Here is a 144,179-nt window from a genome sequence, read left to right as displayed (position 1 = left end):
CTCTGGGTTTATTCTGCTGTATCACAACTTGGTAGAGCATCATCTTACGCTGCGGGACCATGGATCCTTTATTCCTGGTGCACAGGCACAGCTGGGTCAGAGTTTCCCAGTGGTCCAGGCCATGTTGAGTTTCGGTGCCCTGCGGATAAGGGGACAAGGTTGCTCCAAGCCTGAGGACAGGGCTATGGGGACAGATAGAGGAGAGCTCTGGCACTGCAGGAGCACAAGGTGACAACTGAGGGGACAGCAGCTAAAGCCCACAGTTTGGGGGTTTTATTTAACCCTTAGGAGTCTGTTGCCATTGATAAGTGCCTACTGAACTTGTTGGCAGAGCAGGTCTCTGTGACTTCTTCCATCTGTGGGACTGTTCACAGGCCAAGCACCCTGACTCTCCCAGGCGTCTAAGCTGGTCCAAGGCCATCCAATGTGCATAAACCCATCTCTTCATTCTCCTACAGCCAATTGTACCTGAGTATCTGCTGCAAAAATAGTAAACCTTCTTGTGAGGCTCTCTGTTTTGCCCTAGCAGTCACACCAGAGATTACAGGCATCCACAGTATCTCCTACCTACTTCCTTCACAACGTGGAGTCTTCCATATCTACATTTTTCACACAATTCCCCACCACCCCACCGAAGCAAACAGAAAGGGAATTACAGGTAATAAACAGGCTCGTGGGCTTTCTTCTGCAGAAAAAGAGTATTAGAAAGGAAAATAGAACTATAGCAACTCCACTGCTGAGAAATACGCCGCAGGTCCGAGGGTTGCAATTTCTCTTTGCTGCCAGGGTTTGACAGAAGAGGGAGTGAATTGCTACATCCTAGGAAGACGAGATTTGTATAATCACTCTCTGAGTGTGTGGGAGGAAGTATGTATCTGTCTGACTGACTGTCTGCTTTTCCTCTAGCAATTTTTGAGCCACTTCACCAATTTCCAGTTAATTTGACAGAAAAGCAGCAGTCTCTGAAGTACTTAAGTTCCAACATGTTTTGTGAAAAGAAGGTAGGAAAGGAGAGAGAGAGAGAGAGAGAGAGACAGAGAGAGACAATATAAATGCCTCCACTGAGGAAAAGCAGGTAGAGTGGTTTCTGTCCTTATTAGACAGCAGATCCACATGGGAGACAGCTGTGAACATCTTAACCACTGAAAAAGCTTCAGTAAGGTTCATGGTTAGTAGACACCAGGGAATCCAAATAGGAAACACAGATCCTTTGATATTAGGGTGCACTGCTACCATTGCTCACAGGACGGCAATCCTCACAGAGGCCAGGAGCCCCCAGTGCTAGTTGCAAAGGATTGAGCAAGTCCTAAGTGTCTCCTTGGCTTCACAACAGGGGACAGGTATTATCATATCTTTATCATCGTTTATCATATCTTCTCTTACTCTTCTGCTTCCCCTTTACGTGTCGCAGACATTTTGACCTCGCCTTGTCTGCGCTTCCCTCCCCAGGACTGCTCTGCCTCCTCCGATATCCACCATCCTCGTGCTGATCTCGACTTTATCGCTGGAGTCTGGCGGGACAATGCTGGAGTGAATTTGCACTTGTATCTCCTGCTGTTTGTTATGATGGCCTGGCGTATTTTGCCTGCTGGAGAGTTCATTTAAATTCTTACATTTCCAGCCAAGCCTTTGTAGATGAGCGAATCCATGTGTCCTGCTCTTTTTCCCCCCTTGGAGTGCTGTAAGCTTTTCTGGTCCCATCCCAGCCATGGTGTCCAAGTCATGCTTGCCTCGTGGAGGGACAGGGAAGATTTGTGTCATGTGTGTCTACAAGGTCAGATTCTCAATCCCCCTGGTTTCCACATATCTTTACCCCGAGGTTTTTGGCTTCTTCTCTCCCAGTTTTTAATATTTTTAACTCTTTCCTCTGCTCCGTAAGCATACTAACCACTGATCCACCAGAAAAACATCCCCATACCATGCCATTGAGAGGCTGCTAGTGTTTGGGACATCAAAGGATCATGTCAGCTAGGTGAAGAAACAGGGGACACAAATCAATTTTTTTTTTTTTTTGGTAGAATGTCTGTTTGTAGCAAACATTCACAAAAATCCTGCTTCCCGAGATGATGTGAACAATCAAACAGAAGCAAAAGTTGCTTCATTCTTTTGTGTTTTGTGCCCAAAACATCCTGTTTCTCAGCCTTCTTTTAGTCTGTATCCCCAACACATCTCCATCAGCTGGGGAAAACAAGGGAGGAGTTGAAATAGGACTGGTAGGAAAAAAAAAAAAAAGCAGAAATTCTGAAACAAAAATATATAGACACAACTGAATTGTCATGCTGGCACATTTTTACCTGTGGGAAGGGATAATACCACATGGTAAAAGTCACAGGCTTTCTGATAGCCACATGAAGACCGTATTATCCGTATAGCTGGCTTCCAAGTATAACTCCACTGGGAAAAAAACAGCAGAAACTTTGTTCACTTGCTAGGAGTGTTTCGTTCAGGTAACCACATTGTGCTTCACTGTCCTAGGACATGAGAGATGTTAATTACTCCTTTCATTGAGCTGAGAAATGGGTGCCTGTGCAACCAAAACCTTTACCTACATCTGCCATCTCCTTAAAGCTGCTGTCAATGCTCTTAAACTAATGCTTTTTAACTGACTGCAAAACATGAATCTCCATCCTTCCACGGAAGGCCTTTCTCCTTTCGCAAAAGCTCAGCATGAAACCCAGTCCTGTTTAATGCACAGTGCACAAACAAGGACCGCACTGTGGAGGCCGTGTTCAGCCCTGGACCTGGATTGCACAGAAAAGCCACCACTGCTGGGGGAGGGAGGCAGCAGCTCTCTGATAGCACGGTAACACCACCCAAGGCTTCAGCAAGGGGGTGAGGACCAGAAACCTTTTGTCGGACTCCATCGGATGCAAAACACAACGCCAGCGGCAGCAGTTTCTGTCCTCGTCACTGTGATACCCAATTAATTCGCGTCAGGCCAAAGCAGCCGGGATAGTGCAGGGATGCAGGAGGAAAACACACAGGATGCTGCTTGCCAGGGCAAGCGAAAGGAGCACATCCTTCCTATAGAGCACGGGGACGCGCAGCCAGGCACGGGCCGCGACAGCAGAGCATCCTCGGCCGTGCCTTCCCGCACCCTCACCCAGCAGGGCAAGACACATATATTTCAGTAAACCATGCAGCCCCCCCCGGCACACAGCCAAGACACCCAAACTAACTACTCTCGTGGGATGAGCCGGCTCTGTGCCTCGCGCCGGCTATGGAAAGCATCCCTCGTAACGATACCAGGCTGTCACTAAGCCGAAACGTGTAACAGGAGTCTCTGTGGGGAAGCGCCAATTTATCAATCTAACTAGACTGGAAATTCCTTTGCGGTGGGATCTGTTCGCTCTGGAACATGTGCGTCGCAGTCCAAGGAATGAGCAATGAACATGATATCTCTTTTATGTCTACCATGGCAGCCGGCCTTTTAATAATAATAATAATAATTTAAAAAACCTGCCCGGTGACTTCACGCCAGTCTTCTCAGATATAAAACATAGACGGGAAACACTACGAGACAGTTGTGTTATTTACCCTTGAAACAACCGTATCCTGCCTCAGCTTACTTTAAGGTTAATTGGTCGCATCTCTGGATGCTGTAATGTTTGAACAGCAAATCCTATAAATGCTGCAAGTTGTTTCCATGAGCAGTGGGCCTGAATGAGTCTGGTGCCCCACAACTACGCTTGGATCTTCTGATGTCTAACAAGGGTTGTGCTTCTTAGCAGGGGCTGAATCTGGTAGCCCAACAGAGGGGATGCTGCTGCAGCTCCGTATCCAACCAGCAGCGAGGCTGAGCATGTTTTCCAGTAGGCACCCGCACAAAATCACATATACAGTACACATATACACAGCCGCCCACACAGGTCAACACGGACATGTCACCGAAATCGACAGACAGTCCAAAAGGTGCTCCAGAGAGCTGCTCCCCTTGACTCATCTTGCTGGATTTCACAGCTGGACATGGGGCTGATGGTTTCCTGGGACAGCCCCAGAGGAGTCCGGACAGGGTGTCTGCTCCTCTGAGCAAGTGATTTGGGTTCCCCCACCTGCCCTTGTTCCTTGGTGCTCTTTTGTGTGCGTGCAGATGAGCTTCTTATCACGTAACCTAACACTGCTCCACCCTCAGCCTTTCCTTCCACGGAGAACTAGGATTTCTTTTACTCGCTTGCTTGTGTTCACAAAACATATAAGCAGTTCCCTCTTGCTGGCTTAAAGTGGCCAACAGGCTTAAAGGTTTCTGAAGAGAGCCAAGTTAAAAGCAAGCCAGATGACTTAAACCCAAAATGTACTCAGGAAAGAAACTCTTGTGAAGATGACCACAGCGATGAGGATTAAGGGGGTGCAAGGAAACACAGGCTATGAGGATAGTTGTGACTCTTGGGTAAATTAAAATAAACAGAGATGTAGATCCAGCTGATATCAGCCATAAGGATTGCAGAGTTCCTGCCAAGGCATTTGCATGCTGAGGATAGTGTGACCTTATATGAATAAAATTGGTACTGGTAGTTCAGGGTAGATCAGCCTGGGTACATCTGTTCTGCAGGAAAGGGACCCCAAATTGCAACACACTTGTGCTGATAATAGACCAGGGAGGGGGAACATGACTATAAAGAGGAGGAGAAACCAAACAAGTGCCTTAGCAAGTCTCATCTGAGGTTTTCTTAGCGCTCCTCTTCACATGTTCAGCATGGACACAAGAGGTTGTGTCTATCCAGGGCCACGGTGGGATGCATCTCACCCAAGGGAGGGACAGAGAAGGCACAGGGAGAGGGCTGGAAACCCTGCAGAGACCCATTTGGAAACTGCTGAAGTGTGGCCGACAGGGTCAGGGAGCGATAACCATACAGTTCGGGTTGAAGAGGGGTCAGCTACAGGCGCTTGCCATATTGAAAAAGGATTTGCAGCCAAAGGCAGGGCTGACTAGAAGACTCCCCTCTGGGATCACTTGCAGAATGAACATAATTGCCTGAGCATTTAAGAAAATAGAGATCCATCTTTCCATGCAAGAGGGCCTGCCGCTGGGAGGGGAAAGCTCAGGGAAGCAGCGGAATAAATAATGGTGCTTTGCAAAGCAGAGATAAATCCACCACCATGAAGGAAGCAAAGTAAATTAGAAAGCTTTGGGAAGCTTTTCCACACAAATGAGCAGAGCATCCCTCAATGAGAGAGGGTGGCGGGGAAGTAGATCGATGGGCAAATGCTCCAAACAGTAGCATCCATCTCTCATAATAAGGCAGCAAGACTGTTCTTGTTTCCTGAAATCTGATCACCCACCAGAGGTAGGAGAAAAATGCCTTTAAATGATGATCATAATTCCCGTCATGGTGTTTCCTGATAAACTGGCCCCCCAACATAGTGTTATTATCAATCATGAATACTTCAGTAGCACCTAGGCTCCCACAGAGATCAGTACCCTCAAAGGGAGAGGCAGGAGCTCATTGCACAGGGAGAGGCATTTGCTGTCCTGAAGGACTCACAGGACCCTTGCGGAAGGGAAAGGTCCACAGAGGTGAAATGAGTTGTTCAAGGCCTCCCAGCCGGGAGTAGGACCAAACCGAGCTGTTCTTTGAATTGTGAACATCCTGCAATTATAGCAGGGCCTGCTGGTAGGGATCTCTAGAGGTCTCCAGCCCAACCTCCTGCTCAGAGCCGGACCACCACGAGCTTCCATCCAAAAAGAGCAAGTCACTAGTTTGCACGGTTATAACAGCAACAAATTGAAAGTGAGGATCTGAAAATGGGACCATCACAGCTGTATGCTGTTTCTATAATCTCATAGATATCAAGCCAAGAACTGGGGCAGGAGCCGACTCATGATTTTGACTGGTCCAGCCTCTGCTGTACTGGCTTTTCCTCCCATGCTTCCTGGCCTGGGTATTTCATGTCATTTTTGGTTCCTCCCTTTTACCACTAGTGCATGGAAGCAATCACAATGCTCAGGATTTCTTTTTTATTTTTATTTTTAACCTCTGTAGAGCTGACAGGCATTTACAATGCTGCTTCTTGTCAGCCAGCAAAATGCATGCCTGTTGACATTATTGGCATTGCTGTCATTTGTATTCCAGAAGTATTTAAGAGCCCAGAGCTAGGTCAAGTGTGCCTTGTGCTAGATGCTCTGTAGCCGTGTCCTAAAAAAGACAGTCCTTCCTCAAACAGGCACTATATGACACCAAGAGGAGTCCAGGACCTCATTCCTGTCCTAAAGCACTAACCTCAGATGTGCCACATACCTCCACAGTGCCTCTGATCTGTAACACCCCCCCAACAGTACCTTGGTTTGACCCCACCTCATCTATCCTCCCCCACCAGAGACGTGTCTTCAGGTGGGAACTTTTAGTCACCTTTGGTCACATTTTGATTTAAGATTTTTAGATACCAGAGCACAAAAGAAGCTGAGATCCCAGCGGTACCCACCAGTGTGGCATGAAAGTGAAGATAAAGCATGGAGAATGTGATGCTGCATGGTAACACCAGCAAATCAAGCTAGCTTGTAGCAACCCTGCCACCTGGGACACATTGACTTCCTCTTGACTGAAGAGCGACAGGTATCCCAAAGTGCCTGTAGCATTCATCTACCTGCCTAACTTGTATGGCTGATCTGGACAGAAAGACCTAAATCCCATTCCTGTTCTGCTTTTTGTCTTCTCTTAGTCAATTCCTTAGAAGCAGGACCATCTAGCCCAGTCATAAATCTGTCTTCTTTGGAGCAAGGAAAGTGATAGAGAAAGCTGGAGGAGGGAACATGTCGTGGGTGCTACAGAATAATCATTAGTGCAAAGAAAACCCCACATCCTTTTTCAAAATAAAGAAGGAACAAAAGAAAAGGGTCTATAAAACTCCCCTTTTACGGCTATCATCATAGGGACACAGGTCCGCCCAGGCTTCTGATTAATTAGGTACTTAATGGGTGACTGCTTCAGACAATGTGCAGGAACGGCTAATAGGGCGAGCAGCACTGAATCACAGCCCTGAGAACAGGCAGAACAAAACCCCCAGATTGCTTTATTACGTTATTGTTATTAAATCATCTCTTCTGGAGAGGGTGTTGTTTTAAGCAGGCTCATGGTTTCAGGCACGTGGGTTGCCCCAGTCTGGTTTCTGCTCTGCAGCTGCAAACACTTCATTCCCAGCAGATCTACCTGAAGCAAAGGAAACCCCAAACCGTGACAGCTGGCTGTTGGCTGCGTGCTCCCTGAGACGGCCGAGAGCCAGGCACGCTCCCCACCGCACTGCCGCCAGCCCCAAACCTTTCCTGGTTAACTCTAGAGCCCAGAAGATATTTGTTCCTCCCTGAGCCCTCCATTGCCAGCTCCCAGATATGTATGGCTGAGGGAAGCCGACCTTGAAATCCTCTGGATGCCTTGAGGAGTAATCTGGAGAGCTGGGCAGAGCGGGTCTCTCCTAGGGCATTAGTTTTAAGGACATCTCCTGAAGGAACAGAACACCATGGTGTTTGCAGGTTACTCTGAAATCACCACTAACCAGGTGAAGGTGTTATTAAACAAAGGAAATTATTGCAAGATCCCACTACCGACAAAGTAGCAAGAAACAGCAGTGAACAGAAAATCAGCTTTCCCTCCTTATGGGCTCTAGGGATGCATTACCTGGACGCATCACTCCCTCGTGGATGGGAGGTCAGTGGCAGCCACAGCTGTCCCCTTCCCTCCCCGCTCACAGAGACGAGTCTGGGTTTCGGGGGGCTTCTCTGGGGCCAGGAGAAGTGGGACTGGTCCCATGCTCTGGTTTTTTAGAGAATGTTCCTTATGGCACATGCAGAGGACATAATTCCTGGTGATGAAGGACTACCTTTGGGTCAGAGCTCAATGGGATCCCGACTGGCGACCAGGGCTCCAAGCAGCAACAGAGATACAATGAGAACCATTGAATAGATTGACTGTTAGGACAGCTCAAAGACCTCACAGTCACGCTGTCCCTCTCACTAAGGTGTATCAAGACCAGAAACTATACAGAAATCACAAACCCAGTGATGTTATCAGTTTCCCCAAAATAATGATTAATGATTCCTCATCCATCTGCCACAAGAGGGCACTTTTACATTAATTCTCACGTGTCTGACGCTAGCATGGAGTCTGTCTGAATAGGATTTGGTCACGGTGGGATCCAATGACCAACATATTTCTTCTATGAGGACAGGGAATTATATTGAGGGCATTAATCATTACATTACAGGGGAGATTGCAGTATGGGATACGGGTGCAACTGGCTGCCTTTGTATATTAGCTCTAGAACAGGAGAAATAACAGCAAAGAAACTCCCCATGGTAAGGATGCCACATGCAAAGACAGTTTCCTTAAAGGAAACAGTTCTGTAAGGAAGATAAAGCAAAAACAGAACTTCTTTCAATCCAGCTGAAAGAGTCACCTGCTTTCCAACATCTCTAGCATAGACTGTATAAATTACAATTCTGGACAGTCAAATGAATAAATGAATGAGCATTCTGGAAACTGGATAGTGGCTTATGTTTGTTGCAGACATGAGTCGTTCCTTCGCAAACACCTCACCAGCTGGTAGCTGCAGGAGATAGTCTAGGCTGCTGACTTGGAGCTGATTACAAACTTCTTTTTTTCCTTCTCCTTCATGTGGAAGATGTGGAAAACTGTAAATCCTGAGACTACGCCTGGCTCTGAAATTACTGCTATTCATCAAGTCCAATTGGCTCTTGGAGAAATCCCAACTGGTCAAGGAGTTCTGCAGCATAACAATGGGTGATTATCTTTTGCTCCAATTCATTTTGTCACGACAGCCTCCCAGCCTCTGCTGGACTGTGATTTTCATTTTGTTTTAAGGAAAGGTATAGAAGATCCGAGCAATGAGGCTTCTCTGGGGAAGACATTTCATGCTTGGGCAAGAAATCAGCTGTACCTTGTAAGCCAGTTAACAGACACAGTCACTATCCTGTGTCTCAGGTTAAAAAAAAGAAAGAAAAAAAAGCTAAGCATCTTTTTAACTGAATTCTGTGACTTTAGTTCATACCTATCAGGTGAAAGAAAGGAACAGAAGGGCAGACCTGAATTATTTTAGCCTTGGAAAAGAGTCATCTTTAGCCTCTCTCATTTCATCTTAGCTTTATCTTAATGATCCAACCATACCTTTGAGCCATAACACTTTTAAAAGCCAACGGCACTGTGAAAAAAGACAGTAAAAATGGTTAGCAAACACAGAAAAAGCTTACAGAAGAACAAGAATGCTAAAATACCAACAAAACATGACTTATTAAGGAAGATTGGTGGAGTGGCAACTGTTCTGCCTAAAGAAAAGACGACCACAGAGGGAACATGCTAATTGTCTTTGCATAATTTGCAGCAAAGCAAATTTAGGTTGGCTCCAAGGAAAACTTACTAACTTGATGGGAGAGGAGCACTGTGAAAGCCTGGGCTCATTTCTGCTCTGGGGTTTTATAAACTGGCAGCACAGTCCTTATACACCTGCTTATGCCTTTCTGTAGAGGGTTGGACTCGGTGGTCTCCTGAGCTTTCTTCTAACCTGAAGCTCTCTCCATGCCCAAGATCATGGCTTTTCTAGGCCTTGCATACACGTCCCGAAAAAGGAACACTATAGCTCCAACACTGAGACTTATATCACAAGGGAAGGCAGAGTAGCAGGGGAATATCTATCTTGTCTGCAAAACAGGTTTTAGTAGCCAGAGACACCCATTCAGCCACACAGCTCTAGCTCTTGATACTGATGTTTTACAAGGACTGTCTATGGTTAAAAAGGAAAAAGCTGGACAACAGATATGACCGCAGGACAACAGGTATGATTGAGTATGGAGGTGGTGAATCAAACCCTGGTTTTAGTTACTTAAGTATAAAGCCTTTCTGTGAGTGGCTTACATGAGATTTTATCCTTGTTGAGGGAATTCCAGCAAGAACAGTAGAAAAGAAGACAGAAAAGAGCAAACAATGTGGGTTCCCCCCCCCCCCTTGTGATAAATGATCAGCATTTCACAATATTGAAATACACTGAAGTCTTCCCAGCTGGATGCAGGAGACTGATAAGCATTGCCTCAGGTAGGGTTGGATGAATCAGGGTCCCTGCTTGCAGCAAACACCCTGGCAAGAAAGAAACATGAGTCACAGTTGCAAGTCATGTTTATAAAAAGCATCTCTAGCAACCAGCGCAACGTCCATCACCGCAGCCTCTCTTGGTTGCAGCAATGCTCGCATGCACCGTATTGGCTCGGACCAAAGGAGAATGAGCCACACATTTCTTGGCCTCCACTGGAAAGACTCTGCACATCGGGAGGAAACATACGAATCCAGATGCGTTGTGACCCAGGGAGAAGGTTTCTCTAACCTGCTGTTAATGCAGGGAACAAAGCCCACTTTCAGGTTGCAGCAGGCTGGGCTAACAGTAAAGGCAGACCAAGGGCAGGGAGGATTCCCGGGAGACGCTGCAGGCAGAGCACTTATATCAGCTCCAAATGTCAGAGAGCCCCTCTCTGTCCTCCTGCATTAACCTTTTACCTTCAAGCATCCTCTTTCCAAACACGGCCCTTCACAAGAGCACTAGCACTCTCCAGCAGGTCGTTGCTTTGAGTGGCAGCGCTATTTGTAGCAATCAGCTCTTGCTCAAGAGTCAGGAAACTCACTGTTGAAGAGGCTAATTAAGAAGAAAACATTTCAATAGCATTTCCGTTTAGTGGTACTCACGTTTTGCATTTGTTGCCCCTTCCCCTGTGTGAAGAAAATGTGTTGCAATGACTCTCACAGACCCGGAGTGACATTTGGATCTCTAGCACCTTCCTGACAAATTCTTTTAATAAAGGAATCCGAACCTTCCCGAGGAGGGGGTTCATGCTTGGACTGGGTGTGCATGTGGGTGGACAGGAAGGGAACAGCTGCATGAAGACTGCCTCCTTGTATGCAGGAACCATCCACCAAGTCTCTTCTCCCATCATCTTTCCCTGACCACAGACTCCCAAAGTCCATTTTGACCCCTGGCTCCTGAGGGCTTATATTTGTTGCACAAGATTTATCCCTATCACTCATTTTACAGACACAAACTACTCCCTCTGGCCATCAAAATCAGGTCTCAGCACATTTGCAATATGATGATCTGAGAACAGAAGTGTTACAAATGCTCAGGAAAGACTAGTTTTAAAACCCAGGTAAAATTCGGAAGGGGTAGAGATAAAGATGATTTGCATGTGGTGGGTGAAAGGTAATCAGTGCTGTGAGTGCAATTTTGTCAGCCCTTCGGATGTACCAAGTCATCTGTGGCTGCACGTCAGGGGGCAGAAGTGGGGAAAAAGGTCAGCTTTACAGCTTGAACACCGATGGCTGCAGGAAGCGGCCGAGAGACCTATGATTCCCAAATGCACCAGGCATTTTCTTGGACCTCAAATGAATGAAGAAACTCAGTAACCTCCAACTTCGAGAAAAACTTCCCGTTGGCAAAACTGATGCCGGAGAGGGTTTCCCCCGACATCTAGTGGCCAGCATAGACACTGAGCAAGATAGCACGACAGGAAAAAGCAAGCCGTGCTATTACCAGGAAGATTAATTACAAGCACAATAATATCCAGGCCTTGTGATGAAATATTTTACAGTATATTGTCCTCAGGAGAGTAACTTTTTTACTGATTTATTTTAACCTCCACATTACACAGATACGTTATAGACGTCTTTAGAGATGCCCTGGTGTTATTTGCCCCCTGACAGCAAATAATAAACTCTTTCTCAGCTATATAACATTTCCAAGGAAGCCCTTGACGTGACTAGAAAAATATCGAGGACAATTAAGTCAAATGGCACTTCTAGCCTTGTGGGAACAGACTTGAGCTCTGCTCTAGCCCTCAGATAGCATGAGAAACCCTGGTTCAAGTGGAGTAGCAAGAGTCTTGGAGGCAGTAGTCATTAAAGATCTCTTGGTTAAAGATCCTCTTGGGTCTCCCTATTATTTTAATAACGGTTCAAGCCAGCTTTACTGCTTCCAGAGGAAAAAAGCAATGAGAGGAGCCCACTAGCAAAAAGGAGGAAGTTCTCATCACAAGGGAAACTGGCAGAAGATCTGGCTGTCTGCAGCGTTGCTTTGTGGAGAGCAAGGTGATGTTGCTTAAACAACCACATGGGTCCAGGTAAATTTGGTTTCTCGCTGGCTTCTCAGCTTTTCATCTCACTGGATGGAGCAATGTCACAGCAGAGGTTGTTGTGAGCAGGACATCAGCCCGGGGGGGGGGGGGGTGGTGCTCATGGGTAAGACAGCAATGAGGATTCAGGTGATCTAGGTAGATTTTCTGGCTTTCTTATAAGCATCCAGTCTCCTCCCTGCCCGGCTGTTTGTTTCGTCTCTGCCTTGGTTCCCCAGCTGCAAATAATGTCAGCCTTTTTCCCATGTTGTGGTTGTCTTGGCATTGCCAGCAGAAGAGGCCAGGTCTGTGTCTTACTGCGTGTTTGTGCAGCACCCGGCACTATGGTCACGGAGCCTGGCTGAGGCCCCACAGAGTCATCACATGGAAGAGAAATGCTTGACACTGGATTGGGTGGGTGGGAGAGGAGGCCAGCTCCTGCTAACTGGCACAGGGAGGGATCCACAGCACGCCATAGTCATCTGGAGGGAGATCCAGACCTCTCTCGAGGTCTGAGACAGCTTGTAGTGGACACCAGAGTGCATATGCACAGCACCCAGCACATGCAAGCACAGGTCTCTGACTGGCTTTTTTAATCACCACTTCATTATAGATGAAAAACACATGTCTATCATCTGCCCACCAGTACTCCTGTGGTGCCAGCGCTCTCCGCACTGGCTCACCACATACCTGCTCTTCCTCTCCCCTACAGTCTCCTCTTCCCACCCACATAGCAAAACCCCTCTTAAATCCTTCAATAACCGTCAAAGTGCCTTAGTGTAACATTAGGGTTCCACTCCGGCTCGCTGAAACAGCATATCCAATTTCTCCCGTCGCTGTCAGTATTGGCGTGACTTACACATTAGATCTGTCTGTCTGCTAGAGGCTTTTGCAATAAATCTTCACAATTAACTTTCAACAGATTTAAAGCCTGATTGTGAACTGAGTCTCCACACTCAGGACATTCGGCTTCTTCACGTGAACGTTCACCCGCTACCCTCTCTGTTCAATTCCTCAAAGGACTTGAATCCCATAAAGTCCTAGAACTCCAAAGGAGGAAGAAATGAATTTATGAAGACCTCGGATAACAAAGATAACACAGTGGCTTCTTGGTGTCTTAGGTCAGCCCATGCAACATCATTAAGACCTTGGTTCCCACAGCAGCAACTTGGATCAGGATACCCCTAGATACATGAAGGTGCCGAAGAGGAAAAAAGATGTGAGCAAACATCTTGCTGAGCAGAAGGCCCTCCGAGAGTGTGTCCTCTGCTAGGGCCACCTCTGCTAGAGAGTCGTGTGAGGCAGGCACATGAGGGAACCAAGCTTGCCTCTCTGACACACTTTCTCTGATGATGAAAATGGAGCAGCTTTAATGCTACTAAGATTAAATAACACTCAATGCCAAGGCATTGCAGAGAGTCATCAAAGGCAGCTTCAAGCGGCTGCTTCTCCCTGGACACTGACACTTGGAGCTCACTTTGCACCCTTGCAGGCATTGCTCTGACAGAGAAGTGTCTGGGCTTGGCCTCCTTCCGGGCTGTATTTTGCAGTGAGCAGCTTTGAAGAAAACAGACTGGGGGTAAGGCCTGGAGGCAGGACTGGCTGGTAGCCTAGGGGAACACTGTGCCCACTAAGGAGGCATCAATATGTACATTTGTGTGACCATCTTCTGCTCTGTAGGGTCCCTGCAGGATCTGAGCACACATCTGCCCTCTCCAATTTCACACCCCTGCTCTGTACTCGTATAGTAGATGGCCATGGATAAACAGAAACTCTCAAAGCTAATCGTAAAGGTGAGCCTGTAACACCGAGCTTCGGCACTTGCAGGAGCACCGAGCACATTTAACTTTTCTTGCCCCAAAGGGAAGGACTTTCCTATGTGTGGGGCTGCAGGATCAGACCTCAAGCCCCTTTTACCGACGCTAAAACTTGAAGCTTAGGGAAGCTTGCACAGGTCTCTGATGCCTTTTCGCCTTCCTCGTTCCAAGTCCTGTAATGCTGGAACAGATCCCTGCAAAACCACTTTGGCTGGAGAGCTGTTGTCAGGTCATTTTGAAAAGTTTGCAACACTTTGCAAATTGTTCTTGCTGGAGGTTGTACAATAACAGTGCCATTACTCAAAAAAACCCATCCAAGAATATTATGTTAGACACAGGTCAGTTCTCTCCACCCACAGTAATCCCCCTCCCCCCCAAAAAAATGAGGAAAAGAAATTGTTAAACACAAGCTAGAGATGACAATGAAAAATTTACCCTTAACTGTGTATATTTTTATGGAAAAAGGTTATCTATCCATCCATCACCACATACTAGTACAGGAAAAAGCCTGTGAGTATTTAGACATTTATATCTTGCATGTGTAGTTAAAGAGAGAAAAAATACTTGCATAGATGCATGGCTGTGTCTACACCCTCTCTTTCCCTTTAGGTGACTATCACAAACATTGCATAAATACATTGAAGCTGGTCATCTTACCTATTTTAAGCATCTATATTAGGATGAAATGAATAAAAGTGTCTGCTTTTCTTCAACGATAATAAAGGGAGTCTCAAGCAATTAGCGCAGGCGTTAACATCTTTGCTAAGCCAGACCAATACCATCTATGTGTCTCGTTTTTCCCATCTCTGAAGCAGAGAGAATAAACCTGCCTTTCTCTCAAAAGTACTCAGAGATCCTGAGGGGAAAGGCATTCAAGACACAGGTATGCTGTCCAAGAAATAGCAACATTAACATTAACAGCAGAGTAAATAATGAAGAGAGATTGATTTGTGGCTGAGATTTGTCCATGGACTTCACCACCATGCAGGAATGCATTTCGGTTCAGGTGTAAAACTTGCTGTAGGACTGCAAAAAGCCCAGGCTGCCATCCATTTGGAAAATCATGCCTGTATTTTCCCAGTAGCTCAAACTGGATCCTTCAAAAAGTATTACGTTTCTATCAGAACGCAGTAATTTTCAAGTGAAACATTATTAAAGAAAAAAGTTGCTTATTTCTAAAAGTCGCAGAATCACAGAATGGTTGAGGTTGGAAGGGACCTCGGGAGATCATCTAGTTCAATCCTCTTCACTCGCAGGGTCACCTAGAACACGTTGCCCAGGACCCTGTCCAGATGGCTTTTGAATATCTCCAAGGATGGAGACTCCACAACCTCCCTGAGCAATCTGTTCCAGTGCTCAAGTCACTCTTTTGATGGTTCTCAAAAATTGCCTGGATGGAGTCAATAGGGTTATCATATTTTCCAGCATTCTGCAAAATTGAACGTAACAAATACCAAAAACCACACATAAAATAAAATCTTTTTTTTCATTTTGCATTTTTTTTCACATTTGCATTCTTACTTGCCCTTCTGCCTAGGACTCCCCAGCAGCAATGCAATCCCTCGCAGTGCATGGCGCAAGTGCAAAACGAGGCAGCAATAGCCCCAGCACAGGTATCACTCCGGTGACTCTTGCACCACCACTCAGGGTCTGAGGATGCTGCTTCTGCTCATTCTGTCCAGCCAATTTGAAGTGACTGGTGCCTCGAGGTTGCACTAAGCTATAGCCTACTGCTTTGGGGTCTGCAGCACAGAAACAGGACTCTGGAATGGAAGCCAGGCCTGGAAAAGCTGGGTCCTGACACCTCGTACAGCTGGAAACAGACTCAGCCCCTGGAAAGCCATCAGCTTTGGCTGCTGAGGATGGAAGCTGCAAGTAGGAGCCAGCGCTCTGAGGTGTCCCCACACACTCCTCAGCCTCTGGGTTGGAGCCAGAACACCTGAAATTAGATGCTTACACATACACTTGGGCTCAGCGAGTTGTCCCTCTCTGCTCTGTGCCCTCTAGCACTCACTGAAGGGCAGCGTGTAAGGAGCTAAGGTGGCTGGGTTGTTCCTGAAGATATCATGGGACACTACAAAACTTGTACGAGTTGCAACAGATCATTTCTAGGAAAAGGGCATGGAAACCTCAACCTCCAGGTGCTCCTTGCACTTCGTGTCCATACCTTGTAGCAGTTCCTGCACACTTTTACCACATGAGGTTCCTATGGAAGGCTCTGCAAACCCGTTGGCTTCAGTGAGGTTTTGTCTCCTCACTGGGCCAGGTCAGAATCAGGCCCAGGTCTTCAGAAGACTTAACTTTTCCATAAGGTTTCAACAGCATTAATTTGCTTTCCATCAGTTTTTCCCTCTCCAATGATCAGTTCTTTCTGCCTTTCATACATTTCCAGGGCCTGCAACCTCGTAAAACTTCATGGGAGAATGTTTCTGTTTGTTTGGCATGGGCAGGAAATTACTGTCATTTTTCACTTCTTCAACCCAAGGAGGCGTTCACCAGGACTGTCATTGGTGGGCAGTGCAAGCCGGCTCTTTCAGCGCTGTTCCCAGAGGGGTCGCAGAGCCGGCAGCCGCCACAGAAAAGAAGCCAAGGCCGTTATTTTGGCTGGCACCGAGAAGGCAACTCGTGCATTTCAGCAGCACGACCACTCCAGCCGACCCCTCTGCAAACAGCTCAGCATCTCTGCAGAGCACTGAAAGCTGGCAAACACCTCGGCCTGCTCTGAAGGTTAGCAGCAACCCAGATACATGTGTTTATCCCAGTTTTAGACATAACACACCCTGCCCCACTGCCATTAAGCACCCACATCCCCAGAAAGCTCCATGCTTTGCCATCTCTGATGTATCTGGGACCGTGATGTTCCTGTGAAGGACTCCCATAGACAATCCCCATAAGGGGAGGTTTAATAGAGAGCAATTTTGTGGCAAAACAGGGATTTGAACCCAGGGCTTGCAAGTGACTAGCAAGCTTGGTCTTCTTGCTTCAGCACGTAAGAGGAATAATCACAGGCAAAGACAAACATGTTAAGTGGAGAGCTTCATCTCCTTCCCAAGTGTCTTATTTATTCTGTTACTTTGGAGGGAGAAAAGGCAGGGTCTGGAAGAAACGATTCTTAGAGAAAGCTCCAGGACTCAAACACATGGAAAAGATGGGAAGAGTCCTTCTCTCCTTTGCAATCCAGCCTCTCCAGTTGCTCCCTATGGCACATTTCTTGGTGTTTTATCCAAGTCGGTTTTAAAACTTCTGCATCATGAGAACTGCACCACTTCTTTGTGGCAAGAAGAGTCTGTGATGCTCAGATATCCATGGCAACATGACCACAAGGAGAGCCTTCTCCTTCTGCTTTCACCTCTACATGTTCTCGCCATTTCATCCCATTACAACTAAGGTGGAAATGAGGACACCCCTAAGCAAAAATGTTCTAGATTAGGCTTCTCAAAGGGCCTGGGGACATAAAACAGCACTTGTTTCAAGGATGGAGCACAATAATCATATGGAGAGGATTATCCACTATAGAGTGAAATCTATCCAACAACATTAACCATGGTGTAGATCACAGAATAATAATTTAGGTTGGAAGGGACCTCCAGAGATCATATAGCCAAATTCCCTGCTCAAAACAGGTGTAGTAAGATCAGGTTGCTCTGGGCCGTGTTCAGGCGAGTCTTGACCGCCATCCTAGATGCAAGATCTTGCACCTGCCCTTGTTAAACTTCATGAAGTTCCTGCCATTTCTGCAGCCTGTCCAGGATCTTCTGAATAGCAGTCATGCCCTCCAGCATATCAGCTGCTCCACCACCTGATTTGGTGTCATCCACAAACTTGCTGAGAATGTACTCCAGCCCATCATCCAGGTCATTAATAAAGACAAACAGCATTGATCCCAGTATTGATTCCTGAGGGATGCCGCTAGTTATTGGCCGCCAGCTGGACTCTGCACCAGTGATCACAACTCCCTGAGGCACTCATGGCTCCCTTCACTTTCACAGTGAGAAATGAATCATAGAATAATTGATGTTGGAAGGACCTCTGGAGGTTACTGGTCTAACCTCTCCTCAGTGCATGGCCTGCTCCATTGACGTGTCAGGTTGCTCAGCCTTGCCTTTATTCTGCCACTCCAGCTCAGTCTTGCTCTACCACAAAATGCTGCTCTTCTCCCTGTTTTCATTTGGAGGGAACAAACTGTGCCCTCCACAGCAAAGTGCACCAAAAAAATGGCAGATCAGCCCATACCACCCAGCCCTAAGCTGTGAAAACAGGGAAAGACATACCAGTTCACCACGTACTCTGTGGTTAAATCTACTGTTTAATCTACTTGTTCCACATTGTGGCTGCAACAACTTCCACATTGTTCAGCAACGTTACCTTCTTCAATTCCTAAATCCTTTCCACATGCAGATGCACACCTGTAATAATAACAGGCCAAGGTTATAGCTTTCCACTGCATGATTTTAATGTAGTAATAATCTCTTCAACCTGACAGATTGATATCCCAGGAGATACAGAGCTTTCTAGAGAATACAGGCTTGTATAGAAGTACCAGAGAGCTGATCTGGCTGGAGAGGAAATTTGGGTGGGTACAGCCCTCCTGGGGAAGCCACGCACTGGCAAAATCGGTCCGCACCTCACTCACGCTTTCCTCTCGACTTCCACATCCTGTGTTGCTAGACTGCCATTAGTCATACTGCCAGCCTGGAGATAGACTGTCCCTGTCACTCTCCAAGCCATGAAATTAGCTTGAAGTCACTTTATTATTTTTTTTGTCTCTTTAGAGGGACGCAGCCTGTCCCAAATACCAGAGTATTGGTGAAGACAAGACCCACTCCCGCGTGTTGGGAACCTAACAAGAGATGATAGACAACCCAAGCAAGTATTGAGAGAGGACAGTCATTCTGAAAAGAGAGAAATGTATTCGTTGGTGATATTTCATCTCATTATCGTAAGGCAGATTGAAAACTACTACCTAAAAATTCACTGGAGAAAGACGCTTCCTTCAGTGAAAGAGGGTTTTAAACCTAGAAATGAAGAGAACAATCCCAGGTCTATTCTAGTGCTTGAACTGTCCTTGCAACAACGTTGAAGACAGGACTCTGCCTACACAGCTGCCATAAGAAAGGGACTGGATGTCACTGTCCCAGAACTTCCCACCATCCAGAGGAAAGAACTTGCTTTGACTGAAGGACAGCCGAGAGAATGAGCTGCACAGATTTTAGAGACACAGTCCATTAACAAGTATGAAACACCTAATCATGCAACATTGTGCTGAGCAGAGATGCTCACGCTCTACCTTGAAATAGCCAATGCAGGATTAGCCTGGAACAAGCCAACAACATAAGTCTGTCAGCACTGCTCCAGGTAACTGTAGCATAACCTAGTGAAGAACGGCTTCCTGCCCTGGAGAATCTGCAGTCTGAATATCCAAGATGAGAGGAGGAATGGGGTTGTGCAGAGGGGAGGAAATTGGCCCGAAGTCTCAGCAAGTGCTAAAACAAGCTGTGGAGCACAGATCTTCAGACCCTCCTGGAATATAAGGAGGTGATCTTAATAAACACTACAAAAAGGCAGGACAAGTCTGGATGCTTAACATGGGCAAGTCTATCCAGCATTATGGAACAGTGCTGGTCACTGAGCTAGCTCCAATCCCCGTGGAGGTCCACCTGGTTTGACGCAGGAGAAATGGAGAGGTGTTCACGCAGCTTTGCTCCTCAGCCATCAAACCCTGTCTTCCAGGTTCTGCCTGTGCATTACCTGCATTGGGATTTGGAGGCTGGTTTGGGGGAGCTATCTGACACGTGAAGTCACAGTATAATGCTGGAAAAAGAAGGAAAATGAGTCCCCTAGGTAAAGCGCAGTCCAAAGGTCTGGCTAGGGACACGGCTCTACATGAACAGCTCCATATGTGCTGCTCCTCCCAAGCTCCTTTTTATTGTTAGTAGGGAAAAAATATACCTTTCACAGCAAGACTTACCTCACCCCGAAGCAGGCATTCCAAGTGCACAAACCAGCACTCATTTTTCTCCATTAGCTCTAAATGGTGTCTAGGATGACTAGGTAAGCTTCAGGAGTCTGCACTGCAGACATCTCTGTAAGTGAGCTCCTTCTCAGTCTGTGCTAGCATTAAGATCCTCACCCACCCTCAGGAGATGGCCTGTGTGATCCTTGTTTCATCCAGATGATGGCAAAATGTGAGCTGGTTCCTCAGCATCCCAAGTACTCCTGCTAAAGGAGCAAATGGCCAAGGAGTCTGGCCAAGCAGCCACCATTCAGCCAGCCAGACACTGCATGCCCATTGGTTCAGCAGAGAAACGCACAAGAACAGCATGCAAAAAAACCATTTGTTTTCAGCACAGGAAGATGGCTCTGCAAGCCAACACGCTTTTCCTTCATGGGGTCTCATTTCATCTTCCTGCTCTGGCACCACAATCCTCAGTCCTTCCCCTCCTGATAGGAGGAGAAAGGCCTCATGGGTCAATTATCTGCTTTGGTGGCTTTGCAGGTAATCTTTTCCATATGCTTAACTGTCCTTTGCAAGCATCACCCCAGTCTGAGTTTCCAGCTTGCTTCCCCTTTGCTGAGGAAGATCATGTTGGCTGGGGGGGGACCCCGTTCTCATCCTGCCCATCATTCAGGGACCAACCCTTGGAGCTGCTCAGCACCCAGCACTCACGTCAGGTTACCAGCACCTCAGTATCTTCCGGGCCGCGCCTGGGCAAAGCTCAGTGCTGGCAGCAGCAGACTCATAGTTAATCCAGACAGGCAACTTTTTGACTCTCTTGCTGGACTTTCCTGGCAGGCAGGAAGACAAGGGAAGCCAGAAAAGGAAAATTTCTAAATATAAAATTCAAAGTGTCTTCAGCTTTACAGAAGTGTCAAAGTAAGAGGCACATGGGTGACCTGAGCTATTTATAAACTGAGACCCAATGGAAACACGATGAAGCTGAACCAGATTCCTGTTTCCAACCTATCTCTCTCCCCACAGCCTGTCACACGAGCAATGTGGCACCAGCCAGGATCCTTGGCTTCCACCTCCCGAGCGTTATGGTTTACAATATAGCTGAGTGCACAAACCTCACCCTTTGGAGGAAAAGAAGGACCGAGATTCCCCAAGGTATATGCATGGTGGTCTTCAGCAAGGCGAGGATGTTAGTATGCTGCCCACACAAGGAGGAAGCCTGGCTAAGTCTGATAGGGAATAGCTCTGCTCTCCAAAGGGCTCCAAGGCTTTTGTTGAGGAATACAACAGGAAGGACGTTTAGCCTTAGTTTTCCATCTCTGCAGAGAGGTACGTGCTGGTTATGTGGGAGGGAGGATCAATGTGCCCAGAATTGAAAACCCTGCAACACCACAACTAACCTACGTGTCTTTCTTCCCACTTGGGCTGAGAGGCCCAAGGCAGGGAGGTAGCTGACGCCGAACATCATCATCCTCTGGCACACCAGAAATCCCACCAGTCACTGCACAGTCCCTGACTGAGCTCACCCATCCCCTCAGAGATGGGGAGCAGCAACTCAGGCAGCAAGTGATCCCTCCGTCAGGGCATTTGCAAAGAGCAAACGCTGCAGGACTCTCTCCCCTGTGGATTTACTGCCAAACCCCACAGCAGCTCCTGCTCCCCAAATCCTCTAGGCAGGCCAGATGTGGCCACCAGGAAGAGCCCCATCACCTGCTAGGGGACTGGGCAGTGCCTGAAGGAACTCTCCATCTCAGATACATCTGCAACATAAATAAAAGTCTATAGGAAAAACAATTGTTTGTCGTTTGTCATAGTAAAAAAGTTATCAACAGAAACAGGCAAAAGCGAAGAATTGTTTTCAAGTCCAGCACTGAACAACTTTCTTTTCAGAGTTCACGGCTGAACCTTTATAGAAGGCCCCACACTTCAGAAGGAAAAAAATTACCATATCTGGTCTTTTGCCATTGCACTGCTCTTACACATGATAATCCTGCTTTTGTCATGTGTTCTTCTCACAAGAGTCATATAGGATGCTACACTTACAGTGACTAGCAAATTAATTGTGTTTAAGATGTGTAAAATTTAAAAACTACCAGGGGAGGAAAGAATAGCAACATTTTCCCAAGATTTTTATTGAATTCTTAGGAAGTTACAGATATGTACAGTTTGGATGAACAAAAACACTGAGCTGGAAAAGACTTCAGGGGACCATGTAGACCACCGTCTGCTGCTGAGACAGGATCACAGCTGCATGGGATGTCCCTCAGGGATGGAAAGCACATGCTGGGGCCTCACTGGCTAGAAAACAGCTGTGTGGAAAGGACCTGGGGTCCCAGAGCCCTCGTGACAACAAAGGTCACCATGCCCTGGGTGGTGTTAGGAGGCCAGGCATGATTCCATCCCTTTGTTTGGCACTGGTGAGGCCACAACAGGGCTCTGGGTCCATTTGGGGCTCCCCAGTAAGAGGCAGACAGTGACAGACTGGAGTGAGCCCAGCACAGCCCCAAGCTGCTCAGAGCTGGAGCACAGGACATACGAGACAGCCTGAGAGCTGGGGTTGTGCAGCAGGAGAGGAAGAGACCAAGGGGGATCTCATTACCATCTGCAACTCCTTGTTGGGACAGTGCAGAGGAGCCAGAGCTGGACTCTCCTTGGAGGTGCATAATGACAGGACAAGAGGCAAAAGCACAAGTTAGAACATAAGAAATCCCCTTGAGATATTAGGAAAAATTTTTCCCTATGATGGTGGTCACACACTGGAGCAGGGGTCCAGGTTGTGGGATCTCCATTGTTGAAGATATTTAAAACTCATCACAAGACCCTGACCAACCTCAGATCTAGTCATTCAACTTCAAACCTGGTCCTTCCAACCTCACTTACTCTGTAAAAATTTGCCTGTCCTCAAACCCTCCAGTAGCAGGACTTACAGTATCCTTGAATCATATTCTCTAACGTTTTCTAATTCTAGAGTTCTGAAGATTTTCCTAAAATATACCCAAGGGAGTATTTGCTGTGAATGTGCCCATTCCTTCTTGCCCCACGGCAGTGGATATTGCAAAATAAGACATTTGTTGTTCCTCTTTGGGAACAGCCTTTTGCAGACTGCCAAGCAGTATCATGTCCTCACTATCTCGTCTATTCTCTAAGCTAAGCCTTCCTTACCCCTTGTTGGAGCTCATGGTTTCCAAACCTCTTGCCCTGTTTTCCTCCCTCTTCACAGGACACTCAGGTACATCTACAGCTTTCTCAGCACATGGTGCCTGAAACCGGGCACTGCTGGCAGGTAAAGCTTCACCAAGGCCAGGTGGAAAAGAAGAATTATTCCTACATCTTATGTAGCCCATCTGGTTAATGCTTTGTGGGAGACGCGTCTTTCGTGACGGCCTCACCTCTGAGTCTTGCTCCACTTGTGATCGGTAACCTTCCAGGTCCTTTCCTGCCATGCCGCTTTCCGGGCAGTCAGCTCCTGCTCAGAGCTGTTTCACGTTTCCCCTTGCTGGAAACGCTCAAGTTTTCCACTCGTCTCATTGGAAAACCAGCTTCAAATTCCACTGGTTCTCCCTGTTCCAAGTTCCCTCAAGTATCAAGCAGCCCCATGGGCTTTCCTCAAGACAAGCTGGCGGTCTGACAGTGAAAAGCAAATAGCTGCCTTTCCCAAGTCGTGCAGTCACCACACACTGGTTTCCTCCAGGCCATTTCTGTCACATTCCTTCCCAAAAGACAAGGCCAGGAGTCTGAAAATAATTAGCGCTGTACCAGAGCATCTGCTTTCCCTTGATCACTCTGTCCTCATGCAACGGTAGGAAAGTCAAACCCAAACCTTATTTCTTACCCCAAAACAAGGCTTCAGAAGAGATCAGCTAGAGATGATACAAAAAATTTATTCATATTCATGTAATTGTTTTCCATATGATTTTTATACTGTATGGCAGCAGTAGAAGAGATGCTGTTCACATCCCAGATGGGCACGGACAGCTCCCAGGCCAAGTTCACAGCTCATCACAACAGCTTATTAACCTGCAGGTCAAGGGCTAGTGCAGCAACCCAGCTGTGTCGCAACACCCTCATGCAGCCGTGGGAAGTTAGGGAGATGTGTCCCACGTATGGAAGCAATGAGGATATCTAAAGTCTTATCTGTTTAAGTTTATCATGACTGGTCACAGGCTGTTTTAGCTATACGCCCTGCAAATTTTTTTCTCTTGTTCTTCAGAAATTCAGATGGGTGGCAATAGTTTAGATTCAAAAATACATACATACATATATATATATATACACACATAAGCACTCAGACATGCTTAGCCGTGAGACTGTGGATTCTTCCACTGTTTTTAATGAACATCTCTTGAGATCTGCCCTGAGACCCTGTTTGGGAGCTACGCGGACTAGGGGCCTCAGCCTCCAGTCCTGCAACAGTGAAGGATAAGGCATTGCTGCACTCAACAGAAAATACAGCTCCACTTAGGCTCCAAAAACATTTTGGCGTAACTTGTTAACTTGAATTTTATCTGCAAACGTTTTCAGCCCGATACCACTGGGGATCCTGATTTTCCAAGACTTACCAACAGGAAATCCCTGAGCCGGAGGGTTTAGCTGTAATGAACTTATTGTATATTCAAGCTCTGAACGTCAATTTGGATTACGATGTCAAAAATAAGCACCGAGAGCATGCAACCATACCCTGGGGTCACCTGTCAGGAACTCCAGACTGAAATTGGCCAGATATAGACCAGCACAGCCTTGATTTATTTTGTCCATGTGCAAATATAACAGCTAGGAACTAAAGGAACCTACTGCGTCCTGGAGATGAGACCCCTCTTCTTCTCCCCTGTGCTTTCTTCCACCTTCTGCAGGGTTTCCTTGGCTGGAGATGCTTCATTAGAAACTGTCCAAACAGCTCAGGACTAGTCAGATGCATTGGGAGGCTAAACCCTCCATTAGCACACATCTAAATCACTGCTGCTTGTGTCATTCTGGGATCCCAGAGTCCCAGGCAAAATCAGGATTCCCATTCTCCCAGAGACCTAATATATATGTGAAGACAGTCCTTGCGACCCAGCCTTCGGTCCTCACAGGAATCCACCAGGAGCACAGGACACTGGGAACCTCTGTTCATTCCTCAAGCTCCACCTCAGGCACTCGGTAATGAGGAGAACCCAGGCTGATCTTTTTTTCTGTTGTTCACTGCGATGACCGAGCAGCACTCATGGGACGTGCAGAAGGGGCAGCACAGGCTTGTCTCTGTGGAATTAGGTAATGCCGTCATGTAGGGACGATAACAGCTACCAGACCATGGCGATGGTTGATGGAAGGCAGATCAGAAAGTTTAAATACCAGGTACAGTCCATGGGCTGGATTTTAAAGTCATTCCAAAACAGAACTCAAGAATCAGCATCATATCAAATCAGAATGCGACCATCTTCTCCAAATAAATGTTTTGCTAAAGTCTCCATTAAACAGTGGCAAGAGTTGCCTTCTGCAGCTTCCTTACATGTGTTCTCCCCAGTTAACGGCACCTTCCCTGAGATTTCCTCCTAAATCCTTCCCATGGAGACCCTACAACCAGTTATGGCTAGCTGGATGGAAAAGCATCTTGGAGACAAGGAAAGTCAAATTTGGTTCCTCCAACCAAAGGTCATCGGGATGAAGTCTTCAAGAGGACTTCATTCACAAGCCCAGATCTTCCCTTTCTGTCCCATAACTCTCTAACCAGTTTTTTGTGATGCTGGCACTGATTCTTGACCTTTATTTCCTTGGAGAAAGCAGGCAGTTTGTGGCAGGAGTTTCCTTCCCCTTGCATGTGCACACACACGTAGCTGCAAGACCGCAGCCCTGAGCCTCAACACAGGAACCGAGGAGCACAGGCACCTTTGCTTGAGACCAGGTTTGCAAGGCACTTGCAATCTCCTCTCCTCGCAGGAAATGCTCAGCCACATAACGAGCTTGTCCCCTTGATCCCTTTGGTCTCCAGTCATTGAGAACAATCCAGAGCAGAGGACTTGGCTGCAGCCAGATAATTGGGAACCTGCTTTGGAGACTGCTCACTGTTCTCCTTCCCCTCAGGTGAAACTGGTGATTACCTCTCCTCTTTCAAAGATTGCTTGCGTGGTTTGCCTACAGAGTCTCTAATTCACTCACAAATTCTCACAAACTGCACCAGCACCAACAGGAAAGGCAGGCTTTTTGGATCAGAATAAAAAATGCCATCTGTTTACACTGGTTTCCTAGGGGAGGGAGACGAATTAAAAGCCTTGGTCTCCTCTGCTTTAGCAAGTAGGGATGGCTTGACCACTTGAGGAGAGGAATCCGTTTCACTCATTTTCTTCGTGCTGAGAGTCACAGAGGCAGCTGAGATTACAGGCTCCAGGGACACTCAGCCAAAGAGCATGAAAAAGGCTGGTCTGCTCCGCTTGCCCACAGCTTTACAAGCACGAGCGCGAGGCAGTAACATTTTTCAAACTTCTCAGTAAAGCTGGAAGTTTTGCTGCACAGAGCTAGCCCGCGCTAATAAGCGTGGGTTAGCGTATTCCTTTGCCTGATATCTGGATAACATCAGGGCAGTGAGGATTAAAGCTTCCCTCTTCGATCGTCTGCAGGTCCCAGCAAAGCTGACAGCATCTTGGACTTCTCACCCAGGAGAAATCCTATCCCAATTTAGCAAGTCTCCTCCATGGACTAAGGGGCAGCCAATCGACCGCTTCACATTGTCAACAGTGCGCAGCGTGACAAAATTATCATTTTAAAAGCAACCCAGAGCCAAGCCAACCGGGGCTCTCTGCCTACTCCAGCACGAGAGCATTTCCTGCTAGTACAGGAGCCAGTACAGTAGAGCAGCGTGGGCCCCCACCAGCAGCGTCGCCCTTCCCTCCCGCTGCTGATGCCGAAGCCGACGTCGGCTGCAGAGTGGTGGTTGAGCGATGCTGGGCTCTTTCCCCCTGGGGAAAGGGCCTGACTCCCCATGCCAGCCCAGGGCCCTGGCAGCTCCTCAGCTGCACACGGATGCAGAGCAGAGCCTCGCCGCGACCCAGGCGTGCCACGAGAGCCCGCTCGCGGGCGAGCCTGGGGCAGCACGCGGTGCGCTGGCACTGGGCGCCGTGTTCGGGGAGACGTCGCTGCTGGCATTGCCTGCATGGCCAGGACACAGGGGTCTGGCACCGCCAGGAAAAGGCCACCGCCTTCCTATGGGCTTGGCAAAGGTGACGGCTCTCGGGTGGTGTTGGGGTTTCTGCTGGCCGCAGCCGCGCGGGGCTTGTTCTGGCAGTGCCGGGAACTGCTGGCGTTTGGGGGACAGCGGTGTCAGCCGAGGCCTGGCGGTGCCATCGCGCCCCAGGGGTGTCGCCGTGGTGTCGCCATCGCATCACAACGCGGGTTCTTTCTGGCGCTGGGGCTGGGGCACCTCCGGGGTCACTTTGCCTGCGAGCGAGCGAGCGAGCGAGTGCGTGAGCGAGCGAGCGAGCGAGCGAGCGGGTGAAGAGCGCGGCTTTGCGCTGCGACCCAGGAGCGAGGCAGCGGGGTAAGAGCTGCCTCCTCGGCTCTCTGCCCAGGCTCTGCTGCCCTCGCGGCGCTCTGCTTGCCTTTGGCAAGGCCCGTGCAGCGAGCGCACTGCGCCCTTCTTCCTCCAGGGTTGCTCCCGGCGGCCTCGGCCTCTTCTCCCGGTGCAGGTTGACGCCGTCAATCTCGGGGCGCGGAGCATCGGGCGCAGGGTGAGCCCAGGAGCAGAGCAGAGGCTCGGGGCCGGGGAGGCTGGTGAACGGGCACGGGAAGGGAGCTGCTGCGGAGCAGTTTGGGTGCCGCTGCCCTGCCTTGTGCCGGGAGGCTGAGGGTCGCTGTCGGGGCAGCCCCGCTAAGAGCCGCGTGCCGCGTTTCGGCTCACCCTCTGCAAACAGGACGTGGGCGCAGAGCGCTGTGCCGGCTGCACGCTCGAGGCGCCCTCGCTTTGGCGGCATGGAGCCTCGCGCGAGAGCCGCGTGCGAGCTCGTGGCCCTGAGCCTGCTGCTGCTGCTGTGCCTGCTCAACGTGCCCTCGGCCTGGAACGTCGTCGTGGCGCTGTGCGCGGCGGTGCTCTTCGTGCCGGGCGTGAGGAGCCGCTGGCCCAAGGTAGGAGGCAGGCAGAGAGCCCTGCTTTTGCCCGCTCTGCCCTCCGGCAGCGCCTGCAGCAAGGGCACCCGCGCTGGCCTGCCCCAGAGCTGCCTCCACCCTCAGCTCTGCCTTCCCAGCGCAGCCCTTCCGCGAGCAGGGGGCACCTGGGCGCAGCTTGCATGCTCACCACTGACCACCGCTTGCTTGGCCTCTGTAGGGGCCCCGGGGCGACGCTGGCAGCCTGGGCAATGGCAGCGTGCAGGAGCCCGGAGGTGAGCAGTCCCGTGCCAGAGCGCAGCCGCGCTCCGCAGCACCTCCTGCCCACAAACCCCTGCTGCCTGCACCCACCACCCTCTGCCCCGGCTGGGGCTGTGCGCAGGGGCTGCCCTCGCTCACTGCCTCTCTGCCTCCTCTTCCAGCAGCCTCCTTCCTCCCCACGGCAGACGTGCAGGAGCCGGCAGGCAGCTGGCAGGCAGGGTAAGCGGAGCCCTTGCCTGCAGGGGGGCTGCCCCACGGCCACGGGGAGACCCACGGCGGGCACCAGGGCTTCCTGCTGGGCGACAACACGCAGCCCTGCGCTCCCTCCTCACCTCCTTTCTCCCTCCCAGCCTCGCGAGCAAGGACGCCTCGCCCACTGCACAGCCTCACGAGCCCTGCCTGCAGCACACGGACACCGCTGACCTGCTCTTCCCTGTCGCCCAGCACACGCTGCTGCTGCTGCCCACTGCCCCCACGGCTGCAGGAGACCTGGCACAGCTGGTCAACCCCACAGCCCCACAGCCTCACGAGCCCTGCCTGCAGGACACGCACACCGCTGACCTGCTCATCCCTGTCCCACTGGAGCCACACGTGGTGCTGCTGCCCACTGCCCCCACGGCTGCAGGAGACCTGGCACAGCTGGTCAACCCCACAGCCCCACCGGCAATCCCAACAGGCCGGCGTGTGCGCTTCGGGCCCAACCAGACCGTGTTCCTCAGCGAGGAGGGCCACGAGCTGCTCGACTGCGTGCCCAAAACCCCACACGTGGACTGGCCAGCGCACGTGGAGCGCAGGTCCATCCTGCTGGGGGCCTGGGCGCCCGTCCCGCTCGCAGGCCAAGGCGCAGCTCGGCGTCTCGCGCCCCCCGCGCAGCCCCGCGGCCCAAGCCGAGCGCGGCCCTCGGCTCCCCCGGCCCTGACGCGCTGGCCCACCGCGCAGCTCTGGCCCCCGCCAGCGCGGCCGCCCTCCCCTCCCGCCGCCCGCGCTGCCGCCGCTGCCGGCTGCAGAGCGCCGCTGGGCTCCCTGCTGTGCCCGGGCTGCACTTGCGGCGCCTTCCGAGCGCTGCGCAAGGCCGTGCGCAGATGCGCCGCCCTCCTCGGGAGGAGGCCGCGAGCGCCCGCGAGGCGCCAGGCGAGGAGCCGCTGCCGCGCGCAAGCAGGGAGCTCGGCGCTGGGCCGCAGGCGCCGTTAGCGAGCGCCCCGCTGAGCTCGACGCCCTGCTCCCCTCCCGGCCGCTGCAAATAAACCTCTGGGCACCAGTCGGCGGGCGTCGAGAGCCATCCTTCTTCCCCAAAGCCACCCAGCCAGGCAGGCGGCGAGCACAGGCACGGAGCAACGTGCACCGCTGCTCTTGCCCGGAGCCCTTGGAGCTGCAGCAGGTGGGCAAAGGCCCGGGCCGGAGTCAAGGAGCCACCGGCAGCCCTGGCCGTGGCTGAGGCAAGGAGGGCACCGCTGTGCTGGCCACGGCCCAGCAAGGAGCCCAGGGCACGCAGCGCGCACCGAGGCGGCGAGAGGGAGGGAGGCAGGGAGGCAGGCAGGCAGGGCAGGCGTGGCAGACGGGCAGAGCAGGGCCGCAGGGCTCCTCGCGCAAAGCAGCCCGGCGCACGGGCTCTCTCCACCCGGGCACAGCTCAGCGCAGGGCTGCGCACAGGCGCTTTCTCCCACCCACCCACCGCCGCCCCCACGCTGCCCCGCCGCTGCCAGCACAGACACCCTGCGCGCCCAGTGCAGCCCGGGGCCGCGGAGCTCTCTTGCAGCCTCTCCTTGCCTCCGCGGGCAGTGCTGTGCTGTGCTGTGCTGGGCTGTTCTGGGCTGTGCTGGGCTGTTCTGGGCTGCTGAGAGGCCTTTGGCAGTGCCTTAGCAGGTGGTGCTGCAGGCTGAGAAGGAAGAGCTGCCCCAGGTGCCAGGAGGCAGCTTGGGATTGCAGAGGGTTGGGCAGCCACTGACACCTCTGCAGCAGAGCAGCAGCAGCTGCTGCTCCCTCCCCAGCCTCAGGGACAAGTGTCCTTCAGCTCCGTAGTGCTGGGCGTGCAGGAAAGCAGCGTAATAAGCCTTAGTTGCGGAGCTTCTGGAAGAGGAGGCTCAGAGTCATTCACAAAACTCAACCTGAAGCACGTGGATGTGACCCGCTCCCCCTCATTCCCACCACAATGTCACTCTCCCTCAATCTCCTGCCCGCAGACCCACAAGCACCCCAACGGGGGTGTCCCAGGGGCCTGGCCAGGGTCACTGGTGTGCACAACAGAGCACCAGCAGCGTCAGGGACATCTCCCAGCAGCCCGTGTCTTGGTCTGGCCTGGCGGTGCCATCTCCTTTGTGCAGACATGTGCTCTGTGCCGCAGAGCCATCGGCTGGCACCGCCTGCTGCTTGGCTTCCCACTCTCGCTTCCTTCAGCTTGCCTCCAGCTCAGCCCAGCTGGCTGCCTGCTTCTCCTTCGCTGCCGTCCCATGCTGGAGGTGCCTGTGTCTGCTCTGGCTGCTGGGCGTGGGGCTCGCAGGAGGAGGCACGGCCGAGGGCACGTGCTGCCGCCTTGCTGCCACGCTGCCCCGAGCGGATGCAGGCTTCTCTGTGCTGGGGCCCTGCACCTGCAGCCTTGATGGCAGGGAGGGCTGGGAAGCTCCCGCTGGAAGCATCTGCCCTGCCTGCCCTCTCACTCCCAGCACAGGAGCCTCTGAAGCCAGCACTGATCTTATGCCAGCTGCTGCTTCCCATCCTTGCAATTGAATCTGGCAAGGGATGTCAAGGACAACAAGAAGGGCTTCCTCCAATACAGCAGGAGCAAAGGGAAGACCCAGGAAAATGTGGGCCCGCTGCTGAATGGGGTGCCCCGGGAGGCACCAGGCAAGGAGAAGCTGCTGCAGGCACATGAGAGTCTTAACTGAAAACAGAAGTCCTCAGTGTTGGCAACGTTCACAGCACCGCACTGGCCAGCTGGAGGGATCTTGCCTTCCCAGAGAAGCCAATGGAGACTGGTGAGCAGAACAGTTTGCTTGGGGCGCCTAAGGGGTAGAGCTAGGAGCAGAACCCAGGTACATACAGGAAACCTAACCATTGCACCACACCGCCTCGATCTACCACTTGCAATAATAACGGAGGAAGATTAAGAGAAAAACATCTCGATGGCTGCTGTTTCCTCTCCACCGCACCACCCTGTTTTATCGGGGGAACTCCCTTCCCATGCCGCAGCCAAACACACTTGGCAAAAGCACAGCTAGTCAACCGACAGGTTTTCCATCTGCACCAATCGCACATCCAAGGTTAACAGCTTCTCATAGCTATGCAGCTTAATTAACTGATCTTATTATTATTACTATTTTGAAGATACAGGCATTTTTTTGCAAAGTTTCTATGCAGCTAGAAGCATTCTAGATCTGCAGATCTGTTCATACCCGCACTAACCCGCAGCACTTCTGAAGGAGGCGCCCATGAGGAGTCATCCACAATTTCACTTTAACATTTGAGATGCAACCACGCAACCGATCTGCAATCACTTTTAACAGCAGCATGAAAAAGACACCATAAAAGACCGCGGAGAAGACTGACTTAGCAGTTACCGTTTAGCTTGCCTTTCAAGCGACGCCACTGAAAGGCATTAGCTAACCTCAGTGACGTTTGCTGGAGTACTATCCCCCTCCCAGAACGGAGCTGAAGGTCTTACAGGCTCTGCCTGCACCCTAGTTAACAGCATAGACCCCTTGCGACAGGGACCTTGCAGGAGCTGGTGGCCAGTCACTGCAGTCACACGCTTCCTTTGGCATCCACGGGCAGCACGTGCACCGCTGCTGGCAGGTGGACGCATGACGGAAAGCCGGAGTGCTACTGCCAAAGGGCCAAAAATCAATAATCAGAGCATGTGTTAGATTTATTCCCCACTTCGCCTTTCCCCAGCCAAGGAAATCACGTTTAGGTTTGCCTAAAGCAACAGTCTGAACGTGTTTCAGTTACAGTCGATAATCGATATGAGCGCTCAGCGTCAGGCTGAGGACCCCTGCTCCAAAACACCTCTCGTCTCCCCCCAGAAGCAGACTAGCTGCCCAGGCTTCACGGCAGAGCAACAACCAAGTTACCTTCTCCATCCGCTAATCATCTCAGGAAAACATTTCCTCTGCGCAAGAGCAGAAAGCACCCGTTTTCGGTAGCTGGGGGAGGCAGTGCCACTTCGTACGGGTTACTCAAGACAGCTGAATGTTTCATGGACCTATGTCAATAGAAACTTTACAATACCTGACTATCGGAAGGTAATTTGTTCACCTTGGGGGTTTTTTGCTTTTCTTTTGTTGGGGGGGAGGGATTTTTGGGGGGGAAGGGATTTTTTGGGGGTGAGGATTTTTTGGCGGGCAGCAGATTGGTTTTGTTTAACAAAGTGGAATAGAGAGATTTTCCTCCTGTTAAAACCCAGACAATCCAGACTGGAACGGACACTGCTGTTCCACAAGTCAGTCAAGGGAAAGACACCCAATTCAGAAATTCAAGTACAGTTTTTATCAAAACAAACAAACAAACAAAAAATCATTAAGCCCAGCTTAATGAAGTTAGATTGAAAGAGTCCAAGAGATTAAATTGCAAGCTGGTCAATGTAACACATACAGGACAAATTTCATCTCTAGCAGAGGTGACATCTGACAACCAATTACTTAGCAGGAAAAAAAAAGTTTCCATATTATTTCATGAAAAAAACTGCAAAATAATGCTGCATTTTTTGCTATATACCAAATAAGCTGATAGCAAAATAGCCATCAATTAAAAGAAATCTCTTACAATTACATGCAGTAGTTTATCTTATTAGAAGTTTGGCTTTTGGGGCAAATTATAGAATTTTCAATTGGGATTAAAAGAAGTCACTAGTAGCATTCATTAAGGTAAGAACTGACTTTTTCTTCTTCAAGGCTTTCAGCTTTGATGCAGGCATCCCTTCACACTTACTCAAAACACTGTTTTTATAAAGAAAAAGCCTCTGCAGTTTTCCCAAGGTGACGATCAGATGGATACTGCGGCAATTTTCCCAAAGCTGGGCAGTTTAGATTTGCTTCATCTCTTTCAGAAGCACTCTCTGTACCCAATCTCTCTGCCCAAAAGCACAGCGCTCCTTCAGGGAAGTTCACAGATCAAAACCCAAGTTAATCGAGTCGGGATGCGAGGTTTCCATGCACCAGCATGTGAAAGCAACTAGGCGCAGGATGGGAACTTACATGCAAACAGCAGTTGCTCGCTACGGCCCAGAGATACCAACTAAACCAGACCAAAGCACAGCCCGTACGAACACTTCCCTCCTGAAAAGGGGCAAAACCCATAAGCCAAGAAGAAATACTTTCTTTGTCCCTTTGAAAGGTGATGAACTGAGCTGCAGAAAATGACTTGCTCTAGATTGACTGCGGGCAAGTCTTTTGAGCGGCACCTCCAGTTACGTTTCAATACAAAGCTTCTCCATTCACAGCTTATTATTCACTTTGAGATGCAGTTGTATTAAAGCTGTTCAACGTTGCGAAACAGCTTAAAGTAAAACTTCTCTCCTGTATCTTCCCACTTCAGCTTTAGAGCAGTACAGTTGGTGTCTTGGCATCTCGCTCTCTGATGACAGACAGATTGGGTGGGAGAGAAGAAAGAAAAAAAAGCCAACACTTTTATTGATGAAGCCTGGAGAGGCCCTTTGGCTCTTCATATTGCGCTGCTTCCCACCAGCAACTCCCTGTGTTGTGCACAGCCTCCTCCTAAGCCTTGAGCAGTTGTCTCCTTTTCAACAGGAACATAAGGTTTTTAGGCAGCCATATGTTGCTTATTAGTTCAGATCGCATAAGGTGCTGGATGAGCAGCAATGCCTCCCTGACGAGGGGACATGGCATTCCCGCTATCCACAAAGTTTTGCAAATGCAGCTGCCTCCCAGCCACACGAGGCACCAGAGCTGTTTTTCCAGCTGCGGACCATCTTTTTGGAAGGAGAACGAAAAGCAACTGCAGTGCCATCTCGCGTGACATAGAAATTGGAGCCACGAAGGTGGTCTTCAAGTAAACACACTTGTCGGAATATTCACCACATTGGGATCACTTCAGGCTTGATGAGTTTTAAGCCACAGAGTTCAGGACCTTGGGGAGGACATTGCAGTCCAAATCGGGCTTGTAAGCAAAGCAACACAGATGGAACCATTAACAGAAGACACACAACTTCTGAGAGATACTAATCAGTTTTATTTTATAAATACAGATGAGCTTTCCCGCAATTACCAATGTAACTTTAATGTGTCATTTACTATGCTTTTTTTCTTTTCTTTTTTTTTGCCTATTTTAAATACCTGGTCAAGCAAGGATAAGCCAATGCTGTCTTGCTTGCTATAAAAATATAGTGGGATATGATCTTCCAAAACTAATATTCTCAAAAATCTTAGGAATTCCTAGTGAGGGGAAAAGATTGCAATGAAATGTTTTCTCCACTTGAAGACATTTGCAGACATTTAACAGTGTCACAGCTGTGCAGGAACCGAAGGGCTCCTGACAGTTTAAAGCACACTGTGATATATCATCTCACCTAAAAACTTACTATTTGTTTCCCTCCCACTAAGCTATTTTTACAAGGAAAAAAATATCACAAAAAAGCCACAAGAGATGGCTGCAATCTGTACAATTCCCCCCCACACCCTTCACAGCAAAAATAAGTTTGCCAATGCTTTAATTAGCCCTACTATGTTGTCCCCCTTCATACTTTCTTCTATATAGAAAGTCGTAAGAATGGAAAAGAAACCTGGGGACATTTTAAGGCCTACTAAAGATACATCCGTGGAAAGCCCATCAAGGAAGCTTTGCGAGACAAATGCAGAAATCGACAGTTGTGTTTGACACATTAGCAATTACAGGGCTCAAACAATAACAGCAACACAACATTAGGGAAGAAAACCAGACTTCATTTGGCTGTGTGCAACCTGAGAAAATGTGCAACTAATGAAAAAATTTGAAGTTCTGCTGATGTTCTGTGAACCTAATCTCATGGGTTGCTTAATTGCACTGAGATGCTCTGTGTTTGTCTAAGGAACATAGCAACTCCACAGCTACTCTTTGGGTTGGTTTGAAAAGTCACCACCACACACAAGCTAATGCCTCTTCTTTATAAAGGACAATTAGCGTGCATAAAAACAGAAGTTTTGTGCTGTTTTGAGCGTGCCAGATTCCACCCTTCCATGAGCACAACTGACTCAATGTTTTTGGACTGTGTCTGGAATTATATTGGATCCTCATTATTCTCTGCTATCAGAGGACAAAGTCACAGGACAGAGTATCTTATTTCTACGCCCATTTCATCAGTAAGTGCTGTGCTTGCTTCGGGTATTCGTTTTTGGCTCTCAACATGCCAGTGAGAGAATTAATGAAAATTTCCCACCTGTCTTTTCTCAAGAATGATGCCAGTGCTTTGAGCTGCTGCACCATTTCCTTAGGGAATTTTTTCATGAGGTGGGAACAGAAACGTTTATTCTAGGGAAGAAGAGATTTCAGTTCCATAAAGTACTCAAGAACATGTCTAACTTCACATCCAAGTTTGCAACTGGAATCATGTTCAGTGTCTTACAGAGCTGGGGCCTCTACTTCTGACTGCTTCCGTCTAGTACATCTTATTGAGACAGACCAAAAAGAATGAATCACTGTAGAAAGGCTCAATCCAATAACTCAACTGTAGACACAACCGTTAAAAGCTAAAGAGAAGAAATGTGAATATAATTTCAGTACAATCATTAAGGTGTTACCTGGAAAACACATATTCTAAAACAGTGCTATTATGTATATCAGTTTTCACACACACATCTTGCTTTGACAACGGAGAGTTGAGATTATACATATCCACATTTTAAAAAGTTAATTTAGGCTAAGCCTTATGGTGAAGCTAGGAAACAGCCTAGGTCACTGGTTCAAGAGAAAGCATAGACCAGGGAGGAAAAAAAAAAAAGTCAGGCATGATGAAGTGTTTTTTATTCTGCTATATATTTTTATATTTGAGAGCTCACAACTGAGCCCAGATTCTTGGGTATACAATATAGAAAGCAAGAGCAATGAAATCCAAACTCAAACAAATACCAGGAATCGCAAAGCGGGCTGCAAATTGCTTTCCCATTAGTGCAGCTGAACACGTGCCAGTGGTAACCTACCTAAAAACCAAACTGCATCTCTAGCAAACTGCTGAAAGTTTCTTCCTTTAAAGTACAGATGGTACTGTTAAAAGGATATTAATTTAGATGAATAATACTAAGTGCCTCCTTTCTACGGAGGGTGGAGTGATTCAACAAGTTCACCTAATTCCAGAGTGCTGACTGCATTTTAAGTCTGGATTTTTATGAACGTGTCTGAAATGCCTCACAGCGCATTGCCTAAGACACCTTGGAACGTGGCAGGTGAACCCCACTTACGTAGTGCATTTGTTAGGCCTCCGCTGATTAGGCTGGAAATACTGTACCTAAGTGTGGAATGGTCAGGCTGAGATTTTTTTTTTTTTTTTTTAAATAAGAAACACTAGAGATGATTTAGTCCTCAAGACCGCTACTTGAAAAGTGTCCACTGGTAGGAACTGTGAGTACAGAGGAAAGGAGGAAAAAGGAAACTGTCTGATTAATCAGGTGCAAGGGAACTGGAGATAACATACAGGTGCTCGTTCTCTGGCAAGTTTACACCACCAACTGAAGACCCATCAGTGCAAACTAGAACTTCAAAGACTACAGAGCACAGCCAAGAGAAAGCTGCTCAATTATAGCAAATTCATGGTATTTCTGTAACACTGACTACATTGCTCAAAAAAACACAGGAGTACATGGGAGAAAGTAAAGAGGTGTCTGCTGGTCTTACCGTAAATGTATTTTTAAATTAACTTCTTTTTTCTTCTGAAAAGATTAAAATAAACTTTAACTCTAAATAATAATTAAGTAAACAAATATTCACAGAAGGGCCTGATCAGCACTAGAAGTTCTTTTCAGGAAAGCATTTAAAAATGGACTCCAATACCAAAAAGAAAACCCAACAGATTATAAATACCAGACATAAGAGGACTGGAAGCAGAATCAAGATTTACCTGGGCTGTGAATATACCATGATCCTGTGTTATCGTGCTCAGTTACAAGTCCATTTGTCTAACACCATAGGAATAGCTTTATCTCTTTTTTTTTTTTCATAATTAATATAAAGAATAAGTGCAATTTTATCTCTATTCCAGATCACTGATTTCACCTCAATGTCTGCTACCAAAATCCCTGTCCAAGCTCATTTGTCCGAACTTTTTCGCGGCCTGCGGAAACTGGACATGTTTTCGTTCAGTGCATAGATCCTTCGAGAGAACTCCTCAAACTCCCCTAGGACTTGTTCGTCACATTCTACTGCCACGGCGTGCTCCACCGGGATGGAGTTAAAGTCTTCGAGCTGGTCTCCCGTGCTGAATCCCGTGGCTTCCATCCCAATGATCTCCTCGGCTTGCTCCACAGTGCAGCAAAGAACAGGGCCAACCGAGGGCCGGTACTCGCAGGGCTGCTCATTGCTTGCCATGCCAGAACACTCACCAGGCAGAAGCGCCCCATTTATTGCACTAGTATGTCCCAGGAAAGACTCCTGATGGTCTTGGGTATTGTTTAGGCTCCCGTTTTCTCCGTTTAAACTTCTGCATAAATCCCCTCCTTTCTTGATATTTTCTTTTGAGGAGTCCATAGAGGTATCTAAGGAAGAAGATATTGATCCAGGTTTTTTATCTAACTCTCCTACACAGGCTGCAACGGCAACAGGCTGTGTTAAAGCAGAATTGTAGCTAGGAGGAGGAGTTTTGTACTGTAGTCTTTCATTCCCTGTGCTGGCTCGTTTTCGGAGTCCTTTATCCGGAGAAGGAAGCCCACCGGAAAAGCCAATATCCAATCTGCCGAAGCTAGAGCTCTGTCTCTTTGGAACTGGAATTGCACTGGATATATGGTGTCGATCACTATAAAAAAAGGAAAAGGATAAACCGCAGCTGTTGGGCATGTTCACAAGCAATACAGATGTTCAACCAAACACTGAAGCAATTATTTTATCACAACTCGGAGCTCCATTTGGCCAACCACTTGTATCCTAAAGTGCTAAAACCTCAAATGTGTTTAGTGCCATATGAACTACAGAAGACACCCCAGAGGACAACTTTACTGAAAACCCCTAAGATCATGGAGGGGACATTTACAGAACTCCATGGTTTGAAGAGTCAATCACCCAAGAAACCACTGCATTATGTTAATTCATACTGTTAACACCATTTTATAGGACCAAGCTGTACTTTATGAATTATTACTGTTGACCATATATTTATGTATTTATGGCCTGTACTGGGCCATCATAAACTCTTCAAAGAGTTAGTAATAATGGCTGAATCCTCCAAGAGCAAGTTCTTCCAGCAGTGGACTTTCCCTGACAGCTGCACAAAGGAGAAAAGCCACATTAATTTTTGCTATTTGCAGAGGATTATTTTTGCCAAAACTTTTGCTTTTCTATGCCAATGGTTCCAAAGGTTTTTGGACAAATGTCAACCTCAGTTTCTTGTGGAACATGAACTAATCAAGCTTAATTTACAAGTTCAATTTTACTACTTAATATAGTTCCACAGACCACTTACACTGTCTCACAGTCTATAATTTGGAATATCCGCTTTACGTCATCTGGGGTGTGTTATGTGACTTTTCCCCTCATAGGCTTAATCCTTACCCAAATATAACCACCATAGTATATGCAAATAGTATGTGGTACATTAACTTAGGTAACCAGTTCATTTTACTTCCAATTAAAAAAAAAAAAAAACCAGCTATTACCAAACTCCTGAATACATCACTCCAAGATTGAGTTGCTGTCAGTATGAGTCTCCTTCACTAGCTTCATTTGAAAGAAACACTCCCCTTTTTACTCAAGGCCTGATACATTTTGGGATCTGTCTTGCAGGGAAAAATTTTGGAATACCAGTTCTGAGTAGCCCCTAGCGTGGGTCCTTTTCCACCCTAACTTTTTTTTTTTTTTTGTGCTCCCCTTTGTAAAATAGGATAAACTATATTGCAAAAAGTCCCTTTGTGCAAAATAAGCATCCCCACGGGAGGGCGTGTGGAGTACTACTGAGCTTTAACATCCTCTCCCACATTACTTCCTCCCAGCCTCATCCTTTACACACATACAGTGCTTTCTTCTCTCCTATAACAACCCCAAATTACCTTAAGGAAAAGCTGCTTTTCAGAATCTGTTCAGAATTCAGTTGAGGACAATGAGGTAGAGATACGTGTGCCATATACAGAGCTGGCAGCAAAAACATCACCACCTTTTTCTTAGATTTCAACTGCAGTTTCAGACCTTTTTAGCGCAACCTTTGTCTGCATAACATTTCATAGCTCTGTTTGCAAAGGTTTGGAGCATTCTTAATGGAGGTGACAAGACAAAGCAGTGTGTGCCACAGATGCTCATAAACGTTGTACAAGCAGTCTTGGAAATTAGCCCTCAGTAGCTTAAGAGACCTTTATATATGACTCCTGAATATTTTAACCAACTGCTACATAGTCAACTTATTTTTTAAAATGATGTAATATGATTAACAGAAAAACCTGAGTCAGGACACTTGCAAACTTTAATCAGACAACACGCACAGCAGACATATATACTGGGGATGGTCTGTTTTGCCCTTCCCTTCCCTCTGGCTTAATTCTTTCAGCCTTGCTTCAGCCATTCTCATATAGACTCCTTTTCAAATTCAAAAGCCATATATTGTCATCCCTTTCCAGTTCCCCAAACTGATTCCAACATTAACATCCCTGCAAAAATAATGAAATCATTCTTCATGGTTTCTATCAAGATGTCAGGGATGAGTCAAATGTGAATTCATTCCTGCTGAACTGGAACCAGGAGGACTGCAAATTCCCCCATTTAAAATAAGAAAAGCAAGATTAGCACAGATAGAATAATACAAGATGTACATTTTAAAAGAGATAAACATTCTGAGCTTTTTTGTTTATTTTGTTTTAAAGGTACAACAGGTCACAGATGCATCTACGCATCATGATAATTGTTCTGTAGACAATTCAGATCTGGATTCACCAAAGCACCTCAGCAGTGCTGGTCAGAAGAGTCTAAAAGCTAGGTGCAGGAATTATGGTACAAGAGACATTCTTTGCAGAGTGAGAAAAGAGTTTGGTACCTAAACATCAAATCCACAACAGTCAGTATACTAATAAGGGTTTCCTATTACCTAATCTAGGGACAATGACAAAAAGGGGTTGTGGCAAATTCTGCCTTTTCTCTGGATTTTAATCAGCCATCCACAGACCTGAGAGAGGCATTTAAGAGATTAAAATGTAATCCAGGAATTGGATTACACAGGGATATCTAGTCTTTGAAAGAATATTCTAATGATATGATAAAAGCTCTTGCCTGGATTGTAAGCAGCCAGAAAAGGGTCTAGACAAGTCACACAACAGAGAGTGGCCAAAACACCAGCCTACAGACACGTTTGGAATGAGTCTTCCTGTTGAATATACCAACTTGTAGCAAAAAATACAAGATTTCAGAAGAATAAGAGCTATCTCAGATGAGGAGGATGCTCAGGAAAAGGAGAGCAGGAAGCAATCCTAAATTTGTTCCTAGCTCCTGAAGCTGCAAAGTCACACTAACTAACATGCAAAATATAAGTCGCCCTTGGAGAGACCAAAACCCAGGCAAAACTCTTCACCATCTGAATGATAATACCTGCCATTTTTATTTGTTGCAGTGGACTGTGCTTTTGACATGCTTAAATTTCAATTTCTTAGATCAGACTCTTTGGAGGATTAAGACATCAGGATGGCACCAGACTGCCTAATCAGCAGTCAAGCTAATTTAGGCACAACGGCAACTTTTCTATGAAGGTGGAGCAGCAGCTTAAGTGACCGAGTAAACCAATGTGAAAACGGTGTCTAATTAGCTCAAGAGAAGCAGCCTTACAAATTGTTCCAGTGGGCATGTAAATTTAAGTTCTTCCTAAAGGGAAACATATATGCCTAAATTCCTTTGCAAGCCTTGGCCTTTCAGGCTAAGGAGTGAGAAATTAATTAGTTTGCAGAAGCAGGAGTGTTTTTGAAAAGCTTGTTATGACAAGGCTATTCAAGCTAACACGTTATGTATGACTGAACAATACCTCTTTAGTCCAGGACCCAAAAAAAAATCTTCCCTTAGTAAGTTGAATTGGCAGAATAATCTATACTAAGTGATCCAACAGGCTAAAGATAGCAGCAATACAAAGCTCATCTCCCCCATCTACGAAATAACTTCCCAGTTCTTTAAAATAGAGTATATAAGGGCTGCCCCAAAGGGCAATATAGGAGAAGTCATCTTCATTTATCATGCATGCATTCAAACTAATGAATTTAAGCAAAAGCACTTGCAGCCAGGCTCCTTAAGCTTCATATAATTAAATGTACCTTACCTAAGGCTGCAAGATCAGGCTTTAAGCTATAGGAAATATGTAAGCAGATTTCTGAAATCATCTATTGCAGCCAATAAACATGAATAGGATTAGGTTTAGTTTCAGTCATGAATAAATATGGAGATGATAACCCAATGCTGAGAAATCAGGAATGAAGTCAACAGAATGGCTTGACTGCTTATCAAATATTAGCTAAGGCATTTAGATACAAATAGATACGCATCTAGGATGTTGGACATCAGCCTAACAGGTCATTGCCTCGACCCCTTCTACAGCCATCGGGGAGAGACGGTGCCTGCAGAAGGGTGGGTAACACCATATGGACAGCTGTTCATGGTCAGCGGGACAGTCACCCTCTCAAGATGTCTCTTCCTGAGCACAAGGGCAACCTAGGCAACTAGTTTAGGCTGGATGACAAATGTTTAGAAGGCAACATGACATAAGATGAAAAGCACTCTGGGTGCTTTCTAAGCAGGACACTGATCACTACTGCAGGCCAGCAAGATGAAAACAGAACGTGTCTAGCTACAATGGATTAGGCAGTTAAGTCAAGGGCTCTTTTCCTGGTCCCTCACCTCCCTGGAGGTGTCAATGAGAAATAAAAACTAAACTTTTGGTTAAGAGGTAACATATACAGAGAAATAGTGTTCAAAAATACTAGGCTGCTATTAATTTTCCATGAAAACAAGCAACTGACAGAGGGTCTCTGTTCTATTAGTGTTTTCCCCGGAAAAGGCTATATTGTTACCAGAACTCATAGCACTGCATCAAGGCAAACTCTAGAGAAAGACATGCTTTATTAGCCTCATGGCTCATGGAATTAACAAAAAAAAAAAAAAAAGCATGTCACACTAGAAAACTAACATCCGATTGTCTAGAAGCTTTAGAAGCTGCAAGGTATCCTCAATAGTGAAAAAAAGTTTGGCTTGCTCCATTCCAAGGTACAACTTTGACCTGAATTACCAAGGGTGAGCTGGTTCAGCTTCTAGCTGCAATTACTTGGTCAGTCTTCTGAGATACCAAACAGATGCGGACACATGTCCAAAAGGAACAGCCTGTGACTAGTGGAGTATAAAAAAGACCTGATGAACTGTCATCAGGCCATAAAGGCTTTTAGTCATCAAGTTGGATTGGACTAGAGCTAGTTACGTACAGGAGTAAACTGAATTGCTATTAGGAAGCAGGATTTCCAGATTAAAAAAAAAAATTGAAGAGAACCTCAGATTTATTGGACATTATGGATAAGAAAATTACATCAATCTCACTGTTTCAGTTGCATCCAAATCTCAAAAGCCAATTCATAAATAGTCCAACTTTGGTTCTAAGTTTTACTGGCAGCACAACTGCAATGCAGCTATCTATAGCACCTTGGCAGTTTTCTCCTAAAATTATTCATTGTTCGCTAGTCAATAACTAGTCTGTTTGGGTAGTCTTAACCTGAAGCGCAAGACAAACTCTACATGGTAAATATGAGAGTTTAGAAAGTGATTGAAATATGATGCATAAATATTTCTAAAGCTATTTTCCTAGTGAAGAGATTCCAGTTGTAATCTGTTTGCAGTTTTAATAAGTTTCTTCAGTCGGATTCACTTGTGATTATTTAATCTCCCTGCAAGGGGCTCACAGAAACTGTAAAGCAGTATGAAAGACAGAATACAATTCACAGGCTCAAATATGTATCTTTTCCTCCCCACAAAATGTTTCCTCTGAGGAACATTACTGGATCACAGCTGGTCAAAATACTAAATCTTGATTGTCTGGCCAAAAGCCAAAATCCACAACGACAGCTCTTTGGTATGAGAATACTTTAAAAAAATAACTTAAACACCATTTGATCTTTTTTGTTGCAAACTATGACCTCATGGCAGTAAGAACGCTAAATGAAGGTGTTTAAGTTGGTTTATAGCCATCTGAAATGTTTGAAGCTCCAAGCACAGCTCTGAGCCAATATCATGTCAACTGTGCTAAAAAGCAGTAATAGTTTCTCACCTTCTTAGAAATTACTGGTTAAATAACGCACAATAGTGACATGGCTGCAAAAAGAGGCTGCCAGGATGAAGTTAAGGTGAAATTGTGCCTTTTGGCAGCTAAAAATTCTGACGTGCACTTTAAAAAAAGTCTTCATAAATTATGCTACTAGAGTTTAATTCAAAGATTAAGTATATGAAGCAAGAAATACCTTAGAAACAAATTTAACAATTAAGCTGGGCATGCAAGTATTTTGGGGTAGAGCTTTTAAATGAGGGCTCAAAATGAGATCCTCCTACTATAGACAAGAACTTTAAAGGAGTATCTCATATTTGTAAGCATTAGATAAACCTACTACCTAATCTATTCATTCAAAAACCTCCCTCTGTGTGCTCTTTACCTACTATTAGTAATCACAAATACTATCCCTCAGAAATTACACAGAATAAATGAAATTAAACTGAAGACCAGGAGAGAAATTGAAACAACCTTCATTTGATTTAATGCAAGCATGACCCAAAGAGCATATTCAGATATTTGTCACAAATGAGGCAAAAAAGAATATAAAACAAATGTTCATGTACAAGATGTCCAGTCTAAATATAAGCAACGTTTAGGTCTCTTTTAAAAAAGTTCAAATAAACTGCATACCCATGAGAAAGAATTTAAGAGAAAAGCTATGCACGGCTTTTTGCATGAGCGAAAGCTAATCTTAAAAATGAGCTGCTTTTCTGGAAGCCAGTGAGACTCCAAGACTAAAAAAAAATGGAAACAAAATTATTCCCAAAAGGAAACAGAAAAGATTTGGGGGACCACAACTAGGACAGTCTAATCAACAACAACTTTGACTCATCACCTTTCACCTTAAGAAAAGAAGTCAACATCCAGCCTTGATATCAGAAGAGTTAAGTTTTCGCAGTTCTGTAGCTTCCATAACACTGTCCACAGGAACCAATAGAGCTATCTTGATTTTGTCTGTGTATAGTACAAATAACATTTTGCAGTAGGAGGAAGGGGGAAGAAAAGTAAACTCAGCAGAATATAGGTGCCAGGAGAGATATGAAGAGGGAAGCAGAGCTTGTAGACCTGCAAGCTTGATGCAATAAATCATACATGTTGCGATGTGAAAACACATATTAATCATTTAAGTGTCAGGCCTGAGAAACCAAAACAACACAAATCTCACCAGGCAGAGGGATTCAGCCACAACGTAATTAAACCTTGATGCAAAGACACTGAATTCTGCAGACCTACAACAGGGCCAAAGGTTGCCTCAGAGCTACAGGCAGAACAACAGAATTCATGAAAGCCTTAAGTCCTAGTAGATACTTTAAGGACTACCACCAAATTTGTTCTGATGGAAATGTGAAAAAGGGGGCTCTTCTGTGGAAGTAAGACTTTTTATCTTAAGGAGTAAAGAACGTATTTTGTTTTGAATCTGAACTGATGCTTAGAGATAAAAAAGATTAACAAATAAATAAGGATTTAAGTTACCCTCAGTATCTAGGGGGTTCGATTCAGTTCCAGACTGCAGAGAAATGCAGATAACTCGACAAAAGCCACATGTGAAGAGTATGCATGGGCCAGGAAGGAGTTCAGGTGATAAAGACATCGAGTCAGTGTCATTTCTGAAGGTTTCCCTCAGGTTCTTCCTTAAGCAGACCCACACAGAAATAAGGACAGCTTGCCCAACAACGGACCCATAAAAACACAGGACCTTCTTTGGCCTAAGGAGTCTACAGGCACAGAAAAAAGGCTTTAAACAAGGTGTCCAACATTTACAGCATACCTATAGCATGTAGTGGATTGTAAATTGTTTGGTTAAAAAGCAGCACAGATCTGACCTATTAAGTCAGGGCTCTAATATTTTTATTTTTTTTTTTTATGAAAGGGACAAACTGATCTCTAGTCAGGAGGCCTCACATCATTTGTTTCAGATTGGCACAATTCAACAAGCAAAGCAAAATCAATGCAAGCCCTTTTAGCACAACTGGAGTGCACCGATACACGGGGTACTAACGCAGCCATTTATAACCCATTTACACTTACATTTACCCATACATGTGTAAGTGGGTTATAAATACAGGGGGATGCAACATGTGCATTAAGTCTCAGCATAGTGTTTCTACAAGCAATGAAGAGTCAGTTGTGCATTAAAGCTTTCGGATTAAATCACCAGGTATAAGTTGACTTTATAAGACAACATTTTTTTAAATAGGTATTTAAGCATGAACTTGACTTTTAATGAGAATAAACAGGCTTTTGTTTGAGGAAATTATTTTGCACTCTCTCAAGTCCATAAGCAACACCTTGTAAGGACAAAAGGCCACATTTTCAAATCATAACACCGCCATGCACAGAGATCACAGCTCCTCAAAAGCATTTTCCTTTATTTCAAAGAACAGATATGTTTCTGCAAAACAATCCTGTTCAAAGAAAAATCAAGGACAGCATAAATGTTGATGTTTACCAGTTTAACTCTGACTTGAGAGAACCTAACTTCAGCAAGACCCATCCAGAGTGCTGATAAAGGAAGATGAAGAACAGCAAATGAACAACAAAATACAAACCAGGCAGTGCAAGTGAATATGTAAATAAGAAAAACCCATCCCTACCTCAAATGCTCTTGCTCTCATCCTGCAAACAAAGGATATCCTGGAAATACTTTGCTGACTATGGTCTGTAGCAAAGGGTATCAGATTACTCACCTGCTATATCCTGAAAAAGGCAAAATTCCTTCAAATCTTCATTTTAACAGCTGGTGGCTTTTATACTTACTTAAATATATGTAATCAGATATTATCCGCAAGACAGTGGGCATCTGTACTCCACTACATCTGCGCCCAACTGCAATGCCCCATTATGAAAGTCTAGTCAATCTTAACCTTGAGCTAGACTCCCTGTAAAGGCTCATTTCCATTTATATTATTAGGAAGTACTAAGAAACTAAGAAACTTTTTTTTTTTTTTAAAGGCTAATGATTCTAAACAAAGTTAAAAATGAACAACTACCCATGCAAGTCCTGGAGGTGAGAAGGAAATGAGGTGTAGATATTGGGGTGGGGTGGGGACGGGGAATGCGATACTCCCAGAGAACTGAGCCTAGTATTCCTATATGTTCTGAACTATTGCCCAGCCAAAAGCGTGTTTTGTCTTGCTAATGAGTGTATATCATCGGGGGGGGGGGGGGGGAAGGCTGTAGGAAGCCAAAATCTCTATGGCCTAGCTAAAACTTCCATTATCAGCACTTCAAAGCTAGCGTGCGCCAGAAGGCAGAACAGATACCTACACTCTGAAAGCGATTCCCACGTAACAAATCCCAGAGTCGCCCATCTCTGCAACCCAATCTTACTCAAGACTGAAAGAGATACCCACCACCTGCACCCCCCCCACTCTACTGATAAGTACACAAGTGTTACAGAAGAAGCTATGATGCATTTCCACTACAGTTTAAGTATTTTGGCCCTTCCCCAATGCACAGATAGGCCATTTTCAGATTTGCTTACAGGACCGCACATTTAGGAATCGCTTACCCAGTGCTGGTAGGGGGGAAAAAGAAAGGGGAGGGGGGGGAAATCTTCTCAGTGGTGGTTAAAGTTACTGATGGTAGAAGGCTACACAAGGGACTGGGCTTCCTTTTCTCAGGAACTATTTACTTCCAGTGTTTTGTTGGTTCAGTTGAATTTCCATCAGGCAACATTAGTTAGTCAGGGATGGTATTTTTTCTACTCCTGTATTTGTTTTCCTATGTCAAGACTTTTTCAAATCACACCAAGCACTTTGGAAACTAGCTTAGTTCACTTGGATCAGCATTTCAATGCAAGGAATGAAGGATAATACAAAGGCAAAGAGTGACTTTCTTTCACATAGAAAGAAGGGCTGGAAAAAGTTATGACACAACTATGTCCCATAGGATTTTAGTTGCTGTTACCCACTGCAGTAGAATTTTTGGCCCGAAGGTCCAATATATTGAGCTGTGCTACTCTGAGGCACTAACCGTGTTTGAAGCCCGCTCTTATAATTTAACTGGAGCAGCAATAAAATGCTTGTTTTGTGCATAAAAGCATATGTGATCACACACACTGTTTCAGAACTGTTCTCCTTCTCACAATCTATATTGCAGGGGAAAAAAAAAGAGATGTTTTTAGAGCTTAGTGACATTTTAGGAGCCTACTAAAATCAAACAATATAGTAATAGGAACCTTTCTGGAAAAGTAAGGTCCTTTAAAGTTCTAGAAAGCTGTATATCAGCAGAGCTTGGACATAGTTTTAGGCTGAGAAGATTTTTCACATAATACTTAAAGCAGTATAACTTTCTGCATGAATTTAAGACATGTATTCCCATCACCAAAAAAGTCTACCTCATTATATACTGTGTCTCTATTCTTGTCATGCAGAGCATGACAAGAGAATAGCTTGCGTTACACTTCTAATAGAGATTTTGCTACTTCTATTTGTTTAACATGGAAGGAATTCAGATATTATATGAATAGCACTGGAAAGCTAATAACCAGACTGTTAAAAAGAAGAGTCAGTACCATAGTATTTAGTGTCATTTCACATCAGATTTAAAAATAAGCTTCAATTAATTTTGAGTCTGCTAAATGCCATATAGCAGTTCCAAAATATGAAGGTTTGGCTATTGGTGCTTAGTATTTTGCTATCCTATTAGGAACAACTGGTTTTCTTTAGAAGGACTGGAAGTTTCCCTCCACTCCCACTCAGCATAATATGTGCCAAAAGAGAAATTATTTCTCAGATCAGCTGGAGCACTGAGGGAGTCCATGTCTATCAACAGCACCACCGAGTAATCTGTCAGCAAAGTTTGGTGAGGTTACCTAACCACCTGGACGATATTTTAAACACCCTGGAGTATTCAGGGCATCTGCACAGGGCCAGATACTACACAGGGACCACACAAATCATGTGCAACTTTGGAGCAGCAACCAATTAAAGTAGGGTTCCTAAAAATGGCACAGTACATATGTTTGGGTGGGTTCAGGTGCTCTAAAAAATGAAGATGAGAACACAGGGCAAAATAATTGCTTAACATAAGAGGCTGCATGAGTGTGCATAACTCAAATACTATATATAAGAAAAAGATAAGTAGCCTCTAATACACACAGAAATACACTTGTTAAACCCACTGAGATTAATTTTAGTAAGTGTGGAGACTATTCATTAAGGAAAATTGGTCAAGCATCATGCTCAAACAGCTTCTGCAAAAGCCGCCTACACTAACTTCAGTCTTCTAACTCAGAAGCCAGTCTAATTTGATTTTCTACGGACAGTGGAGAGGGATTCTGCATCCGCCAGAGTGAATCAGAGCAAGAACAATCAAAACTCCCCTGGTAGGCCACCATGACCTTCAGTTACTAGTTAACATAGCTTCCCATTTAGCAACTACACATAACATGCAACAACTGTATTCACTAGCAGCAAATATACTCAGCATGAACTGCATCAAGTATAATTCAGATTCCCATGCAGGTCACTTGAATCATACTGTAAAGCAAATAGGAGGCTAGATACAGACCAAGCTGAGACCTGTTCTATGAAGGTCTTGATGCTCTTCTACTCTCCTATCCTCCCAGGCTATAACAATACAGAAGGTGCAACTGCTAGAAGCCCTTAGACACAACCCTAAGACAATGATTAATTCACCTTGGAGTTTTATTCACCTTGGAGTTTTAAATCAGTCTTTCCCTTCCACACCTCTCCCAGAAGCAGTGTGGGCCCATCACATGGAAGATGAGATTACAAAAACAGAAGAAAACAGCAGAAACTTGTGGACATCTTATGTGGCCTGCATTTGAGAGTAACAATCTTCACCAAGCATCCTTAACTCTTGTGAAGAGCTGCTAGTTTGGGAAGACCTTCACTCTACAGTTTAGTTTTGTTTTTAAGCATCCATCTCCTTTTACTTTCTCTTTTTAACACCTGTGAGACGCTATAGAAAATACTTACCATCTAACCATTAGCCCAAGCTCCATGAAGTTTTTCAGGTTAGGAAGAGTTTGCCTTAGATCTGGAGTACTCAGTCCATGTTGATATCTAAGCTACAAGGACAGAAAAATTTAAATTAGCAAGGCTTTCCAAGTCCCAGATTCCAATGGATATAATATTATGATCAGTTAATTTACTAGCTTTTCAAAGAAAGTGCAGGATAATCAAGCAATTCCAACAGATTTATTACCTTGCAGGAAATGTTTTATTTAATACTCTCATGACCTCACATTAGCAAAACCCACCCAAGAACAGGGATAAAATAATCAGTCAATTCGACTGTTAAACCTCGTAACATTTTTCCCTATTTCTTATCTGTAACAGAAGAGTAGCCTCACAGCTTAATAAAAAAGGTAGCTATTAAGTGAACAGACCAAATTTCAACACAATGTCCTACATTCGCTGATTCTGAAAATTTATGTGTGCAAGTGTCATCTGTCATCCTGAACATATCAGCGTAGCAGTGAAATTATCACAGTAACATCAACTAGCAGAAACATACTGTCACACAACTGAGCTAAATCTGTGTTCTCCTAACAGTTTACATCAACATTTAAGCTGATGGCCGTTCTTCCCATAATTAAACCCAGCACTCAAATACAATGCAGTGCAGCTAAAGCAAAAAGGCTTTTAACACTGATTTACTATAACTCAAGTATTAATTCATATGTGGGGGCAAACAGAAATTAAAAAGTTCCATACATTGACTCCATGGGAATGTAACATACTTCTAGCCTCAGATTATCAAATGAAGTATATGTGACACAGCTGTCAGTGTCACTGCTGGTAATTAAAAACTACTCATTTGCAACATCGTCAAATTAAAAACACCTCTTATGAAATGGAAACATGGAAGGGAAAAAAAAGTTTTGTTCTGAGCCAAAAACTTCAAGGAAACTTTGCAGTGAAATTTATCGCTCGTATGGTTAAAATATGGAAAATATTCCTAAATTCCAGTATTTCTAAGGGATGCTATTGGAATGAAGCAGTGCCAAACTGATACACAGCTGTCAACAGATGTTACATTAAAGCCCTCAAAGTCACAGCTGGCCCAAGATACATTTACAGTGACTACACAAATTTGATGCTGATAAAGCTAGCTGCTGAAACATATGGAACAGTCCTATTTAAAGTTAAATGTTTTTTGAGCTACACACCTGTTTCTGTAATTTACAGAAGTAGGGCGTAAGTAAGAAAGATTTCTGACTTCAACCAAGAGCTCACCTGATTTTTCTTAAACAATAGGCCAATCAGTTTTTCCACCAAAAAAAAGGAATCTTGAAATCAGGAACTATTTCTATGCTTGTCTGAGTTTTAGAAAGAAAAATTGCTTTGGAAGAAAATCATCCTCAGTACTGCATTGTACAACAGGAGGCTATTTATTACATGGCTATGTCCATATGGAAATAATAAACTAAGTCATCTGGTGGGCTTGGTTTCATATTTTCTGCTACAATGACAGAACCTGGATTAAGACAACCATACAATATAAATTACTAAACGATCACCACATTCTCCTGATGAGATTACAGTGGATTTGGTTAACCAGAGAACTGGCCTGGGGCAAAAGAAAAAAAAAAAAGAATAAAAATCAAAGACATTACATTTGTTTCTTCTACTACAATCAAATGTTTATAGAATACCCTTTTTTAATAGTCATCCTTAAATTCTAAGGTTTCCTAGCATAAAAAGGACTGGATTAAGGGATCTCTGTTTCAAACAGCCAAGATCAGAAGAATGCATGAGATGCTTGTATCAAACATGAACAAAACAGTTTCTGCTTAAAAAAAGTAATCTCAGAAGCTGTAGAAAATTTTTTTTTGCCTTCTAATAACAGAAAAATCAGTCGAAATTGCAAACCAGTTGCAAAAGCAGCATATTGTTTCAAAATTAAATTAGATTGATCCTTCAGGGTATTACGGACCTGGCCATCCTGGCTACCAAAAGAAAATGTGCCTGTAACTTTGGCGAACAAGTGCCCAAGATTTGTGTTCACATTAATCATCATGTATCCTCAACAGATCAGAGCCACAAGGACTGCAAGTCACTGATGATGTTCCAGTAATAAAATGTTAATTGCCATTCCCTCACTAATATTTATCTCCTATGTAGAGCTTTGTTTTCTCACTGCTGTATAAAACATTGCCTCATTGACCAAAAAAAGCACAGTAAACAAACTGAGAAATAAATAAGCCAAAGACATCAGACACTTTAGACAGGCGTTTGAATCTGCTCTTGCACCAGTTACTAGCAACGCTCTTACTCCACAGCAGCAGGATACAGCAAACAAAGTGCATCATATTTTACAAACAGTTCAAGACACAAGAACTTAAGGGTACTGATATTAAAAAAAAAAAAACACACAAAAACACTCATTTTACAATGGCTTTCAGTTACACAAAGATTTAGATTAATTCTTTTTACTCATCTCAAAAATGGGGAAAGCTTCAACGTTTACTATGCTTGGTTACTTTTGCTTCCATGTTAACCGACATCATTCCAAGTTATTTAGAGATGCAAATAAGTTAATAAAATGTAACTGTGGGGGTAAAAACAAAAAAAAAAAAATCTAATGTTTGTGTTTCTGAAATTTTTTAGAAAATAAATCTAGATTCACCCAATTTGATCCCTTTTTCAGAAAACTTTTATCCCAGGCTTCCGACACTAAATCCAGTGTGATAACACTGAGGATTTCAACGCTATGAAAAGACAGTGCAAAGCAGGCAGACAGTATTTGCAACTGTCAGTAAGTAACTGTCTAGAGAGACTGCTTTTGTAAAATATGAATTTTGATTTGCCCTAAGACAATTTCAGGAAGGACCTATACAAACAAGTTCGAGGACATGGGAGATTCAGAACAACCCTGACTTTATAGAAGACCAGCCTATCATACTGGTACATGTTTTATAGCATGCTTGCTATTTATTCCAAGATTACGGATAATCATAAATGTTGAAGCAAGCTGCATTTAAAGCAATGATTCTCAGAGACAAAGGTAGATCTATTCTTAAACTTGCTTTTTAATATATATAGGTTTATATTCTTAATTTCACTTGAAGGCTAATAAAATTATTCCAGCTAACACAGTAGCAGTATTCACAGTAGGTAAGGCATGACAAACAAGTTAACTGCAACCAACAGGGTCATAACTGGTTTAAACTTAACTCCTCAGGAAAACTGTTCACTTGTTCCAGCTTCTATCTGAAGTTCCTTCCATACAGTTTCAACTTCTGCTGGAACAGAAGTTCTGTCCCTCAACAGTGAATCCACTCCATGCTCATCCACCTTGAGCATCTCCAAACTATTACTGGTATCCAAGCACTTTAAAGGAAATTTATTCTGTCAACCAGACAGATATAATTGGAATTATGCTGATTAGGTAATGTCAGACAGCACAAAAGTTTATCACCTTTCTAACGATAACACTGGGAAGATAAAACATTTGGTCACCAGATTATGAAAAGTGTAGCTATCTTGTTTATTAAGAAATTAAAAATACAAACTTGCATAGGTCCGGTTACTCTCTTATAAAGCCCATGAGATGACAAGCACTAGAATTAAAGTTTTTCAATTAAGTTGGCTTAAAAAAGCAAAAATCCAAAAAATCTTTACTGCTATCTTATTTCTGGCTAATAGCAGATTGTATCTCAGATTAAAATTCAGGATTATGCCACTAATGATGCTGGGGCTCCTGCAAAAAATGATACCCTGAATTTAAGCGCAAAGAAAAATAGCTCCTTCCTATCCCTTCTAATTCCCTTAACAGCATTTAATGATTAATGGTATATGAGCATAAATATTTACTTCCAACCAGAAACCACGGAGTACCTGGATTACTATATCCTTTACTGGGAGCTCAGAATGACTCCAGTTTTGAAATAATCTGTTTATCATTTACCATATTTTGTTTCCCCAGCTATGTTGATCCTGTTCAAAGACGCATGGGAGCAGACTTACAGCTCAGACTATGTTAACAAAGTCTATATTACCAGTCATTTCACTACTTATTGTGCATAATGCCAGAGTTTACACTGAAGCCTGCAGCATTTTTTTTTGTTTCCCTTAGTCTCAGACTAAGATACCTCAGACAACAGCTACTCAACACTGCAGCATGCTACTCTACCGGCATTTGTATCAGTTCAAGAGGTGTACACCATGCATGCTCACGTATTGTTAGGGCAGTCAAGAGCAATTTTGAATTATTTTCAGTTAAACAATCTTCTTTTTCCTTGACAGCATCAATAATTTCAGAGGACATCTGCTCCCCAAATGTGAAAACACACAAACAAAATAGAAGCAAATGTGTTCTCTTAATCAAGTTCAGAGTATTGGCTAGGAGCCAAGCCTTTACACAAGGTTTTCAGAGGATGTCAAATTCTGGGACTCAAATATAAAACGCAAGTTTTAATGAAATGACATAGTTAATTGTTTTACAAGATCCTGGATGACTTTTCATAGTACGAAGGAGCACTGGCTGGGATTCAGATGACTAAGCACTGCAATAATGAAAACAAAGTGTTGTTATAATGCCTGTTGCTATATAAACAGCCTTGGGGGGATCACTGAAATAATGCCTGCTGCTATATAAACAGTTGTGTGTGTTTATACCTTTTGGGGGAAATTATAAAGTTTGAGATTATTTGCACTCTAACGTGTTGCTCGCTTATGTTATCAAGTCTGTTCTAGCTCTGAACTAGATGGGTTTGCTGAAAAACCCTTACGCTCTAACATCAGTGAAACACATCTTGGTATCAATTAGCACTTTAGGTAGCATATGTTGGAACCAAACCTTTAAAATTCATTTTTCATATTTAAATTCATATTTCATATTTAAAAGACTGTTACTGTATTACAATCTAATCAGTTTGGAAGCAAATACAGCCAAGCTTTTTCTTTCTTTCTTTTTTTTTTTTTTTTTGAAGTTTCTTGGGAAAAGAAAGCAATATAGGAAGTATATAGGAAAATAGAAAGATAAGTCTTCAAGCACTCTTCAACCTTGTTTTCAGAAGGAACAAACTGGACTGCAACAGTAGTGACAGTGCTCATTGAAGCGAGAGGAAGCATTCAAATACAAAGCTATTTTTAAGGAAACGTTGGCTTGTATCTTGATACGCCAAGAGCTGCCTCCCTCTCCCAAGTGGATGTCAATGCTGTTCAGAGGTCCACCCTGAAGAGCAGATGTTTACTTGGCAATTCTTTTAAGAGTACTGAATTAACAAGAAAAACAAGTTATGTCAACAACATTGAAAACCCATGTCCTTCACTAATCCATAGAGCACAAGCATTAAAACTCCTCAAGCTGACCCAGTGAGCTTAAACAAACAAACAAAAAAAACCCAAAGCCTTTTATTAAAACCCTCTTAAAAGGACTCCCATCACTATTTTGATTTAGCAGTAACAAATAAGGCACACAAACAGAAATCAAAGCAGTAATGGGAGATAACCACTGCATTTAACGCTGTCCCTTCAGACTGCTTACATTCAACTTGTTTTTGAAACATGCTTAGTCTAAAACTATCTTTCACAGGCTGATTCCTCCCCATACACACACACACACACACTTATGAGATACAAGCTGCTATCAATAAAATAACCTCTTCTTCTCTTACTTTGACCTGTAACAGTGATACCTAACGGCCAACATAGCGCAAAGTCACTGGTCCGAGACACTTAATGCTACAGTAAGACGACGTTGATCTCTATGTTACGGCTAAGTGTCTGCACGCATTAGGTTAGCGTGGAGCTCTAACTAATCCAGCTCTCAAACTGTATTGAATTCATATGATAACTTATCACCAGTGATTCTTGTTATCCCATGGACAACTTGTTTTCTTACCTTTCCCCTGCCTTTCAGATGGAGAGGAATTAAAATCCTGCAGAGTGAAAGGAAATTCAAGCGTGGAGTTTAGAGAACAGAAGTGATTCAGCGGGGAGGAGGGAAACTATGTTCTCCACTGACAGCATATCTAATTCTTTCTTTGATCTGCCTTAGAATCATATTAAGCTGCATCTTGCCCTCAAACCTAAAAAAATACTAAATACAGCATTCAAATACAGCAGCAACCTGGACACCAATGCTCAGTCTGTAATATTCTGCCAAACATTTCTGAAATAGCTTTCCTGCAATTTTTAAACTGAAGTTTGATAACAGGCAATATTTAATGATGTATTCTAGTTTCACAGTAATAGCGTTTATTGGAGATGGACCACAAGAAAAACAAGGTTACGGGAAATAGGAGTATGTGTTTTGAGTACATGCAGAACACACCGTACGACTAAACATCTAGATGAGCCAAAAGCTGTTTTTCCTCCAGGACTCTCACTCATATTAGTGAAGCCCTTCCTGAGAGTAAACACAATACCCCTCCGGAGAGGTTGCAAACATTAGCCTTCACGGTTCAAGTCTGGTCTCCCAGTAAGGATATGGGAAACCATTGTGAAAGAGAGACTGGGGGAAAGAGCCACTTAAGTAAGCTATTCCTGTAAAATCCCGTGGTTAGTGGACCCTGTTATGAAAACAACACATATGGGTCCCCTTGCCCATAAAGGTGCCTCTCATATACCACGACTATTTTACAGAAAACACATTAAAAAAGCAATTTAGAAGATACAACAGTTACTGGCCTCAGAAAAGCTTTCCCCCTCCTTCCCCCAGCCCGTGAAGCACTCAAATAACTGAAACCATGTTTACTGTTAGGCTGTAGTCTTGCTACATTATAGCTTGATGAGCTATACGGTATAACCTTTCCAGGTTCAGATCAGACCTCCTTAAAACTCCTCAGCATCACAAAGCAATGTTTATCGGATTATGAGACACGGGCACACTCACTTCCTATGACCTCATCCCAAACATTTGTATTAAAAATCATTACATCAGGCAGAGAACAAAAGGTCAGACGTGCAGAAGCCAAAAGGAGAAAGACAAGTAGCATTTTGTACTTAAGTCTTAAAAAAAAAAAAAAAAGTTTTCTTGATGTGTTTAGCACCCCAAGCATAATTTTGCTCTATATAAGCACATTTTGGAGTTGCTTTCCCCCCCCCCAAAAAAAATTAAATAAATAAACAACCCCCCACCAAACTAACAGACAATTTCCCCACTGGGTATCAGTCTAGCTTTACCTTAACATCTTGCAGGAAAGGACTTTGCAGAATTATTTCAATACGACACAACAAGGCGCTCCTGTCAGTAGTGTATGGGCAATGGCAAAAGACTAGAGCTCTAGCTGAAAAGGGTTAGTATTTTAGCTATTTGTTCTTTTAGGCTACGTTGGGGAAAACCCTTGTTTCAAAGAGTTACATAGTTTTGGCAAAATTAGTAAAGTGGAGCTTTAAACAAAAATCTATTAAGCAACGACCTTCCTGAAGACAATTAGTGGCTATGTTTGAAATGGAGCTTGTTTTTTCCTATTTACACAATATCAGCTTGAGAAACATTCATATAAATTATGCGCATGGCCAGCAAAGAAAGATGTTATACTTCCTTAGTATTTTCAGTCTCTTGAAAAATAAAACGCTTTCAAGCTTTGGGTTTCCAAGCATTCTGGACTGAACAAAATTAAATCAGCCAACACGTAGCAGACTTGTATTCCTTCTGTTGGAAAACAGCTTGCTCTAAACTTTATCCATAGTATATAAAAAGCCTGAAAGATTTATGGCTGATTAAGCAGCTGTCATACCCAAAGCCTTCAAAACAGGGTCTGAGCCCTGTTGTGCCAAATTCTACGCAGAGAAGTAACAGACAGACCCTGCCTAACAGAGCTCGCTGCATGCATATTAAACTATACAACAGCAAAATAAAGCATATGGCGGGATGGAAAAGGGAAAAATAACAGAAGCTGAGCAAAAAAAAAAAGTTTCAGGAAGCGACAAACTGGTAGTTTTATGCATTTTAATATGGATTTTTTCCATGAAGAGACAGCAACATAGCAGAAAACAAGAAGGTTCCTGAAGGAAAAGACAAGCAGACAAATGAGATCCATTATTTCACAGATGCTAACAAATTATGATACCCAAAAGTCAAGCTTTGTCTCCAGGGCATACACCACTAGTTAGAAAAAAAAAAATCATACACTGAATATTTTTCCTAGACTCATACAATATGCCACAGTTTGATAACTGACTTCCCGCTTTCCTATCTCTTCCAATTTGAAAAAAGCAGTGTTTATATGAACTACAAAGCAGTTTAAGTTGGCAAATAATAAGCGTGCATGTCAGCTTAACTGTATCAGGAATCCATTCTCCCTTTGATTACTAAAACTTGGTTCCATTTTAAACACACACTTCTTAAAACCTGACTGAACAAGCTGAAGAGTTAATGCACAGAGACAGTGACAACTACATAATATACTTAAGTGACCTAAAATACAGAGCATGCAAGGCGGCTCCCAAAATTAATTTGGGGAAATGGCTCTAGGCACCGCAGGCAGTGCCAGCTTTCTTGAGGGCCAGCCACTTGCAAAGAGACAGACGCTCAAGGAAGAGTTAGAAAAATGTCCATCATCCTGGTAGAAATCCAGTCCCCCCAGCTTGTCTCCTACTTCAAATTTTGTTTCCTGTTCCACCCGTGTCGTTCACCCCATCTCACCACCTCCGCACTCCCCTGCGACCTAAGCAAGCAGCACAGCTTCCAGCACTGTCCAGGCTCATACTGCAGGTGCTGGGATCACTACAGCCCGGGGAGCCCCGATCTGCTCCTCCATAAAGCAAGTTACCCTCACTCATCTGTATGGATTGCCTACGGGCAAGGATAAGCAGGCTTTCATCCGAATAAAAAGTGACTGCAGTTACAGCTAATCCAGTCTCATTTCAACCTATTTTATCTTGGCATGGGCGATAGGAAAGGAAAAAAGAAAGCCTTCCAACAAGTTTGCAGAAAAACATATGTAAATTCCCCAATTCTTAGTGATCTGGCTAGGTATCAAGCCCATTACTACCCTAGGAGACTTTCAGGAATGAAATCTCTCCTAAAAGCCTTTGGCTCCATGCAGCTGAAGAAGGTACTTTGTGGTTTTTCAGGTGCAGCCTCTTCCTCTTAACATTAAGATGAACACTCAGCACTTTGCAAGACAAGGACTCGGCTCTGGCTTCAACCTGTGCTCTTTCAAGAACACTTTTCCCTATGCAGTTAAATTGGCCGCAGATTCAGACAGTGCATTCTTTCTGAGCCGTATGTTTTATGAACTTAGTTTAGGGGCCTCGTAAAAGATGTAGTGTACAAGTCACAGTATCCTGCGCTCAAAGGGTCGTAACCACGGCATCTACGCCGATACCCACAGAACTCTTAAAGACGCTTCCACTCAGCAGTGTTTATTGCCAAAACAAATTTCTACTCCTAACATTTCTGCCGTTTCCCATGGAAAAGTTTAATAGTTTAAAATATAAAGCTGATTTGCTCCCATGTTAGATAGTCTAATAGAGCCAGGAACTGGACATCTTGCCCCATTTCACGTTTAAGAGCAGAATTTCAGCGTAGTTTCTTACACATGGCACTAGTACATACCTTAAGCATTCAACTTTTTCACGCAGCTATTAGAAAGACACCAGTTTGACTGCAGCTAACATTAAGTACTTTGCTTTACTTCCATGTTTCTGTGAATGTTATGCTCCTCATACATTAGATAAACTGAAACAAAGAACGCCATTCCCAGGACAGCAGTGCTGCGACAAAGGAGGATTGATCCAACATCTCTACCAAGTTATATAAAGCACGTAAATGTTGTCTGCCAGCACGTGGACACAGTGACTCTGGACACATGAAAGGGTGGCTAGACAAAAAGTTTATTGCTTGCATCTCTAATGCACTGATGTGAAAATAAACATCCTTTGGAGAACTGACAGAGGATTGCTCAAATGACTTTTCCTGTCAAATAGCAAGGTTCATCTGTTACTCGTGACTGACAGATGAAGGCAGGACCATTCTTTGGCCACGGCTGAGCAAATCATGCCAGTATGAATAGTAATATCAAACTAACATCACTCAATAGCTGTCAGACAAAACTGGATCAGAAGGGAAGTCTCGTGTTGCGGTGAATGTGACCATGCATTCAACACAATCAGAAAAACCTTAACGGATGCAGTGGGACAAGTCAGTAAAGAGATTTCACAAAACACGGAAACGATGTCTGAGAAGGTACACTCTGACTGTCACCAACTGCAGAGTCTCACTGACTAACACCAGCAATTAACTGGGGTAAGACTACACACACTGACTTAGTTAACTTCCTTAGGGAATCAAAGGGTTACGGAACAGTCCAAATTCACTCGATACCCAGTTTCGTAAGTCGCTTTTCAACAGCCAGTAGTTGAAGCAAGAATAGGAAACCATCATTTCTGAGGCCATATCCACTAAAGCCATATGGAGGTAGTCTTGATAGGAATGTCCAGTAAAGTCATAGTTAATGTCATCTCTCCATACCTAATGATGTAGCTACATTAAAGTCAGGGCCAAGCAATCAAGGCTCTAAGAGTCCAGGAAAGAGAGAAAAAGTTGCTGATAAGCAGCAATAGAGTTTCTCCTTTAGTTTTACAGGCCTGGGGTTTGAAACTCAAAGACACTGCACTTTCCCCAGATATGTTCCTCCCCAAGGCAGCACAGACATCCTGCATAACCAACAACTGAGAGAATAAATCACCTGCAGGACATACGAGATAACCTCTAAACAAAAACAAACCACCCCCTGAACAACTAGGGGAAAAAAAAGTGGAGCACCAGTACTACTGCTCAAGGACTTGTGACAGCTCAACTTATCAGGGACCACGTCCATGGTTCATCTGAGCTGTGCATTACATATATGATATTCAGAGACATGAAGATTCTCCTACAAATGCTACAAAATTCTCCTACATGCTGGAAACACATTTGCTTATCGCACACAAAAATCCCATGACAATTCAGCAGGTTCCTCAAAGCTGTCTGCTATAAAGGCAGATTTTCATAGGCAATCTAAACTCCTCTACTGTGAGCACCAACGTAAGAGTCCATGTCATTTCCTGCTAAAGCCTCACCTTCCTCAGATACTCTACACACATCAATAACTTAGCAGCTAGAGAGCTTGTGGGGTCAGCTGCCTGCTGAATGATCTTCCAACCCCTGATATTTATGAGAACTGAGCCACGTACTTCCACTTTTAGCAACTGTATTCTACTTCACCATTTATAATGCTCTGGAATGACAGTGATTTTTTTTGTTCTTGTGACTGTTGTTGCTATTAGACATAAGTCATTAATTTCCCTTTAAAAATATCACACTTGTGTCTACGTTACAATCAGAGCTGAAATCTTAACTGGAAATTTATGGTCAAACCTAATATTATCTAATGAAAAGCTACTCTGAACTTAGCGAGGACTTTGATTCTACAAATAGAAAATATGGGGCCTGAAACAATTTGTGCTCACATACAGATGGAAGTTATTATGAACTCTCAGAATTAACACACATTGTTTTGACTTTGGAATGTAACAGCAAAGCAAGTTTCTCCAAATATATGCTCTAACAAGCTAGCACTGAACTGCTTCTAATTCCAACCGAATTCTCCTGAGTGCAGGATGTGGTTTTCATTGTTATTGTCCTGCTGTTTTACTAAAAAGTTCCACTTTATCTCTAGAAGAGTTTTGATTTCGGTAATTTTACTTAATATCAGCCTGGTCTCACTTCTTTCCCACTCACACTCTCACGCCTCTCCTTGCTCTCAAAACTCCATGGTTGGGGGGGGGGAGAAGGTGTTGGAAAATCAAGAAAAACCTCTGTGAAACTGTGGAAGCTTATAGGAATCCTTTCACAAGCATATTTAAGTTGATGCAGGTCTTTCTGGACTCTTGGCTTCTCACCCACTCTGATCACAAGATTCACATGAAGGATTCAAATAAGGCAACAGAGACCCAAGTTCCTCCTCTAACACTCCAGCAGATTTAGTGTCCTCCTGATTACAGGGTTCTTCCTAGATACTCTCCAATCTTCACAAAGCAGCCAGAGCAAATTAATCAACTGTTCTGCATTAAAAACCACTGACAGAAAAACCACTTAGTTTGTAGGACTGGTTGCATGAAGCAAAGCCAACACCTTTGGGCCTTAAAAGGACCCCTCAGAGGTTGTGAGGTTCTTCAGACAGGGAGGAGGCAGCTGCTTACTCTCCATTCAAATTTAATCTTTTTGATTATGTACTGTTTTCAAACATTTTCTTCTGTACCCACATGAACCAAGCATACCTGGAAGTTTTTCCTCAGAGCAGTCTTAAGATCTTCTAAAAGCTACTTAAATTCAACAGTTCTGGACTCCACCCTCCAAAAGAGCATGTAAAGGATTCAAACAGTCCCAGGTTTTTAATCAAGTCAGCCCCTGGATAGAGAACCTCTAGCACTGTGATATACTTCTGCATGTTATCTACCTACTCTGCTAGATTTTTCACAATGGAATTTCTTGTGGCAGACCTATAAAAAGCTGTAATATTTGACCAAGAATATCAAAGCAAAGGTGACTACAACGATTTATACAGACTTCAGTAACACTTCCCTGATTAAGTAGTAAAAGCCCCCAAAATTCTGATTTACTTTTATGTTTTTATATTCAACAGCATACATTCTCAAGCAGTAACATGTGAACCACTGGTGTTGTACTAACCACTTTAAACAGAGTCCAGCTAGCACCAGTGACCCCATGTAAATTTGGAAACCCTTTTTTATACAAATACATGGTTAAATTAAGTCTTTGATTACTTTTCTGAATTTGAGCATATGCCAGTGATTTCAGGAACCAAATGCAAGGACTTGGAAGGGAACACGGCTGAATAACCATGATTTGAACAGTTCATAGTATTTTGAAAATAGGACAAGAATAGAATCAAAACAGCAGATTTCAGCAGGTCTAGCCATTGTAACACCTCAGAGACAAGTCAAAGGGAAAAAAGGAAACAAGTGATGGTTACTATAAAAGAGATACCACAGGCACAAATACCAACTAACTGAGACTACAAGAAATGGAAAGATCCAACCAACCTGGCTCAATGACAAGTTAGTAATTTCGATCAAGAAAAAAGCACAAAACACTTGCATCATATTACTGAAGGACAAACTGCAAAATTACATAGGAACAAAAATATGAAAGGCTGAAAAGCAAAGCAAGCAGCAGCAGCATGACAAGTAAGTTACAGAATGAACTAATACATTTACAGAAGTAGAGATTAAGGAAAGCATTCATTTGATGGTAACAGAGAGAAAGCTATCGAATCATTTGAAGGAAAGAGTATTTAATCCCTTTTTTGCACTAGTCTTCCCTATGAAAGTCAAGTGTGAACAGCTGGCTACCATTATCAATACCAGCAACAGAGAGTCACAGTCTAAGTTATATTAACAGCTTAGTTAAGTGAATTTTGAAGACTGGCAGGACTTGATTAACTTAATCCTACGATATTTCAGCCTTTAAGTAATTTCAGAACTATTGGAGGTTATCTTCCAAAACACACTGAGCACACGCAAGACACCAGAAGTCTGGAAAAAGGTAAATGCAATCCAAACTTTAAATAAACTAAATGAAAAGATCCAGAAGCTTTATTTCAGTTGTGGCATAGGAGATGGAGAAAGGCAGAGAGTGGAGGAAGAGAGAACTGGGAAGAAAGGATCAAACTGAAAAACTAGAAATTAAGCAAACAAAAAACACCACCAAATGCCACGTCAAAAATAAAACTGCCAAACCAATCTTATTCCAAGCCTCACGAACAGGCTAGAAACTGAGATGAATTTAAAGAAACCTTTTGACACTTTAAGGCATGAAATGCTCACAAGCAGGCTGGGGGAATGGGATCTTGATGAAGTATTCCACAGAATGAGTGCAAAGCTAGTAAGTACTTCCTCGGTGTAGTTAACCAATGGCTCACTGCCAAAATGAAAATGTTAATTAAGTGGGGCTCTACTTGGGTCTATGATTTATCCAAATCTCCAGTATTTTCTTTAGGTGACCTGAATAAATACAGTAGAGGCTTACATGCAGATAGCACGAGGTTAAAGCCAAGCTCTCACTCTGCCTTTCCCAAGATTCATTTTATGAAATCAGATACATGATTAAAAACATGAAAGGTACAACTTTAAGGATACTTTCAAGGCACAGCATGTAAAACATGTATTAAAGGAGTGCATAAATATAGAACGGGCTATTTTGTTGCCACACAGAAGAGGCTTGGGGATTGCAGGTTGCAGTGAATCACAGGAAATTAGCAGCGTTAGACCATACAAACCTACTGGGACATATGAACTGAGGAAAACAGCAAGACCCATGAAGCACTTCTCTCATCCCACTCAGCACTTTGAAGGCAACTCAGCTGAACATTGTATCCAGTTTTGGGCACTGCACTTCAAGAAAGATGTGGATCGATGGAGGACTGGTGAGCAACAAGAATGCTCAGAAATTAAGAAACATGGTCCATGAGATAACACTTAAACAGAGATATCTTTCAATGCATAGAAGTTTGTTCATTTAATTCTCTTCCTCTTTGTAGACTATGGGAATAAGTGGTTCTGTGCTTAAATAGAACCAAGAAAAGCCAAGTACTGGGATAGAGTACTTCAATCACAAGCTTTCCTTCGCAGGATGCTAAACAAGCATCTGTCAGGGATGGAATAAGAACAGCTGACTGCCCTAGGGCAGGGTCATCAGTCATGATGACCTCTCAAGTTCTCTTACAGATTAGCTTTTAAACATTTTCTGAATTCCATATCAAACTCACTAGCAGCAGGCATCAGCACTACCTCAAGTAAAAGCTCATAAACTCCTAAAAGCTAAAAAAAGATTTCTCATGTGTTTGCCAGAGTAAAGGATGATTTTTAAAACACATCAGAGCAAGGAAGTCAGGACGATTAGAGGATTTTTTTTTCAAGTCATGCACCTGCAAGACCTGAGAAAATGCAACAAGCTAAAAATCTTATCATTTAAGTATAGGAACAGAAAGCTAGTCAGAGTAGTAATATAGAAAAATTAAAGACAGAGCAATGAGAATGAGATGAATGGATCTTTGAGTATAACAGAACAACAGAAATATCAGAAGACATTTACAATTTTCAAAACAGTGCAATATACACTCATAGCATTTACATTTTGAAAAGGAAGAAATTCATGGTTAGCTGGCAAGCCCTTCTCTAAGCACCACAGGAGATAAATTTCAAGCACAAAGCCGTAAGGTAAGTGAAGCCAATAAGCTGAAGAACACCTCCAAGAGTTCACAGATGTTCTCTACACAGAACAGCACTGTAGCTGAAACAACATCCAAAGAGATGCATATTCATGCCACACTGACATGAAGCAGATGGTAGATAGTGTATTAGAAAAAAGAAAAAAAAAATCTCAAGATGTACCAACCTGTGCTATATTTTTGTTGAGAAGATATACTCCATATTCAAACTGAAGCTTCTCTCCTCCTTTTGGATATAAAGGAAATCTGATGGGAAAGGAAAAAAATTATATTTAAGGCGAAGTTATCCAAATGCATAAGTAAACTTTAAAAACCCAGACTCTTTCTGAAAAGGCAAAGGTTTAAAGAGCTCTTAGAAAAACAGATCCACTAAAAACACTTGACTCCTTTGCTGACTTTTCCCAACAAATCCCCACCAGGATATCCTTGGGAACCCTCTGTTGCTCTAGTAGATCAGCCTCTTAAAACTGACACCAAAATTCAGTCAATTGATTCTGTTTTCCAAAGTACTATTTCAGGTTTTTAAAAGATGCTTTATGATCCTGCTAACGGTGCATTATTTCTCTCACTAAATGAAGCATGTTTTAAGAAGCATGAAACATAGTATCAGACCCCAGCATATCTTTGTATTCAGCCATTTTCATTTGGTTAGCTCATTTCCAAATACAAATAATTTTATATGAAAGAGAAAGATGTCCCCTTTTCACTAAACTATTTTGAGATTGAAAAGGAGTACAAATCCATTTACACGCAGAAGGCATTTGCAGGCCCACAGACCAACCCACCAGAAAAAACACTTAGAGGTCACAGGTAATTCCTCATCTTTGTGCGCTCCCCATCCCATTTAAACCCTCCAGCCCTCTTGGACATCTATCCCTGGAACCTTCCCCACTTTTCCTGCTGTCATATTACCATTCTCTTCTGAAAACCCCTCCTTTTGACAAGTTTCAAATATGCACCAAAGGCTCAAATCAACTATTGCATCCTAGCTCACTACAGCCCTCAAAAATATTATATTCCTAATGTTTATTTCTGTTCTATAATAAACAAACCATTTTTCAGAATTCTTAATACATTAATACATTAGTTACTTGCTTATAGGAAAGTAGCACAGCTTATTTCTCTCTCAACTGCTGCTTGAGATGAACGAACCATCATTTCAGCCCGTAAAGTAGCAAAGGTTGTTTAGCATTTTGCATTACAATAAATAGTTTTATTAATCTGTTCTAGGAATCTTTGCTTCTTGAGAGAAGCAGTTACCATGAACAGTCTTAATATTTGTAAGCTACATTTCTTAGGTTCATCTTTTGACTCTTCTTTACCCCCAAATGTTATGAGGTCACAAGGGTTAATAAAGTAATTTCAGAACAATCTAAAACTTATGTTTATGGCAACTACATCATGAAACAAGCTTTTGTGTCTCTAAAGAACTGTATGTTTTATAGTTCCTAATCAAGACGCTGAGGGTATTATCTGCACAAAACCTACATTACATCAGAAACCAAAGCTTATCTCAAAATTAGGATAACAAATAAGAGATCAATATCTACTAGAAACACCACACATTCTGGAGACGCGATTACACTGTGTATTTTAGCATCAGACAGAAAATCTTTACTGCAGCCCCACTGTGGGGAACATTTGCAACATTTAAGGATAATTCTATAGAGCCATTAGAGCTAAAGGTTAATGGGTCATCATCACAGCAAATCAAATATTAAGATGTCAGCTCCAAGTTTTATGCTACTTTCAAACTCACTAGGTCACTTCAAGTTGAGGAATATAAAAATTACTGTGAATAGCATATATCTAGCTCACCTTGCTTAATAGATCTATAAATCCAGCTTGTTCCCATGTAAGAAAATAAACCTTTCAAAATGAACACATCCCACAAGAATTCCATCACATGCTATCCTAAGTGTAAAATACAAATCAAAAGGAATTCATCTCAGTATCTACAATTACTCTACCCAAATGGAGCAGGATTTAGATTTAAAGGATACCTTTACAAGTATAAAGCTCACTCAGGCTTGACAATAAAAGCACCATTAGAAACACAAACCAAGTTTTACTATAAGATAGTATTTCATTAAGGTATTAGTAATGGGAACCATGTATTCTCTATTATTGGACACAGAGCTCTTCAATATGTGCAGTCTAGAATAAAGGATAAAAACCGTTTAAAAGTGCTTGCTACCATCTCCCACACACAATTTCTTGTAAGTGGTGAAGATTAAGCTTTTCTGCTCATCAAGTTTGTTCTGCTTTTTGGCTAACATTCGCAGTTCTCTCCTCTAACTTCCACTAATTAATCTTGAAAGAATCTAAACTACATACATCTTCATGTCAGCTTTTATAATACAGTGAGTTACATGAAAGTCTTGAAAAATATCAGTGGATGTCTGTACATGCACATTTATGACACACGGAAAAATATTACTAACTTTGATGTTCCTTTCTTTGCGTGTTATCTTGCTTGCCTGTTAGGCCTGGTCACAAGCAATAAATTTAAGGGATGGGAACCATGACATTTTATATATTGCTTCACCGAGTATAATTGAATGCAACTTTGTAACTGTTGGCTCCCTATGTGAAATTCTTCTTTTTGCCTGCATGACTATAAGCTAATTCTCACTTTGGCATGCTGCACAAAGTTTGTAGTGTAAAGTTTTAGTTACATTTGCTCAAAAATTACATTCAAAAACTATTTTAGTATTTTATAGTCACAGAACACTTGATAAAATGCAAAACAGAACCTGCCTGCCCATTCTACTCCAATATCTACCTTCCTTGTATCCATTCTTGCTCATTTGTTTGAAAACTCCAACACCTCCCTCCGCCCCCAAAATCCAAAATCTCATTAAGCTCCTTTAAAGCAGGAAATACAGACCCTTGCTCTAAGATGATGAATCCAAAGGAACAAATCTGATATATTTGGGAGGGGTGGGAGTCAGAAACCACACAAGCCACAAATACCATTGGTTGAGTAAGCACCAGAACAGACTGTCTGAGAGAAGTTAACAAGTAGTAGGGTAAATTATGTCTGTTTAAAGGCATTTCTAACCATGAAGATGAAAAGAGGGGGGGGGGGAAAAGTCATTCCCTGACATACAAGAAGCATTTCTTCTGCTTCTGTTCTAGGGTCCTCTCAGTTATCTTCTGAAAGGTGATGGCTATTGGAGGAGGTTCCCAAGAACTGGAAGAAAGCAAATCTTCAAGAAGGGCAAGAAGGAGAATCCAGAAAGCTACAGGCTGGTCAGCCTCACCTCAATCCCTGGAAAGGTGATGAAGCAAATACTATATTAAACAAGCCATTTCCAAATCTGTTACGGACAAGTTGATTGGGAATAGTCATCATAAATTTACGAAGGGGAAGTTGCGCTTGACCAGTCTGACAGCCTTCTACAAAGAAATGACTAGCCTGGTGAATGAGGGGAGAGCAGCAAATGATGTTTATCTCTACTTTAGTGAGGCTTCCAATGCTGTCTCTCACAGCATCCTCCTAGAAAAACTGGTAAGTAGAGGCTAGACAGATAGACAATAGAGGTGGACTGAAAACCGTCTGAATTGCCAGGCTCAAAGGGCTGTGATCAGCAGCACAAAGTCCAGCTGGAGGCCAGTCACTAGTGCTGTACCTCAGGGGTTGATATTAAGGCCATTACTGCTTAATAGTCATTAATGACCTGGACGATGGGGCAGAGTACACCCTCAGAAAGTTTGTAGATAATACAAAACTGAAGGGAGCGGTTTATAGACCCCATGGGTGTGCCACCATTCAAAGGGACCTCGACTGGCTGGAGAAAGGAGCCTAGAGAAACCTCATGAAGCCCAAAGGGAAATGCCAAGTCCCGCACCTGGGGAAGAATAAGCTCAGGCACCAGGACAGGCTGGGGGACTACCAGCTGGAAAGCAGCTTTGCAGAGAAGGACCTGGGCGTCCTGGTCAACAACAAGTTGGACATGACCCAGAAATGTGCCCTCACAGCAAAGGTGGCCAACAGTATCCTGGGCTGGATTAGGAAGACTTACCAAGGGTGTGATGCTTCCCCTCTACTCAGCACTGGTGAGGCCACATCTGGAGTGCTATATCCAATGCTGAGCTCCCAGTACAAGACAGACACTGACACACTGGAGCAAGTGCAGCAAAGGGTCACAAAGATGATTAAGGGATTAGAGTATCTGTCACATGAGGAAAGGCTGAGAGAACCGAGATTCTTTAGCCTGGAGAAGAGAAGGCTCAGGGGGAATCTGAATGTATATAAAGAAAATGGAGCCAGACTCTTCTCAGTGATGCCCAGTGAAAGGACAAGAGGCAATGGGCACAAATTGAAATATAGGAAATTCTATTTAACATAAGAAAATTTCCTCTTACTGGGTGGTCAAACACTGGAACAGGTTGCCCAGAAAGCTTACTGAGTCTCCATCCTTGGACATATTCAAAACTTGACTGGACACGATCCTGAGCAGCCTGCTATAGTTGACCCTGCTCTGAGCAAGGGGGTTGGGCTAGATGATCTCTAGACGTCCTTTCCAACCTCAACTATTCTGTGATCCCTGTGACACTGTCCTGGCAAAGCTACCATACTAGCAGGCAATAATTAAGAAAGCAGCTTCTACCCTGTGCAGTTCAAAGCGTGTCCTTGTAAAAACAGGTTGACATTTGTCTTGCAACTATGGAATATTACCTTTCATCAATGTGTAAGATTCACAAGGGACAGGCCTAATAGAGTATCTGCTGTAAACTCTGGTTGTATTTATTTTAACGTACAAAGAGCACACCGCTCAACTGACATATAGCATAACTGACAATAATTAACTGTGGCTCATGCCAAAGATCTTAGTTCAGAGAACATTAACTTGACAGAAGAAAAAAAAGAACATTTAATAACTTGTAACAAGTTAGTCCAAGTGGGAGTTGTCTCTGCACCTCACGTGTTTCCACTACATTAATTCCTAAAAATCACTGATGTTCTTGCTCCACCCAAGGCATTTGATATGTCAGCAAAGATAAGAGCCTGTAGTGATGAAGTGAATAACAAGCTGACAGGTATGTGGAAAGGCAGCTTTAGGACCTATCATAATTGTACCAAAGATGCTAAATTAAAAATGTCTCACTCCAAATTCAGAAGGTGGAGGGTACTGTACAGGAATGATCCAAATTGCACACAAGACTGATTTTAACAAGATATTCAATATATGCATTTAAGATTTAAGATAACATGAAGAAGATTCTCAGTCTTAAAAGCTTAGGGTTTTTTTCCCCCAAGTTTAATGCTTACCTGTTTAATCCCAAAGCACAGTGACAAAAGCAAAGGGTTTTTTTTTTTTTTTTTTTTGATTCCTTTGAGTCATCTGTGTTCTCTTTCATAGGAATCACTGGGATGCAAGTCAGATGACAAGTGTTACCCAGCTGCAGGAACAGAGGCAATCCCATAACAAGTTTCAGAAAATACACATGCATTACATTTTTAGACACTTAGCTCACCTCCCTCTCACTTCCCCTCTCATGGCATGTTGCTTTGGACAAAAGTGTTATTCTTCTGCTTGTGATACCACAATGATAGAACAGTTTCTTCCATAGCGAACTAGTACAAGATCATGCTTACAGCCACAAAGCACGCTCAAAGCTTATAACACCACTAATATCCCTAAGACCCAAGCTTTCCAGTCCCACGAAAAGTTTTTCATTTCTGTTCCTCCTGGGAGCCAATGAAAACATTCATGGAGAAGGTTAGAAGGCACTTTTAGTCAGCTCCAAGTAATTTCATTTTCGTAGAGCTTAGACTAGAAAAGGCAACTAATCTGCCTCCAGCTTACCTCTCTCCCATCTCCCCTGTTTGTGGGGTTCCCAAGGATAGAGATCTTCTCTTCCTGGAATCTTAATTCCAACAAGCCAACAACAACTGCTTTCTTTCACCCTATCCCCTATTGATTACTGCCACATTTCCTAAGCACAGCTCAAGTGCTGGATAAAGAACAAACCTGCTTAAACTCTTTCTAAAAGACCGTCACGGAAATCGGAAGGCAACGCATATTAACAACTACCCAAGAAAGTCCCCTTTTCTACTGAAGCACCTAACAGTCAAAGCCTATTTCTTAGCATGAAATCCTATGTTTAACACAGGGTGCCACTAGCCACTAAGCAGTTTTAAGAACAAAGAAATGCTGGCTTTTCAAAGTATACTAGGTAAGCTTAGTTTCAGTTTTGCACACAAGGAGGTTTTGCTGATAGGCAATAAGTAAACAAGGAAGTATTAGTAGGTCAAGGCTTAAAGTTCTGCTCATCTACATGACCAAACATATTGGCTCCCAAGAAACCCAGGTGAGACAGACAAACCAAATCAAAACTTACACTCAAGCCTCAGAGTAGGAGGAAGAATCTCTCATTTCCTTGTAAAATGCCCAGACAAACAGGAGTATAAAAAGTAAAAAAGTCTTGGCTGAAAGAGGAATGCCTAAGTGGAGTGTCAACATTGAGTCTACAGTGTAAAGTAACACTGATGTGAAAGTTTCTAGAGTACTAAGTCTCATTAAATCCTCCCAAAAGACCTGTGAAAAGGAAAAGGCGAGGCCAAGGTTACAATGCTTTGTTCACTATAACTCTGAGGGGGAAAGTAACGCCAAGTCAGTCTTTTAAATAAAAAAAAAAAACAGGGCTGAGAGTCTGCTCTTTCTCCAAGTTCAAACCACAGAACCAGCACCTTACCATGAAGACAGACTTAAATTCCGTATTTTTAAAGATCTTGCAACATTTCACAATTAATAAGATCTTAAAATAAAAAGTCAGTCTGAACATTTGCACAAAGAAATACCATTCTGAAACGTATTAGGTTTACAGGTACCCAAATACACCATCAACGGGACTCTTAGGCCATTACTTTGGAATCAGTCTTCATTTTAAGATTTTTTCTAACATGGCATTTGATCAAGAAGCATACATCTGAGACGTAGGTATGCAGCTATATCCCTAAGAAATAAAAAGAAGTGAAAAGTATAATCTTACTACAGTAGGTCACATTTTTAAGGTTACAAAGAATGTAGACACGACAATTGTCAACTCAGGTTTAAAAGTCTTGAAAAGAAAAAAGAAAGAAAACAATGCATGCATTTCCAGTCAATGGAGAAAACTAATGGAGGCTGACTACCACTTCCACCCCAGCTGAGCTAAATCGAGGCAGATTTCAATTTTCAGTTCAAGATGTATTCCTGCTCACGTCTAAGAACTCTTGTGGTCTAAGAGCAGTATAGGATCTGCAGACAGGAGTGCCAACACACGCTTTTACCAGCTGCGACTGCCCAGGGGACCGAAGCCATTTATTTTGGCAATAGACTCTGTGGCTCTAAGACGTGTCTTTGCAGTAATCTCATCCTGAAGTTGCAGAGAGCCCCATCAGACCACCAGCTGTTGCTCCATGTTGTTGTAACTACCTGTTTACTCACAGACACAAGCAGATCTTATAATGATTAAGCTACAAGCACAAGGAAACCTGAACTTACCTTAGAGACCATGTAATGTAACCATAGCTGAGGTATAAGGTTGTGTAACACTTCCCTCTAAATAAACTTCATCCCTCTCCTCGGGGTAGAGTACTGTCTAAGTTACTTTGCAAGGTTCATTTCAGCTTTATTTTCTATGATTCAAGGCATGATGATGGAGACAACTCTGCATCTGTGCTGCTGAAAGCAAGTTTGAGAAATTCCAGGGCTAGATGGTAGAGAAAGAAATCTTGCAAACATTTTTCAGAATTGTATTTCAAGGTGAGATGCCTATGGTTGGATCAATCAGTTTTGCTTCTTTTTAAAAGTTACTTTTTCAAAAAAGAAAGTTATCTTCTCCTGTAGGGAAGTCTTTGTTTCTCCCTCCTCCCGCATCCTCTTACTAAACTCTGAATATATGGACTAAACCCACTAGTTTTGTTAAACAGCATGGGCAGAAAGTTTGTTACTACAGTGTCTCCAAAACTGCTTACTAACACTGATGTTTCTAAAAGTCAAAAAAAAAAACCCAAAGACTACAGAAAAGGTCTTTTAAAGGGTGCTTATGTCACCCACAGCTATCAATTTTGGACCAGACCAGAAGTCTGTTTTAAGCATTAGGATCACCATTCTTATAACTCAAATAATGAAACTGTCATAATCTTTCTACCATAACCACTAAGAACTTCTCTTCACTGATCCACCTTTTTGAGCTGACCTTAGATAAGTACTTACCAGGCAACATGATCTCATTTAATTTTATATCTTATATCGATATGCTGTTCTACAGCAGAGTAACTTAAATGTTTGATGAACTTGCAGTACACCACCACAGGACTCTCGGTTCAGTCAGATGTTAACTGTTAAGAAAAGCTGATAGGATTCCTATTCCATGCCTTTATTCCAGACCTCAAAGATTTCTTATGAATTCAAGTCCAAATATCTTTAGAGTTGAGTTTTGTGATTTACGAACTCCTCTGTTTGTACCCTGAAAAATCACATATGTACCAACATATTGGTGGATCATTTTTATTGTCTATAGCCACCTGTCTTTAATACAAACTATTTCAAAAGTTTAAGAAATTGTTTCTTTTTAACTGCTTTCACCTGCTTCTACTTTGGCATTACATCATATGTTTTAGATCTTTTATTCTCTCTTCTGTTCAGTTCTTTTGCCATATCACAAATTACATTAATACCTGAAAGCTTAATCTCCACTTTAGAAAGCTCTTTGGGCAAGAATTCAGTGAAGTAATGATTTTACTCATCACCTTTTACATTGTTTTCCACAAGCTAAAGTGTGGCACAATTTAAATAGAGCATTACATCGTTTGGCAAACCTAGGAAAATTACTTTGGAATTGTGTTAGATAAGCTAAATTTTCAAAGTAATGCAAAAGTTTGAAGACCACTAATATTTATAGTTTTGCAAACTAAGGTAAAAGCAGTGACCTATATTTTTCAACAGACTGAACAAATGCCCCCATACAAAGCTCACCTCAATAAACCCTAAGGAGAGTCTATCATCAGAGACATGATACACTTGACAAAAGCAAGGTATTCATCGGTTCAAGATAGGAGACAATTTTTGTCTTTAAAAACTGTTTCTGGATGTTTCTCAGCATTGAATAACTATTGAACCTTCACTTTTGTAAGTATTATGAATGTTTTTGAAGTTATAGTTCTGGTGTCAGAAACCAGCAGATTTACGGGTCTTTGTCTCCCTCTGACAGAAACATCACATGAGACAAAGCAGAATAAGCTTTCGGAACAGAATAAAAAGCTCATGTCCAATTAACCAGAAGGATGCTGAATGCATTTCACAGATAACATTTGTTTACCTGTAAGTTAACTGAACGTTGGAAAGGCAGTTGAGCAAGCACATGAAGCCAATACCACTAGACTTTTCACATCATCATAATTAATGCACCTTTGACTACTTCCTGTCTGAGCGTACCCACTGAATTTGTCACAGAACACAATCTTGACATGGCTTTTTTTCCCCCCTTCACTACTTATTTTCAAAGACAGTAAGCAGAATGGCCGCAGCGAGACGAGTGTACAGCAGACTTGGCAGAATGCAGCTGAAACCCAATTATTCACTATTATACAGATAAAGAACTGATGTAATTTCTGTGACTACAACAGTCGCTGGTCTGATAGCGGAGAACCATCCATCAGATCTACGGAACAACTGTGCCTCACACAACAGTACCAAAAGATAGGGCAGTTTTGGAAATGAAGAATTTCAGGCTTAAACCCATTGACAGAACACCTTGTATGACGATAGAACTAAATGGCCCAAACCAGATAAGATAATGCCCTGGAAAAGTCACAAGTTCTTGCTTGATATGATTCTGAAGTATGAGGAGTGTATAAGAACTAGGTTTAAGTATTTACTGAAGTTAAGTTATTTCAACCTCACCTCCTTTTGGGGGGACAGGAGGGACAGAGAGGAAGGAGCTAGTGTTTTCCCTTCAACCCAACCACATCCTGTTCGCTCACTGTAAAGGAATGTTGTATCAAGAGGAGAAAGCTTGCATTACTTCAAACTGCTGGGACTTTTCTGAACCAGAATAAACCAAACCTTAAAAGCCTAAAGTGAGAAGGGTTCCCATTCTCCAATGAGCTTGCTCGAGACCCCTATTCCCCACGACACTTCCTGATGCAAATATTAGGAAGAATAGGTTGCTCAAGAGCCACAGCCACCACAATACCCAGCACTTTGACCTCCTGGCAGCCCAACAGAAGGTCACAGTGCAAGAAGCTTTGGCTGCACAGCTGAGGCATTTGCAGCAAGATGAAGTGCCAAAACAGAGAAGATGACCAGAAATCCATTTAAAACCCATTTCCTTCCCAGATAAGCTGTGCTGAAGTCGTAGCAGCTTCAGAGCAAACTGGCATAGGTCTTCAGTGACATACCCAAGGAGCCAGGTCCTTGTGGGAAGGAACACGGCTAAAACTCAGCAGTGCGAAACCACCTTCAACACCAGACTTCTTAATTAGAGATGCAGCACAAAGCACTGCAGATCCTTTTTATATCAGGCTACCAGTTGATGGTGGAGGCCACAAACTGACCTTAGGGTGACTATTAGCCTACAAGGAACAGTTAACTAGTCTGCCAATGGTCAACAAGATTTAAGAAGTGTTAAACAAAAACGTAAGACCCCCACCTGGCGAGCAAAGCTGAAATCAAACAAAATTGCAGGGAAAAAAGTACAAGACATGTACATTTTGCTAGATATGAAATTAAAACACGGATATGAATCACAAATCACAAGTGACTTCAGATTCAATTACTGTATGGTTTCGGTTTCTACTCGAGAAAAAAAGCTAAATTTGTGAAACAAACTTGGTGACAAAAATACCAACTGCCAAGGGAAAAAAGCATATCCTCATGCAAACTTTACACAATACAGAGATAATTAGTTTACTGGGAAACTAAAACACATCAGCCGTTTAACTTTATGAAGCATATTTCCAAAATGTCTGTGAATAGCTCAACAATAAGATAATCAAAAACAGAGGCACTGCCCTCTTTCTATTAAGAAGTGTAACTGTTGCGACCTTGCTCTTGGAGAATGTACAATAGCTTCAGTATGTATAGGCTGCATACAGAAAAAAACAAACATTCAAAGACTCAGATTATGAAAGTTAGACAGTTCTTGATAAGATAGTCACCAATTTATACAAAAAGAGCATTCTACTAGTTCAGCAAGTAACGCTTTCAGACACGTAAAAAGCATAGTTAGCAGTCTCTGGAACAAGTGACATTGATGGTTTTCTGCAGATTGTGCATATCCATGAATTCAAGCTTGAATTCAAGGCTTGCTACACACATGCTGTGATGGATAACACAATGCAAGGACTATTTGTAAGGACAAAGCAGACAACTTTGCTATCAGAACTTTAAATCTTCCTGCCACTGAAGGATCATTTTTAACTAGAAGACACTTTACACAGGTCAAGTCCCCCCTTATTGAAAAATGAAGTAATGTTTTGAAAAATAGTCTCATCAGGAGTATAGTGTTCCAATGGGAGTAAGGCAGGCTAGCATTTCTTCACAGAAACATTTCTCAGCTGTAGATGTCTGGGGTCAGTGGTCTCTTCTACTGCAATAAACAAACTCAGCTTTTCTCAGACTGGCCAGAAGCATGCAAAAAACTGTTAGCTTCCAGAAACACAGTTCTGTAAGTAGTATCTAAATTTATTAAAGGACATCTTAATTTTTAATCCATGCACAGTAATATTTGCTGACTCGATGAAGGTAAAAAGCGTCGATTATTTCTGTGATCAAGAATAAAATAAGCCTGCTTTCTAGATAAATATCCTCAAGAATGCAGAACATAAAAACACAGTTCAAGACAAGTTCATGGCAAAAAGCATTCTTTAAGCAATATAGTTGGACACTTAACACACACTCAATCTACCACAAAGAATCAACTTTGCTTTGACAGCTATTAGGTTTCTCAACAAGGCATCTCCCTCCATCTGATTTAAGTTTGCCAAGATTTCTTCCCAAAGCTGCCATTTTATCATCTCAGACAAAGTACCAAACACGATTAAAGATTTCTCTATCTGGTTGAAAGATGTTAGCATGTCAGTGAAAAGTTACTCTTCACTTGCTTAGTGCCATGATTTTTCAGAGTGGTAGCAGATAAGTCACTCGCGACCCAAAGCAGTAACCATCTCCAGTTGTAGTAGGTCTACTACAACTCCGACATTCAGATTTCATGTTCCTTGAAACAGGAGCTAGAACACATTAGCGAGGACAACTTTTAGACGAAGCTCATTCAACAAGTAGCTCCAAAGTTACCCATAGGCCTGCTCAATAACACTTAGCTCCCCTCATTTGCAAAGATAGCTTTTCACACTTAGAAGAAATGAAGGAAGAGAACTGGCTTTGATACAAGCTTTGTTGTAATCATGCTACCAATATGCCAGTTTTTATGACATAGTACTTCATGAAATATATATACACTGTACAATTGAAATGTGTCTTTTCAGTGCAAATGAACACCTTAAATGTAACACTAGCATATTTAATGTGTTGCTTAAACATGTGCAGATTAGAAGTACATCTGTCCTGACTATTCTCAATTTTTCTGTCTACTCAGAAATTTGGGCCCTTAAACTAATTAAAAACATCTCAAACTAGGCTAAACCTATCTGCTGGTTTGAATTCAAGAGTCAATCAACAAGCAACATAAATATGTTAACATTCACCACATATCACACCGTGCTGCAGCTCTTTGATGCAGCATTTGCATGTTGGATTTAGCTGAACAGAAGCAGTCTTAAAATAATTCTATTCACAATTTAACATCACTGAGAAATCCAAGAGTACTCCGACGATCTGACAACAGCATCTGCGTTTCATGTTTGATGCACTCTTCAGTTGCAGAAGACTGCCTCAACCCGGTAAAAGATGACCTGATTATTATTCGTACCTTTGTCACTTCCCACACGGGCTACAAGCTTTCGGCACTCAGAGAATTACTGCCAGTTCAGAGTGCCGCGGTGCCTCTGTGATATCAGAGGTTGGATGCACTCAGGCCCTTATTCCAGATCAAGTCCAAACCCAGCAGTTCTCTATGACAAGGGCTCGTCATAGCCGATTTTTGAATGCTTACCTAAACAACAATATGAAAACTGACTGTGAATTACAATCTTCTAGCACAACTGAAGTTTACAATAATGGTGAAGCTGAGCTTCAGAAAAAGGCAGCTTGAGGTATAATCCATCGCAGAAATTATTTCCAGAGAATTACTTCTAGATCTGATGTAACACCTTTGACTGCAAACAGCATATAATTTTGATCCTGCTTTCTATGAGAGCAGTAGAGCAGACAAACAGACATTAGTGAACATAACAGATGTTTCCCATGTTTAATGGCAACAGAAAGCATTCAGGCAGGACTGGCATTAGCATAATTTACAAAGTCATTTAGAACAGAAGCAATTCCAACTAGGCAAGTCAGTAAACTAACCATGAAACTACTGTTTCCAGTTATGCCATTCCTACTCTTAGAGTGATTTCATCAAAAAATGCAAGTAGCTTGTACAGACTTTTTTTTTTTTAATTAAGCACTTCAATTGTTGCTCAATCGTGCTTTATATTAAAATTCAAGCTCTTACAGCTATTTGTCCATTAAAAAAAATTAATAATCATTAACTGGCCTCAACATTTTATTTTTCTGAAGTTCAGTTTCAGCTCCCAAGATGGAGGTCTGATAATGACAGCGGTCTAATCCGATTTCTCAGTGCCCTTAATGGCAAAGCCAAGCCCTTAGGGCAATGTGTATATGACAGCATGCTCAACTTCACTTCTCCTTATGCTGTTTTGCATAACTGCTTGGTTCCTAAATTATATAAGCCATAGATCATAACTGCAAAAAAGGTAAGAATGCCTTTGAGCGCATGTCTAAGATACTATCACAGCTGTTTGTGAATCCTTAAGTCTGATGGTGTCTGTATATGTCAAGCACAGTGGAAGAAAAGACCTTAAACCTTCTAAAATGGTAAGAAGTCAAAGAAACCCTTAGAGTAGGTTACTATTATCTTAGATCAGCTAATGCCAAATATTCCTGCAAAACTAGAAGAATGACATAAACTGTGAAGAGTTTACTGACACATAAGAAAATAAGGCTAGATCATCCCAAAGGATCTTCCCACATGTCTCTAACCATGATTATCAGGGAAGGTACAGGCAAGAACACACAACATGGCAAGGCTAGATCAGCCCTTCCCCAGGGACACCTCTTCCAGCTCCTGGCAACAAACAAGGCTTAGGAGCTTTCTTAGGTTATACCTACACATGGCTATAACATTTGAGAGTTGTTTCTCCCATCACTGTCTAGGGCTTGGGTTTTTTTTTGTTTTGGGTTTTTTTTGTTTTTTTTTTAATCTTAAACATATTTTTGACCTTTACAGCATAAGGCTGCAACAAGTTTGATACTTAAACATATCTTGCATTAAAAAAGCACCTCTTTTTGATGATTCTAAGACACCAATACATGCCCCAGTAGGTGTGCTTGAGCAAACTAGAATGTTTTCTGCCTTTTTAATGCAAAACCTATATAAAACACGTATTGCACCCATTTATTTTATTTTTTCCTAACCCGAAGTATTGATTTTGAGATCATTACTTTCTCCTGTTGTTACTTTTCTAATCTTCCTTTAACACATCTTGGTAGGAAGTAGGTATAGCATGAATCAGGCCAGACTGCATGTAGTATTCAACAACTATTTACTACTACTACAAAGAAACAATGTCAGCAAAATTATTCTTGAAACTATTCTCCCTTACAAATTACCTGTTACACAGATCTATAGCTGGGAAGTTCCTCAGAAAATATATATTTTTTTTTTCCCCAAAGATACAGTATGAATGTGCATACAAAAAATTCAACAGAAGTAATTGCTCTAAACATGCATTTTACTTCTCCAGATACATATAAGGTACCAAGAAGGTGATTAACCCCTCTGAAGAACATTATTTTTCTTAGGGAAGTATGCATAGTTGCAAGCTGTCTAATGTAGGTTGATGCAACTACTATTCTATTCTTAAAGATCCAACTGACAGGCGGTAGAAGTGCCATGTGAAGTTTCAATTATAAATGTAGCAGCTGAACATAGCTTTGAGTCAACACAAGCCAAAAGACTGCCAAACAGATGGCATAAGTGTACTTTACTGTACTTTACTACACATTAAAATGAACAGGGAGATTGATACTATTCCAAAAGATTCAGTAGTTTCCAGCTAGCAAAAAGCAGGTACTTACTTTGCACTACATGCAGCTTTTACCAGCATTTAAATAAAAACTCAAGCAAAGACTACCTAAAAATACTATGACAATGGCAACGCTAACACAAGCAAATAATTACATAACGTATGTCTAGTTCCAGACTTAATGTTCTTTATTTTGCTATAAACTGGAGGCAGTTCAATGCACGGCATGAAAGACAATGTCAGAACATATCATACATGTTTTTTAATTTTAGCTTCCTTACTTGTTTACAAGAACAGGATAAAGTGCTACATTTCTGTTTCTCAAGAACAGTGCCAAGGAATTTAGGGGGTTTATTCAGCAAGCATGTTTGTTTAACACTGGAGCAGAAGTACATGCTACTGTCCCAAACAGCCTAAATTCTGAAGTTATACATCCATCATTTGCATTGGATTCTTTCAGACTCCAAAACTTCCAGTGGAATAGTACTCTTTCCTCTTAAAGATATGATGCACTCTGGAGATGCTGAAAGGCACCATTGGAGAAACATTAATGAGATACTAACGGAAAATGATACTCTTGCCTTACCTTGGTAGTTCAGAAAGTCATAAAAGCAGATTTATGGTAGAAAACTTACAACCTTTTAATAGTGCCAAAAAGTTTTTATGAAATATAAGAAGGGAACAGTTATTGAACAGACTACAAACACTAATGTTTCTACAATGATAAAGCTGGCTGTACATTGTATGCTACTGGCAGGTATCTTCTGTCTCATTCTGCTTTAGCAATGGGGCCAGACACTAGCAATAAGTTCTCACCACAGCCTCCTACTTCTTTTATAGACTCTAATTGCAACATAATAGTAATTACAGCACACTGAATGGAATACTTCTGCTAGAAATTTGAGATTTAAGTGGCCTGGATAACCCAAGCAAGCAAATCTAAAGTGCACAAAATATTCCCAAAACAGAATTTGCATTCTGAAAGGTGTCTGCATTATTTATGCAGAAAAACAGCTCTGAAAATAAAGCAGCATAGGGTGAGGGGTTTAAAAATCTCGCACGGCAGCTTGAAAGATGATGAAGGAAGTAATACTTCTATGTAGTATAACATTAAAACCAAACACGTACTTAAACTACTTGAGTGAAAAACATCAGCTAATCCCCCAATGCACGATTTTTAGAAGCTCTTAATATGGATGTTGGAGAGGCAAACTTGTAGTCCAGAAAAAAAAGTATGAAGCCAAGAAAAATGTTTAACATAATTAGTAATCATGATGCCATGTATTTTAATAAAGATTGAGTATGGAGAAAACCTCACCATAATTATTCAACTGTTTACACTGGAGTTAGAAAAGCTGTTTAAGAACAGGTTACTGAAATAAAGAATTTCAATAATGCATATTAATTGCTATGTTCAATTCATTTAGGAGCAGATGAGAAACATAAGCTATTAGTTTAGAAAGAAAACTACTAGTTAAGATATTTGAGCTTTTCTATAGCAACTGAAGTCCTTTGAGAGTTTGTAGGACTGACTCTCCAATATCTGGGAATAGAAGATCTCAGGCAGGAGCTAATCCTGAAAAAATCTTGCAGAACACAGGTAAACGGCCCAATAGGGACTAATATACTTAGCTAAACTTTCTCCCTTTCAAAAATGTATTGTGAAATAAAGTATTAAGTCATGAGGGCTTGGAAGGCTACAGTCTGTAGGACTAGACCTTCCAATCCATCTCAGACAACAGGAAATTGGTTTAATCTTTATACACCCCCACACACAGGCAGTTCTATTCCTCAGAAATTTCTTCTCCAGATATACATGTTCTAGTTTGCTACCCTCCTGAAAGTGATGTACAGGAAGGAGGATGATCATGTGCTTAGAGCTCTAAAGTGAAGCAAAAATAGATTGATATTCTATTAAATTACTCAGGGAGTATTTGGACAAGTTATTAAAATAGTATCAAAAGTCATTTGCAAGACAGTTATTGTAGTCCCTATTTCATCATGTCTAAACAGCAAGATCTCAGTGATAGTTTAACTCTTAGGGCAAATTCCCAGCCCTGCCCTGCCGAAAGTCACTAAACTTCAAACAGAAATCAGACGCTTCTAAAGATCCAAATCCTCTCAGCTATGCTCAGCATGAAAAGGCCCTTTCATCTTGATGGGGACTATTAGGAAATACTGCTAAATGCTTTGATCGTGTACCTCCAAAGCAAAAAGTTAGCTACAATCTTCGTGACAATAAAGACAGCTGTTTTCCACAAATTCATTCCCTCCAGCCACAAAGAGCATTTCCCTTGCTCCTTTTTCAAATGTTGCCTATGAACGCAGAAAGAGCAACAGAATTACTGGTGCCCCAAGCCTGACTTTGCAGCCGACAGTACGCACGCAGAACGAGAGCGGAACAGCTGGCTTCCCACAGCTGGCCAGCGTTGCATTCCTTTGAGTTCTGTGGTTGCAGGCTGCAAAGCGAAGCTTAACCAATAATTGCCATTATTTTCACATTAGAGCACGCAGGTGCAATGACAGTGGGAAAACTGGCAAAGGGCCAAAAGGCAGGGGAAGGCATTCACAGAGTGGATTTAAGGACAGCAAGATAGTTTCCTAGTAGCACAAAAGCAATAGCCTAGCTACATGTTAAAGGACAAAATGATTTTAGACAAGATGTAAAAAAACTCTTCATTGAATATTACATTGATTTATTAGTAGATGATTTACATTATTCTTGTTTAATTGGTTAAAATCCCCTGAAACTAAGAAAGCTATTTATTTTGTCATGTTTATCAACCACTGTTGCCCCACTGGTAGTAACTCTTCAGTGAAGGCTACACTGGTATCTGGCATCTGCAGTTTATTCCCATAACCAGTAGCTACACACAGAAGGCAAGTTTTCCAAACTGCAGCCACAACTTACATTTAAAGGCACTATTTACATTTTTATATCATTATTACAAGGGTACTCAAAAGCTTATGCCTGCCAAGAGACCTAGAACGATGAAGCTGGACTGACTAGTCTGTTAGAAAACAGGATTTCAACATCAGACCAGAAACTGCCATCCCATAACTACTAAAGATAGTAACAAATAACTTCAAACTTCATATCACTTCAGATTACCCAAAATTGTTCAAGTTGGGGGGGGGGGCGGCGGTGGGGGATTGCTTGTGGTTTTTCTTTTAAAAAAAATAAAGTGCCTAAGTGCATCTATAGCATACTTACTCTCGCTCCTTCTCTGTCAGTTTGTCATTGATATTATCTTTGATTGTAGATCTGGAGCCCTTGTGAATTATAGGATACCTGAGTGGCACTTGTAAGAAGTAGGATATCATTGAAACCAAATGAGCAGTGTAGCCCAGAGCAACAGCAATGCTTCCGTCATCTTTTGCTGTCAATAATAAAAATCCATTATTTAACCAACTGAATCTCAATGAAAACTCAAAATTTCATCCTTATTGCACAGTGAAAGCATGATAAAGCTAATGAAATTATCAGAAGTTGTAACTTAACAGACTTAAATCTGAAACAATTTAAACTGCTTTACAAGTGTTTGCATCTTTCATTAAGAGACAACATAAAATGGGTTACGACCAAGTCCTCCTTCCAGTTTTACACTTTCAAAATTAGAAGTTACTCCTTTTAAAGTCTGGAGGACAGGGAAGGGGAAGAAGAGAGGGAGAAGTGAAAGAACACTTCTAAGCCAAAATTCAAGTCTTAAGCTTTCTGCATTTTTCTAGATGTAGCTGACATGTTGCTGAGGTCAGAGAAAAGCTGCATTCCTCCATAACTTTATTCATTAATGAGTTCAGCTGGAGAGACACTGAACCCCAGGGTCTGATCTCTGTTCTCTGCCAATAACCAGAAGAACTTAGATTAACCCATTGTTTTGAAGTATCATTATCAAATCGGCATTTAATGTTCCACCTTGAAGTTTCCTCTGCTGGGAATATACACAGGTCTTCTGATTCAAATCACACCCTTTTCTACAATCCATATGTTACCCATATAAAGACTTCTCATTTTTCCTCAGCATCTTTTAAAAGTGAACGCCTTAACACAGACACAACAGAGACATCTCCTTTTCAGACACAAGGGAGAGTCTGGGGCAATCAACTAAACTGAGGTCCTCTTTAAGCAAAGCATTTAACGATACTTAACATCTATGAAATCATACTGAGCTCTAGAACAAGACATGGTATATGGATTTAAAAATGGCACCCTTTTCTAAAAGGATGCTCCAGTAAAAGATGTTTAACACTTGCAGGAAAACTTGTTCTTTTTGATGCTCGATTTTTTTAGTATAATTTTCTACTAGCAGTCTGAACTTACACACAGGAAGTCAGATAACTGCTTTTCAAGTTTAACTCCGTAGTTCACTGAACTGAATGCTAGGTCTTTCTTTCCTGTAATACAATATTATTAATTCTTTAGAGCCTTTAGAAATTCTTTTAAAACCACTTAACAGCAGTAAACTGCCAATGGACCAAAACGATGCATACTACTGGTTCTCAAGAATTACAAAACTGAGTTCATTACCAGACTTAGTGCAATCAGCAAAACAATGCAATAAACTGACCTTTGTCATACTGTCAAATTAATTTGTATTAAAGTTCATACCTGCACTATTCTAGCATTCAATATACATGTTATTAGCAGAAGTTAATTATTATGGATTTTTTTATTTTTTAAAGAAGAGTTAGATATTTGACGGAGGTTTTTTTTGCTTGAGAAACCGCATGCCTGGCAGAGTGAACAACTACTGGGAGCAAGACATTCACAAGCGGAATTTAATGAATTCCAGCTCATATCAAACATTTGTAGACAAATGCATGCATGCAGTTACCTGTACAACTGTTATACAGACAGGCATACATATTTGTTTCTGCAACAGGATAATGTAGACTGTTACAACAGAAGTTGACTAGTGAAATACTGCCATATCAAGGTAGGAATTACCTTGAGGCAGCTTTAAAGTCATACTTTAGCAAGTTACTTATTTGGTAAGTTTACAAGCAACTACAGCAAATTACACAGTGATTCTTGCACATCAGCTGATCAAGATCTGGTTGATCTGTTCCAGTGTCTGATTATATAATATTAAAATACAGAGGTACTTCTGTACGAATCAACAGTAAAATCCTTTGGGCTAGCTAGTAACTAGAATAATGTCAAAATTATATTCTAGTCTAGATCTTTTCCAGTCATAGATTTGTATCCTAAGCTATTGCTCCGTTTACTTAATTTTATCAAGTTTAGATCAGTGTCAACTGTAAGCACTAAATTAAGAATATCCAGCTACCTTGAAAGTCTTCAGAATTGGGAAGCTTGACTCCACAAACAAAGTAATCCTTTTGATCATTCTGTAAATTTAAAACCAACAGTAAAGTGACACTGAGATGACTCCCAGAAAATAGAAACTTGTACAAAACCCTATGGCAACAAAGCAAGCATTTTTGTAAAACAGAACTAAATAGTCAATGAAATCCAGAGTGACACTGAGATGATGTTTTATTCTACATTTAATTCAGAAATAGTAATAATACAGAAATATATATTTTTTTTTAAAAAAAAAGGAAGAGCTTCCTTTTAATCAACTCATTATATAAAGGGCTCAGGAGCTCAATCTTTTGGCAAGCATTTTCGTGCAGTCTTTTAAAGTTTAGCTAACATACTGTCAGCTTTACTTTAAATAATTACATATGAGATGGCAAGTATGCATTAAGTTGTAGCTATACACACATACACACCCACATGCATTCTACTCTTATAGTGGAGACTATCTGAGAGATGCTAGTATAAGATAGTTCTCTCCTTATGAGGTTTACAAAGTACCACATCCAAGAACGATGGAAAAGTGGCATGAGCAGAGAGCATATTTCATCAAGAAGAGAAGAGAGATTTGCTTTAGCTGTAAGAAACAGGAAATTCATTTCACTTGAGGCTGGTTTTTGGAAAATCTGAGACGTACCAAATCAATAGGGTAGATATAGGATAGCTCCGACAGCAATTGCTTGCACCGAATAGTCAGCTGGGCATTTGTCTTCAAAAACAGTTCTCTTCAGGGAAAGAGAATCCAAAACCATTAGTTTCTTCAAAGTTTTCAGTGAACGAATCAAGCCCTTGCAACCCTTCTGCATCATCCCAAGCATCATTTCCCCTCCCTCCAGAAAGCTAGGTAATTTCACAAGGGTAATTACAGAAGACACAGCTATTTTTTCATTTTTGGTTGGTTGTATGTCATATTATAGGCATATTCTGACGAAGACAATTAAGCATTACAAAGCAGTGAACCATAAAACAGAACTAGAAGTCCTATCATAGTCTACAGGTGCAACAGAGCATCTGTTTTCTTCTCTTCCAGGCTTACCATTGTTAATTCCCACTTTAGATATCAAGAAATTACAGCAGAGATTTCTTAACAGAAGTGTTAGGGTGACAATATGGAGAATTTGGTGCAATACAAGTCCAAGCCAAATGCCTTATTTACAAGCCTATATTTCCTTTCCAACCGCAGACAAGTGGAAAAAACCCATGGGTCCTTTTACCTCTTAGCAGTGCATTCCTTTCTTAATTCATGCAGGGATTCATTATGCTCTTGAAGCTTCTGGTATTCCATCTCAAATACATTTTCTGTGCAACATAAGGAGTCAGGCAAAAAAAATTATTATCAAGTATTTTCTTAATTATCCGACATTCCAAAAGCAGATACTGACATAAATTTTGGCACTAACCCTCCAACTATTCTTAGGTGCCCCTTTTCCGTGTTATGGTGCCAAACTGGGAAATGACAGTGCAGGAGAAACATCTGTCTTCATGCACCATTCACCAGCCAAATACCACCAACAAAACCTCCTTCTCCTTTAACACCTGTTCCCCTCATGTCTCTAGTAATAGAGCAATTCAGTTAAGGCAGCTCAAGTACTTGCACAGCAAACATTTAATCTTTAGTAACAATTATGTATTTTGGATTCAACTGGAAAATTCAAAAATGTCCTGCGACAAGATCAAACATCTGAGTAGCTCTGCTGCTGGTGAGCTCTAAAGGGACAATGTAGACTAAAGCACAGCATTCTACTATAGGATGCTTCCCCAGTAAAACAAAACACGAAGGAAACTGAGCATCTCACCTTTCACTTACATACTAAGCCATTAAGAAGGACAGTTGTCATCTAGAACTTAAAATGGGATCCTAATCAGAGGTACAGCAACATTCCTCATGACATTAAAACGTGCCTGCATCACACCACCATTCGCTGCATTACACTGCAGCTTTTCTGAGTCTCTCATGCAATTTTAATTAAGCACAGATTTAAAATTGCTTTATACAGGTATCATACTAAGAAGTTATCTAGAGACATGATACCAGAAATTTTTGTCAAGAATTCAGTATGGCACAGATGAAGAGATTACATCTGACTGAAAGCTTCAGATAAAGGAAAGCACAAGCACGTTACAGATCAAAAACCAAATCACCACCTTTGTTTTGATCACCACTACTGTAAGGCAGGCTACTACTCTTCTGATCGGTGGATTATGAATATCAGCAGTAGAAGTAGTAATATTTCTACACCCACCTCTTTCACGCAAATTATTTTGCTCCTTATACAATAAGGCTACTTCTTGACCCAGGGCCTTCTTCTGCCTCTCCAGTTCATTACGTAGCACCAGGATCTTCAACTGTAAACATTCACTCTCCTTTTTCTATCAGAAGGAAAACTGAAGATTAATTTTTTTAAAAGCTTTTTGCACACAAGCTTTTCTACAACAGGGATGATAGAATGGAAGGGGAAAAATAGGACAACAATAGCATCTGCAAAAGCAAAACTGAACTGAATAAGTTACCACAAGCAATAGATTACCAAGAACCCTAATCAGTTCACTGCTCTGGAAGAAGAGAAATTCAACTCTGTCCTGAAAGACTTGTTCCTCCCATGAGGTGCATCTCCTCTCTCATGCTCACTGATGCAACCTGGCCCACAGCAGAAATCAGGAGGAGAGCTGGAAGGAAGCTTTTGCAGGACAAGGATAGAGACTAATAGCAGAGAGCTAGCAGCACATCAAGCATTCATTGACAAAGGGTTTGGTAGCAAGAGGGAGAGAGCAATGAGGAGTCTATACTAAATTGAAGCAGGGAGCTGGAAAAAGGCGTATCTGAGCTTTCGCTTCCCAACTTCAGAGTGATGAGAAAAGGCTACAGAAGAAAGGAGCACACACAGCAGGGAACAGACTATATCATTACGCACAATAATATTTGAAGGAACCTTTCCTTTACAAGTTTTCGGATAGCTCCTGTATCTACTCTAAATTTATTCCTGAGTGTTTAAAAAGAAGCAGCTCTGTTCTTTGATGCATTTTGTTCATTAGGAAATTGTGTTGCTATGCATGTAATGAAGTAGAATTTTCTTTAATTATAGGGTTTTTTTTTTTTTTTTAAAGGAGGAATATGTACCATGTTTTCCAGATATTTATTGAATAACTGAAGATAGATTCAAAATGGACAAGAAATTACATCCATTCAGTCCAGTCATGCCTCTGATACAATCTAAAATCTGAAGGGGCAATCAATCAGACATACTTGTCATCATGTCTTGTGTAAGTACTAACAGACACTATCACTTTGTGTAACTCAGCTAGCTTTTCCTTTTTCAAGCAGTTAATGGAGATATTGTTACTTCAACACTAGCTGCATGAAGAAAAGTGAGCTTTTGCTGAACTTTCCCCTCCACTTCATATTTACTTCAATTCCACATGTACATTCAGCATTCTAGTTCAAGTCCCCAGCAGGAAACATGACTCAGTATTAAGGAATGAAACTCCAGTTCACACATTTATAAAGAGCATTGGTAGTCCAACAAGACTTTCCACTATTAAACAAAGGAAAAGAAAAATAGGTAATCATTGCTTTATACCACAGAGCATTTTACTAAGAAGTTGCATCACATGTTTGATCTTTGTCACTTTGGATTCTTCATATAGTTTTGCTTATGCATATTTATAAAGGAATCCCTTTACTTAGAGTGGCAAGGATACCCATAATTGTGAGAAAAGATAGTTAAACACCTTTTAAACAAGCAAGATACCAGCAAAAGTCAAATAAGCTCTAGGTTGGAGTTACTCAAATGAGATGTTAAACTGCCCCTTAAGGGAGTTGACTTTTCTGTCTACAAGGCAACCCTGTGATTGCAGTGGGTAAATAAACTCTCACTTTTCAATTTGACAATCCCTTAACCCAGTTCAAAACTGCAGGGAATTATTCAAGTACTCCCAACCCAGAGTCTACCTTATAGCAGTAAGAGACATTCACATCACAAGAAGTTTGCCCTTTACTATACAAGGCACAAGATGCATGTTAGTGGGTGCTAATATAAATTTCTAAATGAAGTCACATGAGCAATTCAGCTCTATCAACTCATTACTTTGAACTGAGCTCAGCTCTTCTGTGCAGAAACTAGTGCCACTGTATTTTTTTGGTTTTGTTCTCTTTTGGGGATGTGGAGGGAAGGAGAGGGGGAGGCAGACAAGTGGAACAGAACGTAAAAAGCCATTGCAAGATCAAATACAATTAACATTCACTTCAGTGAAAGCTTTTGCATGAATCCCAAAGGAAGTAGGGTGCAAGAAGGTAGAGCTAGTAGACTCACCCCCCTAAATCCACCACAGATTCTCTTCAAGATTAATTCAAATCATTAAAAGTTTGTCTTTCCTGGTAAACATCTTTTATTCATTGTGCAATATCTATGCTTTTATAGCATAAAAATAATTATACAAAAAAAAAGAAAAAAGCAAGCTTATGGTCAAGGCACATCAGCTTTGCGCTTCAGCAAGCCTGGAGAATAAGTTTTCAGATAACAAACCTACCAGTTCATTGCTTGTAGATGTACATCTCAGCTTTTCTTCAATCTCCCTTCCTATTTTCTGAACAGTTACCTGAGTCTGTTTAATTGCACACTGGGCTCTGTGAAGCCTGTAAAGAGAAGAGAAGTTACAGCTGTACTAAGGATTCCCCGCATGCTTCCTAACAACAAATGTACCAGTTACCTCAAAAAGAGCAGAGGTAGTATGAATTCAGATTATCATCCAGTTTGAAGTGAAACAAAGTGGAACCATAAATTGCACAGCTTATAAATGAGTACCCAAAGTGAAGCAGCAAGTCTAAAATCTACCAAGTACCAGATGCCCTTTTTATCCACTAAATTCAACAGAGGCCAAAGATTCAGAGCTACAGGTGAGATCATAGATAATTATAGGGTTCTCATGAAGTAACTATTAAGTTATAGCATGGTTGATAACATCAAGACATAAGGATAAATATATGGAAGTTACAGTGAGCACTGCTGACACCAGCCAGACAAAAAAAGTAGGTATCTTTTAAATAACATACAGCCACTCTAGCCAAGAACATGAGCCATCTTTAGGATCTCCAAATACACTATGGTTCCCTCTGTAATGAAAATATAAACTTCTTAAATCAGATTTGGAGTAGGGGAAAAAAATGATTAGGTGTTTCTGATCACTTAGTTTGGCTTTGGGGTGAAGAAAGAATTGTGCAGTTACCATATCTGTCAAAAGAAAAAGATACTCAGAGGACAGCAATGGCAAAGCACATCTAGAAAAGCATTAATGCATCTCTTAGGACTAGTGAGTACTGCAGTGGAACCTAGAACTTAATGTATTATTTGGAAGAATAGGAAGTGATCTAAAGATGTAGAATTGGCTTTTAAGTTTCTTACTTGTTAATGTCTTCTCCTTTTGTAAAAACTTTCTTCAGGCAGCTTTGCTACTAGAGTAAATATTTAACCCAACTGAAGGTCTAGTCAGAACAGCAATAAGTGGTCAACGGATAACCTACGGCATGAAATGCGTGTTTCGCTGGGCAAACACCTACCTAGCAGACCAAGCCTCTGAGTATGGTTCAATGACCATTTCTGTTAGTGAAAATTAAAATCTCTACCTATTCATAAGAATGGTTAAGGTTACTAAAGCAAGGCTAAGAATTTGCTAAGAACCAAGGACCAAAGCATTATAGCATACAGAAGGGGTGGCTCAGCTCCTTCTTTTACATGGCATAATCTCTTCCAGTTTTATCCAAGTAATGGAAGTATCGCTATTTGTAATGCCCTGCATGCAGCTGGAAGATAACTAGGCATCATGCTTTGCCTATGAGTAACAACAAAGCCTTATTCCTTCTCATATCATCCCCTTTTGGCGTCCCATCTCTGTTCAACAGCACACATATTACATATTAACATCATACTGCAACCAGTATGAGGAGAGTACTTAAACCATCTAGCCCATCAAACCAATAAAGGAAGATGAGATAATACATGGACAGAGAAAAAAAACTAATACTAGGAATATTAAGCAAGGTCACTATCACTTAGGACTTTTCCATGTTATAAACTCAAGGTGAATGCATTTAGAATAGACGCCTTTAGTTCCTTCACACTATTGCTTCTCCTGTACTCTTTCTACTTTCCATTCTCTGTAATAGAATAGAAACAAGAATCTTGTTTCAAATTATACTAAATGGTGCCTTCAGTTTCTTTACAGCTCCTCGGACTGCTCATAGCAACGCAGACTTGACACTCCACCATTTCAAGTCATTTGAGGCCTTCAAAATTTCCCTCCACCTCTTTCCTTGAACTGGTCCAAAAATCTTATTACCTGTAAGAGGTTTTCCAAACTTTCTGTAGTTTAGCGCATTAAGTACATCCAGAAATAGCAAAAAAAAAAAAAAAAAAAAAAAAAGCCACACACACACCAAACACACACACACACCCCACAACACCACACACACCCCACCATCTAAATCAAGCAGCATGGCTCTGCTGGCTGTTACAGCAGAAAAGGACTGCTGAGGCCAACATAGCTGCGTCACCCAAGGGCTCGGTCTCACATCACCTCTGGAGTAACAAGAACTCATGAAAATGCTGATGTCCTACTGAGAACTACTTCCAATACCTCCCACCTTCAGCAATACCTCTTGAGGTTTTCAGCTGTGTAGCATATAGTACACAGGTCAGTGTCAAGGTTTGCCACCTTTCCTGAACGTCATTGAAAGTTCTGCTGTCACATCATAGAACAAGCTCTTAAGTTTTCTACTTCAACAGTTTCCAGCTTGCTCTTTCCTGAAGGTCTGGAACATTTTCTTTCCAGACATTACAAAGTCCAACTCAAAGCTCAAATAGCTAAGACTTATAGGGAAAGAGCAATAACGGAGTGAAATTCCCCTTCCCTTTCTCTCCCCTTCATCTAATTTTGTTCTGGAAGAGTATTCTTTATTTAGTCTGTCAAGCAATTAAGGAAGAGGCTCAGTAGAGTCTTTGAGTCATGCCACTTCAGCAGCAAAAAAAAGTGAAAAAAGTTGAAAGCCCAGTGAAAGAGCATTTACATAACCGATATAATCATTATAGGTTCATTTGTTATGCCAGTTCTTCACAGTGGTTTGATCAATACTCAGCTAACAACCTACAACAAATTTTACAACAAATTCAAGTACTTCTACCCATGCCCAAGCATAAGGCACAGGTATCTATTCAGACTTTCTTCTTAAACCAGGACATTCCTTAGGATATTTCTTCAGTTTGGTGAATCTCTCTCTCTAAAGGTATATCCCTAATCTATAGGGACTGTTGTACGGAACAATTCAATAATCAAGACTGTTTTCACTAAGAAATGTCCTTCTAAGCCAAATATCATCCAGTCATTCCTTTCAGTACAGAAAAAGCCTACAGTTAAACGAGGCTCTCTTGATGCCAAACAATAGTGCCATTTACATTGAGTCAACCAGTATCAATAAGTCTTCATTCTTGCAAGCCAGTATGTTAACTGTTCTCCTGAGAACTTGAAAATGGTAACAGTAAGGTCATATCCACGCCTGAAGTTAAGCCTTCCAAAATTAAAAATTTAGGGACATCCTGTCACAAAAGCAGCAACTGTCAACAAAAATTTCCCTCTCCCACCCAAAGATTCCCCACTGTACCCACCTGGCAGTCTCTGGACATCCAAAGGGAACACAAACTAAACTGTAAGAACATCAGCCTGGAAATTTTGTGTACCACTTCTGCATGCACAAGACAGACTTCAGTGGAATCAATTATGATTACACCAATGAATGGAGATCAGCAAATCCAGGCTATAAACTTGAATTAAAGTTTGGATACAACTAATGGGCAGAAGTTTCAACACTAATTGACTGCATACTGTTTCCATTGCTAGCTTGAACGTCCAAAGCTACAGCCTAAATATAGCACAATTCGTGCTTTGAGTACAATTCGCCTCAGTTTAGTAATTGACAATTACGAGCCAACTGATGGCATAATCTACACGCTATCAGCCAATACAGAACTCTTCCTACATAATTTAAGGGTGTTGTGTTTTGTTTTGTTTTTTTTAATTAAAATTAGCACTTACAGAGCACTTTCAGAATTAATTCGTGGCTTTAAGAGGCCATTGGCCTGCTACCAAGTTTCCTTCAGCAGTAAGGAAAGCCAAGCCAATTACAGCAGAAACCTAAGGCTTTAAAGAGATAACTTAGCCAATAGTGTTGTCATGCAGCATCTGCAGGCTGTTGTAGTGTCTCTGCAGCAGCTCATAGCCATTGTAAGCCAGCAGTAGGGTAAATGAACATAACTGTGACAAGATTTACTGCTGTGGCTTGGGGCCCCCCTAAGAGCCGCTGTGCAACTGTCCAAGATCAGGTGAGTGCCATGCTGCTGCCTGGGAAAGCACTGAAAAACAAAGCATACATTCAAATTTCTTTACAGAAGGCCATCTTACAATACTTAGGAGGTGGGGATCTATGAAGCTATTGTCCTACCTCCACCCTCAAATCACTTGCTTTTGAAGACAAGGGAGACTAAGAGGTAACAAAACACTTTTCTGCACAAAGGAAGTTTGAAAGACAATGGGATTTATACAAAAGCTTTAGCCATGTATCAATCCAGGACCAAAAAAGCTTCACCCCTAAATGATCTAGCAAGAACCTGCAGACAGAAATTCAACATCTCTCTCCTCTTCACTTACTAGCCCACATCTCAGCAACTCAGGAACTATTTGGGGGATTCCTTCTAAACAGTAAGAATGGCTTTTCAAGTCTGAACTAAAATCCCTCCCCAAAAACTGACTTTCTACCTTGGCTGTAAGATTTGACAATTCTACCACACAATGTTTGGCCAAGAAAAAGCTGAGTAACTTTGTATCTTTGCACATCTTTACAGCTGGATTTGGTTTTGCAATCAATTAAACACAGATACCAATTTGAAAAAAGAGGTGCCAAGTTTCGGACTTCATTACACGACTTCTTAGCAATAACCTCCTTGTCTTGTTTGCAAGATCAAGCATTCTTCCAAACTTCTCAAAGGCTATGGAATGCAATAGTCTGAAATAACTTGACTTCACAACTTGGGAACATGCTGTAACAACGCATTTGCTCTCTTTCAGCTTGCAGTAAGTTTGAGGTAACATTTGAAGGTTCAGCTGAACTGCTTTCCTTTAAGAGGCACTGCAGCATCCTGCAACTGAGGTGTCACCTCTTGATCATGAATTATTCCAGTGATTTACTACTTCATGTAGTAAGTACGTCCCTGGCTGTCATCTTTAGAAATAATAATAATAGGTTGCCAACTGTGACAGATCATGCTAAATACTTCATGTAGTAAAGGAATTGAAAGCTGGAGTGTATTCACAGTTGTGCCTATTAGCTAACATATGCTTATATTAATGAAAAAGCGTCAACTTTATTAGACATTTGACAAACGACTGTAGTTCTATCACATATTCCAAATATCTATTTGTTTCTAACAGACACATCTGGATTTTTCATGAACAAAACTTTAAGCCATAATTACATCAATTAATTACAGCAGTCACATACTACAGCTACTTCTCACAGGAAAAATAAGTGCCTATGTTCATATTTGCCAGAACAATCTTAGTTTACAGTAAGCCTAAATTTAAACTGAGGATTACTACTGGGGATTTAGAAAATAGAACAGAACTCGTCTGGCAGTAAGAGAGATGTAGGCTCCTGAAAGTACAATACCCAGTCGCACTAAAAAAATCCAAGACTTTCCTATTAAATACAGAAAACAGAACACACACTTCTTTATTTCAGCCCAGAGAGTAGATTATGGAGAGTGCCAGCCAGCTATAAGACACATGTATTTCACATAGCCCCTTTAACCATCACTTGCTACATCCACTTTCCCCACAAGAAAGGTTTTTCTGATTTATGATCATATACTCCCTTTCTCAATTTCTTCAGAAACCTATTCCTACAATTTGTCAAAAGCTGATGGAGGGCAAGAAAAGACGCTAGGGAGTGAGGGTAGAATAAAATTTAAGTCTCCTGTCTTGCTCACTTGTGGTATTACAGCACTGACTTGTAGAAGCTTAAGGAAGTCTCACAACACAATGCTGTCGAAGCACAGATACCTTCTGTCATCTTTTCAAACAGTTTTTGACTGTGACAAGTGAACAAGACTTGAATAAACAAGTTTCTGAATAATCAAATCCATGAGGACACTGCAACAGTGGATGCTTTGAGCTATTTGCACCCTGCAGAAGAAAAGGAAAAATATGTCTATCAAACTAGCAGCAGTGAATATCCTGGACACCGCCTAGAGGATCGTTTAAAGGAGTTAGCTAGTATACAGATCACTTTAAAAACATATGGGGCACAGAGAGAAGAGGAGGTCTTAAAATGAATCATGAACATTTTTTTCGGAAATGAAGTTTTCCTGATATGTCTCTAGTCCTCTTGTATTCCAATTTACAGATATTTACAGATCGACACAGGAAGTTCCACCTGAACATGAGGAAAAACTTCTTCGCTGTGAGGGTGACAGAGCACTGGGACATGTTGCCCAGAGAGGTTGTGGAGTCTCCTTCTCTGGAGATATTCAAAACCCGCCTGGACACGATGCTGTGCAACGTGCTCTAGATGACCCTGCTTGAGCAGGGGAGTTGGACTAGATGATCTCCAGAGGTCCCTTCCAACTTCAACCGTTCTGTGATTCTGTATGATTCTGTGATACGCCCCCAGGCTAGCATAGACTTATAGCTTGATTTTTATTCAAAAAACAAATATTTGTGGCAAATACGAATTAAGTTTATTTTTGTTCTTCACACTAGCATTCATAGATTTGCTATTATAGAAATCCTTGCCAGTGCAACAAACAGGATCACACTGGAGATGTTTTGTATAGTAGGAAGATAAATTACATACAAGTTTCCTGTGGGCATAAATACATGAAGACAACTTCTACCAGAAGCATGGCAGTGACGATGGTAGATTGATTGCCCTTTGCTGCCATGTAGCCTGCCAACAAATTTTCATATACATTTTAATTCTTGTTTAATTCTTCTTTTAATTCTCCAGCGTAAGGCTGGAGTTCACTGCATAACTGAAAAAGAAGATGCATAAATTCAGGCTGAAAGGATTTCAGGCTCCACCCAAAAAGGGAAACAGCTGCTGTCAAGTTGATTGTGTTCTTCTATTTGCAGTCCACACAACTGATAAGATGTTTTTGACACCTGAGAACAGGTCTTACCACCCTCTAGAGGGAGAAGGGGGAGAAACACTAGTCAATATTCAGGTAACTCATTTTTTTTGAGCTGCATACTGCTGCACTTTTTCCTGGAGCCCGTCCCCAAACTCAAATCAAAATTTCCTTCTAAGAGAACTAGTTGTAATTCACAGTTGTAGAACTAGAGAATAGAGACCTAGCACTAGACTAGCAAAAGGCAAAGGAGATGGTCATAACTATTACGTGAGTATTCTGCAGCTCCTCAATCATACATGCATACCTTTGTAAGCTTTAGTTTATAGAAAGACCACTTCTCCCACACACGCCCATTTTTAATCTTCAAAAAATAAACAAATAAATAAAGATTTCTCATCAGGAGAATGGTCTAATCCACTGTATTAATTCTCAGTCAAAATACAACATTGACTTTCCCTGACGCTGTTAGGTATTTTTGAGACACGACTGAAGTCTTTGCCCAGGCCAAAAGATAGAGCAATTAGTAGCACTGTTCTAGAAACACTATGACCATATCCAGGACAAAGTCATCACAAAGATAGGGAAAAGTGTCCCAGTGTAATTCCTCTCCAAATCCTGCTTTTTAAACACTTCCAGGTACCTGTTAGAAATTGGTTTGAGTAACATGCTGTTTTTCATCTACTGTAATCAAGCTACAGAAAGGATGAGGACTGGTTTATGATTTCTAATATAATCCAAAACAGAACACTACTTCATCAATATGGTCTTTTGACTGCTGTCACAAATAATGAAGCAGAATAAAGCTACTTTTGAAGTTCTGCACAAGACTTGTGCAGTGTCTCTCCTAAACAGCGTTTTCAAACTGAATTTGATCAGAGTTAACAGCATCCCTGCTGCATTCGCACCAAAAATCTGTTACTACATAAATGTTTTATTCAATATGGTGGCTATTGGGAAAACTGAAGATAAGACTAGCAGCAGAGGAAGACTACCAACACTGCACTTACTTCAGTGTACAGAAAAATACTTCTTATGCTTCATGGACTGTTTCAACTTACTATGACCTGTGCTCTCTTCTACTGATTTTTGGCAAAAGTCAAGCTTGGAAATTGACTCTTCTGATGACTGATTAGCCTCAGTTTCCATAAAGCTTAGCACTATAAGAGTGAAATGCCTGGGAACAGATTTGTTTAGAAGTCTGATCCTACAGATCAAAAGCCCCAAGGAGCCTCAAGAAAAATTCAAATCCCAGTTTCCACCTCCGTCGCCACTTCCCAGGAATACGTCACCCCACGATTCCAAGCCATCTGATTTTTAGGCCAAGACAGATCACGCTTGTTATATTGTTCATCCATTTTAGTGCTGCTTATTAAAATACACAGGGGCACTCATGAGGTCAGATTACAGTTCATATTTATTTATATTGGCCTTAGGACACCTGGGGTTTCATGTCCAAAGCCAAAGGGCTGCCCTGCCTTGTCTTGGCTGCCTGTACAGTAAGGAAAGCCAAGCCTTCCAGGTGAAAGTCTTTCCTAGTTAGAAACATCAAATCTGATCATCACAGAAAAACAGCTACACTTATCACAAGCAAAGGGAATTTTTAGCTGAGGAACCTACTGATTTAGGAACACAAGTCAGGCTAAGGGGAACACTAGGCATTCCATACTTGGCATATTATATTCCCACATCTGCTGGGAGAGAGTGATGGCAACAGCGGTAGCAACATTAAAATCTGCGAGTCTGCAATATGAGCCAACAATTTGATTAAGAGAGATAATCACAGGAAAAGCTAGGATAAGACACAGGAAGAGCATCAGGCTAGCTGAACAGCATTTTCCTGCCACACACATGCCACCCTCTCAAGGTGCAACAGGAACAGGGCTACATAAATATCCATAAATACAACATAGAGAGGTCTTGCTCAGGGACGTGACTTGAGATCCTTCTCTGAGGAAAGGACAGCAAAGGAAAAAGCTAGAAACCAAAGACTGTTAGTGCATATTTTAAAAATATGCCTCATTTCCCTTAACAAAAGGTAGGACATACTGGATTATTTGCATTGCTCCATTAAATTTCATAAGTACAACCTTAGCTGTAATAGGATCATTTAGACACCTCACTCATATCACTTCACCTCTATTCTCCATATCACTGACATCTATCACTTCTATTTTCCATCTGGGGGGATAGTTTTTAGCTGAGAACTGAAACACAGTTACCAACTTTAATGAATAATTGGGTGATTTAGAAATTAATTAGGCTAGATCATCCAGGGGTCTTATTCTCCATAAAGCTAAACTAATTTTAGCCTTAAGTTCGGAATTGCTGCTTATAGTTATTCTACAACAGAAAAATCTTACCGAGCTAGTGGCTGTCAAGACAGCGGACCACTCCATGGTCAAAGACTGACTTGTCCTGCACTGCCTCCCTAGCTGGAAACAGGCCAACGTACCCCAGTAACAAACCTTCGCTCAAAGTGGTACGAGCACAGAAAGACCTTGCTCATTGCATCGCTCCCCACTCAGGAAGCTTATGAAAAACAGCTTCAAGTTTAGCATAATTTTAATGTGATAAAAATAGCTGCCCAAAAGCAGTTACTACATTTTGCACATGCGTTTCCACTAGTCTCAGAGAAACTACTCTGAGCTAATAACTTCACCGCTACAACTGCTTATACTGACCCGTTAGTTTGTCTTTTATTAGTTTCAGAGAAGTTTAGTTACTTAGTTATTAGTTACTTACGTAAGGCTTCTGTTTGTTAATTAAAACTGTTCCTAAAGATGGAAGAATTTAAACACACAGGCTATAGTTGCCACAAAGCTTCCTTCCTAGCATAAGCAAAGCTAAACAAAACAGTGGTTTTATATGATGTCTCCATATTTCAGACTTGGTGTCTTAAGACAGTTGGTTGCTAACAACAGCTCAAAGTCAGACTGTGGACAAGCACTACCTAAATTTTTATTCTCAAATAAATTCTCCTCAATCATAAACATGCATTTTTCTTTAAATGAACAACGCTATAATAAAGTATAAATCCTGAAACAAAGTCTGTAACTTTAAGGATGTCTCTGGCCTGTGAGATTACGAAAGGTAAAACAACAGGAATATTTGAGGCAGTGAGACTTAAGACAATTTGTAGTAACTATATTTCTACTTGTCATGTATGAGCATGCCCATGTTCAACGATATTGAACACTGGCACAGGTTGCCCAGAAAGCTTGTGGACTCTCCATCCCTGGAGACATTCAAAACCTAAACATGGTCCTGGACAACCTGCTCTAGGTGACACTGCTTGACCAGGGATGTTGGACCAGACGATCTCCAGAGGTCCTTTTCAACACCAACTATCCTGTGATTCTGTAATATTGATAAATGGGCATGTGACTCATTTCAAGAAAAATGTGGCTCATACAAGTTTTTCTGAGCCCCTAACCTAGAATGCAGTAATTAGTCACTAGTTCAGAAATTCGGGCCTTGGTCCTCTTCAGAGGAGTGTCTTGTCATTGGCATCTTAGGCCATTTAAGTTACTAAATTGCAAGCTGGGCCATCATTTCTGAGAAGTGAAATACAGGGGAATTGTTCACTTAATTTTACGATCTGGTTACAAAAGTCCTGTTTATCTGTTCAAGGCACTGCAACCGTATTTATTTGCTTGTCACCAGAACTGTAAGGACCTGTTTTCTTTGATAAAGACATGCCCTGTGTGTTCTCTGCAGCTGCTCTAGTGGTTAAGACTATTCCACTACATCAGATTCACATGTGGTAGCAGCAGTGGAAACACTCTAACACCCAGCAGTATTATTTAAATCAACTTCACCTAGGATAGATGGGACTAGTAATATCATGGTAGTTACCTGGAGCTGCTCTTCTACTAGCATCTCCAGTGCTGGAACTGTACCAATATCAGATTTTATTTATTTATTTAAATCTTAGCAATAATACAACCAAAACGCTTTCAATTTATACTGGCTGACCAAATAGCACAAACATGCCATCGCATCTGCTAAAGCAAGGGTTAAATCATAAAGAAAGAGGTTGTGACTGGAGAGATTAAGCATGTAGGAAACAAAACCGCAAAGAGCCAGGTTTCATTAGTTCTTATGTACCGTTTGTCTCCAGGCAGAATTCAGGAGGACTTCCTGCACTGAAGAGGTGAAAATGCTATCAGAGGCCCAATTGGTTTAAGTGCTATAATAAAACAGTTGTAGAATACAAGGCATATTGCTTCAGTTCCTAAATACAAAAATATAAAGTTTAATATAACGGGCTTTAAGTCTTTAGTGATTGCCAGCATATCCCATCTTCCCAATATCACTCAATACTGAAAGGTCTATTTTTCAAATTTTAAAGAAAAGAAAGAATAGGAAACTAACAGAATACTAAATATAAACCTATTCCCATCAGTGCTGCAAACGTGCTGAGAGTCTGATTACGGAGACATGTCCAGAACATGACCTCAGATGTATTTGGCCCATCCTGTGTGTTATGTGAAAGGTGAAATGTGTTACTGTACAACCTATTACTACCAGCTACATAATACATAGAAAGCCTTGAAGCGACCTCTTCTCAGGAAATATGAGCATACGGCCAAGGGGAGAGAAAAGCCTCAAAAATTTGGCTTTCCAGTTGGGCTGGTTAATTTGTCGGTTAGCCTTTTTAAAACAAATGGCTGTAAGAACATTCGTCATTTCCATATGGCACGAACAACTTACTAGCAGCACAATGTTTGCCTGAGAATCTTGTCTCTGCCCCAGAACAAGAAGGTTCACAAGGTGCTGAAGACTTCCTTATGTAGAACTAAGCTGTCTGGGTACTTAAACTTTTCCTCCTACTTAATTAAATTGTAAAACCATGTAATTAAGCATCTGAGCACACATGCACCATTTTAATCTAACACTTGAAAAAAAATTTCTACTATTCACATTCTCTAGCATTGCTAATTGACTTTTTTAATAAACATAAATGCAGTCAAGCACGTGCTTTTCATTAAGGCCTATTCATAAGCTTAAAGTTTTAGCTATTCACTTCATCTGAGAAGAAAAATATATATATTATATATATATATACACACACACACACACACACCATTTTTCCTTCCCCAAAAAGCAGTTTTGGCAGCTGACTGAAGCCAATCACAGAAATCCTCATTTTGCAGCTTCAGGAGGTAATGGTTAAAATAGAACCTGCTCTCTAAATCCTTGTGCTGTACAGCCAATCCCAGTAGCCATGCAGCATGGCACCACCAGTATAACTCAGATGCAGACACCACCATCACCAAGACTTGCTTCCTCTGAGAAGTTTAAAATCAAACCAGTACAAGCTGCTCTTGCTATTCATAATATCCCATGAAAACACTAGGAAACCACACGTGCAGCTTGTGAATTTTTACTGCAAACACAAATACCATATCCTGAAAAAAAGTCTTTAAAATGTGGGATTTATGTGACCAGATGCAAACCTTTACAGTGTAGACACTTCCCTATTCTCTTTATAGTCAATGGACAGAAGCAGGCAGACAGCAATTCATTTCCTCCCAGTGTAAATGTCCTGTCAAATGAATTACAATTCAAATTATGCCCCTCTTTTGGTTATAAGTCAAACTTTCTCATAAAAAATATCTCTGGGAAGATTTCCACAGGCTAATTACTCAATTCTGGACTCCAGGAGGATGTGACAAACCCACAGACTGCCTGACAGGAGAAAGAGGCACCTGCCAAAAGGACCAGAAATCATTAGAAAGAAATAAAAGCTATCACAAGTCTTTTGAGCTAGAAACCAAGAGAAAGCAGCGGTAGTGAAAGTTTATCTGTCCAAAGCTGAGTTGATGTAGAAGGGAAGAGAAAGGATTCAAGACTACATGGAGGACCTTGCCTCAGTTCCCAAAGAACACTCCCAGCTCGGAGGAAAATGTGCAAAAAAAGCACATAGGTGCGGTCACAGATTTTAACTTTTGTTGGAACCAGACAACACAGTACATATTCCTTGAAAGGGCAGGTAAAGTCAACTGAAATACAGTCAGCAGCAGTCCTGGTGCTGAGGACTGGGAAAAGCTCACTCTTTCTGGGACAAAGCAAAAGAAAGCAGGAAGCCTCAGCTCAGAGGCAGTGGTAAACAGGATCTCTGCACAACAGCATACCTAAAAACTATAAGAGATAGTGCCTGGACTCTCACCTTCCCAAGACTGAGCAAAGTGCATGGCTCCAGTAATCGGGTTTCAAAACAGCAATGGTGAGCATCCAGCAAGAGGAGCTTTATCAAAGCTGACGTCTTCAATTCTTGTCAGCTTTATGATAGTCACTTTCAGGAGAAGGGCCATAAGTTCAGATTAGACAGAGTTAGACAGGGCTCCAGTCAGTCAAGTCTATGACTAGCTGGTATAATAGTGAATATTTTTCTGGAATGTGCGTCACACTACAAAGTGCAAAGGAAATTGAAAAATAAAAAAAATGCAAGAAAAAAGCAATCAGGATGACTGGCAAACACTTCCTTGGTTCCATTTAACGAAGAATAAATTCTAGGTAATATAAAAGTTCGTTTCTAATGGACTGTATCTGAAAGTAGCCAGACTACATATTATGCCCCCTGGTTGTTTTCCACTAGAGGTAGAGAAGACAGACATTTAGAAGGCAGTCTTTACCTTAAGTATGTTTTACAGAATCAAGAAACAACGTATTTTAAGAGAGTTTATAAAATAATGGCTTCCGAATAAGCAACCTAGAGTTAACTTCTCCTACCGCACTGTCTTCAGTATAGAAAATATGGCTAACACTTTGTACAGGCAACAGTGACATCTACTGTTAAGGTTACTAAATGAATTAGATTTATACAACTGATAAATGTGTTTTTCCAATGACTTTTGAAAGCATATTAAACATTTCCTTCAAGAGTTTTCTTTATAGCATGTCTACTGTTATTACTACACAGCCGAAGTTAGCAACTTAAAAGCATCTTGTAAAATACATTTTACACAAATTCCCCAAAACCCAACCCACTAACAGTGTTTAACCCTCTATTGTACTTCTCACAGCTAACATTCTCAAACTATTATAATTAAAGCAGATCTGAAAAATGCCTTCTTGCTTACCTTCCTACTAGCATTTCATGTTTTTTTATAACCAACAGGCAGACAGCTAAGCACCTACCCAAAAGTGCAATTACAATGTCTTTCTTACACCACAAAGGCACTGGAGTAACTGGGTCCTGACTACACAGCGTAGCTTTTCTGGATTCCAAGGGAGGATTATGCAAAAGGTAAGCTCAATTCAACAGTTTAACAAAAATCTTAGATGCATAATTTCTTTAAAAAAAAGATCACTTTCAGGCAGGTTAGGTTTTGGCAGGGAGGTATTTTCAGCTGTTGTTCTAATGCACTTAAATCTATTTTCATTCTGCTGAGGAGAATGGAGTAGGGGCTTTCCACAGAATTTCCCCAGTAATGAAGTTTCATGGTTTCAACATTCACAAGCTAATCCATGGGGTAAGCTCCACAGCCAGCTCTACATCAGAGTGGCTCAAGCATCCATGTGGCAGAAGTCCAGAGCATACCAAGGAGGAGATGTCAAGCCCCATCTCCTTGCTACCAGGGATAAGTCAATGCTACTTAAACATCTTCCTTGCAAATTCCAGTCTAGAAATATTTTATATTTTGAAAGGCTACCTCTGCATATGCTAAAGAAATTAAAATAGCTACACAGAAAATTCTCAAACACCTTACCTAAGCAAAGAGAAGACATCATAAGAGTTACGAACACAGTTCTGATCCACCTGGAGAAGACTATTCTTCATGGTACCTGAGTGATCCTAAAAGTAAAGAAAGAATGTTAATTTAAGAATCAACACGTTCTTCCATTTTGACTAAAAGCATGCACTTTCTGGAGAAGAACAACTGATCTTGTATTTAATGATTTTAACACTGTCTTGATACCAGTTCATGGGCTGTAAGTAGAAGAGGCAGTTTTTAAGAAGAGGCAATAGCAGCAGCCCAAGTCAGGCCTACAATAGCACTTACCTATAAAATGTTACGGCCTTAACATATCTAGTCGTGTTCTAGACCTGGCATGCATTTTCTTTAACTGTAATATCCATTACTGCACAAGTCATTTTATGCACAGAAATACCGAACGATGCAATGGCAGTACTGACTTTCTTCTGCTTCAGATCTACTTCACATTCAGTAACATGACCACAGAAACGTGACCACAGATGTCTAAGAGGTACAAGATGTACAAGACTGAGATAAAACTCGTTTCTTTATCCATGTTTTAACACCCCTAACAGACATCTAAATTTTGAATGATGTTTTGAATGATCTTTTATTTTGGAATGATGTGAACGAGTTTTAGGAAGTTATACAAAAACCTGCAGTTTTCTTAGGAGACCCAAGTGCACATTCTGCACAAAAGGCATCAAAACAGGCCAACGGCAATACTTTATGCTGCAAGTGTCAGATATCAAACTTTCCATATCAGGCAGTCACAAATTCCTAGAAATGCCACAAACCCTCCTCAGAACCGTTTCTTCACAGGACAAAAAGTGAATCTTAACTAGGTCAAATGACTCAGCAGTACTATCAGAAACTTTACGGATCATAGGAAAAAAGCCATTTACTTTGGGGTAAGAACTTGCCCCAGACAGTACATGTGATCAGCTAGTTTTCTAGCAGCAATATAGATTTACTCTGGTATGAGTGCAACAATTTCTACTTACATATTCTTCACCTGCCTCAACAAGCTGTTTCCATACAGAAGATGTTGAAATGGACTGTTACATTTCAACAACTCTTACTGACAAAACTGCATTAGCCACAGGTCATGCAGTAAACATCCCTTTCCAGCAAAAACAAGATTTCCATCTAAATTATCAGGAGATCTATATACTACATTATGCAGCATATTGCAACACAGAATAATCAGCAGGTGTCTTGGCTCCTCATTTTTATTCTCGAGATGTTGGATTCTACATGATGAAATCCACACATACATCCCCTGAAAAAAATACCAGCAGACAGACATCTTAATCCCAATGAATGAACTAAGGTGGAAAACTGAAAACGCACAACTATCATTATCAGTGTGTACACCATGAGATGGGTCTTGTTTCGACAAACACTGTCTTCAGAAAGTGAAGGACAGAAAATTAATTTTTCAGAAGAAAAAGTGGAGTGGCCTAGAATAACTAGTTTCAGAAAGGGAAAAAAGCACACAGCAACATCACGTTTTAGCCTTTTCTTTTCCCACTGCACTACAAGACTCCATACAGATTATACCACAAGGCTCTCTCCAGTAATGCTAGCATTGAATGGATACACACAAAGAGACAGATACCAAACAGTCTATACAAACTACTCCACCAGTGAGCAAATAGCCAGAACACACAAAGAAGGGGCTCCAAACTTGTTTATTAGAGAACAGTTTGCCCTCTGAAAGAAGAGCCTATCTACTTCTCTGCCACAGTATTTATTACAGATACTAGACACAGGCACATGAATTTGTGAATGCACACAAAAAACTCTTTCTTGAAAGCAGTTGGGAATAAACCGAGGCTTTACTTTGCTTTTGCAAAGCAGTCAGGATCCAGCTGCTAACAAGCAATGCAGGTGGAGTCTTTCCCCACATACTTGATGGCGGTCACATACTGTAGGGAAACAAAGATGCAGCTTTTCAAAGATAGCAGCCTTTCCTGCTTGATGGTTGAAAACCTAGCTAGGGCTCAGTGTCCCTGACGAACGCATCTTGTTCTTCTAGCCTCTCACCTCTGACCACAGCCAAGTGTTTTGAGTGACAGAGTTGCAGAGACTAGTTCTGATTTTCCCTTTAAGATGACGACAGTAAGCTAGTCATTAACTAAAAGCTGTTTGTTTCCCTAAATGTGCTCTCTGAAAACACATCACTGCAGGAAAGAGTTACCCTTATTGGTATTGGTCCTATTGGTTAATAGCAGCAGGCATAAAACAGTTGGAAGAAAATTTTAAAATTGTGAAGCCATTGAGGAGAACAGAGAAAGAGAAAGCTGGGTTTTAGAAAAGCCATTATAGCAGCCAGAACTCATTTTGTTGAACCTGGTAGAAAGTGGTATTATACACAAGCATGCAGTCTCAGACAAAGCCAAGGAGATCCGCAAGTTCTAAAAGAACTGGAAAAACTAAGTCCAGGTTGATAGCTCCAAGAAAGAAAAACAAACACACACACACACACGAAGCTCGCATCTCTCTCTTATTTAAACATTGGACCAGCTGAAGCAAGTCCAAATACAGAGTTTCTCCAGATGATTACTAGAGAGGATGAAGCTAACAGAGGAACAAGTGTTTCAGTGGCCCCAATGCCAGAACTAAAGGAAAAAGGAAAGTAAGTTGGACATGGCTGTGATAAAGGGAACAGAATCCTACTGAGTTCTCCTGGCAAAATAGCTGCACAATTTTTCACAAAACAAAACAAAAAAAACCCATCTTGAACAAGGTCAGAAGTTGGAGGTACAAACATGTGGAAGCTGCATGTGGTCAAGGACACTGACAGAAGAAACAGCTGTTAACTCCTCTTCTAGAGTTACATGAACACTGTCAGATACCTATAGTAAAGCAGTAATATCCTTCAGGGGACAGAATACACATGTAGAGGCTTTTGAAATCTTCTTTCCCAACTTTTTTCTCACCATCAACTAAGTATTCATTGCTGCAAGGAAACAGCAACTTGAGTAAGAACATTATCCAAGGAAAACGTTGATTTTCTCCTGGGATAACCAGCATTGCCAGCAGGTCAAGGAGGTGATCCTTCCCCTCTACTCAGTCCTGGTAAGGCCATGCCTGGAGTGCTGTGCCCAGGGCTGGGCTCCCCAGTGCAAGAGAAACATGGACCTACTGGAGGAAGTCCAGTGAAGGGCCACTAAGGTGAAGCAACTCTCATATGAGGAAGCTGGAATTGTTCAGCCTAGAGAAGAGAAGGCTCGGGGGGATCTTATCAATGCATATAAATATCTGAAGGAAGGGGGTAAAGATGACAAAGCCAGACTCTTCTCCGTGGTGGTCAGCGACAGGACAAAAGTTAATGAGCAAACTGAAATACAGAAAATTCTCTTTGAATACAAGGAATTAAGTGGTTTTTTTGTTTGGTTGGGTTTTTTTTTTTTTTTACTGTGAGGGTGACTGAACACTGGAACAGGTTGCCAGGAGAGGTTGTGGAGTCTCCATCCTTGAAGATATTCACAAATCATCTGGACACTGTTCTGGACAACTGCTCTAGGTGACTCTGAGCAGGAGGGTTGGACTGGATGATCTCCAGAGGTCCCTTCCAGCCTCAACCATTCTGTGATTCTTTGAACAGCTAAACTGCAACTGGACAGAAGAGATGGGAGAATAAGGCAAAATACCAAATATCTACATATTGGCAAGGACGTAGAATTTAAAGGTATTCCCACATTCAGTGGAAAAAAACGTCAGTGATGAAGTTAAAAACAATAAAGAGGCTCTGGATGTGTGTCTTTTATTTTGTGAAGGTTGTTATAATAAAATTGCCTGGCTTACCTATAATTTCTCCACCAGTGTTGGTGCTAGAATTTTTTCCACATTGCTCCTTTATAGGAAAGGAGCCTGCTAGAAAGCAAGTATTTTTAGCACAAACATGCATTCTGGCGGTTACCTTAAATGAAAATCAGCCTCAAGATTTTGAAAGCTCAAATACAGTACATTACACAGTGCACCTGCACGCTTCTAGTTGTATAGATTTTAAAACAAACAATTTAGCAATTACAATGCTCATATATGAGCATGTTGCTCTTGCTGTTTGATGATCAGGAATACATCCATTTAACTACTAAACCTACAGTTTTAATTACTAAAACCTTGTGACAATGTCTAATGTCCCTGTCCTACTTCAGTTTATTCTGTGTGTAATTGCTTTCAGACTCCCACCTCTCAACATGGTAAGCCCATAAGAGAGAAAATGGGCAACTTGCATTTAATTCCAGATGGATCAAGTAATGCTCAGAAGTATATCCGGATAGTGTGTTTTGATACTCTGAGTCCATGAAACATCTCCAGAACACTTTGCTCAGCTTTCAACAATTCCCTTATTTTAACTCATGAGTGATCTTAGTTAATGACCAAGACATTTTAGAACTATAAACATTTAGCTTTCCCACTAATAAAATGCAGAAGTTACAGGGAAGGGCAAAGAAGGAGATCTGTGTTCTGCATAGGCTGGGACTGTATTTGCAGCTTTTCTACAGAGCACGTACAAGAAGCAGAACCAAGATGTACTTTTAAACCCTAAGAGCCAGAGAGCAATTCCGGACAACACAAAGGATCAGGAAAGGGGACAGCATTACCATCTTTGAATTCAGGCCCAGATTATTACTTCTGAAAACACAAAAACCTGGAACAGTATCCTGCTTCAGCAGAACTGAATTGACAGCACCAGGAAGTAGAGTCTGCGTTGCGTACCCAACCCTTCAGAATTTGAAGGGCAACCATCAAAATATTGAACATAGTTTGGAGGTCTACATATAGCCAGAAGAGCTTGGCAATGAGATGTAGCTCTTAAAAGCCACTAAAGAACACAGGAGATATGTTTCTGCTGCCATGTGTGGAGACATATTCGTATATTAACTTGCTGTTCTGTTAGACTGTATGCACACCAGCTTCACGTACACTGTCATCTTGTCACTTGCTGAGCTTCTTCCCATATACATATGGTTACCCACATTGTAGACTATAAAGCCATTGCCTCAATTCGAATCCCCAGAAGACTGGACTTGCTGGTTGGGGCTACTGCACAGACAATAGCAATTTGTCAGGCATCATTTTCTCTCCAGTCAGGTGCTCCTTATACAACCTGTCTATAGCACTGTAATATCAACAGCAATTTGGGATAAAGATTGTCAGCTGTGCCATTTACATTAACTTTATTACATAGATGTTAAAAAAGCTTAATCAGCATCACTATATAACTAATTTAGTTGCAGTCACAGTACAGATTGGACAAACAAAAATTACAGTGGAGCCCTTGGAAAATACAAGAGGTGAAACAGTTACAACACGGAGCAAGTAAATGGCTTTCCATTTAGAAACCACACATTCCGTTTTAAGATTGATAACCACCACTTAATGTGTTTTTATATTTGCCATGAAAATGAGTATTAATAGCCACAAAATTTTCAAGATGTTTTAAGTTTGAGTGAAGTGTCTGCCTCAAAGAACAATCTTATAAAGATTATTTTCTGTAATCTGATTCTTTTTGGCTTTAAAATGCTGTGCACTAGATCTTGCATGAATAGCTCAGATGTTCATCCAGCAGGGATGAGATGAGTCTTATCATGTCAAAAAAGTATTCTTTCTCAAAACTAAGCACTTACATGTTCTGAGCACCCAAGTGTGAAAATTTATGTTTAGAAGTTGAAATCCAGTACTAACATCATCATCAGTACTAACAAGCTAACAAATATGAAATGCCCTTACCTTCTGTTCAAATGAAGCTCCGTAATAACCATCATTGAGACCAAAAATAATCTCATTGGGGTTTCTTGCATGTATCTGCAAGAAGAGCAGAAAACAAACCATTTTCAGGCCACCTTATGATGACTGTACACTGCTTTTAAGCATAAGTTGCTCTATTTGGTCAAATGCAGCTCTTCAGTTTCTGTAACTCTGAAGTAGATGAAACTTGAGAAAACTGAATTTAAACATAGAAAACAGATTTGCTTCACAGCTTTAAAGACAGTTGCTGAGTATGCTCAGCCATTCTACTTTGAAAAAAATATATATCAAATGAAAAACAATATACTGTCCAGACCACCTTTCCTATTGCTCTATTTCTAGCTGTCAAACATAATTAAGAGAGCAGGAAACTAATCAGAGATCAGTCTGAGAAATTAGCTTTCACAAGATATTACCTAAAATGATACTCAATAGCAGGTTTTTATGGTTATAAAAAAATTACTTTTTAGTATTACAGCTAATATACTGTTATTAAAGTAAAAAATATTATTTCAACTAAAAGCCTGCTGTAAAGAATATTTTTTAAAGAATCTCCTCCATTCAGTAAAGACAAATGGAATATTAAAATGCTACATTTTGTGAAGCTACAGCAGTCCTGCCCTATAGAGCTTTTATTCTTTTCCAACAGCTTTTTTTTTTTTTTTTTGAGATATGCCAATTTAAAAACACTAAGTTAATTTTAAAATAAGAAACAGAATATGGTCTAATCTAAACAGATCATATCAACACAGCAATCAAAAACTGCCCACTGGAACTACGACATCCTGTTACTTACTTCAAAAGGCACAGTACTTTGGGGCATTTTTAGTATTTGTGATACAAGTTTCTTTTGCACCCACTTTTACTATAAGCTCCACAATACAGTAAACTTCACTTTTCACCTATTTCAAAAGGCTACTGGTAAGATAAAAAACAGAATTAAAACAAACTTCTGGCTCTTACACAGCAGACTTCCCGGACTGAAGACTTTTGATGGGGAGTCATTACTATGAAGAGTGATTAGAACTATATGAATATATATGAATATTATGATTTATTTTCATCCAGCTATATGCACAATCATACCACTACTTCCTTAAATCAAGACATTTAAATTTAAAGTATTGAGAGGCTTAATCAATAATGCTGATTTTAAATATTCAGATAGTCCAGAATTAAAGCTCTGTGCACAAATCTCTGCAATAAGCTTTTAAAATACTGACTTAAGATGCATTCATTTCCTCTCTTAGCATTCTGTATTTTTGTTCAGCCGTATTTCTAGTTTCCTCAATCCAAAAGCTGAGAAAGTCTGTTTTCACATTACCTGCTGGCCCAAGTATTTTAATCCATCTAGATTAACTTTCCATTCTATCAAAAGCTGATAGTGCTCCTTCTTGCCGCCCCAGATCCTCACAACAAAACATGAGACAGACGTATCAAGACGATCCGGCATTATTCCGAAGTCCAGGCTCCTCCATGTTGGATTCTGTTGGTATTCAAAGAGGGATAAAGACAACTCAAACAAGCTGAAAGGAGACTTAATATGTAGTAGGTCACAGAAAGCGGTGAGGTCTGTGTCAAACAAAGATTGAAAAATCTAAGTACAATAAACATAAACCTTTTCAGGATTTACATAGAGTTGAAGCCAACAGGCTCTGCGGCTTCATTATTCTCTTTCTAAAGACTCCTGGGTTGAACACTATATGCTGTAAAGTACTTCTGAAACTCAGAGTGAGTTCTGATTCCTTCCATTACAAGATGCTGAAGAATTACTTCATTAATTGAGTTTAGCCAAATCAGGAATTTTTAAGTTAAGATAGTGGAAGTAACACTTGCTTTCACATTATACTTTGTCATCTGAAAACTAGGGTAGAGTTCACACTGCAAAAGTTAATTTAAAACTCAGATCTGTTCCCTAGTATCAAGTTTGCATAATTTATTTACAGATGTTTACATTCTTCTCTTGACAGATGCTGATGACAATCCTTAAATGCTGTCACTAAGAGCTCCTCTTCATTCTAAGAGATCAGACTTGTGTCTCAGCTTTATAGGAGTAGCATATATTAAGTTATATTATGAAAGTCTTATTCCATCAGAACTCAGATTTGCAACGCACCAAACATTCCAAGAACTTTGGCTCACCTCTGATACCATTACAACCAAGAATTTAGGGAAACTGTAGTAACCGGCCCAAGCTGCAACCAAACCAAGTCAGTTTGAATTGACATTACTAGTGGCAAGAGCCTGCTACTCATTTTTGGATTTCCACAGGCTGTAAACCACAGGGTACCCAAAGGTAGAGACGGAAAATGCCTAATCCCACCCTCCCCTTCTCTATATGGGCACAGAAAAAGTAATTCCTCCAAAATGAAAGCAAACAGCAGGAACACACAATCCCACAGTTGGACCATCTTGAAAGAACAAGCCTTTCATTCTATTGCTTAAGCAGCTTGGAACAGGCCAAGCATCCCTGAACTGGTATTAGGCAAATATTAGGCAATTTTAAGGTATTAGGCAACCGGTATTAGGCAAGTCAGAATAGTATGCCTCTAAAAAGAAGGGAGAGGGGAAAAGTTATCCATTAAGTATTACAAAAGGAATTGTTCCCAATGTGCTTACTTAAATTTTCTTAAGGAGAAAGATATTTGGTAGCTACTTGGATACAAGAACACCAGGACATTAGAACGGAATCTGCACAAGACTGCAACATTTTTAAATACAGATTTTGTCATTCCATCTCATATTTCCTTTGTTAGATTCCCTTTCCATTATTAATTTTTCCGTTTTGCAGTAAACAGAACTCAAAATCATAAAGTGTCAAAGAACATAAGTTTGGACAAGGCAACAGCCTTGCAGATGTAGAGTTTTTTCCCTCCATTTAGGAGGTTTTCAAAACCTGCTGGCACCTTCCCGCCTCAAACACATACCATAAACGGTGCAGTTCTACCTTGTTGATGCAGACATTGAAAAGTCCGTTTAGCAGGTTTTCAGATTCCCTTGCCCAACATCTACAACACCCTACTGCCACAACAAAAGAACCTACCCCTTCTCAGTTGTAATAAACTGTTTCTTCTGGTCCGGTCCTTTCACTGATCTGAACTGGACAATTTAGAAACTTTACGAAGTTTCAATGACTAGAGTTTCTTGAAACTATTATGTCTTCAAAGAACATTCATGTTTGCATATGCTGGTAAATATTCCTTAGCATTCATCTATACAAGATGATGTTCAAAGAAATCAGTAGTATGTGCTGCAACACTGTTCAACTCTTCCTTTATTTGGAGCGTTGCACCCAGAGCCTCTGCTTCGTGAAATCAACATATTGAAATGAACTGGAAATATTGTTTTTAAAATTGTGTATTAAAATAACTTACCAGAGAATTCTTGATCACTTCACTCTTATAAAATTCTAAAGAAAAATGAGTACAAAACCTTTAGATTAGCATAAATACTGACACTAATCTTAATAGTTGAAATACAGAAAGCTAAAATAAATAACGTTCAGGAAAGATGAATAGTAGTGGAACTACTCTGTCAGGAACTAGATTCATAAGAAAACTTTAAAATGCTGTCATCTTTTTGACCAGAAATACTCATTGATACTTAATCATTAGAAGTCATTAAATTGAGCATTTCATCTTCTTACCCAAGATGATCCTTATGAATTACTATGAATTTGATTGCTGAGAAAAATAACGTGCCCCATTACTTTACAGTATTTGATTGACACTTACAAAGTGACCAGTTTGTCCATGACAGCTTCCTGGAAAAGTACAGCATGATGGACAGACTAATTGCACTACTTTCCTGAAGAGCAAGGCTGACCTGTTTCAGTTGCTTAGAAAGCGAACAACTGAATTACCTCACAGAGTTGCCAAGAACCCTGTATTTAAATGGAAATAAGCAACAGCTGACACATGGACCTTAGCTTTTCCAGCCAAAAAAAGGACTTTGAAGTCTTTAGGTAGATAGTATTAGAGCCTGGAACACAGATTTTGGAGAAAATCCCTCAGAGTGCTAAACTTCAGGGAAAAAGCTTCGAAAGAGTTTTAAATGCATTCAGAAAAACAAAATATGAATGCCAAGTAAAGATAAGGAGGAAGTGTACTACATTCTGGCAGAGCACATATGATATTGAAACAGTATGATGACCTCTTTAATGCAGCTCAGCTTCACTTAACTCAAGAGACCTAGGAGCCTTAGTTAACTCCCACTATTTGGGGAGTTATTTGTGTAGGTCTATCCACCATGGGACAACATACCAGCAGGAATTGTTTGATAAGAGACAAATTTTTCCAGACACAAAGATCTCCTTGCACCAAACACTGCAGAAGTAGTAAATTCCAGGTTCAACCAACCCCCACAAGAAAGTCCAGGTAGTAAGCTCAAGTTATATATTCTTACCCTTCAAAAACAGTGACCTTAAACAAGCAAGTTTCAGTTACACTAGTTGAAAATAAAGTTTAGAAGCAACAAAATTCATTCACAATGCTCTAACAGCTAGTAATCTTAAAAAGAGCATAAAAATAAATATTTTAATAATGTCTCTCCACAACGAAGAGCTATAGATTGTAATAGAAAGCAAGGCAGAAAAGAGAAATGAGATAAAACACTCAAACACGATGTCTACCAACACTGAAAGACTTCAGGAAGTTCAGGAAAGTAAAGAGCTCTTTTCCACTGTTAGAACAGCCAATGCAAACAGTGGCAGAAGAATATCAGGGCAGTAAAGGGCAGAGAATTAAATTTTTGAATTATTATGATGCAACTAGGAAAAAAGTTGATAACAAGCCTATTTTACCTTTGTATATCTTGGTGTTATCACACAAATGAAGAGTGAAGTAAGTATCCAAGAGGCGATAACCATTCTTATTGATGATATTACGTGCAGCAATATTCCGCAGATGACGTAGCCGGCGCTAGAAATGAGGAAAGAAAATGAATAGTTTAAAGAACTTTTAGACTGAAATTGAACCTTTTTAGTTTTTTTTTTTTTATATATATATTAAAGCATTTTAACAATTTCCAAAGCACCTTTTTTCTTTTTAATCTTTTTTTGGCAGAAAGCTAGTGTGAAAAATAAGCATTCAAAGCTATAATAAACTGACTGGACAAGCAGCAACTGGCACCTATAAATTCAGATTAAGCAACACTGATATACAAAACAAGCTATTTTTACTCATTTCATGTACATAATTTTTATTCCATACATATGTCTAAATCATCCCACTGTTCAAGCAGTTCCCAGAAATTAAATGATGCTTCTAGAATCCAACCACAACAAGAACACTTAGGTGTGCAGCAGCATCATGTTTGAAAGACTAGGAAACCTAGAATATTTTCAACAAGCACTAGTGGACAAAGTTTCAGAATAAAACATCAGCAATCTAGACCTATTAGTAACTGGCTAAACCACGTTTCTTAAATTCACAGTAATTCTGGAAACTGTTGCTACACCCTTAAATAAAAGTTAACATGTGTGTGCGTGGGTGCACATGCAAGACATACCCAGAGGCACAGGGAAAATAAAGGGTACAGTCAAAGTTTGAGATTTCTGCTGAAGTTCCTCTCCCCCCAAAATAGGAGGAAGGTTCCCTTAGTCTGCCAGCGGTCTTCAGTTTGGATAACTGAACTTTCTTCTTTTGGGTTGAATACAGTGAAACAGTACTTTATTTATAAAATTTTGGCCTTAAAGTGCTCTGTTATTTGAATATACTAGAACATGCTGTTAAAATTGTTACTTTAAGTGACTTCATTCAACTCCAATACTATGCTAGATTGCTACAATACCTGTAATCTCGAATGGAAATTGTCAGATTTCCTTGTCTCTCTCTCTCTCTCTCCCCATTCCCATAGTCACATAGCCGTGACTACAGTCCTTAGTTTAACAGCACAATAGCCCCTCTACCTTGAAAAAGTATTGATCCATACTAACTTATTCTTAAATAAACTATTTAGCAAAACAACAATACTAATAAAACTCTGTAGGACTGTCCAGTCTCTCTTAAATTACTGCTTAGCTTTAGTTCTTATTTTACAAGTGCACAGGTTTTAAAACAGACTACAGTGAACTAAACACTCAGCAAACTGCCACTTCAAATACATAATTTTTTTCACCAAATCCTTTAGTATCATATTACAAAGCGCATTATCCCAATCGTTCTCCCAGGCTACAAGTGTTTCTCCCATTTAACATGCGATGTTGACAAATAGTTCCCTATGCTTTTTAGGATCACAAACCACCTATATGCCTCAAACAACTGGTTTAACACATCCTTCTATAAAATTTTTAGGCATACTTTTCCCCAAAAATCTTGTTAACTTGAAAGTCTGGATCCACTTTAAAAGAAACACTTTCTCACTGACAAAAAGACGATTTAAAATGCTTTTGAAACTAAAAGACAACTCATCTGTTTGCAGTTTGTCCAAAAATATTCTCAAGGAGAGCTGAAAGCCCCTGATTGCATTCAGAAGCTTAATATGACGCTTTGAAACTGTCATGAAATCCTAGTTTGACCCATTTTCACAGAAAGGAAAACTAATGCAAGAGGGATATTAAATTTCATGTGACAGACTCCCATAACCACTTGGGTATAACCTTCAATCTCATTCCTGCAAAGTCTATTTATAAGCTAGACTATAACAACATATGGGATGAGATGGGATGCCCAGATACATCACAGGAAAGCTAGATGTTAGTACATACATGTAAGATAAAATTTTAAAAAAGAAGCTTAATTGCAGCACTATATGGTCTTAATTGGTTAGAAATGAATATTAAGAAAGTCAACAAAAAGATTAAGCTTCAGTTAAAAAAAAACTACATGCACCTTATACATTATTTCAAGTCTAATCTTAAAGTTGTGTACCCTTGCTGGCCTTTAAGAGCAACTTCTTTACCAGAATACTTAAGAAATGGTTTTGAACATGCACTGGATGCCCTATCAAAGCAATTCATTGGTTTTATGTAATCTCTCATTTAATTAGCTTCAGTAGCATTCATGCGAGTCAAACATCTATCATCCTCAGCACCCTCCCCCTGCCTTTTTTTTTTTTTTTATTACAACCTAAGAAAAATAGCCCACACAGCATGTAACAAAGAAGGTCAACTTTCTCCAGATGCTATTAGGATTACAAACTAATTGCGTGACTGGTTCAAGCGGTACATTACAATGAAGTAATCCTCAGGTAATGTCAAACAAGTTTCTCCTCTTTTACCGTACCGAATGAGGCATGGAGAAGAACTCTAGAGTGTCATAATCTGTGCCCACATATTGGAGATCAGAGCTGAGTCCTTATCTCCACGGTTTGCGACTTCTTTGCACCCTTCAAAGTCTGGAATTTTTCCCAAAGTCTGAAGTCTCACTCCTTACAATCCAGTTGAAAGACTAATGTTAAATTTAGGGTTGCGAGACCACAACACTCTTCAAATCTCAACATGCAGCATGTAATGAATGTATACTTAAGTCTCCAGCTTAGCCTTTACTCTTCTCCTCCGTTCTTCTGCCCCATTACTTGTCCTTTCAGCCTAGCCGACAGCTAGGGAACAAAGTTCCAATTATGCAGACAAATTTCTTGTCCGTGTTCCTTAGTATGAAGTCACGAGAAGAGAGGGGCTTTGATCCTGAAAAGAAGCTTCCACTTTGCCCACTACATTGTCCTTGACGTTATATTTCATTATTCGGATTTCCTCCTAGCTCTACAGAGGCAGCATTCAGAGCTAATTAGCCTCTCCTTCTGACCAAAGATAATTAGCTTTAGCCAGGAGACCATGAGCTATGAAGGCAAATTCAAAAGTCAATTCGAATAGGCTCTAAAATTCTTCATTGAGGACTTGTGGCTGTTCTGGGACAAAGAATAAGCAGTATTTCAAAGGACATACCACCTCCTATATATTTTGTATCATTTTTGCTTATGAGGTTAGAATAAACAATACACTAAAGAGGCAAAAAACACCGTGTTGTAGTTCAACTATCACCAGCACAGCCAAATCTCACCGCCTGCCAACCCTCACGGCTTATTCGCACGGCTGCATTGCGCCCCTCATTTGTGCCACCACGAGCCTCTGTGCAGCTGCTCAGCGAGCCACACTGGGGAACCGATCCAGATGAAAACTAACCACCTCTTTTTTTTTTCGCTGGGTTAGTTCCCCCAGATCAGTTCCTCAGTATGGTTCGCAGCATGGCTATACAAACAGCTGTGCTAATGAAAGAGAGGCAGCAGCACAGCAACAAGCGGCCAGAAACAGCCAGGATTGCTTAAATGAAACTGCCAGATTGAAATACGTGCCGAGCTACAGCCTTGCACTTCTACAGGCAAAGTGAAAAGCAGTTCACTAGGAGGAAACGGTACATCTCGAATCTCAAAAGCAATTCTTCCTATAAAAGCCACCTATTGCACCTGACATTGAATAAAATGAGAGCTTCGTGTATAATAGCTGCAAATAATCCCGAGCTCTTTCATTTCATCCTTCATCCAGGTGAAGTGGGAAAAATTAGTCACTTCAGTTAGAGATAAGTTTGTCATCTGTTCTTTTTTCTTTATATTACAATATCAAAAGCATCCATCACAAGGAGGGTCCTCTCACAGATAAGGTGCTCTGCAACAAGAACGGCTGTTCGAAAAAGCCCAGTTTAAAATCAAAATACGAGTGCAAAAAAAAGGTGATGAAAGCTTTGGCAGCCTCAGTCACATGACTTGGAACAGGCCAGCTATATCCACAAGCTGATAGTTTAGGACCTGCATTTTTAAAAAGATAAGCAAAATATGCAGATGAGTATAGATAATTCTCACCCACTATTGCCTCTGACAGTTGGCAGCTTATCAGCAGCACAGTAGTGAAGATCTCAGGCACTTAATAAGATGCCTTATTGCGAAAAAGTTACATTTCAGCAGAGCATTGATTTAGGTGAACTCTGATATGCAAAAATGATAGCATTAAAAAGGGTATTTAACTTTCCCAAGAGCTCTGAATATAGTGCACACAGCCTGAATGATGGTGCATTGGGATCACAGATTAGCAGTAGAGCAGGTTGAACAGCTAATTCTAGGGGCTGTATAATGCAAGTTATTTTGACCACCACAACTGTCCTAGTCCATTGCACTTCCCAAGAAAGCCAACTGAGCAGCAAAATTACAAGGTAGACCTTGTTATCATTTGATTTAACTACCAGTCTAAGTTGTAGCTGAGTAGAAGTAACTACTACATAGCAATTCCACATTAGCCTACACGAAGGAAATTAGTGTTTCCTCCTACCTTTAAAGTAACCGCACACCAGGGGGAAAAAAACAAAACAAAAAAAATTCTTAAAACAAATCTTGACCTGTAGCTTATATTTACAAATATTTGCAATTTGTCACAGAGGTGAAGATATTTCAGGCTATAAACAAGCCTCTGTTACAAAGATATATACAGAGGCTGATCGTGAAGGCTGTAGGATACATCAGAAGAGGTGATCCTACCACTAAATTTTGCTACTCACTTCTACCGAGCCACAGAATTGGCTTTCTGGGATTCAAAAAAACCTGAGTCTAGACAGAACTGCTAAGACTTTCTATGCACAGATAATGATCAGATTCTCTCAGAAGTCAGGGGTCTTTTTATTTAAAAAAAAAGCACTCAGTTTTCATCATTCTGAAGAACTATTATCAGTTGTTTAACGTATCTAGTGTTCCCATTCAATGACTTTCTGGGAATCTTTCCAGATTTACTACAGGCCATAAATAAGTCAGGCTGCTACAGAACAAAGTATTTTGGTCAAGAGTCTTGTTAATACTTTGCATTTTCATCAGATGATCCCAAAACTCTTCAGAGTCTACCAAGTGTTCTGAGATTTAGAGGACTGAAACTGCCCAGTCCCTTCACACTTCAGTTCCCCGAACACTGAGATACCATAAGCTTTCAGCACCTCTGCCTAAAATACTACTTTCTGCACCTAGTCACTTGTTCCCATCTCTGGGCAACTTCTTCTTGCGTCACCCTAAGCATTTGTGCAGTCTCATGCCAAGGGTCGGAGAATTCATCCAAGTTAAAACAGGGAAATGAAAGTTAGTTTTAAACCAGTTCAAATTTCTCCAATTCAGCTGCTGAACAGGGCTGCACAAACGCTTCTGCCCCCCAAAAAAGCATGAAAGCCTGGGCAGAAGCATGGAGGAAGGAAGACTTTTTTTTTTTTTAAACACTGCAGCTTCGTGACAGCTTAAACTGCTCAGACAGCACTCTTTTTCCCTCTGAGGAGGTGCGTCCGGGAAACTAAAATGACCAAGCTATTCACTTTGTTTTGTGTATTAATTGTAGCAATCTAGTATCCTGAATGAAATCATGGTGGAGATTGGAGAGTGGAGGTAAGGAATAATTTATCAGAAGATGGAAGGAGGTGAGGAAGCGAAGGAGGGCCCTGTTGTAGTATAAGCTCTGGACTGGTCTCATGGTACCACAAAGAGAACAGTGACTACCTATAACCGCCTAAAGTATTCATGGAATTTCATAATTATTTGTTCAAGGTCACATAACGTGTAGCAAAAACAAGAATGGAAAGTTCTGACTACTGTTCCATCTTAACCACTTTGTTATTCTCTAAAAGACTCTGATGACCCAGAGGAAAAAAATATATATATATAAAAACATTAAGTATATCCAAGTTGGCAGAGAAGAAAGTTAAACATCATTTTTCTATCTGCACTACTGATCTACCACACTACTAGCTCAGACTCCAAGCATGATTTAGGAAGCTCAGGCCATTAATAAAGGCAACAGCTAAGCTTATTCTTTATCACATGGAGTTTGCCATTTTATTAACATCTGAGATGATCTACCAGCTGCCTTCTGGAAAGAGAAGGAGGTCTTGCTTCTCTTTCTGCCCCACTTCTCCCTCCTGTGCCCTCTCTCCTAGTTGCGTGGTTTGCACTCTCTAGCACTGGCCCTTTCAGCAAGGCTGTTCAAGATTTTTTTGCTCATGTAGCAGAAACACTGGCACTTGGATGGGTTAAATCAACTTGCAAAGGTATCCAAGAAGCATCTAAGCTAAAGCAAGGCAAGCAGTGAAACCACATTGCCAAGGGCAGGCAAGGGGAAGCAGCATCTCCTTTTGGCAGCAGAGAACCACTAAACTGTCTTGAGCTACTTTCAGGTTGCAGTCCAGTCCAGTAAGTCTTGCTATCCTTCTCTCCACCCAAGTTTTAGGTTAAGGTCAGTAATGCTTCATCTTGTCAGAACTTGCAGCAGTTTTCTTCCAGTGTTTGACCCCTGGAATCCCTGGTTCACGTTCTGAAAGCCTGCTAAATAGTCATAGTAATTAAACCAACACCCCAGCTAGGACTGAAGCTCCATTTTGTAAGAAAAAATCCCTAAAGGTTAAAAGGCAAAGCTACAAAAATATTATGATAGAAGACTTACAGGTTGTATGTACTACTGACCGCCTCAGTTAAGCCTGTGTATCCCTCAAATATTAGTTCCTTCCAGCGAACGCCATTCAAGATGCTAGCTATTGTATAGACCCCTCGTTGAAAGAATGGTTAGAGCTGTTGTGGACCTAGCATATGAGCAAGTTTCAGAACTTCTGTTGGAACAGTTTCCTAATTTTTATACAACTTGATGAAGTTGAATTCATCTTCCAGAATGAAGATTCACTGTAATTGGCAGGGCAGAAGTTTTGATAAAACCAGTGGCTGGATCGGGAAAAAAAGCTTCTCTCCTCCCAGTACTTGGTGAGGGTATCAAATTATTCCTGGTAACGGCCCATATAACCCATACAAAATGCAAGACATCCTAAGAGTTCAAGGGAGCCTCTCCAGCTCAAAGGGCCAGTGTGTGGGTGGCAGGGGGGACAACCTATACTTTTCATTTACACTTCATACTTTCATATGAAGTGTAAATATAGGTGCTAAACCAGTGTAACATGGCTGGGAAGCCTTCCTATACAAGCAAAGTTTAAATTTACAGAAGTGACTTGAAAAGCCCAGATTTGCCAAAAGCAACTCACCGCTTAGGGTTCTCACAGTTGCCTGATCATCTGAAGAGCAATCGGTTTTCCTCCAAACCAACATACTGTATGAGACTTTCAACACTGTCTACAAGTCCAGTATCAATTCTCCTTACTTAACCATTAATATAGTGTCCTTACTACCAGGACAGAGTTTAATATAAGCATCAGTGATTAGTTTTTCATCTTTAGCTGCCATCTAAGATTTTCAGATCATCTCCCTCCTCCTGATTGTTTTCAATATTCCATAAATCCTTTTAAAGTTAAGATCAACTCTGACCTCTGTACAAGTTGGTACATATTCTGGTTTTACACAGCTTTCATGTTTTGGACTGAAAGCTTCCTTGCTTGCTTTATGACCCACAGTGCCTGCGGAGAATTTAAGCAAAATCCTACCAGCTATTTTAGCACTAAAACAGGGTGCAAAGATTAGTTAGCAACACAAATATGTTACTACAGCACCTGTAGTTGTTTCAAACTTCACTGAACTAAGCTTGCAAGAAAGTCAGCTATTTGGGTCTCCGAATACTAGCCATGATTAAGTCACTGAGAACACAGTGTTCTGCATACCTTGTAGTTTATAACAGTTATGAATTTTTTATTATTATTAAACTATAGCATTCGTGATTCTTAAGAAAGTCCACCAAAACATCAACTGTATTTAGACAAAACTAGCATAATTTATTATCATAGCATGGCTCTACACCACAATATTAAAAATTCCTATTTCATCAGATTTTCACTATACTACCTGCTTTCACATATCTATACCTCTGAGTACTGAGTAGCAATCATGTGACCTGAGTTCTTGAAAGTCAAGTGCTAGACAAAAGAAATCACATTTAATGCAATTTTAGATAAATTTTCAACTGCCTTAGTTTCCAGACTGATACACTCAGTGTTAAAAAGGGAACCTCACAGAAGGTTTGGGTCTAGTTTGCTGCAGTACACAAGGCCTTTAATAGCAAAGGAACATACAGGGGGAAGTTTAGATACTAATCACGAGTTGTTACTTGAAGTGTCTGTTTACAGTACTTACAGAAAGACAAGAAAGTGCTTGTACACTGATTTACACACTTGCTAGGAAGATTTATTCAGAAGTTTCACAATGAAACATTAGTTTTCCACAGTTCAGCTTTTGGTATATCTCAGAGTCAGGAGAATTGCACATTGAAATGATCTCAGATCTCTTCAGAAGTAAAGCAGAAGCCTTTGATATGCAGTTTTGTAGCACATACCATAAAGAACTTTGGGATTCTGTTTTAATATCCTTTCAACATGCACCTGAAGACAGCAAGACCCTCAAAGCTGCAGAACCATCATTAGGTCAATGAGCAGCTTGTGCACCCCTTTATGGATTGTTCTCCCTTTGTATCTAGACTTCCTCACATCAGGTGATGGGATTCAAGAGCAGTTCAGTAACTTATTTCCATTTTACATGCATTAGCTAAATTAACATTTAACTACTTTCTGGCAACAGTCTTTAAGAAATGATGCCAGTAATGAATCATATTCAAGGCCAACAAAAGTTACAAAGATTTACTGTAGGAATTTTACCACTTTTTTTCCCCCCTGTAAAAATGCAACATGTACATACACACACTTTCTTCTCTTACGTTCCTAAAGATTTGATGTAAGGAATAAGACATACTCTGTGCAGTGTGATTTAACCCAGACTGAATGACTAAGAAAAGTCAAACTACTTTCATCAACACGGGCTAACTGCTTGAGATTTTCATAAATGCCTAACTGTGGATGTTTGTTTACAGTTACATTTCAGTTACATCACTGATTAGAAATAGGATCCATTTATTAAATCAAGGCGCTTTCTTTCCTTCACACTTACGAACACTCAAAAGGCTTTTGGAAGTTTGACCAAATTCACCTTAGACAAAAAACAGACCTATAAAGTTTTCACTTGAACATATTAAGACTAGATAAAGGTTTCCAATCCATCCATATTCTGACACATTTACTTCCACTTCTGTACTACAGTGAGAGTTTCAACATGAAAAGGACAGTCAGCATATTGAAGAAGTTGTCCAAAAGAAAGTCTTCCATAATTCATACAGAGAGAAAACAAAAGAGGAAGAATAAGAAACATCCCTGTATTTGACATGGCCCATTTAGAAGCAGCTAGAGAATATTTATACTTGGAATGTGAAAGAGCCCTTTATTAGCTCAAACTGGAGTTGAAGAAACTGTGTGAAGTCAGTGCTATGTTTTGTCTAACGAAATAAATCTATGGCACAACATACTCCTCTAATGCTAATGAAAATAGCAACACTAGTATCAAAACAAATAAAACAGCTAGGTATGTAATGGCTACATATTACTCTTAAACAGTAGCTTGGTCTGTCCTCCCTTGCACCCTCTCTTACTAGCTAGTCCGCTAAGATCTTTCCTCATTAAATAGATACTTTTATACTGCAGAACAACTCCAAATTCAAGTTTTACCTCAGAATAATGATCTAAATAGCTAGGAACTGTTCATCAGGAGCAAGAAATCTTTTCTTAATAAATCATAGTCACAAGCAGCAAAATTAGAACACTTGCTTAGAGCTCAAAACCAATGAGACAACCAAGACCAAAACTGATATTCAGTGTAAGCCCACAATGTTTACATTTTTCTTTTCGCTACCGTAATCTGCATCCTCATCCTTCCTTCCAAACTTAATTTATGCTTATCACTGCAGAAAGACTGAAAATCTGTAACAACAAAAATGAAGTAGGGACAGGTACAAAAGACATGGGGGTTCAATCTTAGGATATAAACACAAGAAAGCTGGTTAGGTACAACAAAACAAGGCTCAAAGCATATGATTCACTTAAATGTAATGTGAGTAGGAAGGATTCAAAAGCAAAAACACAACACTATGTAGAGAGTTAGGCAAATCAAGTTCTTTCTGCCTGTTCTGTCAACAGCTGTGTTTAGTTATGGGCACTATAACACTCAAAGAGCGACAGACCAAGCGAGCTGGCAAATACACCAGAACTCTGAAGAATAAAACATGTCAGCACATCCTAAAAAATTGCTCTAAACAGATTAAAAAAAAAAAAAACTTACAAGCACTGACCATTAGCCAGACAAAGCCCATCTTGCAAGGGATTTATATAAGATATAAATAATAAGAAACTAGATACACAGTATTTCTACCTTTAATGGAGACCTTTAAGCAGCCAGAAATACTGCCTTTCTCTATTGAAGAAAGTTTTCCTCCTAGTTTGTCTAAATAATGATTTACTCCTCTGCAAATGAACAAACAAAAGCATAACTGTTTCTCTGATGCAACAGGGGAAGCATGCCATGGGTTAGAGGAGAACACGGGTGCAAGTCCCACCTCATTAATAACACACTTAAGCTTCTTAAACCTCTTAATGTCACCTTGGGCAATAGAACATTAGTTATATATATTAGCAGTAAAAATGACCTGGGCACACCAATTAAGCAATGGAAAACAAGATGATGCTCAGAAGAAAAACCCAGAAAGTAAATGGAGCCTTATCAAGGCAAAGACACTTTGGACCTTAAAGAATCACTTGATTTGAAATATACACCATGCTACACAAACAGAAAGCATATGCTGATTAATAACCTGAAGCATATGAATGTTAATCATTTTACTGGATGACAAACCAAGGGCAGACTTGTAAGTCTCTCTTCATAGACAACATGAGTCTTTGGCTACCAAGTATCAAGACATTACCACCACCCAACTGAGAATATTTCCTGAACTCTCATATATCCCTTGACAGAAGCATCAAAAAATGAATTGCTACAGTTTTCTGACAAAACAGTCTCTATATAATACCTCTACAGATCATTCAGTTTGCAAAACACACTTGCGTTCCTTAGATAGGAAGAAAAACACACTGCAGAGGGGAAAAATCCAGCCCCACATAAGAGCCGGCATTCTGGACTACCATTAGAGTTTTACAGCAACTTTAACAACTGTATCTCCTCCTAACTGTCACTCATCCATATCAAATGCTAGATACCAAAACAGCTGCAGAAACCACTAGAAACTGCTGTTATGTGATCACTACATTGACAATGAATTTTCTTCCTTGCTGTTTTACCTAAGCAGCGTTTCCCTCCCAGCTCAGTATTTAAGGACTGTGCACGTCAAGGAGAAGTGAAAGCATTATTCAAATATGACACTTTCCGCTATTCAGATTTCCCCTAACATATTTAGTAGGAAAGAGGAAGTAAAATATTTAAGAATCAGTCTCTGTTTTTGTGTTACTCCACTTCAGTCACTTTAGTTATGTCAAGCAGCAAAATATATACCTATTTGATACTGGATTATTTTCAGCAATTGAAAGTAACAATTCAATATATGGTTTGAATAAATTGGGGAATCCAGAAGTACTTTTATCTGTAGAAGGCAAAAGAAAAGCATCTTTTCCTTTAAAGTTCATTCACTCATGATTTCCATTCCTTTGCATCCTGGGTTCAAACAGCAAATTTGAGGTGTGTATATTAAACCTGCAAAATTACCAAAACCTCAAAAGCTCAGACTCTTAAATTCTTAACGTACACAAGCTTTTAATGTAGCTCAGAGAGATTTCCTTTACATGAAGTTTTACAGACTAAATGATCTTTAATACTATAGTCATTGATGAGACATTCAGATCTTAATCATCATCTTTCAACTTCTTTAAAGGACGGACCACAGAATAAGATTATAGGACCAGAAAGGACCTTTGCAGACTTTGAATGCCCTTCTAATACAGGCAACCAAAGTTTGTGGAAGGTAAATATTACAATGTGGTTTTATGCTCAAAGTAGATTTTTAGGGACTTTCTTCCCACCACTTCAGGGTCTGGTCCAGAACTTCCTTTGGCTGACAGAAGTTTTTCAGTTCCTAAATAATATTTTCATCTTCAGTATTCAAAATCAAGGACCCTACCCTGCCAAACAGGTTTAGGACAGGGATAACCAATTGCTTTCAAGTGGTGGTGGGAAGGGAGCAAACATACCCTGGCCACATGCTAGTTTTACCTGGCTACTAGAAATGCCCACATGCATTTCATGAAATCAGCCTGTGTCTGGTCTGACAAGCCTGTATCAGTAGTGAGTACAAACGAATCTGATGCTGTGCACTTTGCTGCAGTTTGGCGTGCAAGGAAGGCTCAGATGGCTCATTATGGAACCAGTTCAGGCCCCTTGTGCTCATCACAAGCCTGCCTCCCATCCTATGGTAGCCAAACCATTTTCAGAGTTAAGCTATTTGCATAGCATTGCTTTGGGGCTAATGAATTCCACCAAACTCCACCTGGTTCTGCACACTAACCCCTTACGAAACCCAGTCTGAAAGCAAATGGAGACTAGAGAATATTCTTCGGAAAAATGTTTGCTCTGTTCTTATGCTCTGCCTTAAACACCTGCTTCTGACCTTTGGGGCTAAGAACTCATCACCGCTCCTCCCTGCAGAGATTTCTACTAACTGACAAAATGCCTGTATGAGCTGAAAGATATTGGGTTACACAGACTTTGGTCTAACGCTGATCATGGCCAGGCATAACAATACACACTGCGCACCTGCCCTTCTTAACAGCAAGTCTATATTCACCAGAGCTTAGCTCCCACCTCCCCTGCCCCAACCCTTCTATGCAGTATATACAAAGTGTTTAGCTAACACATTTTACAAACCCACCCATGACATCACTACAGAAGACATGCTGACACCTGATTGACTGGCACTGAGTTGAAAATAAAACCTCTGATAGAAAAGAGCTAGCCCTGCGCACAGCTCCCAGTGTATCTCCTAGTATTTAAAATATCTAGTTTTTTCTCCCTCCCATTAACCAGGCTATCTTCAGAGATCAGAAATTTGCATACACCAGGATATCAATAATATAGCTCTAGAAGCCAAACTGTTTCCTGGGTGAAAAGCAGGTATTCTTAGGGATAGAAGTGTGCTGTAGTCCCATTTTAGGATGATGCTTTATGCACAGTCTAAACATCATATATTGTCTTCCCCTATAACTTGGAAGTAACAGTCATTGACAATTTTCAGAAGAAAGCTCTCTGCTGCTGATCATTGATCAGGCCGGTGGAACACAGGAACATGAGTAGACCTAACTTTTTAGCTTATAACTAGCAAATACAGATGGCAGAGATTCAAATGGCTGATGAGCTTTCCTCCTACTGTTGGTGCACAGTCAAATCTCTTGGGAATGAGCTATTGAAATACCACTTCACAACCATCCAACTAAGCCTCAGAAGCGCTAAGCTGTTACACATATGACTTAGCATTCACTTACTATACTGGAATTCACATCGGGTTCTGCTTGCTTTTCTTTTGTAATCTATGACATTACAGTAGCAGGGGACACTTCTGTCATTTTCTAGAATGGTTCTAACCCTTACTTCTGAGGGAACATTTCCCAATGCACCCCAAAAAAAAAGCTCCAACTATATCTATAACTTATTCATGTCCTGATTAACAACCTAGACGAGAGGTATGCTTCAGACTCTGGACATCTACCTGACTGGATGCCCCACACCACAGGCCGATGCATAAAAGCAGACAGCTGTTCTCTCACCTTCTCTCAGTAACAGTATATATACCACATCATCTAGCAGTGATAACTGCTGCCGCCACCATCACTGGTCACCAGCCTTTCAACAAGGACAAGAAGTAGTAACTCAGATATTCAAGCTGCATTTGCTATGTAAACAACTCGCCCCCTCTCTTTTGCAAGAAAACAGTTGGCCAGACAAAAGCATCCCACAGGCCAGATCCCGCCCACCAGCCAACTGTCAATCCACACTGATCCAAACTGTCCTGTATTGGAAGTTGTTAAAACAAAAAAAAAAGTATGTTTTTTCCTCCTTACAACTCCCTAATCACTCACTACAAACTGCACATCAGCACAGCTGTCCATACACAATAGCAAAGGCAATTCAAGTCCAAGCCTGCAGGTCTTCAAATACTATCTCACAGTTTATTAAAAGCTTCACTCTCTGTAATGTTGAAATTGATATTAAAAGCTTATCAATTTCAGCATGAGGAAAAATAAGTTTTAAGTACTGGAAGCATTGGTGTTGGAATCCATAAAGAGGGGCTTTCTTATCTCTAGAAAACTACTTATGACATCTATTTTGAACAGTAATTAGCACAGTAACATTCAACAGATCATTTGACTGCAGTGTGACTGGCTCTCAATGCATTTTTTTGTTCAAACCTTTCCAGCTGGAATGTAAGAGCCTCAAGGATTCCCCACCACCACCCTTCGTTTCAGTTGCTTACAGTGACAGGACTGAAAAGTTTGTTTTGAGCTTTTACATATCAATAAGATAAGTTATCATGACACTCTTGGCTTTCTTTGCCTACAGCAACTAACAAAAGATAATACTAAAGAATCTCTGCTTTTAAAATGCAGTTGTTTCAAGAGACATTTTCAGTTCTGTTAGGCCCACTTTTCCAGCAAGAGAAAATAACATTCTGCCACAATTACTTAGGGATATAAATCAGGATTAACCAGATGCATTTCTTTATAAATATATCCTTAATTCCCCCACTTAAAGCGGAGGATGCATTCACAAAAGGCATTCTTAAGTCTGGTCATCCTGCCACCAGTGAACAAGTTAAGGAATAGGTTAGTCAAAGACTAACACAAGTGCGGTCATACTGGCAAAAGATTTAGGAAGAGAGGCAATGGGCACCAACTGAAACATGGGAAATTCTGCTTGAACATAAAACACTTCCACTGTGAGGGTGGTTGAACACTGGAACAGGTTGCCCAAAGAGGCTGTGGAGTCTCCATCCTTGGAAATGCTCAAAACCCAACTGGACACAGTCCTAGCCAATCTGCTGCAGCTGATCCTGCTTGAGCAGGGAACAGATGATCTCTAGAAGTCCCCTCCAACCCCAACTATTTTACGACTCTGACATGGCTTTTCCCTCTTGCAACTATGTCACTAAACAGGCACTTTGTTTTCTATTCATTGAATTTCACTGGCACAACTAAATTTAGACTAAGCCCAAGTTATACCTTCAGGACTTCAGTCATTAAAAGCACTCACCTTAAATTCACATTTGAGAAATTTATAACCATGACTCAGACTATCACTACACTCATCTTTATAGTCAAAAAAATGCAGCACTGGGTGTTCTAAAGGAAATTGCCTACTAAAACAAATCACTGAGCCGAGTTCTGTGCTAGCAGGTAGAAAACAATTACCTTGCATGATGTAGCACCACACTTGGATCAACCAGATTTTTGTATTATACAAGTGGCACATAAACCAGAATGACTTTTCCATTTTATTTCTTGTTTCCATAAGAAAGAATATGAAAAGCTGAGAAAGACAAGATCTATGAGTATAATCAAGATTACACTCCTACATTAAAATAAAAGTGAATGTGCCAGGGAGCTCAGACTCCTAAGCTTTAATGCTTTTACTGATACTGTCTGCAGTTTTTGAGGAAAGTAAAACATCTGCAGGGTGACAGTCCCTTGAAGGTGAGATTTTCATAATTCAGTAACAGACTTAAGGCTCAGGTAATGTAGTGAAATATGATGATTTGTTATCGACATATCGGACTGTAGTTCCAGAGCTTCTTGATTTAATTGCAAAAACTGACATAGCAGATACTTCAGCACATGGTCCTACACTTGTAGAGCACACAGCAAAACAATACTCCAGACTGCCACGGGCTTACATTTGCTACAATTAACATTGCTGCAGCAACCATACAAGCATCCTACGTAACTCTAAATATTTACTTGACTAGAATATCCTGTAACTGATGATTCAGTTTCTGCTCCTATAAACTCCTACAAAAGTTTCTGCTCCTGCAAAAAAGGTTGTGTTTTGGTCCCCCTTTCACAAATGAAACACAATGACTAATAACAAAAAAACTTATTTGCAGCATTCACTCGTTTCTTGCACAAGCTTTGGACAGGCTAAAATCAAAAAGCTCAGCAGGGAGAAGGCCATATTTTATCTCCTGAACAATCCACACCTCTCTGTAAAGTTCATCCAATCCAGTACCTATGTTTATGTTCATTAACATACAATTGGCTCACATTTTAGAATGAGCGCTTGCTCTGAAATTCAGGTCAATACTTCCACTGTTCTCATGGCCAGGAGCCATCTCCATTCCCCCTTTTGCTCCTAAGCGACTGGCTGGGAAGACTAGCTTATCCAAGGACCAGCTATCTCTTTGCTCCAAGCTGACACCTATTGATTTTCCATGACAGCTCTTCATTCTCACACCTGGAAGCGAGCAGCAAAGTAATTCAGAGCACTTGTCTACTTCATAACAGCATCTACTGCACCGAGGCAATGAACCAAAACTTCAAGTGCAGATTCATATCTTACGGTATATCAGAAGAAAAGCATGTCTTTGCTAAGTAATTATTCCCCACCACCACTGTATTGTACAGTTCCAGTCAACTTAAAAAAAAGGGCACTGCATTCAAGAGGGGAAAGGGCACAGACTTAGTTAGATACAGATTGCTAAACTCTTATGCAGAGCCTAGACTACCTCACTTAACCTTGTTCCTAATGCTCTCCAAAATTAAAACACTCGTGTAAGCGGGACAGTTGCCCAGTAAACCAGAAGCCAAATAGCAGCAAACAGGAAAAACAGAGTTATCCAAAGAAAGGATGTGATGGGGAGGGAACGTTCTGCTACCTTTTAGAACACACCGCAGGTTTTATCCAAATTCATTCCCCCACCCCAATAACAGATACAGCAGAGGAGGAGTGGGGCCCCCAGCTGCTCCAGCCTCCTCAGAGTTACCCAAGCTTAAAGCCAACTTATCCGTAGGAGGAAAAAACGCTGCAACTCCCAGATTGAATTTACACACAGTAGCTCTACGGGCATGGCAACAGTTGCTCTGGGAGAGGAAAGCCATCTTTGGGGGAAATTGCCCCTGACTCTCCTGTACAGGGAGAGGGGACACAGTCCGCTGCCCCATGCAAAGGAGGCCTCACCTTCCCCTCTTCTCTACCAGCCCAAGAGAATGGTGCTCAACCTCCACTGCATCAGGGACCTTCCCTGCATGGCCTCAAGGACCCTTCCTTCCTCTTACACAGTCCCACACCCCAGACAGCCCCCTCTGCCCTCCCCTCCCGCAGCCCCACACCCCAGACAGCCCCCCTCTCCCTTCTCTTCACCCAGCCCCACACCCCAGACAGCCCCCCTCTCCCTTCTCTTCACCCAGCCCCACACCCCAGACAGCCCCCCTCTCCCTTCTCTTCACCCAGCCCCACACCCCAGACAGCCCCCCTCTCCCTTCTCTTCACCCAGCCCCACACCCCAGACAGCCCCCCTCTCCCTTCTCTTCACCCAGCCCCACACCCCAGACAGCCCCCCTCTCCCTTCTCTTCACCCAGCCCCACACCCCAGACAGCCCTCCTCTCCCTTCTCTTCACCCAGCCCCACACCCCAGACAGCCCCCCTCTCCCTTCTCTTCACCCAGCCCCACACCCCAGACAGCCCCCCTCTCCCTTCTCTTCACCCAGCCCCACACCCCAGACAGCCCCCCTCTCCCTTCTCTTCACCCAGCCCCACACCCCAGACAGCCCTCCTCTCCCTTCTCTTCACCCAGCCCCACACCCCAGACAGCCCCCCTCTCCCTTCTCTTCACCCAGCCCCACACCCCAGACAGCCCTCCTCTCCCTTCCCTTCACACAGCCCCACACCCCAGACAGCCCTCCTCTCCCTTCCCTTCACACAGCCCCACACAGCCCCCCCTCCCTTCCCTTCACACAGCCCCACACAGCCCCCCCTTCCCTTCACCCAGCCCCACACAGCCCCCCTCTCCCTTCCCTTCACCCAGCCCCACACAGCCCCCCCCTTCCCTTCACCCAGCCCCACACAGCCCCCCTCTCCCTCCCCTTCACACAGCCCCCCTCTCCCTTCCCTTCACACAGCCCCACACAGCCCCCCTCTCCCTTCCCTTCACACAGCCCCCCTCTCCCTTCCCTTCACACAGCCCCACACCGCCCCCCCGTCCCGTCCCCACACCCCAGCGAGCCCCCGCGGTCGCCCCAGCCGCCCCCACAGGCCAGGGCCGCCCGGCCCCGCCGTACCTGCTGCGAGGGCAGCTCCACATGCAAGGCCCGGGTGGCGGAGCCCGGAGGCAAGGCGGCGGGGCCGGCGCCTGAGCTCATCGTCGCGGCAGGGCAGCGGCCGGGGCCCCCCGTCCCGGCCCCCCGCCGCCGCCGGGCACCCAGGGGTTAATGGCGGCAGCAGCACCGACCCGGGGCCGCTCGCTACGGAGCCATATTACCGCAGTGCTGGGGGGCGGGGGCGAGCGCGCACGGGCGGGGGAGGCGCTGCCCGCCCGCTCATTGGCCCGCTCCCCACCGAGGCGGGGCTGCGGGCGGCGTCTCTGAGGCGCTGTTGGCAGGAAGAGACGCCAATCACTTTCCCTCTCCGCGGCCTCTGTCAAACCGTTGGAACGGGGCCCGGCGCCGATTGGTGCGCCGACTTCCGGAAGGCGGGACGGCGCCCGAAGGATCGGCCGGCGATTGGGTGGCGGCGGCCGTGATTGACGCGGCTTGCCCTCGCGTCACGTGGGGGAGCTGTTTTTATCACGTGGCGGGACGAAAATATTTTGCTGGGCGGGTGAGGGCGGGGGAAGAAGGGAAGGGGGGGGAGCGCTGTCGCCATGGCAACCGAGGCGCGGCCTAGCGCGGCCTGCGGGGCCTCGGCCCTGTGGTGGCAACCGGGCCTTCGGCACCATGTTGGCGGCTCGCAGCAGTGTCCCCCCGGCAGGGCCACGTCGTCCTTCCGTTTGCCCCACACCAGCGCCAACCCGCCCCATGCCATCACCCACCTGGCCGAGGCCCTCGCCGTACCGCACGGCTCCGGCATTGCCCGTGCCAGCGTGTTCCCAGCCCACCGGGCAGCTCTGGAAATGGCGCGGGAAACTCCTGCCCCGAGCGCGGGGCGGCCTCAAGCGGAGTCGTGGCTGCTGGCGCGTCCTTGTGCGCCCGGGAGAGTTTCCCCTCGGGAAAGCCACGGCGCTTCTGCGTACTTGCAATATGAGCGCTGTTTGCATGCGTTATGTTGGTGCGCTCAGCCCGGACTCCGGTTTAACAAGCCTTTCTGTCTTAGATTTACAGTGGTGAACAAAAAAAGCAGAATAACAATGAAAAAATTGAGTGAAAAGTCAGCTTTTCTGGAGTTCAGTGGTCATCCTTCCAAAAGTCGTCCTCCTCCCTCCGCCACCTTCCTCCTTTCTCTCGCAGGCGCTCACCATTACCTGCCCTTCCCCAAAGTCCTTTCTAGGCGTAAGAAACACTTACCAAACTCTTTTCCTTGATTAATGGGTGGCAATTCCCTATTTTGCCGCAGAGGGATGTGGGGGGTGGACTTTTTTTCAAAAGTTTCACTGAGCTGGGTGATCCTCCTAATCGATTCAACACCTGGGACCTAAGTGTCAGACGTTGAGCCTGGACTTGCTCTGGGATTCTGGATGTTGCTGTCTCAAATTAGGAGCACAAAGTTATTGGGAACCAAAGTTATTTCAAAATAGTGGCCATTTTTTGCATTTTTTTTTCTGGGAACTGTTGCTTTTTTTTTTTTCATGGAAAAAAGGTATCTTGCTATTTCAGTATTTTCAATAGGAAAGTGCACACTACTGGCAAGCAGTCACACTTCTGAGTCATGTTATCTAAAACAGGAGGCTTAAAAATAATAATTTTGCTTCTGTGGTATCTGTTTTATTCACCTCCTGGTTTCTGATTCATTAGAATGCATGTGCTTCTTGATTTTGAACTTTTCACCTTCATGCTGGAGGCATGAATCTTGCTTTCTAGAGTGAAATCTGGGGTTCTTTGCCCAGTCTTTATTCCAGAAATTGATGTGTTAAAAATGCACTTGGAATCCCCCAAATGGTCATAAAATCAAGAGATTTGGTAATGCTTTATGGCTTTAAAACCATTTAGGTATGCTTCCTCCAGTAAGCAATACTAATTCTAGCTTAAAATTATATTTAACATTAGACAGCATTACAGTTCTAAGAGGGGGGATTATTTCTGAGATAAGCCACTAAAAACAATTCAGAGAAACAGTGTGAATATACCACTGCTTGTTTGCCCAAAACATCAAAGGATTAAAAAAAAAGGTCAATCATGGGATGAAATGTCATATGCCATAGTTGTTTTGAGTTTGATTAATACAGAAGTGAACAGAAAATCGGATTCACAACAGAAAGTTAATGCCTCTCCATGTCAGCATAAATGCTAGGGCACTGTAAAGGCTTACGGAGAAACACTACACAAACAATGAAACATGATCAACATTGCATAAAGAAAATTAATCATATGGTATGATGGTAGTCACTTAAGTGCTTTCTCTACTCTGTAAACTAATATGCAACTGTTCTGTGACCAACTTATGCTGATTTTGTGAATTCAAAGTTCGTACTATACTGCAGTAAGCACTTTGCAAAGACTGTAGGGCGGTGGAGCAACAGCGGGGCTTTCCCGTTTTTCTTCGGTTACACAGTGGTGGATGACTCTGTCTCAAAACTTTCTTGAAATACTGATGTTGTTTAGAAAAGTAAAATTATGAGGTTATTTGAGCACAGCAACTAGCATGAGCTGTATATGGAGACTGAATTTAATTTGCTGTTTAACATAACAATCTAATCCATAATTCGGGTAGTAAAGAGCAAAATTTTCCCCAGAGGAAAACTCAAATATGACCCAAAATCAGCAAATCCCATTTTAATTTATTAATGATTTTAAAGCAGTGTAACTGATACAACTCCAAAGAAGTCTATGCAGTTTTCCTACTCATGCTATGTTAGGTTTTGGCCTCATATTCCTAATTTCAGACTTAACTTTCTCCTTTGCTGTCTTAGTGTGACCCAGAATATGTTGCAAGGGCATTGCAAAATGCTCTGTACACACAATGTCATATGCTTGGTAGTACTGAGTTGTTCCTAGGGCAGTCCAAGGAGAAGGTTTCAGTTTTACATTTGATTTTCGTAAGTTTTGACAAGTTAAGTGTGACCCTTGCCTAGTTTACGTGACCATTCAACATGAAAAAGACTGTAATGGAGGGAAGTTTAATAACCTGTAATATGCGTGAGTTCAAACAAAATTATCATCCCTTTTGGGCTTAAAATTATTGGTTTGTTAATTAATAAGGATTGGTGGATTATTTTAACCGGAATGTTTGCAAATGTCACCTGGGGAGTGCTGTGACTTCCTTTATGCTTCACATATTAACAGTCCCTCAGCAATAATAATGTTGGAGCAGTACTGTAAATCTCAGCTGTATACTTGGCATCACGCAGATTCTGTGTAATTTACTGGTGCCCTGGGCAGTTGCCATTTGTAAGTTCAGTCAAATAAAAAGGCCAATGTTTTCCATCTGCATAGTTTTGAAGATCCCAAAATCACCTTTATTACATTCCCATGGATGTTCCTTGGTCCATTTCTATCATAAAAGGTGAAATTCCTGCAGCTGTGGCAAGTGCACAGATACATGCCACACTCCCAGGTCCATTACCTGCCCATCTTCAGTGCTGTTTAAGTGAATCCAGTAGGCTACCAGGAAAAGAAAGAGTTTTCATAATTGTAATCTGATTTCGGGGGAAAAAATGTAAATAAATGCCTGCTGAACATGCATGTCTTTGTGGTCACATAAGAGCTAAACTCACACAATCATCTACTCACTTTGATCTTACAGGTAGACAGAAACAATTTCTTCCTGCCATTTCTTGGAAAGCAAGGCCGGAAAAGAATTAAAATTATTATTAACAGAATTTTAGAAGCAATTTTTACAAAACAGGGTAAATCATCTTGCAGAACAAAGCATATTTGACATTGCCAGAAGCTGCTGAAGAAAGCTGGTTGAAGCGCCACCCTGTCACTGTGAGGGTGACAGAGCACTGGAACAGGCTGCCCAGAGAGGTTGTGGAGTCTCCTGCTCTGGAGATATTCAAAACCTGCCTGGACGCGATGCTGTGCAACGTGCTCTAGGTGACCCTGCTTGAGCAGGGGGGTTGGACTAGATGATCTCCAGAGGTCCCTTCCAACCTCAACCATCCTGTGATTCTGTGATTCTGTGATAAAGTGCTGTTTAGAAATTATTATGTATTATTTCCTGAAGCACTAGTATATCAAAGCTCTTTTTTGCTTGGTGGCACTGAATTTGAGACACAAGGAATAGCGTCTTTTTAAATGTAATGTGGGGGAGAGATACAGCAGGGCATTTTTAAGATTTTATAGCCTTTTTGCAAGTGTTGGGATGCTAGAAGGTTTGAGAAATAATAAAGGAGGGAATGACCTTGTGGCTGACTGTAATTCCTGCTTCTGCCATAGACCGCATCAGGTATGCTTCTGCCACTGCTGTGGAGCATCAGATCATTGCAACATCCCTCAAGCGAGCAGACGCGCTTCACTGATGGATGAAATGTTTCCATGTGCAGAAGCTAAATACCTCATTAGCCATTTGTGCATGATATTCTCTCAAACACTTGTTTTGTTCATACAGCTGCTTGTCCACCTAAGCAAAGGAAACAAACACATAAATGTGTGCCCGTGGAAAATATATGAAAATCTGATCCTGTGCAGCCTTGTCAGTACCTGTTTGGTTGGAAGTCTAAAAAACACTCAAGTTCTGTGCGGTAATGACAAGAGCGTTCATTGAGCTATTCACCAGCTCCTTTTCACAGCTGTTACTTGCTTGAGCATAAGGCAATGTATTTGCAAGTTTTACCAAGCCCTGATTGTTGCTAATGCCGATGTTCTCCATGCCCATTCAGATCCTGGCCTCTTTGGTACAATAGTCAAGGATCGGGCAAAAAATTACTAACAGAAATGCAACTTAGTTAAAGAGTGGCCCTCTTTGGAAGATGCAAGGGGCATTTGCAGGAGGAAGAAAAGGTGAATGCTGCAAAGAATGGGAATATACCACGGTCTTAAGAGAACCGCAGCCCCACCGTATCTTGCACCAAAGTATTTATGAATGTTGGTATTTCTAGTTGAAGGAGGATATATGGTTATGCAAAGAGGAGGCCAGAGGGAGAGTGTCTGCAGGGTTTCTGATTGTTCTCTCTGACTTCTCAGGAACAGTGACCTGCTTCAAAAACGTCCAGCGAGACATCAGACTGGTGCTTAGACTTGTTGCTTCAGCTGAGTGGTATAAGGAGCCGGAGCTGGATCCACTGGCAAGCTGATGGGAGCATGGTACAAAGCCGTGAGCCTGCAATCAGGTGCTCCCCTGGAAGGCAACAAGCTGCTTTGCAGCATCTCATCTCATTTAAAGGACGGAAAGACTTCTGCACTCTCTCCAGCGGTTATTTTAAACTGCTGTAAGACCCTTGCAGCTACCTAAGACCTTCCAGTCATCCCTGTGCATATCACAGATGCTCGTAGTGAGAGGCAAAGTAAAGATCAGGTCATTCTGTTTCGACAACCTTGCTTTTGAATTAACAGCAATGTGTGTTGGTGAACATCAGCTGAAGAGCCATTAGGAAGGGAGACAGTATTAGGAAAGTAGTGGTCTACATGGAGATGTTCAGAAAAATGATGAAAATGTGTGAAGGTGTATAAACTACCTTAAACCACATTAAACTCCAATCTCATCAGCTCATAACTATTAGACCATTTCCATGGAGGACATGAAACAGGATTACTGGTGCTTGAGGGTGGACAGCATCTATTATTTTCATGGAAGAACTTCCCTCTCAGGCTCACAGAGCAAGTATGTTTTTAAGTTAAGTGGACTCATGAACGAGAACAGCGGCACTGTCTCAGAGAAAGATGATCCTGCATCAGCCTTTACAAACGGGCTTACTCCCATACTAAGTTGTTCAAGAAGAATTTCTTTGTAATTCCTTTAGGCAGTGAGTGTCTTCTCGCTGTGTGCATTTAGGTGTTTAGCACCTAGGCTCTCCTGCCATCTGAGTTTTCACAGCACAATCGCAAAATATGGAGTAACAGCCCATAAAACAAACCTCATTTCTGGGAAAACACTTAGTGCTTTAAACCATGCTGCTGTAAAACCATATGTGTATTGTTTCTTTGAAGCCTGGAACATACTAAAACGTTGTGGCTTGGGGGAAGGGGCGTTGTTTGTTTCGTTGTTTTTTCTGGGTAACTTGAGAAAAATGTTCGCCTGAAGATAGGCTGATCTCAAATCCGCTGAAGTCAACAGAAGAGCTTTGAGCATTTTCAACGGTTTTTTGATCAAGCTTATGCTGAGTTGAGGGTTTGCAGAAAAATAAAAACTCATCAAGTTGTGCTGGTTGGGATGAGGTTTACCAAATGGCCTCTGCAACACGAGTACGGTGCAATTCAGTTCATCAGCCAGAATATTCTGCACTGCGAACCCCAAAACGCCGAAATGCTGGGTTGCCCCGTCCCCGAACATGACGGTAGTTCCTGGTACAAGTGTGAGCAGCGGTTTCCCACAAACCTGCAATAATCTGTCCCAACCCTCTTAACTATCATCACTGCTAGAAAGCTTTTCTTTAATAGCAAATCTGATTTTTTGTGTGTGTGCTGCATTTTAAATCTGTTGCTTTCGCCTTTTTTCAGAGACTCCCAAATCTGTGGGTCTCAGATTGACAAACTGTGGGGATATACCACTCAGTTTTGCTTCAGGGAATCACCCACAGGTTAATAATGTAATGTGAGTATGTGAACCTGCATTTTTTTTCTCTGGAAAAGGTATTTCATCATGTTTGTTCTTGTGAGAGAGTTGCCAGTTAGTTTCAAATTTGTTTGAATTAGCTCGTTGAAGAATCCAAACAAAAGCTTACTGTGTAAAAGAGTTGGAGGGGTCAAGTGGCAAGGGGTTATAAAACCTGCCCTCCGAAGGACATATTACCTCATCACTGCCTCCATAAAAGAAAGAATTTAACCAGGAAAAGTTTAACAAGTTCAATAAATGTTGAAAGAACCTCACAAAATGCGCTCAGTTGGGAAAGAACAAGAGCCACTCCCTGATGTATTAGGTATTTTAATGGGGTAAGAGAGAATTGCTGTCACATGAAGTCGTGCCATGATCTTACCAGGTTTCACAAGCAAGTCAGAATCCGGCCAAGACGGTTCGGGATGAGGCTGTTTCAAAAGACCTGCTGGAAATGGCATTTGGGACTAAGGTTGTGAGCCTTGAGCGTGCTTTACCCAGGGACAGGTCCCCATTAAGCACCTGAGTTTTTGGCTTTGCAAGGACTACATATAAGCTTGAAGTGAGGGACTGCTTGCGTCCTGCTTGCTCAGGACTTGTCAAGGTATCGCTTTGCCCTCTGCACACCACTGCGGCACAGCTGGCAAAATGATGTGCTGTTTTGGATCAGGTGTAAAACCAAGACCCCAGGCAAAGTCATTAAATGCACTTTGGAATGAAAGAGGCTACATACATTATGCAGTCTTATTACATTATACTTTATATTTGTTTTATTATTTTGTTTTATTATTTTATTTTATTATTTTATATTTATTATTTTCACATCATATATATTGCATTACACATTATGCAATATACGTTATTACTGAAGGTGTTTAAGTGAGCAGAGACAGCTAAACAGATACATTTAACCAGAAAAACAGACAAAACATGAACAAAAAGGTAGACCAGAAAAAAAAAAAAAAAAAGGAGGAGGATTAATCAGCCTGGGATAAGGAATAGTATTTTCCCAGATTTTTTTCTCAGATTTTTAAAGGGGGTTATATGAGAAGGCTCTATCGATACTCACTAAACTGTGTGTGCTGCTGTTATATCAGATAGAAGTGTTACAGGTTTTACCATATGTACTACGTTGTTATCTTCTTGGGGACTGTCCTAGTGTTGTGCTGATGAAAGTGGGCCACCTTCTCTGAAAGTCCATATGCTAACACAGCTTATTTCCACATGTTGCCTGCTGTTGCTTTCAGAGGACCTTATATCAGAACAAAGGCTGGTGGTTTACCCCTGAATACGTACTGGCTCTCTGAGTTGCTGTAAGGACTGTCTTCCAAGTGAGAGGTAAAAAAGCTAGTCTCCTGCCTAAATATGGTCATTAAACAGGCCCAGACACATTCACAAGAGCCCATGAAGGGAATTTTTCTCTGAATTTTGCTCACATTAAAGCACCCTTCCCTTTGCTGCAGCTGCATTTTCATCTTGCATCGGTGGTATTTAGATCTCCTGACTTAACCTGTTGTGTAATGGTGCTTGCCACCCCAGAGGTGGTTGCATTTCACCAATGGGCAAAGCAAATCCTTCTGTAGAACATTTATAGAGCTATTTGAGGCCCTTTGAGTGGAAAGCTCCCGCAGGATAATCAATAAATGAGTATGAAAGCTAAGCAAACATAGGGAGACAAAAATCAATATTCTCATTGGCTGGGAGCCCACTGGCTGGGAAGGCCTCCACAAGACAGCATGGCTACCAAAACCTTGCATTCCCATCAGCTGTAAGCGCTTCCAGGACAATTTTGTCCAGTTGTGCCAAATCAACAAGACTTTCTTGATTTTTGATTTATTAGGTATTGTTTGTAGATCATAACATCCTAACTGACACTTCACCAAAGCAAATCTGTTCATTCATTTAGAAAGAATTTGCTGGAAGGCATATCCAGCATGCATCTTGCATGAAAAGGCTAGAGTACGGATGGGTAGGGTGGTTGCTGCTTCTGCATAGCCAGTTTGGATAAGATATCTGCTAACCACTACTTCCCACCAGTCATTTCCATGTATACAGGAGACAATACTTCCTTATCCCTCTTATTGAGTGCATTGACCAAGACCTGTCTCAATACATTCAGTAGCCCAATCACTAAGATTTGAGAGAGTGCTCAGTTTGGGAGATACCCATGGTCAGGATGTAAGCCAATTGCTCTTCATGCTTGGTCAGCTTTATGGGCCAGAAGCAGAAAAGCTCATCAGGTAGCAGGGAAAATGGGCAACAGCTGATGGCAGCTATTGAACTGTATGGCAAACTCTGGTCGGACAACTTAATGTCTTGGAGAAATGAGCTAGTTTTCCAAAATTCATGCTCTCAGGAGGGGAGAATAGAAATAGATGTCAATCTAGTTCTTTCTGGTGCCTGACTTGGAGAAGTTTGTGAGACAGCAGTGTTTGTATTAAGGAACCTCCAATCAGAGTGGTTTTTTGGGATGCCACCCAGCAGGAATGAGATCATGGCACAGGAGGCTAATATTTGGCTGGGTCAAAGATGATGCGAGGACTATCCGGCATTGTGCAAACAGGATCAAACTAAAACAGAAATCATGGAGCAAATCTGGGACCTATTTCAGGAAAAACTCCCTATATGTGATCAGCTAGCAAGAGTAGATCAGATCTGAGAGAAACCAGGGGACCAGTCAGTGATCAGCCCATGGATGGAGTGTGCAAAAAGCTGTCATGCTTCTTTTATAGCACAAAATCACCCAGCCCAGAAGAAGAAAAAATAACCATGAAGCAGAGCAGAACAAGCTCTGCATCAGCCTTTTGCTTCCTGCCCTTTCAGCTGTAAAAGGTGGTCTCTTGAACCCCTGGCAGAAGTAGGCAGGAAATTGCCTATTCTTGTGATCATCAAGATTTTCCCTTAGAGGGAAAAAAAGTCCTCATTTAACCGAGCTGTTGCCAACTAGCACAATTTTCCTGAGGATCATTTTACAGCATGAAGCTTAGAAGGCTTTGCACTGCAGAAATTCATTTGTTCTTCCATGTGGTACTGCTCCTTGTACTAAACTGACAAAATATTTATCCAGAAAGTAATGCATTCATTTCTGTTCTGCATCCCCTCCTAGCACAAGGGCATTCCAGGCTGGGTTAGTGGTTTCTTGGCATTGCTACCTGGCATTTCCCCAAAATGTTTTTTTTTTTTAATCATGGAGTTACAGACAGACACCTCTTGAGGGCAGCATGTCCTCTTTTATTTTCACCTCTTGCAGTAGACACTGCTCTGCTTCCAGACTGAATCCAAAAGGCTATTTAAACCCAAATTACTAAGCGGTACAGATGACACTCTTCCACTTTTACTGTTTGAATTAATGTGGGTCTCAAAGAAAGCTGGTAGCATCGCAGCGTTTATCCTCATGACATACTACTGCCCTCGAAAATATTGCCACCCTGCTTTGGGGATAAGGAAACTGTAGCTCAGCAAGCCCAAGTAACATGCTCAGGACACAGTCAAGGCAGGAGTCAATGCAGGTGGCCTGCATCCTATTGCCATGCTTTTTTCCACTAAATCTATCATTTATTGCTCCAGTTCTGTTCACCAGAGAGAGCGCTCTGATTTGAGGCAAAGCAGACAAAATAGGACAGAAACTGTGTAAATACATGAAGAAGATGGGGTGACACTGAGTCAGGGGAGGTCTTAGAGGACTAGAAAAGTGCCAATACACTTTAATATCAAATTAATTGCTACTCCTCAATCCAAAAGCAAAGGAAGAGAACATTGCTCAGCCAAAGGTGCATCAGAAAACAAAGATGCCCATTTCTCAAAAAAACGACTGTCAGAGCAGCTTTATGAGGGCTGGTCTATCGTGATCAGGAGCTCACCTCTAGTTACAGCCCAAGGAAGATGCCTGGACGACAAGCAGAAGGCAAGAGCATAGTGATGCCATCCTGATGCAGTCTCTGTACCCCCAGCAACCTGTGGCTCAGTCACCTTCCAAGTCAGAGGCAGCAACTTTAACTTCTATTAACGTTTAGCTTATTTATGTCTCTCGCCTTCTTTTATCCTGGATGCTGTGCACATCCAAGGAAGTCCCCTCCCCAACAAGTCTATATATCACACAGGCAAGGGTGTGAGCAGGAAACATAGGTCCAGGGGCTTTGTAGAGTGGAGAAGCCAGTTACTGTGTCTGCCTTGGTGGCTGGTTACTTCTTTATGGCAGGAACTGTGTCTTCTGCATAGGTATTTCTGAACCTGTTACTGCTGCTCTTGTCACAAAGCCAATATGCAATGAAACAGCACAAGTCCAAAAAGAATTTTAAATAAGTCTCTTATCCCTACGTTCCTGACACTGGCAAAAGAAGGGAAAGTCATTGCTGGAAAAACATCTCTGTCTCACAAGATCAGCTCAGAGGGGTGTTTGCTTTTGAAACTAGTATGTCCTGGATTGGCATCTCAGGCAAAAGATCAGATCAAGGGAAAAGAGCCCTTTACAAGCTGGCAGTAAGTCAGCAGGAGGGAAAAAAAAAGTTCAGTGCCAACCTCATGTTAGACCTTAGCTAATGGGGCAAGAGTCCCCTGTTCCAGCACAGCCAAAAGAGCTGACCCCCATCTCGCAGAAGGGATGATTATAGGACTTTCTTTAGCACAGCCCTTTGCAGGAATAGGT

The 144,179-nt window shown here is 41.9% G+C and overlaps 1 protein-coding gene across 4 annotated transcripts; it reads right to left on the bottom strand.

Annotated features, from left to right (window-relative positions):
• Positions 1-36,134: 36,134 nt before the first annotated feature.
• Positions 36,135-133,157, bottom strand: UVRAG (UV radiation resistance associated). Of its 4 annotated transcripts, none has more exons than XM_067309822.1 (15): positions 132,970-133,157; positions 114,734-114,851; positions 113,307-113,341; positions 111,257-111,418; positions 109,915-109,989; positions 104,182-104,267; positions 89,820-89,925; positions 87,536-87,662; positions 86,507-86,591; positions 85,930-86,017; positions 85,261-85,321; positions 83,184-83,349; positions 64,932-65,010; positions 49,550-49,641; positions 36,135-38,132 (listed from the first exon to the last, which is right to left on the bottom strand). In XM_067309822.1, the coding sequence occupies exons 1-15, from the start codon at positions 133,048-133,050 to the stop codon at positions 37,430-37,432; spliced, it is 2,064 nt and encodes a 687-aa protein (XP_067165923.1). In that variant the 5' UTR covers positions 133,051-133,157; the 3' UTR covers positions 36,135-37,429. The 4 variants fall into 4 exon arrangements, with proteins under 4 accessions (XP_067165923.1, XP_067166002.1, XP_067166067.1 ...); XM_067309901.1 differs by lacking the exon at positions 132,970-133,157 and adding an exon at positions 117,156-117,168; XM_067309966.1 differs by lacking the exon at positions 113,307-113,341.
• Between the last annotated feature and the right edge of the window lie 11,022 nt (positions 133,158-144,179).

This window comes from Apteryx mantelli, chromosome 1 (assembly GCF_036417845.1).
Source record: "Apteryx mantelli isolate bAptMan1 chromosome 1, bAptMan1.hap1, whole genome shotgun sequence".
Lineage (NCBI taxonomy): Eukaryota > Metazoa > Chordata > Aves > Apterygiformes > Apterygidae > Apteryx > Apteryx mantelli.
This window is presented reverse-complemented; position numbering and strand designations above follow the sequence as displayed.

Excerpts from the sequence above, each read along its gene's own strand:
- UVRAG (XM_067309822.1), bottom strand. The coding sequence starts at position 133,050 with ATGAGCTCAGGCGCCGGCCCCGCCGCCTTGCCTCCGGGCTCCGCCACC. Across the intron at positions 109,990-111,256 it reads TAAAATACTTGGGCCAGCAG|ATACATGCAAGAAACCCCAA; the intron begins GTAATGTGAAAA and ends CTCTTCTTGCAG. Across the intron at positions 38,133-49,549 it reads CTTGGGCTAATGGTTAGATG|TGATCGACACCATATATCCA; the intron begins GTAAGTATTTTC and ends CTTTTTTTATAG.